Below are 144179 nucleotides of genomic sequence, written 5' to 3'. Positions count from 1 at the left end.
GCGAGTCGGGATTCAAACCCAGGCTAGACAGATTAGAGGCGAGTCGGGATTCAAACCCAGGCTAGGTAGCTTAGAGGGAGTCGGGATTAAAACCCAGGTTCGACAGATTAGAGGCGAGTTGGGATTCAAACCCAGGCTAGACAGCTTAGGGGCGAGTTGGGATTCAAACCCAGGCTAGACAGTTTAGGGGCGAGTCGGGATTCAAAACCAGGCTAGATATTTTAAAGCCATCTCCCTTCCCTGCATCTTTGTGCCTAAAACACATTCGCTGAAGCTTTTTCATGTCTATCCCTGTGTAATCTGTCTTGTATGTCCTTTTTGGGGGAAAGACCAGGCTGTGTTTACAACTTTTGCCTTGAAGGCGGGTTTGGCGCAAGAAGGATGGGTGCTGGTCATGTTGGCAGAACATGACGTGAAGTCTATGGCTGGGGCAAGCCTTGATTGATGGAAGAATTGCCAATCAGCGTATGATGGATGACGCTAAGCTATGCCATGGGTTGAAGTGTAGCCTGAGAGAGATGAACCCTGCTGCATGGAGATGCTGCGATTTCCTTTCCAACTATGCAACGGTCACATGGCCTACAAGAGGGTCACAAAGATATTCCTTGTCTCCTCAATTCTCTCTTGTCCTTTCTGCTGTGGTGTTCCTGAGGCCTTAAGGTTTATCTCGTTAAGGATCTACTGACTGTATGATACCCCAGGCGCATATCTCCTGTCGTAAATAAAAAGTGAAGATCAATGCTTAAGTGTTCCTTGTTCTCCCTCTCCTTGATTTATTAAATACGCACATGAAGTCACTTGGTCTCTGAGTTATTTGAGTTGCCCTGCTTGTGTGCTGCTTTAGTAATTTATCGTCCGTCAAAGGACAGATTTGGTTTGGGACGATTAGCTTTTTCAAACCCTACCCGGGTTCCTTTACAGCTGCGGACATTCACAAGCAGCACATGCATGCGAATCCCAATGCTACATGCCCCCTCAGCCACCGGATCGGTTTCATCACTTGTTGGTGAGTCATTAGTGAGGCGGCTTTCTAGGGTTTGAATCAGCAAAGGGCTTACCTTGTGTAGCTTTTCTTGGCTGGAAGAGCATGGGAGTTTATACAGTCACGTAAAAAAGTAAGTACACCCCATGTAAAGTTTTGACTTTTTCCACATATTTCAACGTACAGCTATTTGATCTTCATTTCAACAATATTGATCGATAAAGGTGATATAATACAACAAATATCATGAAACATTTACATTTTGGAGTCCATTGTATAATTTAAATAAACATAAATGCAAATTTCGCATGTGGAAAAAGTAAGTACGCCCTTTACATTTATCACTACTTCAAATACCTAAAATTAGAATCAGGTGCACCAGCTCAGGTGCAAATGATTAGAACATCGTTGGAGAAGATCTGGGAGGAACCTGTCTTATTTAAACCTTAGACATTTAGTTTGGTTTGCTCTTTGTTGTTGAAGTGTGCGGCGTCACCATGCCAAAATCAAAAGAGCTCTCTGAGGCCTTCAGAAAGAAGGTTATAGATGCCTACGAGTCTGGGAAGGGATTTAAAAAGATCTCCAAACAATTTGAACTCAATCATTCGACTGTCCCGAAGATCATCTACAAGTGGAGTAGATTCCAAACAACTGCCAACTTGTTCAGGCGAGGCCGCCCCAGCAAGTTCAGCCCGAGAGCAGAACGCAAGATGCTGAAAGAAGTCTCTAAGAACCCCAGAATGTCATCACGGGACCTACAGGTAGCTCTTGCCACTGTTGATGTCAAAGTGCACGAGTCTACCATTAGAAAGAGGCTGCACAAATTTGATCTACATGGGAGGTGTGCCAGGAGGAAACCTTTGCTGTCCAGAAAGAACATCAGGGCAAGACTAAAGTTTGCCAATGAACACCTAGGCAAAGACCAGCACTTCTGGAACAATGTGCTCTGGACAGATGAGTCAAAGGTAGAGCTATTTGGCCACAGTACCAGAAGACATGTTTGGCAAAAACCAAAGACAGCATTTGACCACAAGAACCTGATCCCAACTGTAAAGCATGGTGGTGGAAATATTATGGTTTGGGGCAGCTTTGCTGCATCAGGGCCTGGGCAGCTCATCACCATCATAGAATCCACAATGAATTCTTCATTGTACCAGAGGGTGCTTGAGGATAATGTGAGGCCATCTGTCGGAGAGTTGAAACTCAACCGAAGGTGGACCTTGCAACATGACAATGACCCTAAACATACCAGTGAATCCACCAAGGAATGGCTGAAAAGAAAGAAATGGAGGGTTCTGGAATGGCCAAGTCAAAGCCCGGATCTAAATCCCATCGAGATGTTGTGGGGGGATTTGAAACGAGCTGTGCATGCAAGAAACCCTCAAACATCACAATGCTGAAAGAATTCTGCATGGAGGAGTGGGCAAAAATTTCTCCCAGTCGATGTCAGAGACTGGTAGACAGTTATAAGAAACGCCTACTTGAGGTTGTTTCTGCCAAAGGGGGCAATACCACCTATCAGAGCCAAGGGTGTACTTACTTTTTCCACATGCGAAATTTGCATTTATGTTTATTTAAATTATACAATGGACTACAAAATGTAAATGTTTCATGATATTCGTTATATTGTATCACCTTTATCTATCAATATTGTTGAAATAAAGATCAAATAGCTGTATGTTGAAATATGTTGAAAAAGTCAAAACTTTACATGGGGTGTACTTACTTTTTCACGTGACTATATATATATATATATATATATATATATATATATATATATACATATACAGACTTGGCATTTAATATGGAATTTTTTTTTTTTCTTGACTTGGGTTTACTTTCTGAACTCAGTATATCAATCTGGTGAGTTTCTTTTACCCTTCGGTGATTTCTTTGTTGAAAGAACCATGTCACTGATTGTCTTTCGCAGCAAGAAGTCAATAACAGGATTATATCACAGGTGGCGTGACAAAATGTAAGGACAGGTACATTTGACGATTGGCTTCACAATCGGGTATGTAAGGGTTGTTGCGTTCTGTATTAGTGGAAAACAACTGCTGCACGTCTACAAAAGTTATTGCCGCTACCTCTGGAGATGGTCCGTCAACTTGACAATGCTGTTTGTCATGGAGTGGTGGCTTTACGAAATTCTGGCATGAAACAGCGTGCTATTGCTCGGCAGTATGGCGTCACTCAAGGTCAGTGGTCAAAGATCCTGAAATGAAATGCTCAGAGGGGTGTGCCTACTCCAATACCGAGGCCAGGACGTCCCCGCAGAACCACAAGGAGGGATGATCGCCAGCTGCACCGGTTAGTCTGCAATGGCCGTACCAAGTCAGCTAATCGGCTTAGGGCTGAGTGGCAGCAACTGACAAATGTGCCTGTATCCAGAAGGCTAGTCAACCAACGACTGGTTCAAGCAGGCTATCGTGCCAGGCATCCCCTGAGAAAGCCACACCTGACCAGACAACACAGCCAGCGCCGATTGCCGTGGGCCAGAGAGCACCGTCAATGGCAGCCAGGACACTGGAATCACGTGACCTTCAGTGACGAGTCTAGATTTCTGGTCTATCGTCAAGATGGCCGCGTCCGAGTGCGCAGACAAGTGCATGAAGCCCACAACAAAGATTGTATAGTGCCAAGAGTCCAAGCTGGAGGTGGTGGGGTGACCGTTTGGGCTGCTTTTCATGCAGGGGGCAAAACTGACCTGGTTGTTCTGAATGGAAACCTGAACCAGTTCAAGTACAGGGTCATTCTGGAAGAAACATTGCTTCCATTTGCTCGTGCAGCCTTTCGAGGAAACTTTGTCTTCCAAGATGACAATGCACGTCCTCATCGTGCTCGCATGATCCAACACTTTCTTGCTGACCGTGGTGTATAGCATATGGAGTGGCCTGCCATGTCCCCGGATATGAATCCGATGGAGAACTTGTGGGCAGAATTAACGCGTCAAATCGACAACTTGGACCAGCAGCCGACCTCTGTGCGTGAATTGCAGCAGGCTATTGTCACTGCATGGCAAGCGATTCCAGTCCAAACCTTGGCAAATCTCGTGAACAGCATGCCTCGACGTGTACGTGCTCTCCTGAATGCTCGTGGGGGTTACACGAAGTACTGAACTGTAATTTTACTGTCCGTAATCCCAGTCGTAATTTAGCTTTTGTTTTTGTTGAATTTTTTTTGGCTAATGTGCAAAATAAAGAGATACTTCTGGAAAACGTACAGAAGTTTAACACAGTACTGTCTGTGAATTGAGTTCGATATCAGTTTCCATCACTTTCAAGGATCAATTTATTTGCTTCGAAATGTCAAATGTGGTTTTTGTTTCTTTTAAAGGTCACATTAACAAAATCTAGAATAATTTCAACATAATTCCAATGAACTTTTGGTTCTAAGTCATCTTGAAAAGTAAGTTCACCCCCACAAAAAAAATATTCCATATTAAATGCCAAGTCTATATATATATATATATATATATATATATATATATATATATATATATATATATATATATATACGTATATATATATATATATATATATATATATATATATATATATATATATATATATACGTATATATATATATATATATATATATATATATATATATATATATATATATATATATATATATATATATATATATATTTATTTATTTATATATATATATATATATATATATATATATATATATTTATTTATATATATATATATATATATATATTTATATATATATATATATATTTGTATTTATATTTATATATTTATTTATATATATTTATTTATATATATTTATTTATTTATATATGCAGTATATATATATATACAGGGTGTTTCAACCCGAGTCTCTGAAATGTTAGCCTTCAGATGTTCGATCGCATGGGGATTGTTTCCATGGAGCATGCTTTAGACTTTCGAGCTTTCCCCACATATAGCAGTCTGGATGGATTAAGTTGGGAGAACGAGGTGGCCATAAACCACGAGAAACGATGCGATCATCAAACACCATACAGTTTCATGTGCTGTGTGTACAGTTACAGCATCTTGCTGGAACCATCCATCTCGTTTCTCCTCTTTAGTTAGTTCATGCATTGAAAACTGCTAGAGAATATCATTCATGTGCAGGTCAGCGTTTCAATTATAAAATTTACTAAAGATCCGAGCCATGAAATACAGTTGAAGCTGATTCTGGTTCATGCATGGAGTATTTCACTTTGTGAAAACATGTAACATCTATTCCTGTATTCAATGTTACTGCAGTGAAACCCCAATGGTGCAAATTGGGGCCTTGGTGTCTGAGTATGCCTCCCAACCACCTCCTCCCTCCACCACATGTGAACATGAACGAACAATGAGCTGTTGTGAACCAGTGACGAGAAAGCTAGCGGACAAGGGTACAGTCCTGTGGCCATTTACCATCTCAGCACGTTCCCCCCTAAGTTCCATCGGTGACCCCTGTCGAGCACACACCTCCCCAAAACCCTGCTCCAAGAGCCGAATGGTGGGATGCAACCAAAAATAACCCAACAAAGATGGTGAGGGTACACCACTGAACTCATACTCTGAAAAGAGATTCATTGGGAAGCAGACCCCTTACAGAGCTAGATATAGGTGTATCCAGCCACAGCAAGCACTCGGAATGTCATTCGAGAACAAGAATGTTTGCATATTCTCCAGCGAGGAAGAATATATTAAGCACAACATGAAACGACAAGTCTGCATTGGAAGGAAGAAAGAAACTGCACAAGTACTTATACTGACTCGATAATACCATATAGTGTACTTTAGATCAGGTGTTTTCAACCTGCTGATTCTGGCAGGTTGTGGCCCCATCGGTAGGTACGTGCGGTCCATGTGACTGGCATTGGCCTCAAAATCAAAACAGAACAGATCAGGAAGCAACATAACAAAGGGACACAGCAAGAGAAAGGGGAAACGCCAATAGCAGGGTGGAGGGAGAAAGTAGGCGGAAACAGACAACCGGGAGATGTGGGTAATGGTGAGTTGTTGGGGATACAAGTCAAGGGATGAACAAAATCACTTACGCAGGAGTAACTCACAAGTCCTACATGTGAAGCACCAGAATGACAGTTTATAGCTGGGTCGAGATTCAAACCCAGGCTGGAAGGCTCAGAGTGAGTGTGTGTACCTGTACCTGTACCTGTAGGCCATCGCCTGTCTGCCCCAAGTGTTCGAATACCCCACACCTCCCCTGGAAAGGAATGTGTTAGCACCCAAAGGATCCCACAACAACCGTGTAGAATAGATCAAAAGACTGAATGGAAAGAATGAACATGCAGAGGAAATGCCGAAGGGGAATAAATAGGCGATTAGACGATGAGAATTTCACAAAAACAAGAAACAAAAACGCACGATTTGAAAAGCCAATTTATCCTATTAAATTGAGTACCCAACATGTGGCGAAAGCAAATCGATATTCCCCAACATTCGTTTGGAAGAATGCAGTAAATCACTTTGCTTTGTGTTCATGGGAAAACTCTAAAAAAGTAACCAATCCATTTGTATAATTGTTTCCCATTATTAGCTGCACAAAGACTTTAAGAAGAAGAAGAAGAAGAAGTAGAAGAGGAAGAAGAAGCACTGCTTTCATGTCACCAGACAAATATGGCTGCCAAGACCGTTTTTTCCCAGCTAGGGGGCACAATCCTGGATGGACCTGGACAGGTCGCCACTCCGGCGCAGGAGTAACTCGAATGGCTCATTCTTCGCTTTAAGCTGCTACTCGTTTCACCGACCTCGGAAAAATGGCGGTCTGAGTCAACCCACCTGGTGTTATTTTAACAGCACCCCAGGGGCTTGAACTCAGGACCCCGAAGATATTGAGCCAGCCACCTTAACCATAAAGACAACACCAGGCTTTGAATAGAAGAAAAATCTTCTTCTTCCCCTCAAGCCTTCAACAAAGTCAACTGATGAGAAAGAACTCCAGCCATACAGTTCAGCAAGGCAACACCTTTTGAATTTCAAACTTTGAGGAAACACAAGAACCTCAACATAAAACAACGACCCACAACATTCCTACCAACAACAGACACAAAGTCCTAACAGAAGAGATGTGCGGCCATTGAGGCAAACAGCAATGTTTTGGAAAAAAAACAAAAAAGGAATTCAGAAAACACTGCTATGGAGATCGGGATCAGTTATTTCTCAACAAAGCAACCTAGAAATTATCGAGACAAACACCAAGCTGTGAACACCCTGGATATGGACTATGAGAAGGTGTCGCACACTCACATATCAATACAGTGATTGGATAGTGAAGTATCAATACAGTGATTGGATAGTGAAGTATCAATACAGTGATTGGATAGTGAAGTATCAATACAGTGATTGGATAGTGAAGGATCAATACAGTGATTGGATAGTGAAGGATCAATACAGTGTGTATAGTGAAGTATCAATACAGTGATTGGATAGTGAAGTATCAATACAGTGATTGGATAGTGAAGTATCAATACAGTGATTGGATAGTGAAGTATCAATACAGTGATTGGATAGTGAAGTATCAATACAGTGATTGGATAGTGAAGTATCAATACAGTGATTGGATAGTGAAGGATCAATACAGTGATTGGATAGTGAAGGATCAATACAGTGTGTATAGTGAAGTATCAATACAGTGATTGGATAGTGAAGTATCAATACAGTGATTGGATAGTGAAGTATCAATACAGTGATTGGATAGTGAAGTATCAATACAGTGATTGGATAGTGAAGTATCAATACAGTGATTGGATAGTGAAGTATCAATACAGTGTGTATAGTGAAGTAGGCCTATCAATACAGTGATTGGATAGTGAAGTATCAATACAGTGATTGGATAGTGAAGTATCAATACAGTGATTGGATAGTGAAGTATCAATACAGTGATTGGATAGTGAAGTATCAATACAGTGATTGGATAGTGAAGTATCAATACAGTGATTGGATAGTGAAGTATCAATACAGTGATTGGATAGTGAAGTATCAATACAGTGATTGGATAGTGAAGTATCAATACAGTGATTGGATAGTGAAGTATCAATACAGTGATTGGATAGTGAAGTATCAATACAGTGATTGGAGAGTGAAGTATCAATACAGTGATTGGATAATGAAGTATCAATACAGTGATTGGATAGTGAAGTATCAATACAGTGATTGGATAGTGAACTATCAATACAGTGTGGATAGTGAAGTATCAATACAGTGATTGGATAGTGAAGTATCAATACAGTGATTGGATAGTGAAGGATCAATACAGTGATTGGATAGTGAAGTATCAATACAGTGATTGGATAGTGAAGTATCAATACAGTGTGGATATTGAAGTATCAATACAGTGATTGGATAGTGAAGTATCAATACAGTGATTGGATAATGAAGTATCAATACAGTGATTGGATAGTGAAGTATCAATACAGTGATTGGATAGTGAAGTATCAATACAGTGATTGGATAATGAAGTATCAATACAGTGATTGGATAGTGAAGTATCAATACAGTGATTGGATAGTGAAGTATCAATACAGTGATTGGATAATGAAGTATCAATACAGTGATTGGATAGTGAAGTATCAATACAGTGATTGGATAATGAAGTATCAATACAGTGATTGGATAGTGAAGTATCAATACAGTGATTGGATAATGAAGTATCAATACAGTGATTGGATAGTGAAGTATCAATACAGTGATTGGATAGTGAAGTATCAATACAGTGATTGGATATTGAAGTATCAATACAGTGATTGGATAGTGAAGGATCAATACAGTGATTGGATAGTGAAGTATCAATACAGTGATTGGATAGTGAAGGATCAATACAGTGATTGGATAGTGAAGTATCAATACAGTGATTGGATAATGAAGTATCAATACAGTGATTGGATAGTGAAGTATCAATACAGTGATTGGATAGTGAAGTATCAATACAGTGATTGTATAGTGAAGTATCAATACAGTGATTGTATAATGAAGTATCAATACAGTGATTGGATAGTGAAGTATCAATACAGTGATTGGATAGTGAAGTATCAATACAGTGATTGGATAGTGAAGTATCAATACAGTGATTGGATAGTGAAGTATCAATACAGTGATTGGATAGTGAAGTATCAATACAGTGATTGGATAGTGAAGTATCAATACAGTGATTGGATAGTGAAGTATCAATACAGTGATTGGATAGTGAAGTATCAATACAGTGATTGGATAGTGAAGTATCAATACAGTGATTGGATATTGAAGTATCAATACAGTGATTGGATAGTGAAGGATCAATACAGTGATTGGATAGTGAAGTATCAATACAGTGATTGGATAGTGAAGTATCAATACAGTGATTGGATAGTGAAGTATCAATACAGTGATTGTATAATGAAGTATCAATACAGTGATTGGATAGTGAAGTATCAATACAGTGATTGTATAGTGAAGTATCAATACAGTGATTGTATAATGAAGTATCAATACAGTGATTGGATAGTGAAGTATCAATACAGTGATTGGATAGTGAAGTATCAATACAGTGATTGGATAGTGAAGTATCAATACAGTGATTGGATAGTGAAGTATCAATACAGTGATTGGATAGTGAAGTATCAATACAGTGATTGGATAGTGAAGTATCAATACAGTGATTGGATAGTGAAGTATCAATACAGTGATTGGATAGTGAAGTATCAATACATTGATTGTATAGTTAAGTATCAATACAGTGATTGGATAGTGAAGTATCAATCCAGTGATTGGATAGTGAAGTATCAATACAGTGATTGGATAGTGAAGTATCAATACATTGATTGGATAGTTAAGTATCAATACAGTGATTGGATAGTGAAGTATCAATCCAGTGATTGGATAGTGAAGTATCAATGCAGTGATTGGATAGTGAAGTATCAATACAGTGATTGGATAGTGAAGTATCAATACAGTGATTGGATAGTGAAGTATCAATACAGTGATTGGATAGTGAAGTATCAATACAGTGATTGGATAGTGAAGTATCAATACAGTGATTAGAACTATCCAAAATAGAGCTTATTATCGTTATTGAAAACACAGTGAAACGAGAACAGCACTCGGTAGAGAACATACCTCTGCCAGGCTGAACAGTTCATGTTTTGTTCGGAGATATCCCTCTATCCCTGAATACCTCCATCACATTTGGAGATATCCCTCTATTCTTGAATACCTCCATCAAATTTGGAGATATCCCTCTATCCCTGAATACTTCCATCACATTTTGAGATATCCCTCTATCCCTGAATACCTCCATCACATTTGGAGATATCCCTCTATCCCTGAATACTTCCATCACATTTGGAGATATCCCTCTATCCCTGAATACTTCCATCACATTTGGAGATATCCCTCTATCCCTGAATACCTCCATCACATTTGGAGATATCCCTCTATCCCTGAATACCTCCATCACATTTGGAGATATCCCTCTATCCCTGAATACCTCCATCACATTTGGAGATATCCCTCTATCCCTGAATACTTCCATCACATTTGGAGATATCCCTCTATCCCTGAATACCTCCATCACATTTGGAGATATCCCTCTATCCCTGAATACTTCCATCACATTTGGAGATATCCCTCTATCCCTGAATACCTCCATCACATTTGGAGATATCCCTCTATCCCTGAATACTTCCATCACATTTGGAGATATCCCTCTATCCCTGAATACTTCCATCACATATGGAGATATCCCTCTATCCCTTAATACTTCCATCACATTTGGAGATATCCCTCTATCCTTGAATACCTCCATCACATTTGGAGATATCCCTCTATCGCTGAATACTTCCATCACATTTGGAGATATCCCTCTATCCCTGAATACCTCCATCACATTTGGAGATATCCCTCTATCCCTGAATACCTCCATCACATTTGGAGATATCCCTCTATCCCTGAATACTTCCATCACATTTGGAGATATCCCTCTATCCCTGAATACTTCCATCACATTTGGAGATATCCCTCTATCCTTGAATACCTCCATCACATTTGGAGATATCCCTCTATCCCTGAATACTTCCATCACATATGGAGATATCCCTCTATCCCTTAATACTTCCATCACATTTGGAGATATCCCTCTATCCCTGAATACCTCCATCACATTTGGAGATATCCCTCTATCCCTGAATACTTCCATCACATTTGGAGATATCCCTCTATCCCTGAATACCTCCATCACATTTGGAGATATCCCTCTATCCCTGAATACTTCCATCACATTTGGAGATATCCCTCTATCCCTGAATACTTCCATCACATATGGAGATATCCCTCTATCCCTTAATACTTCCATCACATTTGGAGATATCCCTCTATCCTTGAATACCTCCATCACATTTGGAGATATCCCTCTATCGCTGAATACTTCCATCACATTTGGAGATATCCCTCTATCCCTGAATACCTCCATCACATTTGGAGATATCCCTCTATCCCTGAATACCTCCATCACATTTGGAGATATCCCTCTATCCCTGAATACTTCCATCACATTTGGAGATATCCCTCTATCCCTGAATACTTCCATCACATTTGGAGATATCCCTCTATCCCTGAATACCTCCATCACATTTGGAGATATCCCTCTATCCCTGAATACCTCCATCACATTTGGAGATATCCCTCTCACAGACAAACAGACAGGGATGAAAATAATCTCCGTCCACCTTCTGTGGCAGAGGTAATTAACGGAACACACCTTTGACAGGACATCAACATCGACAGCAGGCAATTCGGAAACAAAGAAAATGTCAATTTTTTTTGAGAATAACAATACAAGAACTGCAATAACTATAACGATCGTACAAATAGCCACAGAGGTGGAAGGTGGCCACCGAAGCTGCCATGGTGGAATGCGCTGGGCAGTTGGCAAAGCAAGGCTCACCCTGAAAGCAAAGCTCCCTGCGAGAGAAAACATCAACGCTATATATGAACCGGCGGGCAGTGCCAGTGCTCTCCGATTATAGCTGCGGCCCGCAAGGAGAAATCCGACAAAATGGACACCTGCGCAAGGAAAAGGCTTGCTGTTCACAAAACATTCCGCAAAAACGTCCTGCAAATACAGCCTGAAACGTAGGGAAATACGAACAGTTAAAGCCTGGAATGTCAGCTCTTCCTTGCTTCCCATGGCAATTGCCATACCTCGATGGCATCCTGTCGGTTTCATCCAAAGCTCGTAAAGAGCTGAACAGGGCAGAAACAGACAACAAAGGCTCATTGAAATAGCAAATAAGAGGCAAGTCGAATTGAAATGGAGGAGAATGAGTCAGGTTTTCCAAAGTTTGGGAACTACCTGCATATTGGGAAAAGCAGGATCTGATACGTGTTCATGGTTCGGTTGAAGAGAAGGGGTGAAGTGATGGAATGAAGGAGCGAAGTAAGTGTTCTGAGAGAAAGGTTTGGGGTATGAGAGCCGTGGTGGTGGTGAAGGTCCCTTAACCTTATGCAGGTCACTAGGGCACACTTACAGTGGCATTTATATAGGCAAATAGACCATGGTGGTGCCATGTCCTCAATATACCCAGAGTTAGGATGATGCCATCCATGGATAAGCAGCTTTGCCTGAATTATGATGCCCGACGAGTGTGGCTATATGAGATGTACGTCTACAAACAGGAAAATAATCCGCAGATTGACCAGTGAGGTTTATTTACATCACCTTGTATGCTTGAAACAAGGACAAGCTGATGTTCCGAGCGTTAACCCTTTGTCGGAATAAGGGAATGGCATAGGGCTGAGGATGAATGGCTAGTGCAAATGTTGACCTTTCCATCAGTAAGCATTCCTGAAAATACGGGCAATTCAAAAGGTGATTTGTGACGTTCAGATATTTTAAGTTGGCATAAGTGTTGGAGATATGAAAATAGAAGCACCACATGTATTTTGACCCTTCTGAAACATTCCTTGTGATTGGAATCGCAGCGGGAAAGGTCAATCGGATTTTGAACCATCGGGACTGCGGCACATGGTCTCTTCGGGATAGTCGGTTGGACTTTCTGGGTCCTTTCCGAGACTCAGCAAAATACCCGTTTGATACTCGACTAGCAAATTGGTTTCAGCGAAACCATCATAACCCACAATGGTATTAAAGGAAACGTTAACAACTACTTGCGTGGACGTAGTTGTACATTTGCAAAATCCATTCGCCATCTGGCGGCTACTCTAGACCTTTCCAAAGCCAAGTTTTAAATTCTCAGAATGATCTGCACATTTTTAAGGGGCAACTATCTATCAGGTACATGGGAAAGTCGTTTTTTCACCCTCTGCAATTCCTGGCTGTAACTCTGTGTAGGCCATTTCGGGTAGGCTAGGCCTATCTAAAATTGCAGAACCTATGAATATATATTTGCTTTGTATTATCCATAAAGTCTATTCTAATCATATTCTAGTCTTAACGATGAGGGATATTTATTCAGAAACATATATTTTGAGTGTTCTTGAATTTTTCAAGGCTTCGGAAGTATTTGATTGGCCTACCTAAAACAATTTGAGGCCTACCCAAAAATCTGCCTACAGTTATTCCTCCCTTCCCTCCTTATCCTGGAATCTCCTCTCCTTCCTTTGACTCCCACTGTTCCCCTTCCCATCCTTTTTCTTTACTACCCTCTCCTCTTCCGTTCCCTTCATTATCACCCCTAAACTTCCTCCGAGGAAATGTTAGACGGGCCCTTAACCATAACTTCTGGGATAGTTGATGCATGGATTGATATATTGTCGAGGCAATTGGACCTCTAGGTCTGTGACCCTATTGTGGCAAGAAAATGAAAGATTATATGTACAAAGGCCTCCATTCATATTAATTACACAATACTGTGATTGTGAAGGACCCAAAAGCAACAGGTTGTTCTTTACGTTTTTCCAAGGCCTTTGGATCTATAGAAAAATGTGAAACCTGAGGCAATAGGAGGCAAGTGTCTGCATAATGCGTCATCTTAGCATCTTCAGCATTTCTGAAACGGCAATTGAGTGGCTTCAAACGCATCGGAAGTCACGTGATCTACAGCCTTGGTGTCACCGAATACAATACGGGACTTTCAAAATGACGTAATCCGCTACGGAGTGCTCAGTGCACATGCGCTGAAACCCCAGAAAACTGCCGTGTTCAGGGCAACATAAAATAATTATATCGTGTGTGCGAAATATGGATTTTTTCTTACCCAAAATGGCTCACAAAACTTCTAAAAGAAGCCGAAAATACTTGGAAACGTACCTGTGAGAAGGGGAGTGCCTCTGCACAACGAACGACTTGGAGAACTTTCTGAACTTGCCCAAAAAGCTGAGATCTTGTGGATCCCCGTATTGCAAACTCCCGAGGTTTGTTTGGTTCCAGGGCTCCAAGAAAAATTATACTAGATTTTTGCATCTATTGGTAAAGGAGAAGCATCTATGTGCGCGTGTGTGTGTGTGTGTGTGTGTGTGTGTGTGTTTGTGTGTGTGTGTGTGTTAGTGTTATATCTACTGCCAAAGCTAGCTTGTATTGACAGGAAATGATCGGAACTCATCATCTCTCATCCACGGATATTTCTCGTGTATCCTAAATTTCCATGAGCCCAATTTGCATTCAGAAACAGAACAATTATGGTTTACCATTTTTGAATTGTCACTCTTTCGTTTAAATGCCGCAATCTATGTTTAAAAGACTATTTGATTCTTAGGTTTCAGTCAAGCAGCAGCAGATCAAAAGTTCCCTGCGAGCAGAACCCAGCCACTGTAAACATACACAGCGCATGCGCAAAAGACCTCGATTAGCGTTCACACGTCATATCGAAAGTCTCGTATTACAAACGACCTGGATTTGGTTTCTGTAATACAGCATCGCTGGTTCATTATATTGATGACCACCCAAGTGACAGAATCGAGGTCCTGGGACCGAGCATCCACCCATTTAGCAGGTGCTGCGGCCCGAGCTCGCGTGGTTCTGGGCAAGGAATCCACTGGTTCGTTTGCAATGGCCTTCCCTGCAGAATGCCCCGGACAGGGATTTAGAACTTGGCCGGGGGTACAGGCCCACCAAACGAAACACCCATGGTCCATAAGGATGAGTGTAGTCCAGGAAACAGCGTTCTGCTTTCGTAACACGAAGATGACTGTTTGCAGAATATCGAACACGACCACCTGTCAATTCCTTCCCTTCCGCTACTCTCTTACCAACCACAAGTTACAAACTAGAAGACAGCGCAGCATATAAAATCATACTAACACAATCATAAGACTTTAAAGAAACAAACAGGTGGGCACGATGAGCGTGAGTGTCACTTGCTGTTTCGACGGCCAGTGGAGGTGGGCATGATGAGCGTGAGCCGAGGTGGGCACGATGAGCGTGAGCCGAGGTGGGCATGATGAGCGTTAACATGGTGGGCAAGATGAGCATTAACAAGGTGGGCACGATGAGTGTTACCAAGGTGTGCACGATGAGTGTTAACTAGGTGGGCATGATGAGCATTAACATGGTGGGCACGATGAGTGTTACAAAGGTGGACACGATGAGCGTCAACAAGGTGGGCACGATGATCATTAACAAGGTGGGCATGATGAGCATTAACAAGGTGGGCACGATGAGTGTTAAAAAGGTGGGCACGATGAGCGTTAACAAGGTGGACACAATGAGCGTTAACATGGTGGGCATGATGAGCATTAACATGGTGGGCACGATGAGTGTTACAAAGGTGGACACGATGAGCGTCAACAAGGTGGGCATGATGAGCATTAACAAGGTGGGCACGATGAGCATTAACAAGGTGGGCACGATGAGTGTTAAAAAGGTGGGCACGATTAGTGTTTACAAGGTGGGCATGATGAGCGTTAACATGGTGGGCACGATGAGCATTAACAAGGTGGGCACGATGAGTGTTACCAAGGTGGGCATGATGAGCGTTAAGGTGGGCACTATGAGCGTTAGATGAGGTGGGCATGATAATCGTTAACAGGGTGGGCACGATGAGCGTTAGCCGAGGTGGGCATGATGATCGTTAACAAGGTGGGCACGATGAGCGTTATCCAAGGTGGGCACGATGATCATTAACAAGGTGGGCACGATAAGCGTTATCCAAGGTGGGCACAGTGATCGTTAACAGGGTGGGCACGATGAGCGTTAGCCGAGGTGGGCATGATGATCGTTAGCAAGGTGGGCACGATGAGTGTTAACAAGGTGGGCACGATGACATTATCCAAGGTGATCACGACGATAGTTAACAAGGTGGGCATGATGAGCGTTATCCAAGGTGGGCACTAAACAAGAATGTATCAATTGAATGCAGGTTTATTAGCAACAACGATGAACAATCAATCTGCAAGACAAAGAAAGCGATGGTAGATATTAGAATAAGATAATAGATACAGAATATGCAAATAACAATGCGCAGTATTACACAAGATGAGAACGCAATAGAGAACAGCACCATACAAGAGTTGTCTATCTCCCTTTCCCAAAAACGTTCAATTGTGACACAGAATAGAACGGAAACTGGAGACCGAGAAAAAGGATCACATGAGTTTATAATTGATACTCTTCTGAATTGAATCGGGCTGGTGGTTTGATAATTCGCTTCGGGCGGCCCGTCACCACCCGATCAATCGTCGGAGTCCTCTGAGGGCAGTTCGTAATTTCCTGGTCCATTGTGGGAGTCTCCGGTGGGCGGTTCACCATCGCCCTGTCCGACGCCGGAGTCCCCTCCAGCTGGTCCATCATCACCCGAACCGTCAAGGGGGCAGAAATAGGCAGTGACTGTGGAGGTGTGGCGGTGGTCTGCACATGTGGTTGGTTAGCGACTCTCGCGGGTGGTGTCATCGCGGTGGTGGAGCGGAGTGTCTGTGATGGTAAGCCCGGCGCAATGACATGTTGGGGTTCACCCTTCTGGGGAGTGGTAACAGGATTGAGACAGACTCTTGGAGCGGCGATGGGTTGGGTACCAGACATTAAGTATTTCGGTACGATTGGCATAACACTTGGCATAACGCTTGGCAGCATGCCACTTTTGCCAGTCGTAGTGGGAGTTGTCATGCTGAAAGGCGTAAAACGTCGCAGGAACTTACGATTCCGGAGAGTGATTCTTCCGGAGCCATCCACCTTGACAACGTATTGATCGAATTGTTTTACCTCAATCACGGTTCCGGTCCGGTCCCATTTTCGTGGTTCCAGGCCGGTCTGGTTCTGGATCCGGACATGGTCCCCGACGGCCAGTGGAGGTAGTTTTGTCGTGTGTTCAGAGAGTCTTTCGATCTCCCTGGCATGCCGAATGCGCAAAGCTTCCTCACGATTGTTGCGTGTTTCCCGCCAGGTGTCCGATGGCAAGTATCTGCCTGGGATGATGGGTATGAAGTCCTTGACTGGCCTCTTGAAGATGATCATGGCTGGAGACAACCTAGTGTCCTGATCCGGTGCATTCCGGTACTGGAGTATTGCACGTTGGAACCGATCAGTGTCTAGTTCACCATTGGAACCAGTGTTATCGGTGATCATTCTTTTCGATGTTTTGACTGCGATCTCGGCACGACAGTTGCTGTGTGGGAAGGCAGTGGATGACAACCGATGGTTAACGCCCCACCGACGCAAGAAGTCTTGGGTGTCATGTGCCGTGAATTCTGGCCCACCGTCAGATGCCAATTCGTCGGGGATACCATAAGTGGCGAAGTTCGACCGCAGACATTTCACTAGGCCTTGTGCCCCGCCAGTTGTTAGCTGAATGATTGGCCAATTAGAGTAACGATCAACGGTGACCAAATAACTCCGACCCTTGTGATGAAAGTAATCTGAACAAACGTACTGGAAAGGGTAGGCAGGTTCAGCTGAGGCTGTAGGTGGAGCGCTTGGTTGCGATGGGGCCATCCGATTGCAGTGTGAGCAGCGATTGCGCATCTCATGAATCTAGGGAGTGATTCCAGGCCAAAAGATCGAGCTGCTGGCCCGGGTGGTCATAGCCGTGACTCCTTGGTGAGCAGCATGAAGATTCTCAAGGACAAGCTTCCGTAGCTTCGGTGGGATGATAATCCTCCCCTTGTAGACCACTATGCCATCAATAGTGTAGAGGTGTTCACGGAAGGGAAAGTATTCCAAAATGGACACAGGGAAATCGTCCCGACTGGCAGGTAGACCCTGCTCAATAGAATTGAGTAACTGCAGCATCTGAGTGTCACTTGCTGTTTCGTCCCGAACATCGTCCCAAATGACGGACCGCACAGAATCGAGCGTCTTGATGGCTGCCATAGAAATAGCCATTTCCATGCCAGTGTCGTCATCTGTGGTCCACAGCCCAGTCAAGGTGTGCTGTCTTAGTGTAGTCGGCGTGGCCACATCCATAATGGAGGAAATGTCATCCACCAGTGGCAGTCGTTCCGATGGTCTGGCACCCGACGGATGTCGTGAAATCGCATCTGGTACGCAGTGTCGTTTTCCCGGGATGTGGATAATTCGGAAACGATATGCTAGAGTCCTTTCTTTCAAGTTGGCAAGCCGCGTGTTATGGATGTCCTCTAATCGTCTGTCGCCAAGAAGCTTGATTAAGGGCTTGTGATCGACGGCAATAATCAGGTTCTTGCATCCCAACACAAAATACTTTACTTTTTCCAGGCTGTCCGCCACTGCTAGAGCTTCACCCTCTATCGGAGCATAGCGCGACTCCGCTGCATGGGTGAAGCGGCCTCCAGCAAGGGTGATTTTCCAGCCATCGGGGCAGCACTGTGGGGTTTCACCACGGCATCTGCAGTGTTTTTGGAGGAGCCAGAAGCCAATCCCATCCTTCGACCAGTCAGTTGCGAGACATGTTGTCCGTTCCTTGTCAAAGATCCGGACCCCATTTGCGACTTCAGATATGATGAGTCGTTTTGATTCTTCGAATAGGGATTGTAGTGTTGCATCCCAGTAGAAGGGGGTGGATGGTTTTAGGAGGTCCAGAAAAGGTCACATCCTCTCGGTCATGCTGAAGCAGTATGTTACCTGATTGACTAGCCCAAACCAGGAGCGAATGTCAGTAATTGTTTTTGGTGTGGGGAAGTCCTGTATCGCTTGGAGATACCTTTGGCATGGTCGTACACTGTCCATGGTGATCTCGAATCCAGCGAATTCGACCGTGTCCTGACCAAAATGGAATTTCGTCGGATTTTGCGTAATACCATTACGGCCGCACAGGTCGAGCCAGTTGCATGTCTGAAAAAAGCTCTCTTCCAATGTGTCGCTCCACATGATGGTATCATCAATACATTTGGACTTGTTTTTGAAGTCCGATACAATTTCGTCAAATCGTCTGGAGTATCCATCACCTGAAGCGATGTAACCTTGGGGAGTGGTGCAGTAACGGTATCGGCCCCATGGTGTGATGAACGTTGTCAGATGGCGGTCACATTCTCTGATTGGAACGCTGTGATAGCCATTCCAGGTGTCTGTTACCGTCTTTTTGGTGTTATGTGGCACCGCCATTGCTTGATGGAAGGGTGACTGGGTGTGGTGGGTCTCACGTGTGCAGTGCGCATTCAGTGGTTGCAGATCAACTGTCCTCCATGGGGTCCCATCCTTCTTTGGACAGACGACCATTCTGCTGCACCATGTCACTGGTTCACCAATTGGCACCAGTTCCAGAACCCCTAACCTGATGTCGCGATCGATACCAGCCTTGACTTCTGCCTGCCAGTGTAAGGGGACAGGCACTGGGGTGTGCACCGCTTTTGGTGTTGCCTCGGGGTCAACCATCAGTGTGAGAGGCGGACCTTCCATGTGGGGTAGTGGCTGGTGTTCGCAGACATTGAATGTGCTGCTTTTGTAGTACTCCAGTAGCCATTTCTCCAGCCTCTCTCGGTTCTCGTCAGTGGCCGGAAATGGGATAGATGTAGGCAGTGTAGGGGGAAGCGATCTTTCCGGGCAGTTACAATTTGCATCGATAACTGCTGCCACTGCAGCACCAACTGTGTTGGATTCGCCAATGGTTGGGAAGCTACTAGACACGAGGCCTAGATCGACGCATGCTTCACGACTGAGATACATGTTCCGTGTGTCAGGTGAGATGTAGCAGATTTGTCGGGTTTCAATAATGTCGCCATTGGCTGTGCGACCAGACAGGTGTAGGAGCATGGCGCCGATAATCCGGACCCTTCCACTGTTAACAGCATTCATCTTCAGGTTGACAGGTAACAGGTCTTCATTACGCAGCCCGAGTTTGTGGAAAATATTAAGTCCTGTGAGGCAGCTTTGACAGCCAGTGTCGGCCATGGCCTGGAGCCTGGCCGATTTTGGTCGGGATGACAGTGGCTGGCCGAAATGGTCATAAGCTTCCTTATCGATCCGTGCTATGAGTTTTATGTACGGCTGTGGTTGAGACTTCTTCTTGGTCCAGCCAGAGAGGTGGTCAAATATATGGTGGTCGAGGTGTAGTGGAGTTGACAAGGTGGCCATGGCCCTTTTAATTTGCGGCTTCCAAATGGCCATTTCTCGTTCCGTGACAGAGCAGAGGAGATCGTGGACCTGGCTGCTTTCTTCCACATCATGAGCATCCATTGATTTGTCCGTAGGTTTGTTGTCCGCCTTTTTCGTCCCTCCCCGGCAGACATGTGCAAAATGGCCGCGAGTGGCGCATTTACTGCATGTTTTCCCGTAGGCATTGCAGAATTGACGCCTTTGGTCGATGTTCGGCTGTTTGCCATGACCAGTTTTGCCGCAATAACTACAAATGGCCGCCTGCTTGTCGGTAGTGATCAGGGCTCTTTTGTTCTTCCAGTTTTTGTATTGGCTTGCGCCATGAGCGCCTTCACTATCGAGCAAGGCATTCTGGGAACGTTTCCCTGCTTCCTTGGCCTCAACGAAAATGAGAACTTCCTCCAAGCTCATGTTCTGATTTTGATCGCCGAGAATGTCCTGTTGTATATCTTGATCGGCGAGTCCCCGACATAGGACATCGCGAACCATGTCCTTGGTGTAGTCGACATCAGTAGAGGGATTGCATGAGCATACAACAGAAAACTTGCAGATCTCAGCTTGACCAGCCAGACGGGCTGCGTAGGTACGAATTGGTTCTTCTCGGTCCTGTCGCATGTTGTGGACGTTGACGCGGGACACCATGGTATTCTCCTCTCGGACAGCAAGGGACCGAATGGCTTGTAGTATAGCTGCCTCGTCCTTGATTTCAATGCGTGGGTTGCTGCGGTGGAGGTCACGTCGTAGGTTAGCATCACAACATTCAAGGAGTTGAACGCGAACATCATTGCCGATTATCTGGGTCGCTGCCTTGTAACCATCCCATCTTCTGGTGAAATATTGCCAATCTTCGCTGGTACCGCCGGTTTGGATACGAGGACGGCTGACTTTGTCCGGTTTGGCTGGTGCAATGGACGTGTGAGTCATGGCGTGGATGGAGAGCTGGATAGCAGCAACGACATTGTCGGTGCTGTCAGTAACGTAGACACAGCTCGGGAAGGGGCAGACTGCAGCAGGTATCTTCAGATGAGTTGATTGTTCATAAACAAGAATGTGTGGCGGACACAAAAGCCCACTGGCGTGGTGACATCATTCCACGCACGAAGTGGGCGGTGGCCACGCCCGAGGGGTCGGCGTGGCCTCATGATATACACCGGGCGACCAGCCCGGAGGTGTTACACTGTTACAGTGTAGTCTTACAATAAAGACATTTATATGTTACCGCTTGTCCGCTTCCTCCTTGCTCACAAGCAGCGCGCGTAACGCCGCGCTTTACTGGTGACCCTCGACGTTGGATCTGCCGGAGCGATCCTTCCACACGCGACGCCATCACCATGGCCGCCTTCGTCAAACTTCCGGAATTTTGGGAGGCTCAGGCCGAAGTCTGGTTCGTCCAGGCCGAAGCCCAATTTCAGCTTCGGCGCCTCACCAACGACGACCTGCGCTACTGCCATGTCGTCGCCTCCCTCGGGCCCGGCACGGCCGCTCGAGTTGTGTCCGTCCTTCGCCACCCACCGGACGGCCACAAGTACGAGGCACTCAAGCGGCTACTCCTAGCCACGTTCGGCCTCACGGACGACGCACGGGCCGATCGCCTCCTGGATCTCCCCGAGCTCGGTGAGACGCGCCCGTCGGTCCGAATGGACCATATGCTGTCACTGTTGGGCGACGAAGCCCCCGGTTCGCTATTCCGGGCGCTTTTCCGTCGCCAACTTCCAGCGCAGGTTCGCCTCGCGTTGGCCGGGACCGGGCTAACGGAACCCCGAGCATTGGCGGCCGAGGCGGACAAGTACTTCGCCGCTTCGGACACGCGGGCGAGCGTTGGCGTGGCCGTCACGGCCTTCGACGCTGATGTTCCACAGCATCATCTTCTACAGCACGCTGATGTTCCACAGCATCATCTTCTGCAGCACGCTGATGTTCCACAGCATCATCTTCTACAGCACGCTGATGTTCCACAGCATCATCTTCTACAGCACGCTGTGGTTCAGCAGCATGCTGATACGCACCTCGTGAACGCCGCCACGCCCCGCCCACCGCCGCGGCGAAAACCGCCACCGCGGGGAAACCCGTCGACTCCACCGGCCTGGCGGAGCCAGCCGCGCTCCTCCAGCTCCACCACCTGGTGCTGGTTCCACGCCAAGTTCGGCCACGAAGCTCGGCGGTGTCATCCGCCGTGCTCCTTCAACGGGTCGGGAAACGCCCGGGCCGGCGCTCAATTGTGGCGATGAGCGCCGGCCGTTCGAGCAGCCTGCTGTTCATAACGGACACCTTCTCCGGGCGCCGTTACCTGTGCGACACGGGAGCACAGGTGAGTGTCATTCCCGCCGGCACGTCAGACAAGCACGCCGCGGGTGGGGGCCCCGCGCTGCTTGCCGCGAACGGGACGCCCATCCGTACGTACGGAAAACGCTGCCTCTCTCTGCGGTTTGGAGGGCAGGTTTTCCGATGGACGTTCGTCACCGCCGACGTGCCCATGGCACTGCTTGGCGCGGACTTCCTGTGCGCTAATGGGCTCCTGGTCGACGTCAAGCGCAGACGGCTTGTCCAGGCCGAGACGTTCAGCTCGCTCGCATGTGCGTTGCCCAGCTCAACGAGCGGCTTGCCAAGCGGCTTGCCGAACGATTCGGTTCCGGCCACGTTGGTCTGTACGCTTCCGGCAGCGGACGCATTCACCCGCCTCCTCGCCGGCTTCCCGGCCCTCATGCGGCCCACCTTCTCGGCGGGGGCCGTCAAGCACGGGGTGGCCCATCACATCCCCACCGTCGGGCCACCGGTCTACGCCCGGGCACGCCGCCTCGAGCCGACGAAGCTGGCGGTGGCAAAAGCGGAGTTCGCTACCCTGGAGCGACTCGGCATCGTTCGGCGCTCAGAGAGCGCTTGGGCGTCGCCGCTGCACATCGTGCCGAAGCCCGGCGGGGGATGGCGACCGTGCGGGAACTATCGCCGTCTCAATGACGCCACGACTCCCGACCGCTACCCCGTCCCCCACATTCAGGACTTTTCCGCCCGTTTGGCGGGCAGGTCCTTCTTCTCGAAGGTGGACCTCATACGCGGCTACCATCAGGTCCCCGTCAGGCCGGAGGACGTCCCGAAGACGGCGGTCATCACGCCATTCGGACTCTTCGAGTTCCTGCGCATGCCCTTCGGTCTGAAGAATGCGGCTCAGGCGTTCCAGCGACTGATGGACAGCGTCCTGCGCGACTTGGATTTTGTCTACGTCTACCTGGACGATATCCTCGTCGCCAGCGCGTCCCGCGAAGAGCACCTACGCCACCTCCGCACGCTCTTCGAACGCCTGGGCCAGCATGGCCTGATTGTGAACCCCGCAAAGTGCCGGTTCGGCGCCGCCACAATCGATTTTCTGGGGCACCGTGTCACTAGGCACGGAGCCGTCCCCCTGCCGGCCAAGGTGGAGGCGGTGAAGGGGTTTCCGCGCCCCCGCACGATCAGAGGGCTGCAGGAGTTCCTGGGCATGGTGAACTTTTACCATCGGTTCCTGCCCCGTATCGCCCAGCTCCTGCGCCCCCTGCACGAAGCTCTCCGAGGTAAGCCGGGCAAAGGCGACGTTACCTGGACCGAGCAGATGGACACGGCGTTCACGGGCGCGAAGCTCGCTTTGGCTAACGCCACCATGCTCGCGCACCCGGCGCCCGATGCACCGATCGCCCTCACCACCGATGCCTCGGACTACGCGGTGGGCGCGGTGCACGAGCAATGGGTGCGTGGAGCTTGGCAACCGCTGGCGTTCTTTAGCCGGCAGCTTCGCCCACCCGAACGCCGTTACAGTACCTTCGACCGCGAGTTGCTCGGACTTCACTTGGCGGTCAGGCACTTCCGCCATCTGCTCGAGGGCCGGGCGTTCACTGCCTTCGTCGACCACAAGCCGCTGATCTTCGCGATGGGCAAGGTCACCGAGCCGTGGTCGGCCCGGCAGCAGCGTCACCTCTCGGCCGTGTCCGAGTACACGACGGACATCCAGCACGTCGCGGGGAAGGACAACCCGGTTGCGGATTGCCTTTCCCGGGCCGTCGCCCACGCAGTCCACCTCGGCATCGACTATGCCCGGATGGCAGCGGACCAGGCCGCTGACCCCGACGTCCAGGCCTTGCGGACCGCCGTCACGGGCCTCCGCGTCACCGAGGTGCCGTTCGACGGCGCGGGCGCGGCCCTCTTGTGCGACGTCTCCCTCGGGCGTCCTCGCCCCATTGTGCCCGCGGGCTGGCAGCGCCAGGTGTTTGACGCCATCCACGGCCTGTCCCACCCGGGCGCGAGGGCCTCCCAAAGGCTGATCGCCGACAAGTTCGTCTGGCATGGCCTCCGGAAGGCCGTCCGCGGCTGGGCCAGGACGTGCCTCGCGTGCCAGCGCGCCAAGGTGCACCGGCACACCCAGGCCCCGTTGGCCCCGTTCACGGTGCCGGAACGCCGGTTTGACCACGTCCACGTGGACCTGGTGGGACCTCTGCCCCCCTCGCGGGGTTTCACCTACGTCCTCACCATGGTGGACCGCACCACCCGGTGGCCGGAGGCCGTGCCCTTGGCGTCGACAACGGCGGCCGATGTCGCGCAGGCTTTCATCGCCACCTGGGTCGCCCGGTTCGGCGCCCCCTCAGACATCTCATCCGACCGCGGCCCCCAGTTCACCTCGGAGCTCTGGGGGGCGGTTGCGCAGGGGCTCGGGGTCCGGCTGCACCGAACCACGGCCTACCACCCCCAGGCTAACGGCCTGTGTGAGCGATTTCACCGCTCATTGAAGGCCGCGCTCCGGGCCACCCTCCGCGACGGCGGCTGGGTCGACAGGCTCCCCTGGGTCCTGCTGGGCCTCCGGACGGCGCCCAAGGAGGACCTGCGCGCATCCGCGGCGGAGTTGGTCTTCGGGCAACCGCTGCGGGTGCCGGGCGAGTTCCTCCCCGACTCCACGGCACCATGGTCCGCGGCACAGCAGCGCTCCGCTCTGCAAGCGACCGCCCAGAGGTTCGCCCCGGTGCCAACGGCATGCCACGGGCACCCACCGACGCACGTCGCCCCGGAGCTTCGCACGGCGGAGTACGTCTTCGTCCGCCACGATGCCCATCGGACACCACTGCGGCCCCCGTACGACGGGCCTTTCCGCGTGCTGGAGACCGGGGCGAAGCACTTCACCCTGGACATCGGCGGTACTCCTGACCGCGTTTCGGTAGACCGCCTCAAGCCGGCCCACCTCGATGTGGACCATCCACCGCCAGTGGCCCGACCCCCACGTCGGGGCCGCCCTCCTGCGGGCGGACCCCCGGCACCGCCCAGCCCCGCCGCCACGGCGCCCCCCGGTCCTGCACCCATCCCAGGGGCAGCCAGGGGCATCCCACCTGGTATCCCTGCACCCCGGACGCCGCCGATCGCCAGGGGGCGCTTCGGCCGGGTCATTCGTCTGCCCCGCAAACTGGCCCTCCAGGTGCGCGGGAATTCTGGGGGGGCGCGTGTGGCGGACACAAAAGCCCACTGGCGTGGTGACATCATTCCACGCACGAAGTGGGCGGTGGCCACGCCCGAGGGGTAGGCGTGGCCTCATGATATACACCGGGCGACCAGCCCGGAGGTGTTACAGTGTAGTCTTACAATAAAGACATTTATATGTTACCGCTTGTCCGCTTCCTCCTTGCTCACAAGCAGCGCGCGTAACGCCGCGCTTTAAATGTATCAATTGAATGCAGGTTTATTAGCAACAACGATGAACAATCAATCTGTAAGACAAAGAAAGCGATGGTAGATATTAGAATAAGATAATAGATACAGAATATGCAAATAACAATGCGCAGTATTACACAAGATGAGAACGCAATAGAGAACAGCACCATACAAGAGTTGTCTCGGCACGATGATCATTAACAAGGTGGACACGATGAGTGTTAACAAGGTGGGCACGATGAGCGTTAGCCGATGTGGGCACGATAGGTGGCAGGGTATTTAAGAGGCGGGGCCAAGGGAACTTGAGACTGGCTGGCACGAGGACTGAGGGGAGCCCAGTGGGAGACCGGGATGCAGGTGGGAAAAGATCATTCTCCTCCACCACGAAAAGCACGGTCTCTTCATCACTGAAGACCTCTCTTGTTAAATGTGCTTACCGAGTCACCACATTTAAATGAAAACTGGAATAACAATTCACTTTTGCATTGACTGACTGTATTTCAATGCCGATGATAGCTTTATGTGGTTTTAAGCCGTCATTTGCCAATGTGGCCGCAACTAGCAGATATAAATCTTTGTGGATGCGACACGGATAGGTGACCACGAGAGATGCCTCACGCTCATATCTCCATGCATCCGCGCGAGTCTGAACGTGCCGACTGCCGAAGAGCTTGTGGGCGTGGTGCGAATATAGATGGGCGGGGCGAGTTTACAGACGAGGAAGACGGCCGGAGCGTGAGCTTGTGGGCGTGGCGCGAGTAGATGGGCGGGGCCAGTTTACAGAGGAGGAAGACAGGGCCGGAGCGTGGGCTTGTGGGCGTGGCGCGAGTAAATGGGCGGGGCGCGAGTAGATGGGCGGGGCGCGTTCTCCGGACGAGGAGGATACGGGGCGGAGCATGAGCTTGTGGGCGGGAGAGAGTTCTGCTGCACCTCACATGCTACCTCGTCTCGTCAAGGTTTCTATCGACGACCCTTGTCGCCTTTTGCAGGTACATTTGACCTTTGTCTTTATTTCTCTTTTTGTTAACTTTTCCCTTCCGCCCCTCCTCCTCGTCCGCAATTCTGCGTGTGCTTCGCGTTGTCCGTTTGCGAGTGCTGCCCGAGGCCGCTTTGTCACCGTCCGTCCGCTCATACAATCCCACTTGCCTGTCCGTGTGTTTGCAGACACGAGAGTGAAGAAGAGAGCCAGCCGTCCGTGCGCGCCTTCGGCCTTGTCTCTCCATCTCGCCGTTCGCCGTCCTCGTCCTGCCATATGGTTTTGCGCAACACGGACAGTGATATGCACCGATAGGGGTTGATAGAGGAGAAGGGGGATGCCGTGGGGGGAGGACGAGGTCAGGATGTTTGCTCGGGGTCTCAGCTGTTAGTGTTATTGAGGAGACCGAACAGGGGAGGCGAGCCTGAGGGAGACACCTACGGCGACAGGTACACGTTCGGCCAGACACACTTGCCTTGGTGTTTACACCTGTGCCATCTCGGAGGTGGGATAAAGGTGCAACGTCTTGCTGAAATAGGACGCAGACCATGGAGGAGACAAGACCGGCCCAAGCTACGGACCACCCGCTCAAGGAGTGCCCTGTAGACAGACAGGGTGAGCCAGATGTCCGTGCACAGGGAATGAATTTGTTTGTATGTATTCTGCCATGATTGTTCTCATCATGTCATATGTTGTAAACTTTGCTCATTTGGAACCTCATCGTCGACGAAAACCCACCTGCTGGATCATGGTTAGCCAAACGTTTGTGATTTGCAGTATGAGGTGTGGGTGGTTTAACATTGACAAGACACACTAATCGCAGAGATCTCCAAAATTTCCTTAAAAGTGCCCATTTACATATTACGTACTCGATGGTGGAATTTTTGTCACCTCTTCCCCCCTTATGCTCCATGCATGCTCTCTGCTGCTTCCTCTTTCTCCCGTATCCACCTCCAAACAAACTCTTTGAAGTGCCCTTTACTTCCCCTTGCCGACACTACGTTACCCTCCCTTATCTTCCATATCTTTTCCAAATCTGCATATGTATTATGTAGATGGCCCAAAAGCCAACTTTATATCGATTGGGATGATGTGGGAGCAAGCACTCAGACCTTTAACAACTTGAAGTGTATCGAGTCCACCTGGGACACCCTCTCGGTGACTCGATTTGCGTTGAGTATGTTTTTGAAATTACGATTTCTAAGGGCTCACTTTAAGTAGTAAAAGCTGCTCATCCCAATAGTGTTCCTGCCAGTATTCCCAAAAAAAAAAAAACTCCTTAAACATGATCGGTGATATTCCGATCAATAAATTCTACATCCGTGTGCGATTTTTGCGGAAAATGCAGGAACATTAAATTACCTTAAACAACGCAGTATGTGGGATTTGGACACCGAGATCATTATTGCAAGAGCTCGGAGGGATGTGCCAAGTGTGCTGCATTGGATCCATCAATAGGCGATGTTGACAGCAATCGAAGCGGTGAACGTTTATGAAGCAATTCAAATAAACAACCAACAACCATGACTATTTTTTACTAAACTCTGTTTTTGAACATTTGCGGGAATATCTGTTCTGTAAATTACACTTTAGTGGCAACAAACGATTTTTAAAGCTCTCGTCATGGATCGAGGAAGTGCATTCAGTGTTGAGCGATGTAATCTTTGAGTTTGGTTCCAAACCCATCGATGAACTGTCACCCTGATGTCAAGTGCAGGTCTGGTGTTGCATCAACGGGTGCGTCGTCCATTGGAACAGGACGTTGCGCTGGGGATCCGTCCGTGGTCGTTAAATATCCCACGGCGTCTTTTGCAAAGAGTAGGCGATTGTTGCGGTCACCCTGGCTGACTTCCAAATTCCTGCCCAAACCAGCTGCCTCGTGTCCCCTGAGGCATTCTGCAGCAAAGGGCGCAAATGTACCGCGATACGAACTTGTGCCATCTTTCAACATTCAACAGAAATCTCATGCACACACACACACACACACACAAATGGAGGTGGGTACTTTGATACCTGGTAGGTCTCCATTCCATCTCCTGAAACCCACCCACGTGTGGAGATGGGAGACAACAACAACTCACACACAAAGTTTTCCAAGAGCTAAACATAGAGTCCAATGAAGAAATGATGTCAGTCAAACACACATGATGAAAAAGAACACCTAACAAAAAAAAATATTGAGATAGCACAACAATTTATTGGTTTAAGACTGAAGTTGTGCCAAGATAGTGGCGCATGAGACAGGGCAATAACGGTGTTGCTGTCACTTGTTGTTGAACGTTCCAGGTGATCAACCCTTTCCAGTGGCTTACCTGGGGTCAGTTCGGCTAGACCCCCGAGCTTCGCCTGCGATGCTTCCTTGGCTGCTGGCCGAAGTCAGTCGTCGAGCTGAGCGAGAGGCCGGTGTACGTCAGGTGAGCCACGACAAAGGGACGTATTGTAACCCCAGAGTGTAAGATGTTCTACAATAGCTCTGAAAGGTTCAGTTAATCGTTCTTCTCAACATTTACATCACTGCCATCACCTTACCCTTTCCGTTCTCGTCACACCATGATCAAGCAATACTTCTTCACTTTCGTATTGATTCTAAGACTTAAACTATGTTACCACAAAGGACCCATAGTAATGCGTTTGTAGAGATTCCCAAGAATTTTGATGTAGAGAAAAGTTTAGGCATTCATATTGAAAATATGTCATACGACTCAGGTGTCAGGTAGAGAACTATTTGGTGGCACGAGGTGTGGCAATAGATCATGTGATTACTGTTGCTGTGAAAATTGCCAGATAACCCTCTGGCAATTTGCCCTCACATCCCAAATTACACCGGAGCGAATGCTTGTTCCATGTTCACACAGACTTGCTCTGAACTACAAATCTGTGGTTCAGAATGGATTAACCCCTCTGATGTCTTGACCTACTAACTTGCGTTCAAACAGAACTGAGCTCGCATAACGTCTCATTTACACTCCATTTACATCTAACCATTGCGTCTAAAAACGTCAACAGAAGTGCCAAATGGTCAAAACGATTCAACCCATCAGACTGAAATTCCCAGATGGGTACCTTTATATCATTCCCAGATGTAGTAATGGCAACAGATATACTCAATATCTATATATCCATTCCCAGATGAGTACCGACAGTGCCTTCAGCAAGTATTCCCACCCCTTGATGTGTTTCACATTTTTTTGTGTTACAGCTTGAATTTGAAATACATTTAATTGAGATTTATTTTGTCACTGATCTACACATCATACCCCATAATGTCAAAGTGGAATTTATTTCAAAGTGGAAAAAACATCGAGAGTGGCGATTTTTTAAATTTATTTCTTTTTTTTAATTTATTTATTAAATTTTTACAAAATAATCAAGAATGAATGAATGATCGTTTTAAGGCCATTTTCCCCGCTAGAGCGGGGTTAGCCTTGTGGGCCCCATGACAATCATGGTTCCCTGTTTGAGGCAATGTTTTTATGGCCGGATGCCCTTCCTGACGCCAACCCTTGGTCACGCTCTTACGATGCACAGGGATACGGTGTACCTATTCTAAATCTGGGTACACACCGTGATCATTCATCCCAGCAAGCTGGTACTCAATTTGCCGACCTCAGAAGGATGACAGGCTGAGTCAACCCCCCTGGCGTTAATTCAGCGATCGACCGGGATTCGAACCCAGGATCCTAGGATCCCAAGCCGGCACCCTGACCGCTAAGCCAACACCAGGATAAGCCAACACCAGGATTAATTAAGAATGAAATGAAATAATAAGAATGAAAAAAATAATTAAGAATGAAAAGCTGAAATGTTTTGAGTCAATAAGTATTCAGCCACTTTGCCATTACACATCAAATTGAGCTCAGATACATCCAATTTCCTTTGGTCATCCTTGAGATGTCTCCTCAACTTGATTGGAGTCCACCTATGGCCAATTAAATTAATTGGACATGATTTGGAAAGAAAAACACCTTTCTATACAAGGTCCCACAGTTGACAGTGCATGTCAGAGCAGAAACTCTACCATGAAGTCCAAAGAACTGTCTGTAGAACTCTGAGATAGAATTGTGAGGAACAATAGATCTGGGGAAGGGTATGAAACAATTTATAGTGTTGAAAGTTCCCAAGAACACAGTGAGCTCCATCATTCGGAAATGGAAAGAATATGGAACTACCCAAACTCTTCCTAGAGCTGGCCGTCCAACCAAACTGAATATCAACAAATATCCACCGGCAATTGTGAAAACGACAAAAGGAGCAGGAATGTATATAAAAAAGGGTTGGACAGACTGGGCATGGACAAATAAGGCTCATTGGAATGGCTAATAAGAAGTCAGCTCAACTGGGATGGACAACAAATCATTATAAATACCCAAGACCAATGACACGACACCAATGTCTTTAAGAAGATGGCGTGTAGGTTCTACAAGGTAGAAACAGAAAGTATGAGGCACCTCATATCTGGATGTAACAAGTAAAAACTCGTGTCGGAGCAGCTGTGCTCACAAAGGGACAACAAACTATGTCGAGTAATCCACTGGCACATCTGCAAAAACTCGTGGAAACATGAAGCATAATTCCATGAGACGTAAAAGCGATCATTGCAAAATAAGGAAGTAATGATCACGTACGACCTGATGATCGCATCGAGCATGAACATAGAAAACAAAGCATTGTGACCGGATATAGTACTACGGTACAAAAAAGAAAAGATGGCCTTGCTAATTGAGGTGTCAGTTCCCAGCGATTTTGACCTAGACCACGCAGAAATAAAGAAAATGACCAAACACAAGGATCTGAGAAATTAAGTCAAAATATATAGGAAGCTGAAGAGCACCAAAATTGGACCAAAAATATCTGCGATTATTGGAGCAATGGGAAAGAGGAAGAAGAATCTCACAGATATCTTGAAAACCATCCCTGGGAATATTACTCCAAACGAACTGTAGTTGAAACCTGTCCGGGGCTCGGTGACGATCCGGAAGAGAAGCCTCAGAACAAAACTTTGAGAACAAAACCTCCCAGCTTGGTCCATGAATTGTGATCCCCCTTACCGAAACAGAGATGGACACTTTGAGACTTGGGAGGGCTCCGGTCCACCTTCTGAAACCCGCATATTTGTAATCGAATTTCCTCATTGGGGTTGTTGAAAACATTTCAGTTGTTTGTATCATTTATCAAACCATTTTGGTGGGAAATAATTAAGGCCCCAAGTTCAAAAAGCAGATTCATATTCTCATAAAATCAAGTCTGGTTCATTGGCATCTTAAATGGAAGGAATTGGTCATGTTTCTGGCCCCAGCTGTTACTCTGATTTGCAAGACACCTTGACATATACACAAAGAATTAAGTTAAGCACCCCTACACAACGAATTAAGGTAAGCACCCCCTAATATATATTCTTTGTGTATATGTATACATTGGCATATATTCTAAGGTATGTGAGATCAAATAATGATTGGTATGACATTAGTTATTGACGTTATTGACGTTATTGACGTCACTTACACGTTATTGACATTACACGTTATTGACGTTATTGACGCAAAGATCGCTAGAGGTCTTCTCAGAACAATGACTGTACGTTAGAAAACATAAACGTCATCCACACTGTCCGTGATGGACCTATAGCTCCATACTTAAATTGAGGTGAAAATATGCCTAAAATTCCCAAAAAATTTCACCTTAAATTATTCAGAATAAAATATTGAAAACGGCATGATTGTTATGTTTTTATGTGACCATAATATCACTTCTCCAGAAAATATAGCAATATCATGGGTATATTACACTGTTTTGACGACAACAAACTTGTAATGTGCGAGGTTGTAAAAAAACGGGGGGGGTGCTTAACTTAATTCTTTGTGTATACTTTCCAGGTATATCCTGCTGCCTTTTATGGAAGGAAGCAAAGTTTAATTTACGATCGGTAGAGCATGTACAGTGCGTTCTTCCTACAGGTGGTTCTACATGTAGGTGGGAAACCTCATTCTTTCCGCTGCATACCAGTTGGGGCACCCGCCGATCTTCTCTTCCAACACCCATCATCACTCGCTTGTGGATTTGTACAGGGTGTGCGCGAGCCCGCCTCTTTTGCGTACATGGTGCGCAGTTGTCCAGATGCCAATCCTATGTGCCACGTGTTCCAATCCAGCAGCCGTATATTGGTAAGTGCAAGTGTTTTTCTCATTTTCCTCTTCCTGATTTCCTTTATCCTTCTTATGCCAAATTTTCTAACCTCCGTGTTTCACTTGAGCCAGTCATAATTATTTGGTTGTTAGGGTTGGGCCTCAGATTTGTTTTGGCTTTATATTTGATGGCATGGCTGTGGTGAGAGATAAGACCCACATTGAGATAAATTGGTAGCTTTACAGTCATGTTTGGTTTTTAAGGAGATGTTTTGCATTATGGGCTGCGCGTTGTGGTTATTGGTTTCATTTGGCATGAAGCTTAGGCCAAAGTCTGGTAGTACCAGTACCATAACCTGTTAACCACTCTAAACCCAGTTTCCATATCTTTGATGTGATTCCACAGTAGTTACATTTTATAATGTTTTTTTATATTCTCAAGAGATGCTTGCATTGTTTTGTTTTTTTTGTTTTTTTTTGTCCCCCACCCCTCCGACAAGACAAAGTCGGAGGAATGAATGAATGAATGATCGTTTTAACGCCATTTTCCCCGCTAGAGCCGGGGTTAGCCTTGCGGGCCCCATGACAATCATGGTTCCCTGTTTGAGGCAATGTTTTTATGTCCGGATGCCCTTCCTGACGCCAACCCTTGGTCACGCTCTTATGATGCGCAGGGATACGGTGTACCTATTCTAAACCGGGGTACACACCAGGATCATTCATCCCAGCAAGCTGGTACTCAATTTGCCGACCTCAGAAGGATGACAGGCTGAGTAAACCCCCCTGGTGTTAATTCAGCGATCGATCGATCGGGATTCGAACCCAGGATCCTAGGATCCCAAGCCGGCACCCTAACCGCTCAGCCAACACCAGGCCATTGTTTTGTAACAAGGGACAGCATGTGTTTCACGTCGTTGAAGCTGAAGGGAAAGGTGTATGGTGCATGTGTGAGAAGTGTTATGATTTATGGGAGCGAGACATGGGTAATGAACGTAGAGCAGCAACGAAGGGTGGAAATGTGAATGGTTCTATGGATGTGCAGAGTATCGTTGAGAGAGAAAAAGACAAATGATGAATTGCGAAAGATGATGGGAATAGAGCCTGTGATGGATGCTGTGAAGAGAAACAGGTTGAGATGGTTTGGTCATGTGTTGAGGAAGGATGAAAGTGACTGGTTGAGAAGAGTGATGGAAATGAATGTCGAAGGAAGTAGAGGACGGGGAAGACCGATAAAAACTTGGCTAAAGATGGTGGAAGAAGAAATGCGGGCAAGGGGGTTAACAAGGGGAGATGCAGAAAATAGGGCAAAATGGAGAAGATTGTCATGGGGACCGCAAGGCTAACCCCCGCTCTAGCAGGGAAAATGGCTTTAAAATGCCGGCTGTTGTTGTTGTTGTTGTAGTTTAATCTAACTTCCTGAATAGGTTGTTTAATTAAATAAAAAAAACAAGAAGCTGATAATCGAAGTCCCTTGCCTTTTCGGTGGTACCAGGAATAGAGTTGTGTAATATTAAAGCTAAATCTTAGAATCTTTGACGGTTTTTGAAGCATCGTGGACACAAGCCAAGTTAACTTGAAGCCCAGAGAGAGAGAGGGAGAGGGGGACAGACAGGTAGACAGACAGATAGACAGACAGACAGAGAGCTGTGTCCTGAAGGCAGTTTCACAGATGGAAGAATGCTAGCTTTTGGTGATTATGGTTCCTATCCTGGTCATTTACCCAATCGCTGTTTCTCGGCCAGAAATCTTCGGAGCGCAACTGTCGGGAAAATGATACAGTGCGTCTTTGGTTGTTCCTCGCCTAACGGCTGTTATCCCACCCTTTCTTTTACCTGCTGTTCTTTGCGAGTGCACAATAATGTTTTAATGACTTGATTATTTCCTTCTCAGAGAAGAAATAATGCTAGGGCATAGATCATGATAGAACTATTCATAACATGATTACATGTGTCTATGGTATACTAGTATGCTAATTAGTGCTTTATTTACAAAATAATCACAGTTTTACGAAATAATAGACTCGTATTAAGGTCCGTCTACACAGACGTTAACACAAAGTTTTATTTTTCTAAATATTACAACTGTCAAAATAGTCCTAGCACTCAATGTGACCACTCTTCTCTTGCTTGTTTTAGATAAACATCATTAGCATTAGTGATTCTACACTGAGTCAGTCATCATCATTTTCATCGAAATCGTCAGAGTCAAACTCTTCTTCTCCTTCCTCTTCCTCCTCCTCTTCGTGCTCTCCTGTGTTCAGAAGATCCACCAGTGAGGTTGGTAGGATGGGACCACTGGACCACATTGGTTTCAACAGTCCTTCATCAGTCCTTATCCATCCTTGCTCCTCATAAGGTTTTGGCTTTTCGATGATAGGTTGATCGGCTCTTTTGTACAATGCTACGCGGTGGTTCACACGCTGGATGTGCGGCTTCAGGGCAGACTGGCATGGAGGAAGGCGAGCCAGATCAACCTTGGACTTGGATGTGAGGGTCTTGTCCTCTCCCACCATTTTTCGTAGCAGCTTGGCACGGACAATGTCCACTGATGACTCGCGACTCTGGCCGTACATCACACAGGTGAATTTTTCTAACTGCCTCTCCACCTCAGGGTTGGCATCCCAGTTGTCACCCAGTTCACCGAATGCCCTGTGAAACCTGGGATTCTTCTCCAGCTTTTTCAAGGGCCCGACTTTTCCCTTCCCTTTGAAGGCACTGGTGCAGTCTTCTCCGCTGAACACATAGTACCCCAGGAGAGTGGCACAGTAGTCCTCTCCCAGGGATTCTGCCAGCTCAGAGACGTTGACAAGTTGGCGATGCTTCCCTGACCCTGTATCCAGGTACACCGTCAGCTTGATGTTGTGGGCATGGTGGAGCAGGATCAGGAGGATGTCTGTGTCCGGTGTTCTGACTACAGCGTTCTTGTATCCGATGGTAGCAGCATGATGGAGGTACAGAACCACCCTGGTATCAGTCTCTTCCTGGTTGCTGTAGATCGTGGGGAGTTCACGTACCTCGACCTGAAACACAAAAAGGCACCGCATTTCAATCACCAGTCACTGCCAGTTTCAGATCTAGACAAACATCACAGGTAATCACCTTTTTTTCAGGAAAAATTACAAATTGAATCGCCATTCACGAAGGGCTTTCAATTTTACCTTGCCATTCGTTGAGGCAAGTTGGTGGGCCTTCCCCTCCACGATCAGCACAGCCATCTCTGTTCTCTCCAGCCTGGTAGCTGCCTCTTGTCCACTCCACACTTTCAGAAGAAGCTGGCACATCTGCTTTTTGTTGTCGTCATTTGCAAGGAACATTTTGAAGTCATATGGCTTCCTGGTTGCTGGTCCAGCCAGAATGATCTTCTCTGAGCTGCCCCGCCTCAGCCTTTCCTGCGCTTTGATTGACTCAGGATGGTAACTGTCAGTGGAGAACAGAAAGTGCTGCTTGGCCACCATCTGATCAAGCACCTGCAAGCATATCTCACCACATGTTGGGGGAAGGTTGGCAAGGGTATGCAGCAGCGCCATTCCATCCTGGATGAACCTATTGATGTGACCTATTGATGGTAGGTAGCATTCGGTCCTTGCTGCTCTCGAACCCGGGCTTGACCTCCTGCACCATGATTCCTCCAGCACTGTTTACAATGTTGCTGCCGTGCACACTGGTAGTGGTTTTATTCAAGTTGTCCCACTCACAGTGGAATACAAGGTTGCCCTCTCCTGTCACAATTTGTGGTGTACGATAAGTTGAGACTTCATCCAGGACCTTGGCGAGAGCAGTTTCCAACTCCAAGGCGAAATCGTAGCTCTCAGAGTGTCCAAGCCTGTGTAGTATTGTGGTGAGCTCTTTGCTTCGGAACAGGTGCCTTACAGTCACACAGAGGAGAATGTGCTTTGGTAACTTCCATTTTCCATCTGACACTGCACGGCACAGATCTTGTCCAATGGAGAAGACCAGACGCTTCACCTTTTCTGTCTCGATGCCCTCCTTGCCAGTCATTAGCACGCTGAGAAAGCGGACAAGGTCTGGAGGTAGGATGTCTTCAGGATTGAGCTCCATGTCTTCAGCTGTTGGTGGCCATGGTTGGTCTTTACACTCTCTGAAAGCCTGTAGAATACCCTGGCGAAGTTGGAGGGCAACATTTTGGTTCTTGTTTGTGCTTCCGAGTGTGAATGCTCGTGCGAGAGCATTGGAAACTGTTATGTTTGAGCTGTGCACAAGCCAGAAAGAAATGACATCACATTTGTCATGATCAACCTTCGTGAAGTGGATATGCTCCTTGATTGGGTCATTCTGTAGGCGTTTCAGTAGTTTCTCTGACCGATAATTTGAGTTCTCATATCCATTCAGTTTCAGTTCCTCGACATAGAGCAAGCGCAAGGAAGAAAGCTGTAGAACTTTATTCTGCTGGATGACCTGGGTTTGAATGTGTTCCAGTACTGAGTTGAATGCCTTTTCATGGGCGGCTGACATGCAAGCCTGCTCCTTTGGTGCTTCGGCTCTGTGAATCGCACGCTCATAGTTGTAGAATGCTGTGCGGAAAGCTTTAAAACATGACGGATGGTGTTTGGCCTCACATGCAAAGAGGTCTTTGTTTTTCACCTTTCGATGGAGTCGATAGAGACCCATTTTCTCAGCCCGTGTTTCGATTTGCTCCCATGCATTTTCTTTGTTTTTAAAGGATGGGAAGGTTGTAGGCCTCTCAGTATTGCGATGAGCATCTTTGGTCTCAACTTTCTCACAAAATATACACTCTGGCGGGAAGATGGGTTCAGCAGAACCTCCTGGTTTACGAGGAGAGTGATGCCATGATGAGGTTGATGGCCCTGGTTCTGTATCATCTCCCAGACGATGAAAGTGGCGGACAAAGTGCTTATAACACTTGCTGTGATATCCTACTCTTTCTAGGTCATCAGGAAGAGTTGCCGGGATCTGATCACATACTGATTGCATACGACATGGGGAGTCATGCGGTTGGTTGAGACGTCTATCCCGGATCTTTTGAAGCAGTTGCAGTTTTTCTGAAGCAGATCCTTTAATTTTACGGAGGGGCGTGAAATCCCCATGATCAGACATGGATGGTACATGAAGGATGCATGTAGGAGGAGAGCTTTGGGCTGCAGGTTCTACACTCCGTTTTCTTTTGGGCATGCTTGCTGTCGATGTCTACCATCACTGTTAAATGACAAATAAGAAATCACGAATGATGTTAAAAGTGCCTGTGAAAGGAGGCTCTGAGTTTTCAGTGAGGTAACAGAGGTTCTGAGTCATGTTCTACACTAGGGTACTTTTTAGCTGACTAAACCATGTTTAGTGGCATCAAAAGTGCTAATAGCTAAAACATCTAAATTCTTCCACACTAACGTTAGCTATCTAGGCCAATGAAACATTGTGCTAAGTTACTGTAGCTAGCTCAGCTGTCGTGCCTCTTTCTGGTTCAATTCATATACAGAAGTCAACAGATATGTCTCATGTTTGGCATTAACAAAAGTTTAAGTTACACCGACATTAGGAACATACTGTACATAGATGAGGCTAGCTTTAACGTTAGCTAACATGGTGCTAGCTGGCTCAGCTGTTATTCTGCCTGTTTATGATTTCATGCAGAAACTGAAGTCAAGAGTGTGAGTAACATTATAGTTAGCATCTTACCTGGCTAGATTGGAGGATGAATACCAAGAACAACACACAGATGGAATGGAAGACTGAACTTTCAACTGAGGTATTCAATAACATCAACGTTACCAATTGATACGAGCGCGCGACATTACCAATTGATACGAGCGCGCGAGCGCGCATGTTACATGGATGGAAATGTAAAATGGCAGCTATAGCAGCACTAATTTGGATCTCTAGTCTGTCATTTCTGCACTGTGATTGGATAACATAAAAAAATATGTTTGGGAGTTAACAGCAGGAGTTGGTAGATTTTACGTGGGCTGGGTGAGAAACCTTTAAATAAGCAAGTGAAAATCTCTCGCAATACAAAGTCAATGGTGGGAAGAAAAGTTGAGTGGTACCAATGTTACTGCCAATGTCCCGCCCCTATGCAAGACTCAGGAGCATCTTGTTGACATTTAACCTTGAAAATACCTGGGTTTAGACCCCTTATGTACCATGTTAAGTTATCTGCAGTATTAACGTATCCTTATCATTTGTAAAACTGATTATTTTGTAATTACAGCATTAATATGCATACTAGTATACCATAGACACATGTAATCATGTTATGAATAGTTCTATCATGATCTATGCCCTTCAAAACATGGGTCTAGACACCTTCATTTTTCAATTATCTGCAATATTGGCTGAGATATGTCAAAAATCGTTTTTTTGATAATGGCAGCAGTAATTTGCATAAAAATGGTATGTGGGACATTTTTTCAGCTTGGGGCCATAGCTAGTCATTTTCTACACATTTTTTCCAATCTAGAAACACTGATTAGAAGTATATCTCCGGGGGGTGCAGGGGGACCTAGTCTTCCTACTAGACTATGTGTTCTGTTCAATTCGTATAACTAACGTAGATTCACAACTTATTTGTTGAATCTTCGTCGCAGTCACAATTACCGACAGGAAGCTGTCAAACTTTAGCCGTCTTCACTGTGCACTTTCTATAATGGTGGAATTGATCGTCGATGGAAAGTATCTCGTTCAGTCGTGTCAAAAATATACGCATTCAGTGAAATATGACAGCTGGATAAGAACACAATATTGGTTCCATATTAATATATTTTTTAATATCATTACTTTGCAGTATGTACAAATTGACTAAATTCACTTTCGAGGAAAGTTGTTCCAAGTTTTTCTTGTTTGCTTAGACGACTTATGTGTTCATTATTTTTAAATTTGTAGCAACGATGGATGAAGACCTTTCTGTTAAAACTTTCCCTGTCCCTTTCGCCCAAACAGATATTTCCTGCACAGATTGTGATGACACAGTTGGGCAAAGTATTTTTTTTTGCATACAAAGTCAAGCCTCATGGAATAACTAGAGGGCTAATGGGAGTGGAAATGATCATGAATATGGATGGGGGGTGACCTGGGGTGGTAAACAGCAACCTTGAAGATCTCGATGGAAGTTTGGGATTGAACAGGTTGATAGGATATATCATAGCCCAATCCCAGAACGCAGCGTATTGATTAAAATTTGGGCCCAACGTGAAAAGCAGCATTCGAGTGATCATGGGCTATTACGATTACCCAAGGCCATCCACCGTCCTTTACGATCTTCACACCTTACAGTGCAACCAACACATTTGCTCTGGAGACATTGATGAGTCACAGCTGCTATTGCATGATCTAAACTGGCCTTTCCTTATAACAGCCGAAAATGATGGTCGAACATTTCCTGCACAGTGGAATTGCTGCTTTCTTTTAAAAAAAATTTAGTAAAAGGTTTATTTCAAGCCCTCTGGGCTGGTGCTCCTGCTCCTGCCTCACACCTAGCTCGTCTTCACGCTGTTGAAACCAAAGCATTCAGAATCATTGGAATCTCCCGTGATGAAGCTAACTCCAAGGGCCTCTCACTCACTCACCGCAGGCAGGTTGGTGGTATTTCCGTCTTCTACCGACTCCTCTCTGGCCTTGCCCCCCCCAGCTCTCTCTGGGCTCTGTCCCGCAAATATTCCTACAGGTCGCACACGATCTGCCTGCAACCCTCTTATGGTCAAACTGCCAAAATCAAGACTCTCTGCTCACCTTCACTCCTTCATTCCTCTTTTCTCCCGCCTCTGGAACAAACTCCCTCACTCTCTTCAATCCCACTCCACCCTCCAGGTCTTTAAAACAGCTGTTCACCACCATCTCTTATCTTCCCCCATCCAAAACCTTGATCTTTTCTACCCCCGATAATTTCACCCCAATTCCACTTTTTTGAAATACCAACTTCTGTCCTGGAAGTCCTTGGTGTCCTTGTGTTTTATACTTCTCCCCCCCCCCCCCCCCCCCCTCCCAAGCCCTCTCCCTTCCACACATCTCCCTGCTCTCAAATGTTGTGTTTGTGTGCTTCCCCTTCTCTCCCCATCTTGTCTTCCGCTCCCTCTTTTTATATATTTTGTTTGTCTGGTCAATTTTGTTTGTGAAGTAAATGTTAGCTCTTTCATGAGCCTCGATTCAGTATACAAAAAAAAAAAAAAAAGTCGGCTTCCATCGTGACCAAGTTGGGAATGAAAAACTAAAGCGGGCACAAATATTCTCACAAACATAAGGTGGTTCATTGGTTCCTTCTTATTATCGTTACGTGCTGCGAGAAGATTGTTCCGAGACAGGGACACAAGACTGATCGAAATGTTGGACTTGCAAATAGCCGACTGATGTGCTTGGACAATGTGAAGATGGATGCTGTTGGCAAAGGGGCCTGCTCAGTTCTTCTCTTTATTTGAATTCAATCCTGAATGCTTAAGTGGGACAAGGTTATTAATGCCAAAGGCATTCGTTGCTTCAACTGCACAGCATGTACGCACCATGGCCTGCGCCTTGTTAGCTCCTGTTTGGGGCACTCAATGCCGAGACGTGTTGTGAGCTGATGATTTTGGCTGTGGTTTGATAGATGGCCAGGTTTTGGGTGCGGTTCATAACTTCCTGAGTTGCATTGTATGTGTGGAGCACTTCCTTCAAACCAAACAAACACAACAGCTCAAGTAGTCAAACTCTCCTCGGCCGCAAATCAACACTTCTCTCGGTAAGCTTCCATTGTTATGTGGAGCAAACGTGTGGCTTTCCTCACTTATTACAGTCATGATCTCCTCAACCCGGCTTGAAAATGTAAACGATATCAAAAGAAAACAATAGCTGATGGTGATAAAAATGAGCTAGTTTAAATAATGACAGAAATTGATGGAAACTAATTGTTACATTTCACATTTAAAGCCGAGGAAGCAGCAAGATGTGGCGGATATTGCTTGGAGAGCAATTGATTAGTAATGGATGAGGAAAATGCCTCTTGGATATATATACAGTATATACTCGAATTTATATCGCCGTTTTAAGGTTACTTATTGACTGGCCCTCGTGTACATATATATATATATATACATACATACATACATACATATATATTTTTATATATATATATATATATATATATATATATATACATACATACATATATATATATATATATATATATATATATATATATATATATATATATATATACAGTGGTACCTCGGCTTACGAGTGCCCCAACGTACGAGTTTTTCGGGATACGAGCCGTCGCTCGGGCGGTTTGTTGCTTTGGGATACGAGCCGAGATCCGATGTACGAGCTCAAAAAATTTATTTTTTTGAATTTTCCGGTCGTCCCCTTAGTTCCGGTCACGGTCGGTTCCGGTCCGGTCACGTGGTTATCTTGCCGTGAAAGCATCTCTGCTTGGATATAAAACACGCAATCGTCGAAATACATTAGCGAGGAATCTCCTTGCTCCAGCCGGTGACGTCATCGGCGGGGATCCCCGCCTCCAGAGTGGCTGGTCACGTGACCGCCAAAGCGTGTCGCGCGTGCGGGTATAATGAGCTACACCTGTGGATCACGTGACCACGGAAGCACGCCTCGCTTGAGAGGCATGGCTTTCGGTTTGCGTTTTGCTTTATAAGGCGCGATAAATGGGCTTTTGAGTGTTAGCGGTTCATGGCGTTGACGGTTCATGACGGTTCATGGTCAAAAACCCATTACATCAATTTTACCAGGCACTGTACAGTAAGTACAGTGGACACCAAATGCACGGTGGAAGGCTAGAAGTAGAAGATCGTCCAAGACAAGTGAGAATAAGCCATACTTTGGAGATGACGTCATTCGCTGGTCCGATAACCAAAGATGTGGTATAAAAAACCAGGTGAGCTAACAATGCAGCAATGAAGGAATTCGGCCAAGGCACCGGCACACAACGACCTACCTACATCGAAAGACTCAATGCCAATGGTGACAGAAGCCAAGACGGCCGGCTTAAACACCGCCGAAAGACCACGGTGTACCAACTTACGATGCAGAACATCTTGCACTTAATATGATGACAACAGGTGCCATCCTCTGACGTACCATTACAGGTACAGGTACAGTACACGTGAGCACAGAGCAAAAGTTCACTGAAACCGAGATTAAGAAAAAAGAAAAAACACCTCGTGGTCTGTGCTCGATATCCGAGTTTCAATCTTTTCAAACACATGATGCTCTCGGTCACGGTATCTCCTGCGAGCTGCTTCTCCTTCAACCACACAAACAACAACTTCTCCATATCTTCATGGATAGAGGTCCAGTTTATTTCTTTACATTCTCTTGTATTATGTACAGTATATACGAGGTCGTGCTTGTTTATACATTATTTGTTATTTATAAAGTACATTTTTGTTATTTAAAAGCACCTAACAAAAAAAATTGGTGTTTTTTTTTTGAGGCTGGAACGGATTAATAGCATTTCAATGCATTTGAATGGGAAAATTTGCTTTGACTTACGAGCGATTTGGCTTACGAGCTCCGTCACGGAACGGATTAAACTCGTAAGCCGAGGTACCACTGTATATATATATATATATATATACATACATACATACATACATACATACATACATATATATATACTAGGGCATGCCCGTACGTGGGTGCCCGTTCCTTGCCAAAAAAAAAAAAAAAACGCTACCCGTACGCTCTACCCCGCCCGTACGCCCGTACGCCCGTAAACAAAAAAAACAACGCTCTTCGCTTCCGCCCTTCGCTCTGACTGAATTGGGAGAAATAATGCGCATAAGAAATCGAGAAATTATTATTTTCTCCGGAAGAAATCGAATTACGAACCGTAATGGCGCACGCGCTCGGCTCGGCTCGCTCTCACATCGGCCACGCCTACGCAACAACGCGTTCTGTGATTGGCTGCCGGAAGTGCAGTCTTCACTGTCCGGAAGGTCGCAAATCGCAGTTACGATGAATCGCAAATTAGTTTTAATTAGTTTTAAAACATAGTTTAACGGCAACATAGTTTTCCAACGTGAAATAAATGAATACGCTCTCAAATGTGCCGTCCGAGGCAGAGTCTGTTCGCCACGTTCGGCACACGTGATAGCTCGCTGCTCTCTGATTGGTTGAATCGTTTTTTGGACATAGCTCGGTAACTACTTCTCCGATTAATATGAAACCTTGAAAAGGCACATCCTCGGGTCCCCAGCAATATACCTGGCAAGTTTCAAGTATATCGGACCCGTGGTTGTCGAGAAACAGCGGTCACAGACATACAGACATACAAACATACAAACATACAAACATACACACAGAGATTACTGGAATTATAGATACTAGGGCATTGCCCGTACGTGGGTGCCCGTTCCTTGCCAATGCCCGTACTATATATATATCTAAAATTATATCCCCCCCCCCTCTATTTACATGAAATGGTTTGGTCCAAAGCGAACGGCTTGCGAGTACGGTGACAACCCCCCCCCCCCTCTATTTACATGAAATGGTTTGGTCCAAAGCGAACGGCTTGCGGAGTTTGGTAAAGAAATCGCCATAGCTCGGTAACTACTCCTCCGATTAATATGAAACCTTGAAAAGGCACGTAATGGCGCACACGCTCGCTCTCACATCGGCCACGCCTACGCAACAAAGCGTTCTGTGATTGGCTGCCGGAAGTGAAGTCTTCACTGTCCGGAAGGTCGCAAATCGCAAATGAATGATTTGGTTTTAGTTTTTTAAAACATAGTTTAACGGCAACATAGTTTTCCAACGTGAAATAAATGAATACGCTCTCAAATGTGCCGTCCGAGGCAGAGTCTGATCGCCACGTTCGGCACACGTGATAGCTCGCTGCTCTCTGATTGGTTGAAGCGTTTTTTGGACATAGCTCGGTAAGTACTTCTCCGATTAATTTGAAACCTTGAAAAGGCACATCCTCGGGTCCCCAGCAATATACCTGGCAAGTTTAAAGTATATCGGACCCGTGGTTGTCGAGAAACAGCGGTCACAGACACACAGACACACAGACACACAGACACACAGACACACAGACACACAGACACACAGACACACAGACACACAGAGATTGCTGGAATTATAGATATATATATATATATATATATATATATATATATATATATATATATATATATATATATATATATATATATATATATATATATATACATACATACATATATATATATATATATATATATATATATATATACATACATACATACATACATATATATATATATATATATATATATATATATATATATATATATATATATATATATATATATACATACATACATACATACATACATACATACATATATATATATATATATATATATATATATATATATATATATATATATATATATATATATATATTGTTGCGGATCTCCCGAAGACCGTCCACGTTACAAAGGGGGGGGATTAAACCCCTTTTTCCCCTTGGGTCTTCGTGTCCACGAGGCCGGATCGCCACTTCCGCAGCAAGCGTGAAAAAGGGTATCGGGTCGACGCCGCACGTACCTTTAAACCACGCTGCCACGAAAGCGGGGACCGGACCTCGCACGAGCCACGCTTAATCGAGTACGCCCGAGCGGTATGCGTATCACGTGACTCGTGCCATTACTTTATGGAACCCGATTCGAGCGGTTCTATTCGTACCATGCAAGGCCAATTAATGGAAGGGACGGGAACGGTCAAATAAGAGGAGTAACACAATTTATTTACACAATGTACAGGATTCGGATAAAGGAGAGGGGACACAGAGCAGAAGCTTAACAGTTTAACTTATACCCAGACAAAGGGTCCACTCACGCACACGGGGAGAAGAAGAAGAGAAGTTCGCGTGCCAAACGCGCTTTGCCGTCGGTCGCTCCGGGGCAGCTCGCCCGGCGTGGCCCTCTGGCGGTCACGGCACGTATGCAGGAGAAGGCAGGCAGGAGGAGATCGCACGTCTGTGGCCCGGAACGGGTCGTCTTCTTGAACGCGCGATTAATACAGCGCAGAGTGCAGGGCACGGGGCACAGGGCAAGTTCGTGTACAATGATGATAACCGGCAATTGTCCAGGGGCTGGGCGATTCTCTCTCTCTCTCACTCTCACTCTCACTCTCACTCTCACTCTCACTCTCACTCTCACTCTAACTCAACTCAAAACTCCAACCGAACTCAACTCAACTCAGAACTCCAACCGAACTCAACTCAACTCAGAACTCCAACTGAACTCGGAACTCCAACTGAACTCAACTGACTCACGATACTCCCCGGCTCTGACTCGACTCCAATCCCGACTCCAACTCAACTGATTCTCGTGCGTTCTGACGTGGGGGGCTCGGGGCAGTGTTTTATAGCTCCGCCCCGGCCTTACCCGAATGTTCCATGCTCCGCCTCCCGTTGCCGTGGTTAGCCACTCCCCTCAAGCTCTGATTGGCGGCTCGCGCTTACCGGTCACTCCCCCTGCAGCTCCTCCCTTCGGCCTTGCCAGACTTGTTCGGGCCGCGCACGTGGCCTTTCAGCGCCAAAAAGAACACCTAAGCTCACTGGCCTGCTCAACACAAAACTAACACAGGAAAGGAGACTACCTTACATTTACAAAGAAATAACTATGCTATTGCGAGGCTACATGTTGTGGTGCATCTACCTACGAGGGGGGTTATCCTTTATTCCAAAACCGCAACACTACACCCCTCTCTCACCAGCCTCCTCCCGAGTCAAACCCACCAATGGAACGACCGGTAGAGCCTGGCATGCAAAATTAACTTTACTTTTAAATGTGACACATAGGTGTGGTTCCCCCTAGCATTTACTCTGACCCATGTGTGCGACAGTTTTAACACTAAATATGTCCCTCCTATTGCGTTGAGCAGCTACCTAACAGTTTCACACCCACAACTACCCGAGTATTTCCGGAATTTCAAACTAAACACATAGCCGGTGGGCACATTCGTATATTTACAAGCACAGAACTTAACTTTATTGACAATGCTATGACCCAGGACCTGTTCTTTTTGGAAGAGAAGATTGGAGGGGAGAGAAAACACAACAAAACACACATAAATAGCACTTGCTGCTTGCATCTTGCTTCTTGCTTCTTCCGTGTGCGTCTAACAAACCGGCTGGCCCCCTGACCGGCATACAGGCCATTTGAAGCATCAGGGCCAAATAAACTTGCATAACTTCTTTATCCCGAGCACACAATAATAAAAATGCTTTTATTTGCTTTTCATTGGCCAGCAGGGCCATTCTCACGTGGTCCAACTGCGTGGCATCAATGCCACTCAACAAGTGGTCCGAAGTTGCAAGATGATTTTGCAGCAAGATGCTGCACAGCAGAGGTGCAAGGCCACAAGGCTTGTGGTCCTTAATGAGTGACAAGGTGCAGCAAAAGGTTTGGCAGCAAGGTGCTGCACAGATGCAACAAGGGTGCAGCAAAAGGACATGGCAGCAAGGTGCTGCACAGTTCGGCTGCACAGGTGGAACAAGGGTACAGAAATGGATGCTGCTCAGGTGCGAATGTGCTGCACAGTTCGGCCTCCAAAATGGTCCTGGGGCGGGGGGAGAGACAAAGCACAACAAGCAAGTGTGGGCCACGTGTTCTCCCAACAATGGAAGGCGGCCCTGAATCTCTCAGAGAGATCAGGGCCGTCTCTCTGGCTATTTCCCGACCATTTGATGCAGTCTGGCACACCTTCTTGCTCCACAAACTCTCAGCTTATGGCATCCAATGCCTCTTCCTGTGGCTCTTGATGGGATCTTCTCGTCTCCTCTTCCTGTTGAGGCTGGAGTGCCAAAAGCAGTGCATTGGGCCCAATCCTGTTCCTCATCTTCATCAACAACCATTCTGCTTCTCTGGAATACCGTCTTTATCCTTTTGCTGATAACTCGGTACTCTGTCATTTAATCTCACATTCTTCAAATGTATGTATGTATGTATGTATGTATGTATGTATGTATGTGTATATATATATATATGTATATATATATATATATATATATATATATATATATATATATATATATATATATATATATATATATATTTACGGATCAGTCACTTCTGCCTTTGTTGTTATTATATACTTGTAGGATTTTTTAGTTTCAGGTAGTATTGTTGTTAAGATTTTTGTGTGAAATGGAGATTACTTTAGTAAAAGGTGAAAATAAATGTTTGTGAAGGAAAAAGGTAGACACAGCAAAGAGGCCGGAAAAGGAGAAAGAAAAGGTCGGCAGAGAGAGGAGGAGACTGCCATGAGAGTGATACAGCCGTAAAGTCGCATCGGGGCTGCGAGCAGACTTTTTTGATATTGGTCGTGAATGAGTTGAGGGTTCCCGGGGGAGGGATTTCCCGCGGCATCCTCCGATATTGCAATTGCAATTAAACCTGCGTCTCAGGTTTTATTACCAAGCGTGAGTTATTGTTGGAGAGAAATCACACGCCTCCATTACAGGCCGATATGCCATTTTGTCCTCGAAGAGGCTGTCTGCTTCGTGTATCTTGTTTTGTCGTTGGGATTCCCATATCAACATCATTGTGTTGATCACCGTTGGTTTCCATATCTGCTCAATTCCCATATCGACCTCATACCTCGTAACTCCTCGTCCGCCGCCATGCCAATGCCTGCCTGTTCTTGTCGTTCTGCACAGCTTCAACCAGCGTGGGGATTAGTGCACGGACTTTGGGGAATGTTATATTCCACTCACGTTTGTCGTATTGCGAGTTTATTGCTTTGAGAGCATTGGGGGAATGATGGTACCATCACATGTATTGTTCATTTGATACAAGTGACATTTTCATTGTACTTTCTTTAATAGTATTATTATTGTGTATGTGAGAGTTCTTAATACAGTTACTTGTTTTGTTCTACAATTGCATTGGTGTGGTTTATTAGGTTTATATCATGGTTTATTAGAACACGCAAAAGAACAAATCTTGCCGCGTTCCCTCGTGAGACTCTGAGGTGCACCGTGACCGGGGTTCAGGGAGGATCACGTAACAATATATATATACAGTGGTACCTCGGCTTACGAGTTTAATCCGTTCCGTGACGGAGCTCGTAAGCCAAATCGCTCGTAAGTCAAAGCAAATTTTCCCATTCAAATGCATTGAAATGCTATTAATCCGTTCCAGCCTCAAAAAAAAAACACCAATTTTTTTTGTTAGGTGCTTTTAAATAACAAAAATGTACTTTATAAATAACAAATAATGTATAAACAAGCACGACCTCGTATATACTGTACATAATACAAGAGAATGTAAAGAAATAAACTGGTTTTATTAAGCAGAGGAGAAGAGCATGCCAGGTGAGGTGTGCGTGTTGTCGACTTGGCGAGGCAGTACGATCGTACTCCTTCTACGATATGTACGATTTTGAAGCGTCTTGGCTTCTGTCACCATTGGCATTGAGTCTTTCGATGTAGGTAGGTCGTTGTGTGCCGGTGCCTTGGCCGAATTCCTTCATTGCTGCATTGTTAGCTCACCTGGTTTTTTATACCACATCTTTGGTTATCGGACCAGCGAATGACGTCATCTCCTCCAAAGTATGGCTTATTCTCACTTGTCTTGGACGATCTTCTACTTCTAGCCTTCCACCGTGCATTTGGTGTCCACTGTACTTACTGTACAGTGCCTGGTAAAATTGATGTAATGGGTTTTTGACCGTCAACGCCATGAACCGTCATGAACCGTCATGAACCGCCATGAACCGCCATGAACCGTCAACGCCATGAACCGCTAACACTCAAAAGCCCATTTATCGCGCCTTATAAAGCAAAACGCAAACCGAAAGCCATGCCTCTCAAGCGAGGCGTGCTTCCGTGGTCACGTGATCCACAGGTGTAGCTCATTATACCCGCACGCGCGACACGCTTTGGCGGTCACGTGACCAGCCACTCTGGAGGCGGGGATCCCCGCCGATGACGTCACCGGCTGGAGCAAGGAGATTCCTCGCTCATGTATTTCGACGATTGCGTGTTTTATATCCAAGCAGAGATGCTTTCACGGCAAGATAACCGCGTGACCGGAACCGGAAGCCACAACCGGAAAATTCAAAAAAATAAATTTTTTGAGCTCGTACATCGGATCTCGGCTCGTATCCCAAAGCAACAAACCGCCCGAGCGACGGCTCGTATCCCGAAAAACTCGTACGTTGGGGCACTCGTAAGCCGAGGTACCACTGTATAACAGCAATCAAACGTAACTATATACAGGGTGAGTCAAAAGTAGCGCCCGATTTCTGTTTATATATACATATATATTTCTGTCAGTTGATTGTTTGTTTGACATTTGTATTACAGTGTACAAGAAGGTATAAATAAATGAATGACATGTTTATCTAACCATTTATTCGGGGGAAAATTATTACGGAAGTGTACCAAGCTGTTTTACTTGCAATTTTCAAAGTGCCCTCCCTCGTGATCGATGCACAATTGCAGCCGAGCAGGCACAGAGTGGCACACACACTTGCAGAGTTCGATATCAATTTCCTCAAACTTTTCAGTGATTTGAGCCTTCAATTCCTGAATGGTACGAGGCTTTTCACGATAAACAAGGTCTTTCATGAGCCCCCAAAGAAAGAAATCTGGAGGTGTAAGGTCTGGGGAGCGTGCCGGCCACTCGATCGGACCACAGCAGCCGATCCACTTTCCGGGAAAGTTTTCATCAAGCCACTGACGAACGTGACGTCCATAATGAGGTGGAGCTCCATCTTGCTGGAAATACCAGTCCTGATCTTGTACCCTGGGCCAAAAGAAGGTTTGCAGCATATCCAGGTAAATTTCTGCAGTGACAGATCCCTTAAAGAAAAAGGGTCCAATTATCCCTAATGGAGATATGGCTGCCCAAACTGTCATGCCAGGTAAATTTACCTCCTTCTCAACTGTCACTCTTGGGTTCTCCGCAGCCCAGTAGACACAATTGTGTCTGTTAATTGTGCCGTTAAGCTTAAAACATGCCTCATCTGACCACCAGATGTTGTCTAGCATTGTGTCCTCTTCGTCAAGTTTAGCTAAGAACTCTTCGCAAAATTGAAGACGCCGGTCGTCATCTCCATCATGAAGGGCATGCAGTAAGCGTGGAATGTAAGGTTTCCAGTTTTTCTGGTGAAGGATACGGACAACACTTGATTGGCTCACTTCCAACTCTGCAGATAAACGGCGAGTTGACTTTTGCGGACTTTGTTCCAGTCTCCTGATGGCTTCTTCAGCCTTAGCTACATTCTTTGCCGTTTTCGGACGACCGGACTTCTTTGCAGTGGCTACCGACCCTGTTGCTTCAAATTTCTCGACAATCAATCATATGTTTCTTCCCTGAGGTGGGTTAATATCGAATTCCTGTGCCAAACGGCTTGCCGCCATCGTTGGTTGTTCATTACATTTGTAGTAATGTTTCACGGCCGCAATGCGTTGATTCATTGAAAGGTAATTCATGGTTCAATTTGGTGCAACTTCAGTAACTTTCCAAACTCTCAGCAATAACCTGCAAAACAAAAACAAAAATAAATAAATTAAGAAAATTAATAATCTGCAAGACAATTATTAACAACATGACATCCCAGAAAGAATCTGACAGCCGAAAAAACAGAAATCCGGCGCGGGCGCTACTTTTGATTCACCCTGTATATATAGAGATAGATCAGGGCCGTCGTGAAGAAGACGGGGGGGGGGGGGGGGGGGGTAGGCAATACCTTATATATATATAGTTACGTTTGTGGGGGGTAGGCAATACCTTAGTCCAGGTAGAATTGCATCGATAGTGTGCTCCGAATGTCGTGAAGAAGAATAAACCCTCATGTATCATAAGTAGTGATCCGGTAGACCGTATGTCGTGCAAGCACGTTTCTTCATTCCCATCACGAGGGGTGGGATTATGGGTAATTAATCCCCTGTATGTAATGGCCTCTGTTATTTTTCCTCTGTTCCTTATGACACCAGCAGCACACACACATAGCCAGGAAATCGCGCATTTATGACACTAAATAAAACCAACCTGGAAGCAGGACAATGAAAACTACCGCTGATACCACCGACCCGGTGAGCACACAGACATGGGAGGTCCGTAAGGCCACGCCCCGAAGAGCAGTGATTGGTCCGGAATTTGGTTCAAGCAAGGACTGCTAAGATGGAACTATGGGATTGGCTGAGCAGGCACGGATGACGTCAGAGCCTTGAGTAGAAAAGAACACTCTCCCCGACATTTTGGCCTCTTGGCTGTTCCTCCTCTTGGCTGTCCCTCTTGACTTCCTCGCATCTTCTGGCTGTGGCAGTGAATGGTCACGATTTGATATCTCGCTCTGCTTCGGGAGTTCATGGTGAGTGGTCGGAGTTCATAGTGCTCCTGCTTGAGGGGAATTCATTGACGAGTGGGGGCGAGTGGACCGGGGCGGCCTGCTGACTTCACGTACGGCGACTAGATATGCGGTCTGCACAGGAGGCCTAGTTCCCGCTCATGGGTGGCAGTGCAGCGTGTGGCTGCCGCGCAAGGATGTGGGGGCTGGACGATTCCTGGCTAGGTTCAAGAGCAACTCGGAGCTAAGTGCCCACAAAAATAACACATTTATTTTCCAGTTATTTTTCTCCTTTGTCTGTAATTGGGTCTGTTGCAGGGTCCCTCGATTTAGGAACTTAGTGTTAACTTTTCATTGTCCTGCATTATTTTTTATTGAACCCTTTTATTGTTGCATTTAAATTCTGTGTCGGTTTGAGTTAATTGTTGCAGGTTCGAAGACGTCGGGTGGAAGCCGTCCAGGTAAGTTTGTCATTCTCCTTTCCCTTGTGTGTAACGAATACCGTCATCATTGGATTGAACGCCTTGGAGTTAAAGCTCGTTTGGTCATCCGTGTCGCCCTGTGGTGTTCACTACAGGGCAGACATATGACAATATATATCTACACATATATACATATATAATTACCTACACCAAAATTGCCTCATCCTCCACCACATGCAATGCCTTCAGAAAGTATTCACACCACTTGACTTCTTCACATTTTGTTGTGTTACAGCCTGAATTTAAAATGGATTGAATTGAGATTTTTTTGTCGCCGATCTACACAAAATACACCATTAATGTCAAAGTGAAAACACATTTTTAGAAATTTATTGTAAATGAAATATAGAAATATATAATTATATAAGTAAACAATCCCGAGTCATTACTTCGTAGAAGCACCTTTGGCAGCGATTACAGCTTCAAGTCTTCTTGGGTATGTCTGTATCAGCTTTGCACATCTGGATTTGGGGAGTTTCTCCCATTCTTCCTTGAAGCTCTGTCAAGTTGGATGGGGAGCATCGGTGAACAGCAATCTTCAAGTCTTTCCACAGATTCTCAATATGATTCAAGTTGGGCTTTGGCTGGGCCACTCAAGGACTTTCATGTTCTTAATCTGAAGCCATTCCAGTGTTGCTTTGGCTGTATGTTTGGGGTCACTGTCTTGTTGGAATGTAAATCTTCGCCGCAGTCTAAGGTCTTTTGCATTCTGAAGCACGTTCTCCTCAAGGATTCACCTGTATTTGGCTCCATTAATTGTTCCCTCTATCCTTAGAAGTCTCCCAGCCCCTGGCGCTGAAAATCATCAGACCATATAATGTTTTGCCTCATGCTCGCAGTCTTACATATGTCTTTTTCTCAGGAGTAGTTTCTGTCTGGCTACTCCCATAAAGCCTAGATTTGTGAAGTGCTGCAGAGACTATTTTCCTTCTGGCAGGTTTTCCCATCTCAGCAAAGGAACTCTGTAGTTCTGTCAGTGGTCATTGGGTTCTTGGTCACCTCCTACACCAAGGTCCTTCTTGCCCGGTTGCTCAGTTTTGTCGGATGGCCAGCTCTAGGAAGAGTCTGGTTTGTTCCATATTCTTACCATTTCCTAATGATGGAGCTTGCTGTGCTCTTGGGAATTTTCAACACTAGAAATTGTTTGATACCCTTCTCCAGATATTTGCCTCCTCACAATTCTATCTTGGAGCTCTATGGACAGTTCCTTCGACTTCATGGTAGAGTTTCTGCTCTGACATGCACCTTATATAGAAAGGTGTGTTTCTTTCTAAATCATGTCCAATCAATTGAATTGGCCACAGGTGGACACCAATCAGGTTGTAGAGACATCTCAAGGATGATCAAAGGAAATTGGATGCACCTAAGCTCAATCTGGAGTATCATAGCAAAGGGGTTGAATACTTATTGACTCAAGATATTTCAGCTTTTCATTTTTAATTATTTTGTAAAATTTTCTCCAAAAAAAAATCCACTTTGGACAGTGTGTGGATCAGTGACAAAAAAAATCTCAATTTAAACAATTTAAAATTTAGGCTGTAACACAACAAACTGTTAAAAACAGCAAGGGGTGTGAATACTTTCTGAAGGCAATGTATGTAATTACTCACACACAAAGTGGTTCTTGGTTGATGTGGCCTTTTCATTGTGAAATTATGTAAAAACTAAAAGATGCCATTTTGTTTACTCTCTGCAAGTGATGCAGGAAGTGACATCATAGCTGGTGATCCAAACATTTTGTGTAAAATCCAGATAGCGCCCAACAGTCATATGTCCTGTGAAACAGCAGTGCATCGTTAATGCTACGTTTGTAGGGGGTAGACAATGATTACCTTAGAGCCAGGTAGAGTGTCTCGATGAGTGTGCTCCGACTGTCGTGAAGAAGAAGAAACCTCGATGTATAATAAGTAGGAAATTTGTGTAGACCGTATGTTGTGGAAGAGCTTGTATCTTCATTCCCATGAGAGGGGTGGGGTTTGTTAATTAGCGAGGGAGTATGGGTAAATTAATCCCCTGTATGTAATTGCCTCTGTAATCTTTTCCTCTGTTCCTTATGAAATCGCACTTTGCACCATAGACAAGCCAAGCAATCAACACCATAATTAATAACGCTAAATAAAAACCAACTGGAAATGAGACAAAGCACTATCGCTGATAACACCGATTTGGTGAGCACATAGGACAGGCAGGTTCGTAAGGCCACGCCTCGAAGAGCAGTGATTGGTCTGGTATTTGATTGGCACAAAGACTGGTAAGATGTGACTCGCTGATGGGAGCGGACATGGAGACGTCATGGGATTATGTCAGAGCTTCGAGTACAAAACAATTGGAGCGCCGGACATTTTGTCTCTCCCGGGTTCTGGATCTGGTGGTGAACGGTCGTGTGCCGTCACTTTCTGCTTCTCGTTCTGGATTCCATAGCGAACTGTCGCTATTGCTCTTGCGCCAGGACGATTCATCACGAACGGTCGTGTTCCGACACCTTCATAGTGATCGTGAGGAAGAACTGCGGAACGAGAACTGCGGTTTCCCACGCACGGACGACAAACACGAGCACGGCTGGGCGAACGTGGGTGCGCAAGGCCTAGTTCGCGCCCACGGCAGTGCAGCCTGTGGGTTTTCCCCGCTAACGACGCGAGGGGGTTTTGACGATTCCTAACGAGATTCAAGAGCCGATTCAAGCTAAGTGCCACCAACTACACATTTATTTTTCAGTTATATTTCCCTTTGTTTGTATTCGGGTCTTTAGGGGAGCGCTACAATTAGGAATTTAGTTTATCGTGCATTTTCTTTGTTACCGGCATTTTGGTTAATAAAGCCGGCATTTTCTTGTACATTGTAAATCCTGTTTCGGTTAATTTTATTATTGCAGGTTTGAAGACTGCCGGTGGGATCCGTGAAGGTAAGCGCTTACGGCTTCTCCCCCACATGCTCCCTTCGTGTGTAACGAAGGTCCGCCATTGAATTGAACGCCTCGGAAATAAAGCTCATTTGGTCATCTGTGTCACCCTGCGGTGTTCACCAGAGGGTAGTCACACGACATTAAGTTCCTTGTAAAATGAAACGTCAAAGCAGCTGTTATTCACAAGAGACTGTCCGCACAATTTGGGTTATTTTATGGCATTGCATTTAAATGGTTCGGCGTGTTCATAAATAGCCATTGATTGGTGAGTGATGTTGAATATTCTCATCTTGGTGGCATAATGCATCCGCCTTGAGTCCGTGAAATCAACGGTTTGAACCTTACCCTGGCTGAGTCTTACCAGAGATGTTAAAAATGGTACGTGATGCTTCCTTGCTTGATGCTCGGCACTTACAAGGATGGAGCTTTGTCAAACAACCTCAGGTTGGCATCCATTGCACAAGGTTGATGGGCCTAGTAACCTCCTCCTGCATTCCTTGTAAGGGAACTATTATCACCGAAGGTGGACGAGGTTATGTTTTCACGTTTGGCTGTCTGTTTATTTGTCTGTGGGCAGGTTATGGATGGATTCAGACGAAATTTTGGGGACAGGTTGGGTGTGTGACGAGGACAAATTGATTCAATAGTGGTGAAGATCCAATCGAGGTTCAATAATTTTTAATGTGATTCATGACCATTGAGAGATGGGACCAAAAACGACGTGTAGCATGATATTTCAAAAAGTGTTGGATGGATTATGACCAAATTTAGTGGATGAGTAGGTGACAAGAACAAGCCAATTGGATTTTGGTTAAGGTTCGGATGCAGATCGGGCCTATCAGTGGGATACAAAACGTAAACTGTTCAGCCTGGGGTTATAACTGTAACCCAATGCTGTAATAAGTAAACACATGTTTGAAGAGCTAATGTTGGAGAATTGGTGGAGGTTCAGCATCAACTGGAAAGGTTATGGCAGTCATACTTTAGCACTTGAAAGGTTTGAATAATGTGGAATTTATTGAATGTGGGAAAACCATCAATGCACAATGCTCCAGAAGCTTGTTACGCAATGAAACACGCAGAGGATAGCCAGATAAGCCATCTCGGCTCGTACCTTTACTGCACGATAATGCTCACCCTCGTCAGGCAAATGTGAACACTGTTAGTCGAGTGGAAAGGGTTGGCAAGTCCTATACCATTCCTCATGCAGTCCTGACTTCTCGCTTTGCCATTTTCATCTATTTAGACCATGCCAAGAACACCCGGCTGGCATTAACTTTAAAGATTGATGAAGGTGTCACAGCAAGTTCTCTAAAATGGCTGTGTACCTGTCGTAAGGATTTCTATGTACACTTCCCTGTACATGTTGATGTTGTTAAAAAATTTTTAAAGGCTACACCGATTACTAACCATCTTTGGGTAATTATATTATAGGCTTCTGCTTCTTCTTTAACGGCCAAAATTATTCCCACGTTCTTGTGGGGTTGGCTGGGAGAAGCTTGTCACAAGTTTTTAAAAAACTGGCTGGTCAGGCCTGACACTTCACTAAGGTTTGGGCAGGAATTTGGAATTTGTTCATGGTGCTGGCAATAGCTAGTGTACTCTTCATGAAGGACACAGTGGGATATTTAACGATCCACCAACTAATACCGGCAGAATAGCCAGTTTAATGTCTGTCCGAGGGTTGGCACACATATTGATGAATCTCCCGGCATGTGAAACACCAGGATGGAAGTTTATAGTTGGTTTGGGATTCAAACCCAGGCTAGACAGCTTGGAGGTGAGTCTGCGTACCTCTTGGCCATCCTTCCAGCCCAATTATTTTACGGACTAATTCATTTATTTTTGTTGGCTATGCCCTCTTTTTTGCTGGGAAAGCAATGGCAAACAACCTAATGCAACCCTTGCCACGAAACTGCTTCTGCAGCACCAACACTCTGTAACAGAGTATGATACATCAAAATGAAGAATTGATTTTTTTAAGCTTCGATGTCATTAGTCGACCTCTTTTTACATACAAAAATCTTAGCTTGTGGAAGAGGTAGGTGAGAGAGGGCAAAAGACAGCGGACCGATAGTGGGCCAATGGGTGGGCGCCGTGCTATTTAGAGATTGAAGAGTTGTTTTGGAATGAAGACAATAGCCAGGCTGAACTGACGTCAAGTTCAAGGAATGAAAAGCTGTACAGTCGCATTGCAGCACAGCTACTATCCAAGGGCACGCATTGTTTTGCGGAGGGATGTCGGGATCATATGCTGAAACTTGCATACGAGGAAGGTGACGACCACCATAGGAAAAGTGGGTCGGCGCCAACAACAAATTGGTGCTATGAGAGACTTCCTGCCATCATTGGGAGCAAGCCCGTCTGCAACGGCTCGTCATTTATTTGATTTACTATTGTTTGTTGGCCCACCCACTCCACCAATGGCCACGACACATCTTCGACAGTGTCACCACCCTATGTACATCGTTTTGATACCTACCAGGTATAATTCTATCACGATTCGACATATCATGGTTATTCTCGCCTGCTCTGCCAATTTCTACCGCTCATCCTGCCGTTCAGCGTTGGCACGACCTTTTGTCTTCCGTTTTTTGAGGACATTCCCCACAGTTGACTCGTAGTGGAAGTCCATTGTGATGGAATTTTGATTGCAACCGAGTCTCATGACCTTGCTGCACATCATTATCAAGCACAAGCTGCTTTGCATTGTGGAGGAAATTTACTCTTGCAAATTTGGAGGATTTGTTTCACATTTGGCTGTGTTCTCACCATAACCTTTGGTAATTTAGTGTAAATAACACGCTCCCAATGACCAAGAATCTCTCTTTTTACATCAAGGCTGAGGTGCGTATTTCCTGGCACCAGAATGCTCGTTGGCACCCACACTCGCAAACTCAATATAAACTTCTCACCACGTTTACAAGTAGTTCTCTCTGGTATGATGCCACCACCGAGCTGTGCTAAAAGTCAGCATCTGCAATTGTTCCCTAATCCATAAAGGGATTTACACCACTGACCTCTATCTTGGTTCGAGTAAATATTGTTACAATCGGAGGCATTATACCGCTGTTAGTAGATTCCAAAAGCATGCCCTACCTGTTGCTGGATATGTTCTGACTTTCTTTGTTTATTTTGAGTTTGTGTGGGACGTTGCAATGAACTCGGTGTGTACAAACTGAAATAAATACAAAGTACGACTTTATTAAGTTTGATAATATCAATTGGAAACTTCAATGCACTGTTCACATTTTTAGCTAATAGTATAATTCATTTTGAAGAGATCTTTTTGTTTCACAATAAGGAACAATGTACATATTTAGTACACAAAGGGGAGTCTGGGAGAAAACATTCATTTGAGGAAAAGGAGGAGAGAATTGAGAGAATTGAAGGGGTTGGGGGTTGTGGTTAATATTAGTTGCAAGGAACTTCAATGCAGGATGAGGCCATAGGCCCATCAAGCCTGCATAACTATATGAACATCTAAGAACCCCCTATAGCGGAGGAGGAACATGTCATAAAACACAAGAATCGTGCATTTTGTGACACCTTTGCCCTTCACGTGACTCGTGGTGGTCCCTCTCGGCTCTCCCCCCGTTGGTATTTTTGTGCACATAAGATTGTTCACGGTTCTGTTTAAATATTATTTAAATATGTATAACCTTTCCCCTTCAGTGTTTTACTCAGTGGTATTTTACAACACGCTGTTTTTCTTCCTATTTAAAAGGCTTTTCTCAATTTCCTCTCCAACTCATTCCACCTCAAAAAAAAGAAATTCAATATCTTATACGTCTCCCTCACTACATGGTCTAAATTCACATTCATTCCATCCCTCCTCCATCATTCTGAACCGGATTGCTAACTTGAAAATCACAACAAACCCAATTTGTTTTCAATGTTCGTCTTTCATTAATCATCCACTTTCTAAACTCCCCTCTTGCCCCTCCCATCCAAATCCCTCCCCTTGCACCTACACTCCTAAACTCCCCCCTTGCCCCGCCACTCTTAAACTCCCCCCCTACCCCTCCACTCCTGAACTCCCCCCTTGCCCTTCCACTCCTGAACTCCCCCCTTGCCCTTCCCCTCCTAAACTCCCCCCTCACTCCTCCCCTTCAAAACTCCCCCCCAACCCCTCCCATTCAAATCTCCCCCCATACCATTCCTCTCCAATTCTCCCTCCTCCCCCTCCTCCTCAAAGCTGCCTCCTCCCCACTTCGTCTCCCTTCTATCTCATACCTCCACCCCCCCCCAACCTTCTTCTTTCCTCTGCCCCCCCTCAAACAACCCCTCTCTGTGCCTCATCCCTTCACCTTCAAACCTTTCATCCTCCTCATCCTTCCCTTTCTTGGAACTCTTCTGCAATCGCTGACACACTAACAACTGCTCTCCCTACCTCCCCCTCTCATCCTTCATCTTACCCTACTCCTCCCCTCCCCTGTCCTGTACCCGATGCTCCCCCTCTCTCTTCATTAACGGTATGGACCTCAAACATCCGGGGCCTTTGCTCAAACCTGACTGATCTCTCCATACAGGTTGCTTCTGACAATCCAGACTTGATCTGCTTAACAGAGACTTTCCTCCTTCAAGATGTCTCTGATTCCTTAATATCTCTTCCTGGTTACTCCCTCCTCCGGTATGATAGACCTGAGCCTCGGCCTGGTGGTGGGGTGGCTATCTTTATCAAAAACTCTCTTCCTCACTCTCCTTGCACTGCCCTCTCTCCTCCTCACCCCCAGGAGTACCTCTGGCTACGGCTTCCTCTCCGCTCCCACCTTTTGTTCATATGTGTTCTGTACCGTCCCCCAAACAGTGATGACTCCATCTACATTTCACTGTCTGACAACATGGACCAACTTCTATCCACTCATCCCAACTCTCTCTTCCTCATATGTGGTGACTTCAATTGTCATCATGCCATCTGGTTGGGTGTGGGTTCCTCTCTCACCAGTCATGGCACCTCAGCAAAGGACTTCTGTGACTCACTGGGATTGACACAATCTGTCAATTTCCCGACCCGGATCTCAGCCAATGGAGTATCTTCTCTTCTAGACTTGGTTATGACTAACTTCCCTGCTAATGTCTGCTGCTCTTCTTCTGCTCCAATCGGTTCTTCTGATCATGTGCTTGTCAAAGTGGACATCTCTCTGGCCATTCTCAGAGAGCCTCCTCAGCGTCGACGAGTCTGGCATTTCATTCAGGCCGACTGGGACGGTCTTCAAGCAGCCATCAATCGTCTGGATTGGTCTCCCATCTCCACTGCCTCTGACATCAATTCTTCCTGGGAATTCTTCCAAAGCAAACTGATCTATCTCATGCACAGATTTATCCCATCTCGCCTTCAGTTGTCTTACCCTTCCTCCCGTCCATGGTACACTGAATCTTGTGGTGAGGCAGTTGCCCTGAAACAACTTGCCTTTGCCTCTTGGAAGGCTAATCCAACTGAAGGAAATCTCAGTACCTTCCACCAAGCTCGGAACAAGTGTGTGTCTACCCTCAGGAGTGCCAGGAAGCACTATCTCTCCTCACTCAAGAATGAACTCTCAAACCTGTCTCCTTCCTCCAAATCCTGGTGGCGTCTGGTCAAATCCGTTTCTGGTGTTTGTTCCCCCTCCATCCCCTCCCTTACCTCAAATGGCCACACAGTTGACATCGCACGTGACAAAGCCGAAAGCCTCAACTCTGTGTTTGCCTCAAAATCCTTCGTCCCAAACCCATCTCTCTCTGTTCCCACCTTTCCCAGTCGAACCAAACTGCTCCTGGACTCTGTGACCTTCTCTCCTGACAAGGTGGAGGAGTTTTTGTCAAACCTCGACTCTGATTCTGCAACTGGACCAGATGGCATCAGCCCACGGGTCCTAAAATCCTGCTCTGCCGCTCTATCTCACCCTCTCTCTGTTCTTTTCACCCTATCCTTTGCTCAAGGTCATCTGCCAGCATCCTGGAAATCAGCAAACATTACCGCTTTACACAAAAAAGGTGCAAAAACAGATCCTTGCAACTACAGACCAATCAGCCTGCTCCCAATTATCAGCAAAGTCATGGAATCCATCATTGCTTCAGATATTAAATCTTTCCTCTTCTCCAATGGCTTGATCTCTGATCATCAATTTGGTTTCAGACCAGGTCACTCTACTCTGGACATGCTGCTTCTGCTGTCTCAACAATGGATGGAGGTCCTCAATGCCAAACAGGAAATCAGAGCTGTCTCCCTTGACATATCACGTGCCTTCGATACGGTCTGGCACCCAGCTCTGCTCACCAAACTCTCCTCCTATGGTATCCATGGAAATCTCCATGCATGGCTTGCGGACTTCCTCTCTGGTCGTAGTCAACGTGTGGCCCTGAATGGATTTCTCTCATCTCCCCTTCCCGTTCAGGCTGGAGTTCCCCAAGGCAGTGTGCTGGGCCCTGTGCTTTTTCTGGTCTTTATCAATGATCTCTCCGACTCTCTGGAAAATCCTCTGTATCTCTTTGCTGATGACTCCACTCTCTGCCGCTCCATTCCTCTTCCCTCAGATCGGCAGTCTGCAGCCTCCTCACTCTCTGAAGACCTGGACAAAATCACAGACTGGTCAAACATGTGGAACATGTCTTTCAATCCTGACAAATCTCACACTCTTACTATGTCTCTCCGAAAAGATCGACTGGACAACCCTCCCATCTACTTTCTCAACAATCCTCTCCAAGAAGTTCTGTCGCTCAAGCTTTTGGGTCTCACCATCTGCCATGATCTTTCTTGGGAAAACCACATTTCCAAGCTGGCCTCCAAAGCCAGTCGCCGACTGGGCATCCTCCGTCGTGCGAAGTCCTTCCTAGGCACACCTGAGCTCCTCACCACATACAAGGCTTTCATCCGCAGCTCAGTGGAATACTGTTCTCCCCTATGGGCTGGTGCTCCTGCCTCACACCTGGCTCGGCTTCACGCTGTTGAATCCAAAGCTTTCAGAATCATTGGAATCTCCCGCGATGAAGCTATCTCTGAGGGCCTTTCACTCACTCACCGCAGGCAGGTAGGTGGTCTTTCTGTCTTCTACCGACTCCTCTCCGGCCTTGCTCCCCCAGCTCTCTCTGTGCTCTGTCCCCCAAATATTCCTACAGGTCGCACAAGATCTGCCAGCCACCCTCTGATGGTTAAACTGCCGAAATCTCGGCTCTCTGCTCACCTTCACTCTTTCATTCCTCTTTTCTCCCGCCTCTGGAACAAACTCCCACACTCACTTCAATCACACTCCTCCCTCCAGGTCTTCAAAACAGCTGTTCACCACCATCTCTTATCTTCTCCCATCCAAAACCTTGATCTTTTCTACCCCCACTAATTCACCCCAGATCCACCTTGTTTGAAATTCCAACTTCTTTCCTGGAAGTCTTGGCAGTGTCCATATGTTTTACACATCTCCCACCCCCCCCCCCCCTTCCCATGCCTCCCCCCCAAAGCCCTCTCCCTCCCACAGTTCTCTCGATGTCTCCATGTCTCTCGGTCCCTGCTCTCAAATGTTGTGTTTGTGTCCTTCCCCCTCTCTCCCCATCTTGTCTACCGCTCCCGATGTTATTTGTTTTGTGTGTCTGTTTGTCTTTCTGTTTGATTAATGTTCGCTCTTTCACGAGCCTCGATCTTGTATACAAAAAAAACAAAAAAAAAAAAAAAAACCTTTTTGAAATTTGGCATGATGATAGGGCAGGTCATGCATTTTTCAAAAACCACTGGCTACAAGTTGGCACACCCCTCTGATGCCTTAGGTCTCCAGAGAGCATCCCACCCACAAAAGCAGCCTTGTACCAGCATGTCAAGAGAACTGTTCTTGTATCAGCTGTCATTTGGCATCGAGGCTTGGAGAAACAACTGTGTCTTATACAGACACAGCTCAGTATGGTTGGAAATGGAATGGACGGCTGGAGACATGGGTCCCGTACTGGACCGATTTGGGCGATGCAAGTGCTGCCTGTGCACTTATGCTCCACTGCACATGTGTTAGAGCTTGCAAAGGAAACTGCAAGTGTTTTAAAGCTGCAATTAAGTGCACACCATTGTGCAAATGTCAAGGTGGTTGCTGCAACAATATTGAGTGATGTGATCGAGCAGGAAAACAATTATCATGCTGGTGTGATTCAGGATGACAGTTCCATTGATGCTTTGTTTTCCATTTAATATGTTTCTTCGTTTGCTGCTTGACCTCAGTGACCTTTTAATTGACCTCAAATCCTAAAATACTCTTTAAAAATGGATTATCTGTACTCGAAAACATGGAAAAAGTGGTATTACACTTAGATATACGATCAGTTGAAGCTGAGATATTGTCCGTTTCGTACCTATTGGTGGCCATTTTGAAGTTTGCAGCTACCGGCCACCAGGGGGGTGCGCCAACTTGTAGCCAGTGGTTTTTGAAAATCTCGTGCCCGGCCCAAACATGGTGCCAAATTTCAAAAGTGTCGCAAAGTGCACGATTCCGACATGTTCCTCCCCCGCTAATATCCACACTACTTCCAGATACCTATATAAACTCAAATTTAAAACTATCTGCTGTTTCTACTGTCACTACCCTTGAAAGAAGGGAGACCAGTCCATGCATTCACCACTCCCCAAGTGAAAAACTCAGGCCTACTTACTAACCATCCTAACTCTCGTCTTTACCCCAAAACTGTGGTCGCCAGTTCTGTCAATGTTCATGTTCTTGCTTAGTTGAGGTTTCTGTTGCAGTAGCCACCACAGAAACGGACTCTAAAAACACTGATTAGTTCAAAAGTAGAAAAAAAGGGGAAATCTCGAGCTTTTAAACTGAAAAAGACGTTCTAATATGTGTGCATTTGGAATACACGATGCAACGCCACTTTGCACAATAGTGGGGCAACTTAGCATAACAATTGTGCATTTTGTGAGGAAAGCACCAAATTTGGCACACTAGTAGACTATCATATTATGAAAAGATCTGGATATTGGGCCATCTCAGATTCAGAGATTTGATTTTTGCAAGATTTCGATTCGATTGGGATCGAAGAGAACACCTTCTTCGTCTTCTGTACAGTGAAGTTGCCAGCCCTGAATTATCTGGCTACATCTGGGTGCTTCATTGGGAGTGCAACCATGTCCCTCAGGTGAACAGGGACCCACCTGGCATAGTGTGTGTGGTCTAAGGCATGGAACCATGGGACCAGTTCCGTCAGGGCATCAAGGTACATCGTGAATGAAGCCTGCCGCAGAGAACGCACGTAGACCAGTACCAACATCTCTAGTTCCAGCACAGTTGCCCAGTACTGAAAGTTGGGAATGTCTTCTCCTCTCTGGTGACACCAGTCTTCGAACTCAGGCAGGTCTTCTGCATCATCAGCATATGTCATACAGTGGCGTTCATACGCACGGTGTTGCAGGATGTGCGGTGCCGCTGCAGTGATTTGATGAGCTCTTCTTGTGCGGGTGACGTGGGCAGCTCGCAGGAAGGAGTCGGCCGTCCCTGGCGTTGCAATCTCAGCTTGCAAAATCTGCAAACCTTGCAAAAATCAAATCTCTGAATCTGAGATGGCCCAATATCCAGATCTTTTCATAATATGATAGCCTACCAGTGTGCCAAATTTGGTGCTTTCCTCACAAAATGCACAATTGTTATGCTATATTTAGCTTAGCTGCCGGACTACAACAATAATTTCCAACAACAAAGAAACGAGATATATTGTTAGTTGTTAAAAAAAAAATGCAACTACGTCCGAAACAAATTAGCCTCAGCCAACGTGAGCTTTACTTGAAGAAGTTGAAAGTTCACAATTTTGAGGGAGTTTAATTCCGTGTCCAAATACATGATTTATATCAACTAAATCCCTGTCAATTCCCAACTATTTGTCCCCCGTCGCACAGCGTAGCGAAAGGGGGACTATGGCTTTCCCCTCCGTCCGTGTGTCCGACTCTGTGCGTGCATGCGGGCGTACGTGTTTGCGTGCGGGCGTGCATGCGTGCGTAAGCGAAGGACCGCATTCGAATTTGGTGTGTGGGTGCAACCCACGTCAAAATCCAAGATGGCCGCCGCCATGTATGTCTGATGCCATGTATGTCTGAACCTTGTGAGATGAATATCTTGAAAAATAAGCGAAATACCAACTTCTAATCTGGTGTGTGGGTGTATCTCGGCATAAGGAAGAACGCTATTGAAAATTGGGGCGCCACGTCAAAATCCAAGATGGCCGCCGCCATGTATGTCTGAACCGTGTGAGATGAATATCTTGAAAAATAAGCGAAGTACCAACTTCTAATTTGGTGTGTGGGTGTATCTCGGCATCAGGACGACCGCTATTGAAAATTGGGTCGCCACGTCAAAATCCAAGATGGCCGCCGCCATGTATGTCTGAACCTTGTGAGATGAATATATTGAAAAATAAGCGAAGTACCAACGTCTAATTTGGTGTGTGGGTGTACCTCGGCATAAGGAAGAACGCTATTGAAAATTGGGTCGCCACGTCAAAATCCAAGATGGCCGCCTCCATGTACGTCTGAACCTTGTGAGCGAAATATCATATCATAGCATGTTTTCTGCGTCTTCCACTTTGTCAACTCACATCACTTCCCCGACGGGGGACCTAGGCGTAACGCTTGTTCTATCTGTAATACTTCCCATTCCGGTTTGGGTCTGAGCGTGTTGGACGTGGGGTCGTGCTGTTGATTGCATATTGTAGCAAGATTCAACTAGAACGGCACTCGGTAGAGTGTATACCTCCGCCAGGCTGAATAGCTTACGGTTTGTATCCCTCTGATCGGCTGGATCCGGATCTTCACCAAAATCTAATCGATTCATTCTTGTCACACATCCAACCTGTCCCCATCAAGTTTCATCCGAATCCATCCATAACCTTTTGAGATATCCTGCTCACAGACAGACACCAGACTGGGGTGCAAACAACCCCAGTCCACCTTCGTTGGCAGAGGTAATTACGAATTAGCCTGTCTGGTGTCTGATTGACTGATGATGTGGCTCTCACATCACTGATGGGGTGGCTCATACAGTGCCCAAGCTGGAATTTGTGCGGGGTGCCAATGATAGCTCGCCTCCTGTTCATCGAACGACACTGGGATATTTACTGACTCTCAACTTATGTTGGCACACGGGGCACCTGGCTTGACATCCATCCAAGGGACGACTCACGTTGTGATGAAAAACCGCCTGCCTGCGAATTACCAATTGGACAGTTTAAAGTCAAGTCAGAATTCGAACCCGACTATAAGGCTCAAAGGTAACCTCCAGCCTATCGTGTCGGATTGTGGGAGAGTGAACAGGGAAACTGTGAGAAAAAGAATATTTGGATCCAAATGAGGGTTTTGGGGGAGATGGGATTTTGGTTTGCCCGTATCAAAAGATGAAGACCTTTGGTGATCGAGGAATCTTAATTTATGATCCACGACTGTGGAACTCTCTGGCTTTTTAGAATCCACACTGGCTCATTGGTCAGTTTAAAATATATATATATATATTTTCTTATCTTTTTACAGTTGCTTTGCTCTTAAAGTTAAAAAAAAAAAAAAAAAAAATTCAGTGCTATTCTCATTTTTATGTTTATCCTTGTTGGTGCCATTCTTAATTCTCTACCCAATCTTATTTTTCATTATTTTAAAAAGTTTTAAGATCTTGTTTGAATTATAAAGTGAACTAGATATGTTGTGATCAAAAGCGATCGCCAGGGGTAAGCCTGCCCCGGCACAAGTGATTCGATGGTGGCCATATAGTTTCGGACCGCCACATGACCTTGACCTTCAACATTTAGGGATAGAGTATAAATTAGGAAAATGTGTCCCCATCTACCATCTATCCATAAAACTCAACGCAGTGAAAATTGGAGGAACATTATTCAAGTTGGATCAAAAAGGTCTTTTTAGCTATGTCACAATCCGAAGAAAGTACCGTATCTTTTGGCGTACAAAGTCAAACTGGTTATTGCCGTTTCGGTGACGAGTCAAATTGGCCAATTTCCCCATTTTTCTTTCCTTCATTCATCTTAAGTCAATTGGTGTACAAGACAAAGCCACATCACCTTTAGTAGTTAGCCTTTAACCTTTAACCTTGACCTTTTACCCAGAGGGGTATATTGTAAATTAAGTGTAAATGCGCCTTATTCAAGGCTACCTTGAGAGGCCAATTTCGTTCTGATCAGACAAACCTAAGTTAGTCGAGTTATGGTGAAAAATGTTAAATTGTCTATAATTAGGTCATGACCTTAAAATTGCCAAAGCTCAAACAATTTTTTTAATGTCAACCCCACATACTTTTTATTTCCATTATTGATGCAAAATTTAATTCTGAATGTCCCAGCTGACTTTGAGATACAGCTCGGAAAATGGCAGAAAAAAAAGTAAGGAAAAAGGAAGGAAGTAAATGGTGGTTTAGTACTCCAAGGGAGTGTCTACAAACTCTGAGGTACCATAAAGAAATTTCGGGCACTAATTGTAGAAATAAACCCTACAACAGGTATAAGCCTCCCCTTATCCTGTAGGCATATAGGGGGAAACTGAAATATAGTATATTTATTGATTGATCAATTGTGGCATTTTAACCTCCGCCACCGAGGGTGGGTGGTTGTCATGTTTTCACTCCCTGTGTGTTTGTTTGTGAATAGGATATCTCAAAACGTTGTGGAGATATAGGACGAAATTTGGTGGAGAGGATGAGTATGTGACAAGGCCGAAACGATTAGATTTTGGTGAATATCCGGATCCGGATACGAGAGTTTTAAATGTTTTTATGCCTGCGCCGACGAAGTCGCCGGAGGCATTATGTTTTCGGGTTGTCCGTCCGTCCGTTCAGGTCCGAATCCAGATCCGGCCTATCAGTGGGATACAAAACATAAACTGTTCAGCCTGGTGGAGATATGCGCTCTACAGAGTGCTGTTCTAGTTGCATATGTAATATACAGATGGCCCTTGATAAACAAATATTCAAAATGGTGATTTTAAAGTCTATTTTCGACATCTGACATATGAAAAGGTGAGCACTTTTAGATGGTTGTTGTAAGGAATGCGTCCTGTCGATGAGCATTGAACAATGACATATAGAAACACAATGACAAAAACAGCCAAACGGAGCAATACATCGGGTAAAACGAGCAGAACAATAAGACATTTTATGAAAACGAAATCTTGATTATACACTTCAAACCCGTAGCAAACTGGCGTACATGCGTTTACTTGGCAATAGCATCACCTCCACGCTGTTTTGCCATCAGGGCGGCAGCCGTGGCACAGGCTCTGCTTCGCACCGAGATGTCAGTCTGCTGGCATGCACTGCTATTTGTATCTGCAGCTGTGATGGTTAGAGGCAAGTTTAAAAACCTGCAGGCTCTCCGGAGTGCTCTCCCCCTCTCTCTCGCTCTCCCACACTCTCGCTCTCCCACACACTCTTCCTCGGGCAAATTTCGGAATCCTTGTCATTGTTACAGCATCGCAGGCTGGAATTACCCTGGAACCTGGCTTCCATCACATTATGTATGATCACCAACTCCAGAAAAAGCTCAAGCCTGACTTTGCATCCCTGCTCTTGATGTGCTGACGAGTGGCTCGAACAACATTGGCTTGTATAGGGTGTCACTGTTTACACCATGATGTGTTCATTATGTTCACAAAAGCCCTTTGTGAAAAAGACTCCTGGGTGCTTTCCTTTCTTCAACTCCTGCTTGCTCGTGGCTATTTCAAGTCTGGAAGCAAAGAAAGCTCATAACCATTGTTAATTGTTTTCCACCATCTTGGATTCCATGGTCAGCAAGTATAATACACTGACGAACCTATCGTCTGGGTGTCCTCCTTGCACATTTGGATGGCATGATTTGAAGTGAAGAAGCCTGTGTTGTGGTTTGGCTTTCTGGAGATATCGATGTTCATTTGTTTTGAGTATAAGGTACGTGCACCTGACCAACCTTTTCTTCAAGTATGTCAAGCTACAATCTTGTGTTTAAATAAGTTGCTCTCCTGAGGGGAGTTCCTGAATCTATGTATCCTGAGTTCAATTCCTGACCCGATTATAAATTGTACATGTGCTGTGACCCTCGGATGGACGCGCGTCCCCTCGGATGGGCATTAAACTGGGCGTCCTGTCTGCTGGCGTTAGTTTGTGGACGTTAAGGATCCTACAGTGTCCTTCTCGAAGAGTAGACAAGTTACTCCCGGCACCATGGACAAATTCCAAATTATTGCCCGGATTGCCGCTGAGAAGGCAAAAGCAAGCCAAGCCGCCCAGTGTAATCCTCCTTTGGCAGCACTGAACCTGCATTTGCACGGAAGATGATGATGAATGGAGGAGGAGGAGGAGGATGTACGTAGTCGTGTGAACCAAGCCTTCTCCTGGGCAATCATCTGTGAAACACCCTTTACGAGGCCCTTTTGGTCACTAAAGTTTCAGCAGGGATCTCGTAATAAGCGTACCACCACAATCCGTTGCTGAGTTTTAAAAATAACGGTCCTTTTTGTGAGATGTTATTTGATGAGAAGGTATTTGGTTTTATTGTTGAGAACTCACTACCTCACACCATCAGAGACTCCTCCTCACTCACCACATTCAAAACATCACTCAAGACCCACCTGTTCAGCACTGCATTCAACATTCAACCCACAGCATTTAACCCCTGACTATCACTTCTCCTTCTCCCTCCTTTTGCTTTAAATATTTCCCTATTGATTCTTGTCTTTTTGCAATTGTTGTTTTCATGTTTTGTTATGCATTATGTTTTGCACTCTGTCAAAGCGCCTTTGGGCTTCATGAAAAGCGCTATACAAAATAAATGAATTATTATTATTATTATTATTATTGTGAATCTGAGATGGCTTCATTATTTAATCCCTGATTGCCGTTAAGTGTGTCATTTGTTTGCCTTCATTTAACAGGCATGTGTAATTTAGACATGGTATTGCTTTCAGTTGGATGTAATATGGGCTGAAAACTAATTACTTTTGAGCAGCTGAAATTTATATGTACACCTCTGTCATGTTGCGTTAACCTGCAGCTTAGCATTGGCCTTTTTGAAAATACAAAGTTTGCCCAAAGGCCTGTTTTAAATCTCATTTCGTCGTCGAGAAAGATGCATGGTTGAAACCTCTGCATTATTTCGATGCAACTGGCCTTGCCACCCTCAACAACGTTATATATTCCTGCCCAAGTCACTTTCAATTTACCATCGGGCCTGGCTGGATGGAATGTGCTGGGTTGAATACATTGTTGATGGCTTGGGCTGAATACATTCACCTGGCCAACACCAATAGAAGGTGGGAATAATTGGGGCTGTTAAAGGAGTTTTCATGGAATTGCCAAATATCGGAAGGTAAATTTTTGCTTTGTAAAATTGTGAGTGGAGGTTATGTTTTCACCCATGTCTGTTTGTCTGCTTGTTTGTCTGTGAGCAGATAGCTCAAAAAGTTCTGGAAGGATTCGGATGACATTTGGTGGACATGATAGGAGTTCATGTGTGCCATGGAAAGACTGCACGACGGAGGATGCCCAGTCAGCGGTTGGCTTTGGGGGCCGATTTTGAAATGTGGTTTGTCCAAGGAAGATCATGGCTGATAGTGAGACGCCTTGGATATTGCCCTGAGTATTGCCATTGGGTATTACCCTGAGTATTGCCCTGAGTATTGCCCTGAGTATTGCCCTGAGTATTGCCCTGAGTATTGCCCTGAGTATTGCCCTGAGTATTGCCCTGAGTATTGCCCTGAGTATTGCCCTGGGTATTGCCATTGGGTATTACCCTGGGTATTGCCATTCGGTATTGCCATTCGGTGTTCCCCTGGGTATTTCCCTTGGGTATTTCCCTTGGGTATTCCCTGGGTATTTTCATTGGGTATTGCCATTGGATATTGCCCTGGGTATTGCCATTGGGTATTACGCTGGGTATTGCCATTGGATATTACCCTGGGTATTGCCATTAGCTATTGCCCTGGGTATTGCCATTGGGCATTACCCTGGGTATCGCCCTGGGTATTGCCATGGGATATTCCCATGTGTATTGCCATTGGATATTGCCCTAGGTATTGCCATTGGGTATTGCCATTGGATATTGCCCTGGGTATTGCCATTGGATATTGCCCTGGGTATTGCCATTGGATATTGCATTGGGTATTGCCATTGGATATTGCCCTGGGTATTGCCATTGGATATTGTCATTGGATATTCCCCTGTGCATTGCCATTGGGTATTGCCATTGGATATTGCCCTGGGTATTGCCATTCGGTGTTCCCCTGGGTATTTCCCTTGAGTATTTCCCTTGGGTATTTCCCTTGGGTATTCCCTGGGTATTTTCATTGGGTATTGCCATTGGATATTGCCCTGGGTATTGCCATTGGGTATTACGCTGGGTATTGCCATTGGGCATTACCCTGGGTATCGCCCTGGGTATTGCCATTGGATATTACCCTGGGTATTGCCATTAGCTATTGCCCTGGGTATTGCCATTGGGCATTACCCTGGGTATCGCCCTGGGTATTGCCATGGGATATTGCCCTGGGTATTGCCATTAGATATTGCATTGGGTATTGCCATTGGATATTGCCCTGGGTATTGCCATTGGATATTGTCATTGGATATTCCCCTGTGCATTGCCATTGGGTATTGCCATTGGATATTGCCCTGGGTATTGCCATTGGATATTGCTCTGGGTATTGCCATTGGATATTGCCCTGGGTATTGCCATTGGATATTGCCCTGGGTATTGCCATTGGATATTGCCCTGGGTACTGCCATGGGATATTTCCCTGGGTATTGCCCTGAGTATTGCCATTGGGTATTACCCTGAGTATTACCCTGAGTATTACCCTGAGTATTACCCTGAGTATTACCCTGAGTATTACCCTGAGTATTGCCCTGAGTATTGCCCTGAGTATTGCCCTGGGTATTGCCCTGGGTATTGCCCTGGGTATTGCCCTGGGTATTACCCTGGGTATTGCCATTCGGTATTGCCCTGGGTATTGCCATTCGGTGTTCCCCTGGGTATTTCCCTTGGGTATTTCCCTTGGGTATTCCCTGGGTATTTTCATTGGGTATTGCCATTGGATATTGCCCTGGGTATTGCCATTGGGTATTACGCTGGGTATTGCCATTGGATATTACCCTGGGTATTGCCATTAGCTATTGCCCTGGGTATTGCCATTGGGCATTACCCTGGGTATCGCCCTGGGTATTGCCATGGGATATTCCCCTGTGTATTGCCATTGGATATTGCCCTAGGTATTGCCATTGGGTATTGCCATTGGGTATTGCCATTGGATATTGCCCTGGGTATTGCCATTGGATATTGCCCTGGGTATTGCCATTGGATATTGCATTGGGTATTGCCATTGGATATTGCCCTGGGTATTGCCATTGGATATTGTCATTGGATATTCCCCTGTGCATTGCCATTGGATATTGCCCTGGGTATTGCCATTGGATATTGCCCTGGGTATTGCCATTGGATATTGCCCTGGGTATTGCCATTGGATATTGCCCTGTGTATTGCCATTGGATATTGCCCTGGGTACTGCCATGGGATATTGCCCTGGGTATTGCCCTGAGTATTGCCATTGGGTATTACCCTGAGTATTACCCTGAGTATTACCCTGAGTATTGCCCTGAGTATTGCCCTGAGTATTGCCCTGAGTATTGCCCTGAGTATTGCCCTGAGTATTGCCCTGAGTATTGCCCTGGGTATTGCCCTGGGTATTACCCTGGGTATTGCCATTCGGTATTGCCCTGGGTATTACCATTCGGTGTTCCCCTGGGTATTTCCCTTGGGTATTCCCTGGGTATTTTCATTGGGTATTGCCATTGGATATTGGCCTGGGTATTGCCATTGGGTATTACGCTGGGTATTGCCATTGGATATTATCCTGGGTATTGCCATTAGCTATTGCCCTGGGTATTGCCATTGGGCATTACCCTTGGGTATCGCCCTGGGTATTGCCATGGGATATTCCCCTGTGTATTGCCATTGGATATTGCCCTGGGTATTGCCATTGGATATTGCCCTGGGTATTGCCATTGGATATTGTCATTGGATATTGCCCTGGGTATTGCCATTGGATATTGCCCTGGGTATTGCCATTGGATATTGCATTGGGTATTGCCATTGGATATTGCCCTGGGTATTGCCATTGGATATTGTCATTGGATATTGCCCTGGGTATTGGCATTGGATATTGCCCTGGGTATTGCCATTGGATATTGCCATGGGATATTGCCCTGGGTATTGCCATTGGATATTGCCCTGGGTATTGCCATTGGATATTGCATTGGGTATTGCCATTGGATATTGCCCTGGGTATTGCCATTGGATATTGTCATTGGATATTCCCCTGTGTATTGCCATTGGGTATTGCCATTGGATATTGCCCTGGGTATTGCCATTGGATATTGCCCTGGGTATTGCCATTGGATATTGCCCTGGGTATTGCCATTGGATATTGCCCTGGGTATTGCCATTGGATATTGCCCTGGGTATTGCCATTGGATATTGCCCTGGGTATTGCCATTGGATATTACCATTGGGTATTGCCCTGGATATTACCCCCTGGGTATTACCCCCGCTCTAGCGGGGAAGATGGCCTTAAAACGATCATTCATTCATTCATAATATATCTATATAATATTATATTATATATGGGGGAGCGTATGCTGGATCAGCATGTCGCTGCGTCCCTGGAGGACTACTCAGCACCATTCCGACACACACCACTGTGTGTGCTACGGAATGAGGTGTTTTTACGGCGGCTGGTGTGCAAATCCTGCCACCAACCTCCTTGAGAGAGGACCACCCTGGGCAGTGGTGTAGTGATTGGGGGGGTGGGGGGAGGGAGGAGCGGCCGCAGCAGGCGCGAAGTGAATGGGGCGCCAAATGACACCCTCAAAAAAACGTTTTCGTGCTCCATTTGGTTGTATTGTATATAAATTATAATACAACGAACTCTTGAGATCACGAGAAGCAACTTTCAGAACCACGTTTTACAGTTTAAACTCCGTGCTACGTGTCAATGTGTCAGGTTGATGTTTACAAACTCCTTTCCTTCCGGATTCACTTTTTTCCTAATTACTATTTCTATCACCTCGCACAGTAAATAAATCTGTGTTCCGGTGTTGCTGCGTAGATCTTTGAAGCCTTGGAGAGAATTAAACAGCCTGGGATTAAACAGCCTAAGGAAGGTGATTCCACAAATGAGAGAATTGAGGAACAAAAGTGGAGGTGTGCAGTCATCCTGGATTTTGAGAGTGTAAAAGCAGGAAGTGGTTACTGGAAGAACATGTGCATCGTGGAGGAGCTGGAGAGCAGAGCGAGCAAATCATGGTCATTTATTTATAAAATAATTTTGAACATTTTTATTAAGAAAAAACGTTTTTCAGCTTTGGTTGCAAACTGAGATGGCCTGAAATGGTTGTGGACCAAGTTGGGCAGTGCATTTTCCAAAATGGTCATGGGTGCCCATGGGTGTCAAGATGGTCACTGGCTAAGCGTGTGCCTATCTAGAATTGGCGGACGCCTCTAGAAACCTGCAATAGACCAAAGCCGTTTGGTGTGAATACTGGAGCTTTTTCGGTGGGAATAAATCTCTCCAGTACATGACTATTATTTACCGCCCAAAGATTGGCGGTGCCCGTTGGGCAAGATATTCACACTGGAGCATCAACGGCAAGTTGAGGTGGCAAACAACAGCAGTCTTTTCCTTCTTCTTTTCCATGCAGCACCTGGTTGCTGGTAGCATCGTTTCCGGGGGCGCAGCTTTGCCGCTGACGCAGTGCCCCATGTTGGTTAGAGCAGGGATATGGAATTTGTTCAGGGTGCCGGCAAAAGCTCGCCTACTCTATATCAAAGCCGAATGCCTCAACTCTGTGTTTGCCTCAAAATCTTGTCCCGAACCCATCACTCTCTGTACCCACCTTTCCCAGTCGAACGCAGCTGCTCCAGGAATCTGTGTTTGACAAGGTGGAGAAGTTTTTGTCAATCCTCGACTCTGTTTCTGCAGCTGGACCAGACTGCATCAGCCCACGGGTCCTAAAATCCTGCTCTGCCACTCTATCTCACCCTCTCTCTGTTCTCTTCACCCTCTCTTTTGCTCAAGGTCATCTGCCATCTGTTTGGAAATCAGCCAACATTACCGCTTTACACAAAAAAGGTGCAAAAACAGATCCTTGCAACTACAGACCAATCAGCCTGCTCCCAATTATCAGCAAAGTCATGGAATCCATCATTGCTTCGGATATCAAATGCTTCCTCTCCTCAAATGGCTTGATCTCAAATCATCAATTTGGATTCAGACCAGGTCATTCTACTCTGGACATGCTGCTTCTGCTGTCTCAACAATGGATGGAGGTCATTTATGCCAAACTGGAAATTAGAGCTGTCTCCCTTGACATATCACGTGCCTTCGATACAGTCTGGCACACTGCTCTGCTCTCCAAACTCTCCTCCTATGGTATCCATGGAAATCTCCACACATGGCTTGCAGACTTCCTCTCTGGTCGTAGTCAACGTGTGGCCCGGAATGGATTTCTCTCATCTCCTCTTCCTGTTCAGGCTGGAGTTCCCCAAAGCAGTGTTCTGGGCCCTGTGCTTTTTCTGGTCTTCATCAATGATCTCACCGACTCTGGAAAATCCTCTTTATCTCTTTGCTGACGACTCCACTCTCTGCTGCTCCATTCCTCGTCCCTTAGATCGGCAGTCTGCAGCCTCCTCACTCTCTGCAGACCTGGACAAAATCACAGACTGGTCAAACAAGTGGAACATGTCTTTCAATCCTGACAAATGTCACACTCTCACTATGTCTCTCCGAAAAGATAGTCTGGAAAACCCTCCCATCTACTTTCTGAACAATCCTCCCCAAGAAGTTCTGTCACTCAACGTTTGGGTCTCACTATCTGCCATGATCTTTCCTGGGAAAACCACATTTCCAAGCTGGCCTCCAAAGCCAGTCGCCGGCTGTGCATCATCCATCGTGTGAAGGCCTTCCTTGACACACCTGAGCTCCTCACCACATGCAAGGCTTTTTCATCCGCAGCTCAATGGAATACTGTTCTTCCCTCTGGGCCGTTGCTCCTTCCTCAGACTACTGGGCCGGTGCTCCTTCCTCAGACCTTCCTCAGACCCTCTGGGCCGGTGCTCCTTCCTCAGACCTAGCTCGGCTTCACGCTGTTGAAACCAAAGCTTTCAGAATCTTTGGAATCTCCCGCGATGAAGCGAACTCCGAGGGCCTTTCACTCACTCATCGCAGGCAGGTTGGTGGTCTTTCTGTCTTCTAGCGACTCCTCTCCGGCCTAGCTCCCCCAACTCTGTCTGTGCTCTGTCCCACAAATATTCCTACAGGTCGCACAAGAGCTGCCTGCAACCCTCTTATGGTTAAACTGCCAAAATCAAGACTCTCTATTCACCTTCACTCTTTTATTCCCCTTTCTCCCACCTCTGGAACAAACTCCTTCACTCTATTAAATCCCACTCCTCCCTCCAGGTCTTTAAAACAGCTGTTCACCACCATCTCTTGTCTTCCCCCTTCCAAAACTTTGATCTTTTCTATCCCCGTTAATTCACCCCAGATCCACTTTTTTGAAATTCCGACTTCTTTCCTGGAAGTCCTAGCAGTGTCCATGTGTTTCATACTTCTCCCACCCCCCACCCCCCTTTCCCGTGCCTCCCCTCCCCACCCCCCTTTCCCGTGCCTCCCCCCCCCCCCCCCACCCCCTAAAAGCCCTTTCGCTCCCACAGATCTCCCGATGTCCCTGCTCTAAAATGTTGTTTTATGTCTTATGTTTATGTTATGTTTTATGTGTCAGTTTGTCTTTTTGTGATTAATGTTAGCTCTTACACGAGCCTCGATCTTGTATACAAAAAAAAAGGAGAAAAAAAAGAAAAAAAAAGGACACCTTGGGATCTTAAATGTCCACCAACTAATGTCAGCAGATGGGATACCCAGTTTAACGTCCCTCCGAAAGACAGGCACACACATTGATGAATCGCCTTCAGTGTGATACACTGGGATGACAGTTTATTGCTGGGCTTAGATTCAAACCCAGGATAGACAGGTCAGAGGTGAGCTTGCGTACTTTTAGGATATCCTGCCGGCCCCCTAATCGTTAACTTGATATTCACGAATGTGCGTTGGGAAGCAAAGTGTAATTACAATGCAATGAGGTTTACATCATGCCATCACTGCATGGTCCAACTACCAAGATAAAGGGCGGATCAAAATTCCATCCATTCATCATTGTCCTCAATGAATTCTTGAAATGTAACTGTTGCGATTGCTTCATTTTTTCTCTCAATTTTAATGACTCTTTGGGGTAAATGGCCCCATTCATCGGAATTCCTTCTCCTCCGATCCGTTCTCGCTTTACGTCACAGTCAACCTTTCATGTGCAAGCTCCATCGCATAACCCTCATTTGAAATTCATCTCTTGGCGGGTCTTTGATAGGTGGGCCGAGCCGACATGCCAGCCAATGAGTTACAGGAAACCGTTTGCAGCGACGTCCAGCTTTAAAAATCAACCGGAGACTATTTTTGGCTCGATCCTCCACCGGGCTCCTTCATTCGCTCTCTTTTGGATGAGGCGGGTACAGAGGAACCTTTGAAAGTTGTTGCACGGCAGTTTGCATGGGGAGGGAAAAGGAGGGATTTGTATAGCCAGTGCAACTGTAAGTTTGAAAAATCCATTGACCCGCCAGCATCAAGTCGGACATCATGGCCATGGTTCCTTTTCTGCAGTGGATCTGCTCTTTCAAGGTGTTCAGACGTTGCATGTCCATTTTTTATGGGCTATTGCCTCATTGTCCGAATGGTTTATCACGACATGTTTCTGTTTTTGTTTTCTATAAACTTTTGTCTTCATCTCGATTCACATTCATTTTCTTTTCATTGTTGCATAAATTAGCCCAATAATTTTCTTTATCTGTTATCCAGGTTCCTGGATTGATAGGCCAACTGCGCCGTGCAAGCAAGGCAGGCCCGCCCGTGGAGCCGGCATCCCAAAGTGCCTTTTCAGACTCCGTTCGCTTTGAGGTTCGTTACCGCGGCCGTGTTACAGTTGCATCTCGCAAACCGCAGCCATCACTCATTGATGACTGCCTGAGACACTTCCGCCAGGCCAGCGGTCAGGATGGTGAGGAAGGTGGTCATTCGGCTGCACAGGTATGCACACAACAAAAGGCAAGCAATGGAAGTGGATCAGAGACATTGATCTCAGAGTGTAGGCCCCCAAATAACTCCGTGCTAAATTCTTCATGCCATCTTGGCAGCCACAACCCACCTGCTGAAGGCAGCGGGAATGCAGGCTCAAATGAAGCTCATGACACCCCATCAGGACCATCCATTTCTCCAAAATTTTCACGCTCCACGAGTCAACCGCTGTTCCAGAGCTCACCGGTGACTTCACGTGCCAAGTTTACCACTCAATTGTCACTTTCAAACCTTTCAGAAACTGACTCTGGCTTCCCTGAAACGGACGAGTCAGTTTGCAGTGAGCAGCTGGCTTCACCTCATCAAAGTAAAGATATCATTCATACCTCCTCGATGCCACCACGGTTACGGGTCTGGCCTTCAGCTGGTGGTGAGGTGGCGGACAAGCACAGAGCCGTTGCTTTTCGCCAACGTAGCAACAGTGCATCTGCGCGCATGATGGTGCGACCTCTTGAGGCAGGGGACGAGCCACAACGCATACGACATGCCAGCCTGCCAGAGGTGGCACAGCCGGAAGATGAGGACATAAACCACACGATGCTTTTTCAGGTGAGAAAGGCCCTCATCTCTTATCCTTTAACCCATTTCTCAGATGGCAAACTACATTTTTGAGATTGAAAAAATTCAACTGAAAACCTCCTAGAATTGTGCCTTATTATTATGTGGTAAACTGTAAGGCAGCTTTACCTCTATTCATATTTGCCACCTCATGAATAGGCTAATGTTGTAAAACTCCAAGTACCAGCAATTCCTTTAACTTACTGATCGCTACAAACATAGACCTGAGGACATCACTGACGACATCTGCAACCACTGCCAGGCCGCTCCACACACAATAAAAAATTAGGGAAGACTGTGCAGTCCTGGCTGCACGTAGGCAAGAACACAATATCTTTGATGTGAGGGATCTCTGGGTTGCTTCTTTGGGATTGATCGGCTATCTTCAACCAGAACTGGCTGGGGCAACACAACAACAACGACTTGCTGCTCGCTATCTTCACCAAAATTGTTTGTGTTGTAAAAGGCTTCTGCTGGTGAAATTATGTTGTCGGTATTCTTTCCAAGGGCCACTATACATGTAGGGCTGGTAGGATGGCCTAGAGGTATGCACACTTGCTTCTAAACTGTCTAGCCTGGGTTTGAATCATGGCCCAGCTATAAGCTATCATCCTAGTGTTTCACAGGCAGGGTGATTCATCAATGTTTGTGTCGTCCCTTGGATGGATGTTAAACTGGGCGCCCCATCTGCCAGCCTCAGTTTGTGGACGTTAAAAATCCCCTGGTGTCCTCAAAGAGGAGGCAAGCTATCGCCAGCACACTGGCTAACCTCCAAATTCCTGCTATACCCTACAGGGGGCACTGCATCAGTGGCACAGGTGCGCCCCCAGAAAATGATGTTACCCACATAAGAAGACTGCACCTGTTACCAAGTTGTGTAAAGAAGAGCTGTGCTCTATCTGCAAAATGTCTTGCCTGAGGAAGAGTTCATTTATCATGTAGCCATCACTTTAAGGACATGAGCTGGACATGTTTCTTAAACCTCAGGTGCATTTTAAGAGTACTAGTACACGTGCTCATTACGGAAGCGGCAGAAAGGGTCATTCCCCTTTGGGGTATATAGATTACAGTCGATCTATGGTTGGGTCTCAAGAACATTGGGTGTGTGTTCATTTACCAAGTTTCTTGTGCAGAGTTCGCCAAGTGATTTAAGCATTCGAGCAAGCACTCCATTCAAAACCGTTAAGGAATGGCTGGCTTGGCAAGCGCTAGCTAGCTGCTTGGTAAATGAGCACAACTTGGGCTTCCTCCCTTTCAGTTTTGTGTTAAACAGCTGGGGCGAGTTCCAAAAGTTCGCTACGAAAAACGCCACGTTAGCGACAGAATGGGTCATGTTATTAACCCAACCCTTGTGGGGTATATAGAGTACAGTAGATCTTCGCTCAGTTCTGGAAGTAAAACTTACCTCATGGATGTCGTGATTCCTCCAAATTTCTTTATTTAGTGTTATAAACAGCATTAGCGACTGTTTAAAAAAACGAATCATATGTGTTTGTGGTTTATAATATTTTTACTTATCGTAGAGGCCGTTGGGCCGTTGCTCCCACAAAAACGCCATCATAAGCTATTTATAAACGTTGAATCGACATTTGTTCAAGAAGGAAAAACCCCTTGGGGAGGTGGGATATTATTGGTATTAATATTGTTTTGTGATAACATTAATATTATGCTATTATCGTTAGTTTTTTTAATTAGAAGCGGCCTTGGAAAAACGCCACGATAAAGCTAACAACATGGATATACACCGCAACACGCAACCCCATTGACAGCAATGATGGGGAAACCCGCTCGGGAGAGAAAACATCCTTGGGGAGGGGGCAAATTAATGCACTACAACCTTCATTGTGTAACCCTTCGTCATCCTGTTAAGTTTGGTTGTGATTGGATAAGTAACGATGGAATGTATCTCAGTCAAAAAATCATCAGACAGACAGACGCCAAATTGCGTATTTTAGTATGATACTTGCCAAAGATTGATGATACATTCTGACCAATGGTGTGATCCTTGATCAGAGCAAGTCAGATTATGGTTAATGGAGCACCATTCCCTTACAATTTTTTATGCCACGTTGTGTAAGTTGGTAGGTGGTGTGAAGGTAGTGCACTTACTTTTGAGCTTATCTGGGTTAGATTACTGACCCCAGCTATAAACTGGCAGATTGGTATCCTTCGCGAAGAGTAGGTGAGCTATCGCCGGCACCATGGCCAAATTCCAACTACTGCCAGAAAGGCAATGGCAAACCACCCAGCATGACCCTTGCCAGGAAACTGCTTCAGCAACACTGACGCTCTGCGACAGTGTATCGTACATCATAATCGGTGGTAGTGGTGGTGGTGGTAGTAGTAGTAGTAGTTCAAATTAAGGATGTTGTATGAAACCTAATGATAGAAACGGTGTCTACCCAGAGCTTGCGTTGGTTCTTTTGCAAGAATGCATCTTCAGCGACCTCTCACACGCATGGACATACGGATGAATACACTATACACAACACAGGGCTGTTAGACCAGACAAACGCAGCCACTGAGCTTGGGGGAAGTTCCATCACTTTCCGGGGCACTTTGGATATCAGTGACGTCACAACAATGGCCCTGCCTTTCTCAACGCAGTCAGCGGGGCATTTCCTCCTCCCTTTGGATGCCAACCTATGGGGATTGTCCGTGCTGTATCCTTTTAAATGCTGAACGTCAAGCAAGGAAGCAGTCATTGGTATAACCAACCCTTGCACAAGTATATGAAACATTACAAGCTAAGTTGAAACTGATTTATTGAGGAAGTGGGGAGGAAGGGTGGCGGGCTTATTCTAAGTATTGCTATTCCACCGGGCAGGTTGTGGAAGATTTGCTCCTTTGTCTGGACACAGGTTGGCCGATTTGAAATCTATCTGATCAGCCCAGAGTCGAAGAGCACGGTGATGGAGAAGAACTTCAAGGAGGTCGCCTCAGTGTCTCAGGTGTGCCTAAAGTTTTGATGTAATTTGTTTGTACATTTGTGAGATGCTTCGATCCACTGGGGATATTTTTGAGGTTGAGCAACGTTTCCGGTGCCATTACAAGGTGTGTGTGTTGCATCATTACCTCATGCGGGTCGGTCTGTCTACAGACATCAATCTATGGTCAAGCAACTATTTAATTTCAATTTCACATTATATATTGAACACTGTAGAACACAAATTGGAACATGAATCAGAACACGAACCTGCAGTTTAGCAGTACTTTGGCTCTGAATTTGCCAAAATGTACGGAATCGCGTTCTGAGCACATCCACACCGAGTGAGGGGATTTTTATGGTGTAGCTATTCGGGCAAAGCCGTCTAGAACATTGTCTGTCTGTCCGTATGTCCCCTCAAACATATACCAATCAGAGCTGAGGATCTGGTCACATGACACGGTGATGTGATTACGTCTGATGTCATTACGGCGGTACAGCGGCTGACTCCGCACACCGCCATTTTGATTCCAATTTCGTTCAGGCCGAACATATTGTTGCGGTTTTTAGAACCCTCCATTTTGTAAATATTGTAATAATCCCTTATAAATAATCCCCTGTAAATACTCCCATTTTTGGTGTAAAGGTCAAAGGTCGCACCCTAAGTTGGGTCATATTGCAACACGTAGGACACCATAGGCTTCTTCTTTAGTTATTTCATTAGTATGTGTTCTAGTTAAGGATCTGTTTCCAATAGTTGAATCTGCGTTGTATTAATCAAATAACCTAGGCCCCTCAATTACCCCCAATCTCTCTCTCTCTCTCTCCAAAGTGCCAGTAGCACCTACAGGCGGGGCTTGTCCTTCCTAATGCTCTCACATAATCTTATTGCCGTCGTCGCTGCCTTAGCGCTCGCTCCAAACGCCATTGAACATGTGGTCGGCTCGAGGAAAGAAGGGGCGGAGCCACGGGATGAGGTGTGGCCTCGCCCACGAGCCGTCGAGGGTGGAGCCAGTGAGCCCTCGCTGACCAACCAGGGCTGAGGTGAGCTCGTTAGTGGGCGTAGCCCTATGAAGGCGGCTTGATTTCGACGCGTGATGATATAAGCGTGTGCGCGAAGCCCTTTGACGGACTGCGCCGGGGGATGCTGATGTGAACGAACTGCGCGGGGAGCACTCGATTGATTGTCACGTTGTTTGAGCGACTTGCGTGAGGGTACCCTCTGAGACGAACGTTGGGCGAGAGAGATTTGGCACGAAGATTACGTACGCGGCATCCCAGTCCCCCGCATAATTATAAGGTGCGGTCGCGCGCCAACGACACGCGAAGCTGCCTGCCATTCTTCGCGGCGGACCCGGAGCCTGGAACCATCTGCTTGACCCTTCTCCTTCTACCTGCTATTCCCCATTCGTGTAAGTGTGTTTGTACTGTCCTGGGCATGTGATAATATAAGACTGTATAAGGTTGCCCTATGTCCTTTTATTTCCTTCTTTTGTATATTCTTGCCTTTCGTTTCCTCTTTTAGTGTAGTCAATAAATCATATTTGTTCTTTCCTTACCTTTTGGTTTCCTCTCGTCCGATCATCGTTGTCTTTTCCCCATTGAGTATCGGTGGCACGATATAGGAACCGCTCAGAATCGGGTTAGTCTTTCTGCTAACGGCTCGAGCTTCGGATTGCTAAACCGCTCGGCAAAATTCCATCTTGTCCGTGGCTCGGGCAGAAGTAGCTCCCTGCTTTGCGGCGAGGTTGGCGAAGGTATCTGGGAACCCATTGACCAGTCACCCTGGTCAATCTCAACCCTGCAAAGGAGCGCGATATCTTCTAGGACTCGGACGGCCAGCTTAATAGACTAGGGGATTAACCCCCCCCCCCCCCTCGGTAAGGGGAGCGCCGTAATCCGAGATCCGTAACAATATCGTCGAACCTGTCATATATCACAATCGCCATGCTCTACCTTTTCGTTTTTCATTCAGTGTGAAACACAAACAAACCGATTGTTAAAATGATCATCAAATATCAAAAGCATAGGTGTATACGGGTCTTCCAACAATATGGTACGTATAGGCCTTAGGTTTCATGCCTCACTTTCGGACTGCTTTGGACAATTAAGCTCAGGTTTCTTAATACAGTAGTGTATCGTTTCAGTAGTATCGTTTTTGTAATAATCATAATAATAATATAGTAAATATAACCATAACACTTTAATCCCAATGTCGTGAATGGAAAGTTAATTGATTGAAGAGGTGTATGGTTCATGAATCAATGATAAGCGGTGTAACTGTGGAAGTAAGGAATTAGCCTCGGTTTTTTTATTTATAGTAATATCGTTTTCGTAATAATGATAATGTAACGTTAATATTATAATAAATGTAATCGTAACACTAATCCCTTCATAGTGACTGCAAAGTTACTAGACTAGAGGTTAAAATATATGTTCTATATATTAAAGTAGCGGCAGTCATCAGTAAAGCAGCAGTAAAGCGGCAGTAAAGCTTTAGATTTAGACTGTTAGACTTTTGGTCTTGTTTTTTTTTTTTAAGTCTGTCTGCCTGTCCGGCAGTCAAACAAATTTGAAAATGATTCCAAACAGGTAACTTCCTGTTTTTAGGGATGTCAGAAAGGATACAGGCAACAGGCACGAATAACAAATTCAATGTGTTAAAGTGGTGTAATTTGGTGAAAATAAAGTGGTGTAATTGATGGTGCATCAACGGCTTCTGAAAAAACCTTATTTCTGATGGCTTCCAAAAAACCGTTCTGAAAACGGCTTCCGATAAACTTCTGGGAAAAACCTTTTATTTTTCTAGTTTTATTATTATTATTATTTTTCTACAGCCTTTAAAACCTTTATTTTATATTCATTGAATTATTTACTCAAACACGGAAACACAAATCACCTTCTTGGCAATTTCAAAAACCTTCCGTTTAGCAGTTCTTGGACATTTAGCCGCACTACCTCATTTTCATGCCCTGAGGGCAGAGTAACTGTGAGATTCAGCATTCATCTTACTATTATAATTCACCAAATGTCTGTCTGGACACGGGTTGAATCTCTGCCTGAGAGAATTCTAACCCATTTCAACTGAAGGAAACACGTATCGGGAGTACATACGACATAGCGATTGTGAACACGATTATCGATCACGATTCACGATCACGATCATCACGATCATAGTGTATCGATCACTGTGGGACATTTGGTGAATTATAGTAAGATACTGTTTAGATTTTGATGATTTGCATGTGATATGATTTAACGGATGTTTATATGAATAGTTTAAAATAAAAAAAGCCTTCAATTTCTGATATTTTACCTTTTTATTTGGGCTTCCCAATTGAAGCCCCGCCCATAGGGCCGGTACCGTTGCTAACATTTGCGTTCGCATAACGTTCATTGTGACGTTGTACTCATTGTGACGATGTTCTCATTGTGACGATGTTGTTTTCCCGGGTGCCGCACAAACGGCTGCACCGATCGCTGCACAGCTGCACCGATCGAACTTGGTGACCTCGGACAAAGACCTTTTATAAGGACACGGGTTGTTGGAGGACACGGGGAGTACATACAACATCGGGAGTACTCACTGCACGCGTCTTCAGTATCGAGCTTAAATCTGTCATGGCGGATCTGAAGAGCGGAATGCTTGGAGAAGTGGTGGGCTACTTCGGCATGAAGGAGGATCAGAAACGTGGACTCCCACACTGCCACATCCTGCTGATACTTGCTCTCGCATGACGTTATTTCCCGGGTGCCGCACAAATGGCCGCACCGTTTGAGATTTAATGGATGTTTAAATAAATCGTTTAAAATAAAAAAAAGCCTTCAATTTCTGATATTTAGCCTTTTCATTTGGGCCTCCCAATTGAAGCCCCCGCCCATAGGGCGGGTACTGCTGCTAGTTAATATAATTCACCAAATGTCCGTCTGTCTGTCTGTCTGTTCGAAGGTACCGTAAAAACTGCTGAACCAATCGCAAAGATATTTTGGGTGGATAATCCTGGGATCTCCAGGAGTAAAATAGGCTATTTAGTTTTCCCAATTTCAGCTTTAGTCTCCAGCATTCTCAGGTTTGGACTCCCGCATAACATTCGCGTTCGCATAACGTTCATTGTTCTCATTGTGACGATGTTGTTTTCCCGGGTGCCACACAAATGGCTGCACTGATCGCTGCACGGACTCGATCGGACTCGGTGACCTCGGACAAAGACCTTTTATAAGGACACGGGTTGAATCCCTGCTTGGGAGAATTCTAACCCATTTCAACTGAAGGAAACGCATATCGGGAGTACATACGACATAGCGATTGTGAACACGATTATCGATCACTATTCAGGATCACGATCATCACAATCATAGTGTATCGATCACTGTGGCACATTTGGTGAATTATAGTAAGATACTGTTTAGATTTTGATGATTTGCGTGTGATATGATTTAACGGATGTTAATATGAATCGTTTAAAATAAATAAAACCCTTCAATTTCTGATATTTTACCTTTTCATTTGGGCCTCCCAATTGAAGCCCCACCCGCAGGCAGCGGGTACCGTTGTGGGCGTTGAATCCCTGCTTGAGAGAATTCCATCCCCCTCCCCGCCATCACGGTCGTCTCTCCAACTCACATTCCCACGAGATATGCGGAAAGGACGACCCAAAACCAATATAAACATCATTCGTATATAAACATCATTAAAAGTAAATAATGACTTCGGGAAAAGTTCAAAGACATTTAATTTCTACATGAGAGAATTCCACATAGCTATTTGGGCGGTGAATACATTAACAGATCGCTGTCTCCATCGATCTTGCCTTTATGGCCTTTAAAATGGCCATAAATGGCCTTTAAAATGCATGTTGTTGTTGTTGTTGTTGTCTCCATCGATCTTGCCAAGGCCGTAACACCGATCGGCTCAAAATCTTTTTAACTGTTCATTTGGTAGTTTTTACAATGAAGGAAACATTAACAATGTTGTTAAAATTTTATTTTGTGATTAATTGGAGTTATGTTGTTTGGAATTTAAAAAAAGAGATATCGAGTTCAAGTGAATGACGACATGCCATGATGGTTTCTACTTTCTGAACGTGAACTTCGCGAATTGCCATATGCAGATTCGCCACGGTCCCACGATCGATGTTTCTATACGTGAACGTACCCGTTTGTTTGTGAACGGGTACGTTTTTCATGGAAGTCCTTCACAAACTTGCTGTCCATGTCTGACGTGCGACTGAAGGTGCTACAGGAATGTGGAATTTATTGGTTTCATGCTTTAGCATTCGCCGTATCTGCATTGCCTGTTTGCTTCTGGCCTCCTCCATAAAAAGCCTTCAATTTCTGATATTTTACCTTTTCATTTGGGCCTCCCAATTGAAGCCCCACCCGTAGGGCGGGTACCTTTGCTAGTACAAATAAATATGACGGTGCATATCGCTGTTTGTTTGGTGCAAAACACAAAGCAATAGTTGAAAAGACCCTCCCCGTGTCCTTTTTTCTCAAGACTGCACGGGGTAAGGTGTTCTATGAACTCTCCAGTTTTACCTGCATTTTTTTATTCTTCCTTTCCGCATCAGCCTTCCTAATTTGTTCATTTTGTGCCGTCTTTTGTATCCAACCAACTACTATAACATATGCACCACCCGGGGATTTCAATCAAACATGGGACAAGTATGGACTGTAATACAATGATGAACTCATTAGATTTTGGCTTCAATATGTCATGGGTCAAAGGTCATGCACCCTTTGAACGTCATTTTGCATACTATGACTTTAATTAGAAATGTTTGACGTTCTCTTCTCTTATTTGACCTTTAAATTTTCATTGACCTTTCACTGAGATCAAACACAGCAGTAGGTTAACATCTAACAGGTTGAGGCATATCCATTGACACATTTGTGTCATATTTAATTTTCTATTTTCATTTCCTTGCTTTCCTCTTTGGCCTTTCTTGATGCTGTTGTTTTTACAATTTTACGCCATCCAACTGACTTTTGATTCACGAAGTGCATTATTTCTGTTGGTGGTCATCCTGCAGGAAATAAAGATTTGTCCCGATGATGGCTGATTTGTCTGCCAAAATGCTGGTTTGCACTTTGGCCAAACTGAGTTGGCATTGGCAGGATCATTCAACCAACCTTGGCCCAACGTTACCCATATGCAGCTGTTTATGGGAGCTACCCTGTTAATGCCAACCAATACTAGCTTCTTACTGTAGCATGAAGAACTAGTCTTGCTGGTGAAGGCCTGTGTCGCAGGACCGGTCGAACTATGAATGAAATGAACAGGACATTGATCGATGTATTCTAAACGCTGTTTTGGGGGTTAACCATTTGTCAGAGCAAAAAGGAGGGGCATTAATCCTTCCTTGGAGCATCAGAGCACTTTTTATTGTTGCTCCAACGAAGGGTTAATGCCCAAAACGTCCGCTTCTCCTTACTCTCCACGGCGGCTAGCACATCCCGATCAACGCCCTATTGATTTTGTCCCTTGATCTAGCTATTGATTGTTGACTAGTGGCATCACACAACAGAAACTACAATGTAGTCCCAAAGGCTTTGTCTTTTGATATGGCTGCTGCTGATGTATATTTGGTGTGATGGTACCGGTGGCTATGCACCCCTTATTCCCTTCCTCCAGGGCATTGACAACCCGGACCACTTCGGACTGATGTGTCGCGAGACGTCGGAGCAGGGAAGCCATCGTTTTATGTGCTACGTCTTTCAGTGTGCTTCAGAGGAGCTGGTAATGTTGCCATTTCTCTGGTTATTGATTGATGGAGGCCTTCCTTATGTTGCTTAGATATCGGATATCTAAACAGAGATTTGAAGTGCAGGAAAACGTGGTGATTTGCTCGCTAAATGTACAGGCAATCAGTAAGCCGATTACAATATTATGATCAAAAGATTTTCTTTCTTCTACTTGCGGCAAATCAGAAAAGCCATTACATACAAATTATTGGCACAATTAGTAAAGGTAGGCCTCTCTTTTTGGATAGAGTGGTAAATTTTTGGGGGTTATTTCCATTAGCTTTCAGACAAAAAGCTTCTCCCTCATTACTCACGCTTATAACATTGCTGAACTCTCTAGATTCAAGAAGAAAGACATAATTTTGTAGACTTCGCTAATGACTCAATTCTGAGCTTGAGTTCCAATAATACGACTATCCTCGGTGTTGCATTCATGAAATTGCCATAAATGAAGCATCTTTCAGTGCTTATTGGTCCAATGAAGAATGGAATGTATAATGCACTTGGTACGCAAGTTGCCCACTCTTATCCAAGTTTTTTCCCTGGCTGATGCTGTAAAGTGAGGGGTCTGTTACATCATTGTTGTAATTTATTCACACTAGCAATGGTACCCGCCCTATGGGCGGGGCTTCAATTGGGAAGCCCAAATGAAAAGGCAAAATATCAGAATTTTTTGTTTTGTTTTTTTGTATACAGAATCGAGGCTCGTGAAAGAGCTAACATTTATCACAAAAAAAAACAAACAGACAAACAAAATATATAAAAAGAGGGAGCGGTAGACAAGATGGGGAGAGAAGGGGAAGCACACAAACAAAACATTTGAGAGCAGGGACATCGGGAGATGTGTGGGAGGGAGAGGGCTTGGGGAAAAATGGAAGGCTTTTTTTATTTTAAACTATTCATGTAAGCATCCGCTGAATCATATCACACGCAAATCATCCAAATCTAAACACTACATGGCACCCATTTTGAAAAAATATTGAATTCTGCAAAACGGAAGCGGCCGCTACACGTCTTTCTCAGTCGCACGTTTATGTGTGAAGAGTGCGCGCCGAATCTGTAATATGGAAGCGGCCGCTACACCTGTTTCTATGTCGCTTTGCACACGCTGCCATTTTACTTCGGAGCCGCACGTTTATATAGGAAGAGTTTGTCAGGAGTCGATCTACTCTCTCCTGGTACGTAGAATAAACAGTATTTGTAGAATTTCAACAAAAGCCTCATCACTGTTCATATCGGTAAATATTATTCCATCGTGTTTGGAAAAATTGGAAAATTGGAAAACTTGGAAAAATTGGAAAAACAATATTGCCTATTTTACTTCTAGGGGTCCCAGGAATACCCACCCAAAATATCGTTGTGATCGGTTGAGCCGTTTTTGCGGTACCTTCGAACAGACGGACGGACATTTGGTGAATGATAGTAAGATGATCAACATGGTGGCCCGAACACTTCAAAAGGCCTACAGGTTATTTGGGACTTGTTCTGAAGGTTTACGGCTGCAAAGTCGCTCAAAAGCATGAAATGGCATCCTCTTGTTCCGGCGTGATTGCATTACTGTTGTTGAGAGACTTTCTCCCCTTCAACGCCAACACAATAAGTTCTCACATTATCAGACCTGTATATTTTGTCCTTGACGACGTACAAGTGCCAGGAAGGTATCTTGGGTATCACGTGTACACTAACCGGCTTACCTGTGTTTATATCACTGCAGGTGGAAGAAGTGATGCAGACAATGCGTCAGGGTTTCCAGACAGCTGCGGCACTTCATGCCGGAATTTCACGTCTTCAGCTCTGCGAGGCTTGTCCCATGCATTTCCTGCATCGGCTGTGCGAACGTATCAACGGTACGACTGCAACTGGCACGCGTGTCAGCACCCATAGCGCCACCGGTGGCGCAGACCATTAAGATTCCTATTTTGAAGTGGTTCGTAAGCGTTGATAATCGTAAAGGCAGTGACTGTACATATTTGTCATGTGCCTGATAAACATGTATTGACTTTTGTTATGCAACTAATCTTTGTTTAAATAACCTTCTCCATATGCTGCGTACAGGACTGCAGCCGCTCAAAGCCAAGCTGATTATCCAGAAGCATTTGGCCCTGCTGAGTGATGGAGACCAAGCCTTGGTTTTTGAGCAGCTCAAGGTGCCTAAGATGTGACTTATCTTTGAACAAACAATGTGTCGGGAGGAGTTGGGGGAGGGTGGTTGATGCTGATTGATCGGTACCACCTGGGATACCCTGAAAAGGCTGTGGGCAATTGCTCTTTTGAAGCTGCAATTCCATGCAGATCTGATTTTGCTTTTCTGTCTGCTATTGAGGGGCAGAGGTGAATCCAATTGAGGTTTTAGCTACGGCTGTACAAATGCTTCCTTCGCTCATGCATTAACATGTGCTCCTCAGAAAGTGAAGACTGTGAGCGATGCAGAAGAAAACGAAATCCTGATGGGAGTGCTGAGGATTTTGTGCGAAAACAAGCAGAGGGTCCACGTGCACTTGCAGGAAGGCCCGCAGGTTTGTGACTAAACCGTGAGCACGAAAAAAGACACAGCACGTTGCTCACCACTCTGCTTTGCATAATTCACCACCCATATGAATCATTTTTCTGTTGAGCATAACTAACCCGGCACATTGTGTTTCTGGCTCAGCTTCCCTCTCAGGTTCCTGCGCCCATACTTCGTTCCAACAGCCAGAGTAGTCAGTCCAAGCTGGGCTTCCTACGGAACCGTGCACGCAAATCCATAACCAACTCCCTGGAGAACATTCTCAACAGGGTTCGTCACCACAATACCTCGCAAACAAATCGCCAGTACTGATGCTTCTTATTTCGTATGCAGCACATGGCTGCGGGTAGCGACACACACGTTGATGAATCACCAGCACTGGTGCTCAGTTACGTTCGTAATGGGACAACAAAACCATCTATGCCCACCATAAAAAACGAAAATTATCCACTGATGCATAGAACCAACTGACATTGACTGAAGAACAATGTTTTGTTGGATGGATTATCTATATATTTTTTGCAAAAATGGCTCATATTTGGAAAATAAATTGTAAATCTTCGTCTTGGCTACCCAGGCGACTATTTTCATCAAGGAGGTTTCAAGAGCAATGCATTTCCATAACTATCATCATTGTTATAATGATTTTAATCATTCCTCTTGTGAACTTGCATTTTTGCACAGGGCGTCATGAGCCGCCTGGGCAGTGGTGAAAACTTTGAAGTTTTCAAGGAGAGGCGAAGCAGTCGAACTGAGGTGGGTGCAGGTGGCTGCATTCGCTGAATTCAAGCTCCGCATTTTCTGCTGATCTCTCCACTAATAATAGGCTTGCTGGAGGATTGAGAATCTCACATTTGTAATCTATAATGGCCTTGCCTAACCAACTTATCTGGGCTTGTGATTTTAGAAAATGCTATTTGTTGTTGTTGTTGTTGTTGTTAGAATGCTTCTTTACAAAAATAAAGTGGGAAGTGGAGAAGGGTAGGACCCGCAGTCATTCAGAAGAACCGTCTAACAATGGAAGGGAACCCCCAACCTCTGGGATACTGGTTCACTGGTTCAGTGACCTTATCACTAGGCCACCACTATGCCTGGATTTCACTTGTTAGGCTGCAACAGCTAGCCTGATGTTTGAAAGTGAAGCTCACATGATAAGGCATTTCCTTTAATCTCGTCATTTCGCACTGCTTGCCCTAGGATCTTCACGGGGCGTCACCACCTGTTTCCCCCACGTTTCTGCCACGGGCCTCAACTCCGACACAAGATCTACATGGTGGGCTGCAGTCTCCTCCACCCTTCCGTCGCCGAGCCCATACCATCAGCTCTCCACAGGCTAGTAGCCTAGAATTCTTATTTCACAATACCCCTAACTCTGAAAATGATGATTATCATTTCTGTAAGTAATAATATTTTGTCTGTCGACTTATCTGTGGTTTAAGACGTTTAATTGAATAAATAAATAAAAATTGCAAAGTGTGATATTTTCTAAAATACATTGTATAATTGTCCATTTAAAATGCATTACAGCAAGTTTCCATTTAAAAGTGTGGATACGTTCCCAGAAAGTGAAGCGTTAATGAAGACGATGTTAAACAGACAAGATAATGGTGGATGGGGGGAAGAGGTGCGTTTCCAGGGCACATTTTCGGTCACCCTAACATAACTTTAATGTCACTTATCTACATATTAGAGACAAATATTAAACAAATCAATAAGGAACACACATGAATATGAATGATGAATGAATGATCGTTTTAAGGCCATTTTCCCCGCCAGAGCGGGGGTTAGCCTTACGGGCCCCATGACAATCATGGTTCCCTGTTTGAGGCAATGTTTTTATGGCCGGATGCCCTTCCTGACGCCAAACCTTGGTCGCCTCTTACGATGCACAGGGATGCGGTGTACCTATTCTAAATCAGGGTACACACCGTGATCATTCATCCCAGCAAGCTGGTACTCAATTTGCCGACCTCGGAAGGATGACAGGCTGAGTCAACCCCCCTGGCGTTAATTTAGCGATCGACCGGGATTCGAACCCAGGATCCTCGGATCCCAAGCCGGCACCCTAACCGCTAAGCTAACACCAGGCTAATAAGGAACACACATGAAATACATAAATCGACAATTAAATGAACAGTTACCGGGGTACTCACCAAAATGTAATAAGATTTTTTTTTGTCAGGATGGGAGAGGTGCGAGTGTGGAGTGCAGCGGTCACAGTGAGGAAGAGGCTCGGATGGACTGCTCAAATAATTTGTGTACTGGGAAGGCAAAGGGGTAGGGCGGGGGTAAGCCCGGGGCGATACGGTGCTTTCCTCGCCCTGATCGGGCTATCGGGTGAGTTGTGCAGCAAATCTGGATTTGAGGAATCTTCAATTGAGCTATCGAATGGTCTGCGCCGCGAATCCGGAGCGGATAAGTCGTCACCGAGGTGCCGCGAGTTGACAGGATCAAAGCACCGGGGAAATACGACACCGATTTCCGGTGCGGAAGATGAGGAAATTGATGGTTTAAGACGTTACAGCAAGTGTGGATACGTCCGGTGCTTATTATCATGTTGAGTGATTATGCCGTGTACTGTAGTGAACTGTGTTCAGATTAAACCTATTGAGACAGTGCTCAGTGGTTAAGTTCTTTCCATTACAATCCTGGAATCATTTATAGCAATAGCTTTTCCATTTTAATCATGATTTATGAAAATATGTCTATAACTAGAAATGTCAGTCTGTCTGTCTATCTGTCTGTGTGTCTGTGTGTTACATATACGCTCCTACACCTCCGGATGGATTTGGACCAAATTTGTCACACAGGTAAAAAGTTGTACCGGCCAGGTTTTACTGGGGTTAACGGTTCATTTGGCCGCTGGGAAACCCCTGGGGAAAAATGATGGGGTATACTTCTTGGCTGTTGCAGTTGGTTTGAATAGCGTCACCTTTGGTAAAGTTGAGGGCTACAGGATGCATTGATTTCTCCAGACAACTGCCTGACTGTCGTTTTCTGTGGTTATTCTTGCCGCCCCCATGGCTAGCTTTTCCCCTTCACTGGGGAGGGTTACTTTTGCTAGTTACCAATAACATGAAAAGACTAATGCCATAATTTTGCTATAAAAAGGCTATTGCTTATGCATGTGAGTGTTAATCGTTACTTATATATGAGGTGTAGGTATATATGTGCACAAAGGTAGTTTCTATTTTATTCCCACACTTTTTGAAAAAAAAAACGGGTGGATATTGTAATTGCTCCGTCTGTCCGTTCATCACGCCATCTCCTCATAATTGGTTGTGCAGAAAGCCACCAAACTTGGTAGTGATGATCACCACATGGCACAAAGGTGCAAGGGCAGAATAAATTTTCCTTCTGCCCCATGGGCTGGGGTTAAAAGGTCATGTATGTGTATGTATGCATATATACCAGTAATTATGCAACTCCATACCATCAGTGGAGAACTGCCAGTAAGGTGTCCAAGACAGCTACTGCTGCACCTTACCGGGAGTGATAAGCATCGCCGACCACACAGTGCATTACCTCTGCTATCCACCCACTAGATGGAGTTGACCTGGAAGTGACCAGACGGAAGCCAAACAGTTCAATCTTGGTTTCGTCAGACCATAGAATCTTGTTTCTCAGTCTGATAGTCCTTGAGGTGCTTTTCTGCAAACTCCAAGCGGGCTTTCATGTGTCTTTCACTGAGGAGAGGCCTCCGTCTGGCCATTCTGCCATAAAGCCCGATCCATGCAGTGTTGCAGTGATGGTTGTCCTTCTGGAAGTTTCTCCCATCTCCACACAGGATCTCTGGAGCTCAGCCAGAGTGACCATCGGGTTCTTGGTCACCTCTCTTACGAAGGCCCTTCTCCCCCGATTGCTCAGTTTGGCCGGGCGGCCAGCTCTAGGAAGAGTTCTGGCTGTTCCAAACTTCTTTCATTTAAGAATTATGGAGGCCACTGTGCTCTTGGGAACCTTCAATGCAGCAGAGACTTGTTTTGTGGGCTTACCCAGATCTGTGCCTCGACACAATCCTGTCTCTGAGCTCTGCAGGCAGTTCCTTCGACCTCATGGCTTGGTTTTTGCTCTGATATGCATTGTCAGCTGTGAGACCTTATATAGACAGGTGTGTGCCTTTCCAAATCATGTCCAATCAAATGAATTTACCACAGGTGGACTTCAATCGAGGTGTAGAAACATCTCAAAGATGATCAAGAGAAATGGGAGGCATCTGAGCTAAATTTCAAGTGTCATAGCAAAGGGTATGAATACTTATGTCAATGTGATATTTCATTTTTTTCTTTTTAATAAATTTGCAAAATGTTCTAAAATCCTGTTTTCTCTTTGTCATTATGGGGTATTGAGTGTAGATTGATGAGGGAAAAAATGAATTTAAACGATTTCAGCATAAGGCTGCAACATTACAAAATGTGAAAAAAGTGAAGGGGTCTGAATACTTTCTGAATGCACTGTATGTTTAAAACTATTTTAAAATATATTTTAAACTATTTTTAATTTAACTTTGTACATGCAATTAACATTGGGGGACGTATGAAATATGTATCGATTTTTTGGGGGATTTGACCTCTGATTCATGTCTCAGTGAGTGGAGGCTTTGGGGACACAGGAGTCAAAAACTGATTTTTTTTTTTAACTCAATGACCCTCCAAGTATAACTCAATGATATTTGATATTAGGTCATTCTTGGGTGGACTTTACGCCATCTTTCAACCTTGCTTTTAGAGGGAAGAGTGGGGTTTTGCTATGGCGCCATCGACTTTGCTCTGGCATTTACTTGCTAGCGGACAGATGTACCCGTCAAGGATGGATGATGGGATGGAATGGCATTTTATAAGATGGGAGGACCATACTGCTACTGCTACGACTACTGCAACAACATTGTATGTCAGTTGTTCTTGAAGCACCGCCCAGGGAGAATACTGTGATGTCATCCAGCATGGCAAACATTTCATCAAAAGTCTACTTTTGACTGGGCTGAACAGAATACAAGATGCTGTAAAAGGAGAATTGTATGACATTGTTAATTGTACAAACGAGAATTTGTGATCTCGATAAGATACTGACCCAACCCGGCCTGCCTTTTCCTGGTATGATGTAGCAGATTCACTGCATTGAAATTTCTTTGAGAAAACGAATACTTGTTTTGTAAAATAGAAGTAGAATAAAAGACGTAAGTAATGAAAAATCAGACATATATTGATGCATCTATTTGTGTACATTTATCGGTGCTTCAATCACAACGTCCATTGATCCACATTGATCAAGAAATGGATTCCGTTATTCTGTTATGCATTCTGTGCATGAAATTATTTACGAGCATGTTTTTGCTCCTGCAGGCAATGGCGGCCCTAAGGCGAGGAGATCTTGCCAGTGAGACACAGACGCATCGGCAGGCATCTCATGCGAAGGTGCGCCAGCGTGGTAATGCACAGACTGCCACGACTCAAAGTGCAGTGTAAGTTTGGGGTCCACCAGTGCACGTATTTATTTGCCTTCCAAGTTGGAAGGCCATTGTTCATGCTGCGATTTTTCTTCTCCCCACCAAAAATTATTACTCGTCTTTCTCAGAGACGCCTACAAACTGATACTAAATCTGAAGACTCACAGGATTCTTCCAAGTTATCGGGTCTAATACATATTCTTTTGATGAGTCTAATAGGTCGAATATCTTGTAGGAACCTTGCATTTATGATTTTTTTTTCTTCCAAATTTGATATCCTAAAGAACTGCTGACTATACACATTGTTACCTCAGAGGTTGTACAAATTAGCTAGAATGTTAAGTTAGCGTGGTCCATGTGTTTGAGTAGGTTCAAAAACAATTCTGTAGTCAGGGACCCATCAGAGTGAGGTTGTCCTGTTGTTACGTATGCTAGGGGAGGTGGTATAGTTGGCTTAGGCATTAGACAGGAAAGTGTGCTTCGCATTACAGGAGAGAGAGAGAATTGGGTTGTTGCCTCACCCCCAAGCAGCGCAGCGAGTAACGGAGTGAAATTCGTCGAGAGGAGGGCTAGGATCACTCAGTCATGGGGAATGAGGACCCGTGGTGAGCAGGGAAGGGAGTGGAAGGACAATAAGCGACCCCTTCCGGCAAGGATACAGCAAAAGGGAGCTGTTGCAGTTCTGGGGGGGGGGGGGGGGCTGGGAGGTGAGATGGATGGGCAGCCCGGGATTTCCCTTGAGTCGGGACTTTGTTTTGACCTCATTGTAGGACCTCCTGGCTTCCAAGATAGTTGATGCCACCATGCAAGTAATTGTGAATCCATGGCCTTGCTAGGATAGAAATGTTGTAATTGATAAACTGAATGATAGAAATAAATGCAAACTGAATGTTGAATGCTCCTTTCGGTCACGTGCGACTTCATGTGTGCTCTGGAGGGCATATAGGCCGTGAAATTGGTTAGGGTCGATTTTCCAATTTGGTTTTGGCTCCACTGACGAGCTGGACCAGATGTCATCCACAGGGGGGACATGGTCAATCAGATGGGGTTCATATTTGAAAAAGTTAAATTGCCCCTTTGTTTCTTTTTGTGTGCCATCTTCTCTCCCGATGAACACCTGGTAAAGATGTTAAGAGGGTGGGGAATTAAATTTTCCTTTTTATTTCGGATTTTTTGTGGATTTGTTCAAATGTGAATTCTGAAACGAAGGGAATAGTTCATTAAGTTTCGATTAGGTAAGGTCAATGTGGTCTTGCCTTCCACAACCCACCCTGATTTAATGGGTAAGATAATAAGATTGTGAATGTTTAACGGCAAAGCTATTAGAAAAGATATCAGGAGACGAGTATACTTTCACTTTCATTCGGACATTAGGAGACAATATGTAAGATTTTAACCTGGATCCCAGTTTTTTGAGGTATTCTACAAACCTTGTGTCCCGATGACCCATCCCTTCATTTTTATTTGCTTTGCTATGATGGGATCTATTCTTTAAAGATTGCCATTTAGGAGTTTGTTTTTAAACCTACGTTGGCGGGTGAAATGACCGTACCTGCCTTGCCCAGGAAACCAAGTCTGCGGCCTGCTTCGTGGCGCAAGAAGATCTTCCTGCAGGTGACATCAGGGAACCTCCAGCCGAGTGCTACATTCTGTGGTGAGCGGGGTAGTGATCCTTTGCTCAGTCGATGGTTAGGAAAGTACATCCAATCCAAATTGAATTCCATATTTAAAACAGCCATTTGGTTTCACCTCCATTTTGAAAATTTATATAAAGCATCCTGGTAGGCCTTTGACCTGCCAAGCTCTTCAGTACTCTGTAGTTGTAATGCATGCCTTAGGCCTTGCTCTAAATTGGCAAGGCAACATTTGGTTTCTCATTTGCAAACCGCTGCAGCCAATCAGTGATGGTTGTTTGCTATAGGACGGGGCAATATTGATATTTTTGCTCGTCGATTAATTAATCGTCCCTCCAAATATCGACGATCTATCGATATATCGTCTTTGCGCAATCCCTACGCTAACAAAGTGCGACCACCCGGCGGCGATAGCTGGGTCTTGGGGGGTACATACACACTGCTGATGTTTATATAACCCTAATGATGATCAACTGTGCAATAGTTTGAAGATATAGCTGTTTATCGCCAAGTAGGATCTGTCCTGAAAGTTATGTAAACATTTTTGTGTGCTCTCATTGAAAGCAGTGTTAGTGTCAATGTCATACAAATACAAAGTCATAATGGGTATTTTTGAACATTAATTGTACTTTTGCAGAGTGGCGGAGAAGCCACTGTGGCCCGACATCGGACTTCATCTATACTGTATATTAAAGTCTCCGGATGTCTCTGTCCGTCCATCTGCCAGTCACACTCTTTTTCCTGGGACGTTATTACGGCATTACGTCTAGCACCAGGCTAGGCCTCCACAGACTCAAACCGTCACATGCTTATCTATTTCTTTTAAAGTTGTTTATTATGTTCATGATGGGCACATGGGTGGTTGAAAATATGCATCGACCGCGATGGAGGGGATTACTTTGGTGATTGACTATGGTATTTGTCTTTCTGAGGGCAGAAAGTTTATGAGCTGCCATGGGGGCAGCGCTTTTTGTATGCGTGCTTCACCATCTTGATATAAGCTCTCCTGCATGGGGTCTGAGTCAGAGTTTAGACATGGTGATTGTACCGGTGCAAATAGTCCAACTCCTCCTCAAGCACAGGCTCAGGATCCTCAATGGAAGACCCTGATGATGAGGCAGGAGAACTGGCAACTGAGATGGGACGATACCGCAAATACCACAAACGATTTACGATACCGCAAACCACTTTTCCATTATTGAATGTGTCGATATATCGTCAGTTTGAGAAACATAGCATCGCGTTGACGATATTTTTTCAATATTTTATCGCGTCGTTAATATCGAGATATCACCCAACCCTATTTGACTACACCTGTCATCATAGGTGAGAGACACGATTGGCATTGAGTTTATCACTTATTTTCTTGCAGTATGAAAGTATACCAACGATGGGAGTTCAAATGTATGGAAAATGTTTTTTTACTTTGAGAATGCTTTGGGTTATGAATTAGCTTAATCATATTTTGATTTCTTCTTTCTATACAGATGATGTGGACAGTTCCTTTGACTCCTGTGCATTTACCTCTGCAGAAAACTCCTCATCCATCCTAAGTGGGCAGGAGGAGGGGGACAGTCTGACCACATTTTATCATGGACATAACCCCAATTGCCCAGATTTTGATTTGAGCATGGAGAAAGCAAAAGGTGGGGAAGATGAAAGTCCTCGTGAGGTGTTGTCCAAGGCTGAAGGCTCATCGAAAATGGACACGGACAATCTCGAAGCAAAACCTCGTGGTGCCAATGAGCCGGAGATCAACGAGGCTGGAGACTCGGAACAGAGGGAACAAAACGACAAAATGGAATCTGAGATTTCAGGTCAGATTGGGACTTTTGAACAACATACGTGGCCTGGCACACACATCTGTGGATCTCCACGAACAATTGCAATGGCTCTAATCAGCTTCAATGTTTTGCTGTTTCGGTTGCCACAGGTGATGTCGCTGTCCCTCCAATCTATGATGAGGTGATTGATTGCCATGAGCAGGTCGCAGCTGTTTGGGATCGGCTGCTTGCAACACCCAGCATATCAAAGATCAAATGTGATGTGGAAAAAGTGCAAGCCATACTTGCACAAGGTGTGCTGTTGGTGTTGTATATGACTAAGGTTCATGAGAAAATAGGGAAAATGTCTGACAGAATGGTGTAGAGGTGGCGTACTTACCTTTGGGCTGTCTAGTCTGTGCTTGATTATACGGTGATGTCCGACTATGCATTATCAGATTCGTGCTTCATAGGTACGGTGACGCATCAAGTGCACCATCCCTTGGATGGACATTAAGTGGTGTGTCCCCTCTGCTAGCATTAGTTGGTCGATGTTAAAGATCCCACGGTGTCGGTCAAGAAGAGTACGCCAGCACACCTGAGATAGAGGGGATAGAGGGGTACAGGGATGTATGGCAGGACTTGGAGGTAGTTTGCTTGTGGATGGGTGATCATATAGATATGATGTTAATGTAGCACAGGCATGATGGGCCGAAAGTCCTCCTTTACCAAAGTTCCTTGTTATCTCTAATCACAGATATGCTAATGAGAAAGATGTTGCTGGAAGTACCAGCAAATAACTTTTAAACCCATTTCCATGGTTGATTTGTTCTGCAGGAGTACCACAGAAGCGCCGTGGTAAGGTATGGTGCTTCCTGGCAGAACAGCATCGCTTGCGCCATCGCATCTCCATGCAGCACCGTGCACCGAGCACGCCGTACAAACAACTGCTTCGCCAACTTACCACACAGCAACATGCCATAATCATCGATTTGGGTACTGCATGACTTGTCCTTTGCATTATTGCTCACACGTCACACCTTTCTGTGTTGCATTTTATCGTCATGGCTTTAACAAACTGCACATTTCTTTTTAAACACTAGAGGATGTATTGCGCTGCACAGGTAGTCGGATTATCATGTTGGACCTCTGATTTATAGAGAGACGATGCAGACATGGTTTGCACAGACCATTCATGTACTGTTATTTCAGAAAATCAGTTTGCGGTACGGTACTTTTGGTGAAAGAAAATAAGTTTACATCAGCAATTTTTGGCATTGACTGTTTGAGGATAGGGACAAACCAGCTGCCACCTTCTTTCAGACAGGTTTCTGTGTGTTGTCTTTGTCATTATTGATTTATTCCCAATTTATTTTGGTTACCTTGCTGTATGTTTTTATTAATTTTCCTTTAATTATCTTGTGTTTCAGGCAAAACATTTGTTTTGTGTAGCTTTACTACTCATGATATGTGCCATACTGTTTTATGGAGCGATCTCCCAGATTCAGAGAGCATGATCTAACCATTATGCCATCTAAGCTGCAAGGCAATGGCAAACCAACTGGATTGTACTAGGTGGTTTGCCATTGCCTTCCAACTGTTATTCAGGGCAGAAATTTGTTATTTGTTCAAGGTGCTGGTGATAGCTTGCCCACTCTTCATGGAAGCCATCATGGGATCTTTCACATCAGGGCCGGCACTACCATTAGGCCAACTAGGCAGCCGCCTGGGGCGCAGACATCAGAGGGGTGCATTACTGAACCTTAAAGGGTCACAGTTTTATACAAATTATTGTTTTAAGAAAAAACATAATAAAAGGAAAATATAATAGTTCATTGTTCATAATAGTGTAAGTGATTAATTTTAAGCATGTACGCTTCGTGGCATACGTCACATCCTGTTTGAAACTGACGTAGCCTGCTCCCATGCGCCTTCTCCCGTACGTCACATCTGGCATGTTCAAAACGCTGCCGCCATTTCGTCGTTGGGCACATGGATTGATCATCGTCAGGAAAACGGGAGATTTAATTGTTTGCTGATGTGAGATTCGAACGGATCAACTTGGCCACTGCCACTAAAATGGCCACTGCCATATTAATGGATATTGCGCCTTTAATATTGGTGCTGCTGGCATCTTACGGTACTTATTCTTGCAATTTAAAATAAATTCAGCAGTTTCAAGTTTTCTGCTTTTTATTTTTTCAACAAAACATCTGTTTTTAATAATCGAAGTTGGCAAAAAAAAAAATTGGGGGGGGGGGAGGGGATGCAAGTAGCTGGCCTTGCCTCGGGTGCAAAATAGTCTGGTGCCGGCCCTGTTTCACATCCACTAACTAATGCCAGTAGATGGGACGTCCAGTTTAACATCCATCCACGGGACGGCCCACATATTGATGCCTCGCCGTGCCTGTGAGACACTCGGATGAACATTTTAGAGTTGGGCCAAGTTTCCGACCCAAGCTAGACAACTCCTAGACGAGTCTGCATACCTCCAGGACTTAGGCTGTCCTGCCAGCCCTGCTTTACTACGACTGCTGCTACTACTACTCTCTACATACATAGGATGGCAGTGGTTTTTCTTTTTCCCTATCTGACTTTTTTAGATCTACTGAAGTGGCTTTCTTTTTTTAAATAAAGGCAGTTCATCTTATCCAAATTTAATGACGAACATTTAAGGTTGTTGATGCTTTCATTGAGCATGTGATGTTGCACAGCCATTTGTGGACCCACAAAAGTCGAACTTGGCCATCTTTATAAAAATTATTGAGACATTTGCCTTTACTGGCTGTTGCGCCATTGCTTTGCAGGACGTACATTCCCAAATCATCCCTACTTCTCTGCTCACCTGGGCTCTGGCCAACTCTCTTTGTACAACATCCTAAAGGCCTACTCTCTGCTTGACCCCGAAGTCGGTTACTGCCAGGTATGTGTCCTCGGGAAAGGCATCCAAAGGTGTTCTCATGGTTTGAAGAATGATGAACAACAAAGGGTAAACACTTGGTACATGAAAAGCAAAATTACCAATACATTACTTGAGGAATGACAATGTGCGATTTATTCCACAGGGCCTAAGCTTTGTGGCTGGTGTCCTGTTACTTCACTTGCCTGAAGAACTGGCGTTCGAGCAGCTCAAGTTCCTCATGTTCGACCTCGGCCTACGCCGCCGCTACCGGCCTGACATGTCTGCTCTTCAGGTATATCGGCGAGTTTCCACTGCACCTGAAGTACTTTCATTCAACTCTCTATTCTTCTTTCCATGATCTCCAGTTGCAAGATGGAACCCTTGCTAGACAGGCTTCTTCTTAATGTTGGGTATGCACTGACACACGTTCCCAAAGGTGGAGATGTTCCAGTTGTCTCGCCTACTCTTTGACCACAATGGTTCTTTGTACCTGCACTTATTCAACCACGAGGTTGGCCCGTGTCTCTATGCTACTCCCTGGTTCATCACTCTCTTTGCATCGCAGTTTCCTCTCGGCTTCGTCTCTCGCATATTCGGTGAGTTTGCACCTCCACTCTTGCAATACGGCTGTCATTCAGGTTACTTGTGTTGGTAATGTGACTCGCCAACACCAGTCTGGTGGACTTTCAATGACGAATGTTGAGACGAACCTCACTTGTCACTCTTCCTGTACAGACTTTGTGTTCCTGCAAGGGGCAGAGGTGACATTCAAGGTTGCACAAGGACTGGTGGTGAGACAACAGGCAGAGATTATGCAGCAGGATAGCTTTGAGAGTATCACAGACTTCCTCAAGAACTCGCTCCCTCTACTGGACACCGATCATCTCAAGTGGGTGTTGGCACAGGTGGGCAGGTTCGCTTTGTGAGGTTTTCATTGCTGATAGGTCGTCTTGAAATGGTTGGAGATGTCTAGATTTGTTTTCTATTTGATACGAGCTTGAAGGATGACATCAATGTAACCAAATGTCATTACTACATAACCTTGTGACACAGATATCAGAGACGGACATCTCCCGCAAGCTGCAGGCCTATGAAGTAGAATTTCGTGTATTGTGTGAGGAACTGCCCACAAACAGCAGACATACCAAGGCAGTGGGAAGCGAGGGACTTGCAGCGGCTTACGAAAATCTGTGTAGGAAGCACATCGAGTTGATTTCTGACTTACAGGTAGGTATTTTGATCTTGTTCAATAATCACCGTGTGTTACAGAAAACCCATAATCACAGGTAGACCTTGTATAAACCTAACGGTTTCCGTTCGTCATCATCGCTGTAAAATTGTCCGATTAAAATGTAAAAGGTCGTTTTGTTTCAGCCCGTCACAGGACAAATGTTCTGCGATCCCTCCCCCAGATACAGGGACCTGGGTTCGATTCCTGGTCTACGCGTGTAATTTTCCCACATATGTCAATTAATTAGTTATAATCCTGTTCATTTATTTAATTGTGTTTCTACGCCCCCAGTGGTATTTGTAATAGCGGATACGGATTTGTTCCCCCATTGGAGGAAGACCCTCTCGCGTTCAGGCCTTTGGTGCTCCTATGGTTGGCAGCGAGTGCCCCGGAAGCATTGACGGAAAGAGAGTGGCAATCATATGTGTGGGAAAATTGCATGTTCAGTCAGGGTCGCCCAGATAGCTCAGATGGCAGAGCACTAGTGCGGTTTTCCAGAGGACCTGGGTTCATTTCCTGGTCTGGGCATGTAATTCTCCCACATACAGTATATCAATTAATTAGTTATAATCCTGTTCATTTATATGGGAGTAATGCATTCGATCGTGTCCGTCTGTGTGTGTGTTCGTGTGTTTGTGAACAAGATATCTGGAAATGTTCTGAACGGATTTGGATGAAAGTTGGTGGGATGATTGCCCTTGGGATAAGGAAGAATTGATTAGTTTTTGGTGAAGCCCAGGATATTATTCCGGATCCAGGAATTTTTTGAAGGATTTTTTTTACCATTGGGAGATAGGGCTCAGCAGTGGCCACCCACGGCGGGAGTATGCGCTCTACTGAGTGGCGTTCTAGTTTTGAATGTTTTTAATTTTCCTCTTTTTGGCTTAGGATGTGTGTGTTAAGCTTCTTTGTGTTTACCTGTCTCTATTGGATATTCTTGCTTGGCTGATTAATTTACAATTCCGGTTTATTTTTTACATTGTTAATTAAAATAATCTTTCGCAGGGGATGACTGTTTATCCCGTTCAAACACAAATAATATATATATTGACATCAGTCACTCCCTTTCACTCTGTTGCGACCAAACAGGTTATGAGGAGTCGAGTGTACCACCTCGAGCAGGAACTCTTCCGGCTTGAGGAGAGTAATGTGCTGCTGGAAAAGAATACTTGTGAGGTGCAGAAGCATCGTGGTCCAGAGGAGGTCCTGCCAACTGAAGGAGTAAACCACGTTTTGAACGAAGGCGATGAAGATGAGAAAGATGAGCAGGCCGTGGAGGGAGTGAGTTGAATCGTCGAGGAGAGTGACGATTAACCTTTTAAAGTTGGTGTTGAGATTTAGCTAGCATTGCCTGCAAAACTGAAGACGACGGCTTGAGAAGCTTTGAAAAACACTTGAATGCAACACGCTGCACTTGTCATGACAAAATGACCGCCGAGTCGTGTAGTCAATTCCACTTCGCCAACACCACCGTCAGGCCAAACATGCAGCATCACTTTCATTTCTAAACTGCTATGATGTAAGCAAGATAAAAATTGTACTGGCAATGAAATGGATTTGGAGGAAAGAAAATCCTTTTGTAAAGAGGTCACTCATGAGGGGGAATTGAAACAGGTTTTTCTCCCCTTTCCTAAATGCTTCGGAGCCAAAAAAAGTATTTTCCATTTCAATACAACAACAACAACAACAACAACAGGCATTTTAAGGCCATTTTCCTTGCTAGAGTGGGGGTTAGCCTTCTCCGTTTTGCCCTATTTTCTACATCGGAAAACATTTCTACATTTCTTTTCCATTTCAATGATATCAGGAAACTCAGCCGTGCTGATAAAATGTGTGATACTGGCGGGAAACTGGAAAGGAAATAGCTAACATTGATGCCAAAGTTTAGCTGACACTATTGACCATTCATTCCTTCGGTTTTAGTTTTTGGCGGGGGACGGCTTTTTAACTGCACTGCATAATGCGTAGGTGAGGCCTTCATAAGAATATGAGACAAATGAGGTTGATGAAAAAGTGAGGATGGAGCAGATGAAAGATAAAATGAGTAAAATTCCGAGAAAAATGCAAACCATCCATCCTAAAGCTGCTTGTAAGAAATGATTTTTTTTTTTAATTCACGCCATTATTTTATCATACAAACTGTTCACAGATGTATTCGATTTTAATTTGCTAATTATATTCCAGCAGCCATCTCAGTCGTCCTCCTTCGGCCTGGCATGAGGGATTTGATGACAAAGCACTCGATGTTGTAATGTGAGCATCCGACTCGCCTTGCGTCAGAAAAGAGATAATATTTTTGAATTATATATTTTGCCTCCAAATGGAGAAACTCCAGATCTCAGCACAGCACTTGACTTCCCTTGTCTTTGCAGACACAGTAATTCTACTGTTGTCATTAAAGATGTTCTGAATGTCCCTTTCTGGCTGGAACGAAATGTCAAACATAAACAAACACTTCCTGTATGCTGAGTTTGTGCTTGTAGCAATTAATTAATATTACTTTATTCTTATAAGAATATCGAGCTGTTTTGCTGAGCCGAACAAGATTGTTTAAAGGAGATGTAAGATGCCCTATGGTATTTCAACCACCATGAATAAAAGTAACGCTGACGTTTTTCAGGCCTTATCCAGAGAGAATAGCCTTTCTCTTTGGCTCCGACGAAGGGTAATGTCTGAAACATTCGCTTCACTTTTATCACTATTATTCATGGCGGAGAAATTAGCATTTAAGGTATTTTACTGTATTACCTCTGGCACCGAAGATAGATGGAGGTTATGTTTTCACCCTTGTCTGTTTGTCTCTCTGTCTGTGAACAGGATATCGAAATTTGGAGGAGAAGAGGTTGCATGTGTGACAAGGACGAAATGATTAGATTTTGGTTCAGGTCTGAATCCAGATCCGGCCTATCAGTGGGATACAAGACTTAAACTGTTCAGCCTGGTGGAGGCAAGGGCGTACGAGGCGGGGGGTCAGGCGGGACAAATAATCCCCCAAAAGCTAGCTTAGCTTTTCTAATTAGGGCATACAAATATCAGGAAGACAAAATATCGCAAGATGACCAAAAGGTTGCCATTTGCCTGTGATGTAAAAACTCATGTGAATTGTCAAATATTTGATCATTTTTGCGATTATCAATCGTAATTCTGTTGGTGTTAAAATAATAGTAAAAAGTGGGCTCCGAGTGGGCTGACAGTCATCTCTTGAGGTTATAGTTCAGACCTGTGCTGATTTGGGGGAACCCCATTGGGAGCCCCTTGATCCCCTGGGAGGGGTCCCCTGATCTGAAATCGAAAAATGTAAGACAGAGCGATCCTGCGGGCCATCGAGTAGAAGGGCTGTATCAGGTTTCAGAGCAATCAGTTGGTAAATAAGGGATGAGTAGGAATCTAAAGTTTGGGGGTAATCCCCCCTGGCAGTCCCCATGATCCAAAATTGAAAAATTGAAGCCAGAGCGATTGTGCGGACTACTGTCTTGTATTCATTTATCAAGTTTCAGAACAAGCAACTGGGTGATAAAGGAGGAGTAAAAAAAAATAGCAAAAAATTAACAGACGGATGGACGGACATCCGGACATCTCGACCCATTTTATAAGCTCATCTCTTAGAGAATTGAGATGAGCCTACCTAAAAATACGATAAATATCATAAAAATATACATCTTGCAAGACTCTCGAGGCTTCGCCCACCCTCAAGAACTTTCAAAATGACGTATTTCCGTCCTTGAATGTGTATCACGCATACGTAGATACACAAATGGCTGATGGTAGGGCAATTGTTAGCACAACAACATATCTCCGCACCAGGATGGGACGGGAACGCCTCTACAATATTGCCGTCATCACCATCGAACGTGCCCATGCAAACCGAACAATCGAAAATACCACGGAAAGGATTATTGACATATTTGGCCGCAGGAAGAATAGGTCATCCTCCTCCTTCAAAAAGATCAATTCCTTTTGATCATCCTTGTTTATAGGTTTTGTGAATTTAATGATTCATGTGACTTCATTGATTTTTTTTTTGACTTGTTTTATGGCTTGTAGTGGAGCTCACACACACAGATGGACACCTCACACCTCTCACAGATGGACACCTCTCACAGATGGACACCTCACACCTCTCACAGATGGACACCTCACACCTCTCACAGATGGACACCTCTCACAGATGGACACCTCACACCTCTCACAGATGGACACCTCACACCTCTCACAGATGGACACCTCACACCTCTTACAGATGGACAGACAGCTGAATAACTTCGCCACTGAGCTCGGGGGAAGTGACAACCCTTTTCGGAGTACATCGGCTTGCCAATGAAGTGTACATTCAGGCAAAATCTGTAGCTGCCCCCTAAAAAAAAAAATTGGTCGTACGCCCATGGGTGGAGGTATGTGTGCCCTACCGAGTTTAGTGATAGAGCTCTACTCTACCGAAATTAGCGATTACATTCTGGCAGCGATTTTGACGAGATTCGTCAAAAGCGACAACTCACACCATCATAATCAGCACTAGTCTTGAGGTCTTGAGGTCTTTTACCAGCATCATAATGTATTTGACCAGCATCTCCCGGTGTGCACCCCGATTTAGAATAGGTACACCGCGTCCCTGTGCATCGTAAGATGCGACCAAGGGTTGGCGTCAGGAAGGGCATCCGGCCATAAAACTGCCTCAAAAAGGGAACCATGATTGTCATGGGGCCCGCAAGGCTAACCCCCGCTCTGGTGTGGAAAAATGGCCTTAAAACGATCATTCATTCATTCATACTGTATTTGAGCTCTTGAGGTCATAGGTCTTTTACTTTTACCATAGCCCAGAATCAGCGACGCGTTGACGCGCTCTTTCGTTCAAGCTGTTTCTCAGGAATGGGGTTGTGAAATAAAGGCTCATCGAGGAAAATTTCCATGTTTTAAGTCGCCATTTCACGGGAGAAGGAGAACAACAATACCCCTTGGTAGAAGGCAGGTAATGGGGATAAATCAATGTGTTTTAGGTCCATCACAAAGAGTTCTCGGCAATATCCAAGTCCACCTGCAGCCTGTAACAGGCTGTGGGCCAGGGGTTTTCATAAAAAGGCCTCGTCATCACACAGGAATTGGGAGATGAAACATAATCCGGTTACGAATGTCAATGAGACCTTGTCCACCTTCAGTGAGCGGCAGGTAAGTCACAGCAGGTTGTAACCAATGCTTCCCAGCCCAGAAGTGAATTGTGTTTCGCTGGAGCATGGTTAGGAGGTTGTCAGGAAGTTGTAAGCATATCATATAATGCCATAGGATGGAGGCAATCAGGTTATTGATTATAGGGGTTCTTCCACGGTAGGAGAGTTAACAAAGGAGTCTTTCCAGCAGGTTAGCTTTTTACGTCACCTGGTCCAGTAGTCCTGCCCAGTTCTGAAGCTCAAAGGTGTGATCGCCCAGAACAACTCCAAGGCGTTCAACCCAATTTTGGTGCCAGTTCAATCCTCCCGGTAAGGTTATTGGTGGGCTGGCTCCTGGCCCGGTCCAAAGGGCATTACTCTTTTCTCGGTTCACCTGGCCAGAGCAAGCCTGACGATATGTCTGCAATGCCCGAATCATTGTGATTCAAAAAATGTAGATTTCGGTCACATAAGCAGAGATTTTAAGTGGTACAGTGAGGATAGATGAACAGACTGCATAATTGATGTAAAAGAGGTTCAGTGGGGAGAGAGTATGGAAGTCCAGAAAAAGGGTAACCCTTGTCGCACACCCCGTTGCATGGCAATGGGAGAGCATAGCACTTGGTTGACTTTGAGAACACTATATTTTTTTTTTTTTAATTGTATACCATGTCGAGGCTCATATAAGAGCTAACACGCCAGTTCTTAATCGACTGAGAGTCTCCTTTTTCTGGAATTAGGGAAGTGACTGCTCTCCGACAGCTCCATGGTAGTTTGCCCATCCTTTAAACTTCCATTGAAGATCTGTAATAGGTGTGGTCTGAGAAAGTCCCAGAAGGTCTGAAAAGATCCCGTTGTCAGCCCATCAAGCCCAGGTGGCTTGTCATGTCCCAATTCCCAGCGTATTGAGGGCAGCAGTAAGTTCACTGCAGGGAAAGGGGGCTTTCTGGCTGTTGTTTCCGTTCTTCTGCCAAGCTTGGGAGGGAGGAAACGAGTTCAGATACAGCATCTGGATTTATGCTACGACACACAAACAATTGGTTAAAATGATTCCAAACAGCGTGCCTAATTGGAGTGTCCTCACTAAGGAGTTTCCCGTTATGAAGCAATTGCAGACACAGTTTCTTTACGAAGGTTAAATAAATATTTGGTTGGGGAATCAAGGTTGTGTATATGTTTCGTTTTAACCGTATAAATACGCTCTGCGCTCGCTTTTCAGATGTATAATTAAGCAGAGAAGTTTATCCATGGATTTGCTGTTCTACTCCTAAATGGGTTACCTTATTTGCCCCGTGAAGCTGTTCCTGCAGTTTCAGGATTTCATCCTCAAGAAGAGTTAAACTTTCACGCTCATTCTGAGCACTATATGCGCGGTATTGCTGACAAAAGAGTCTAATGTGTGTTCTAGTATTTTCCCACGGTTGCTTTAAATTACAGAAGTCTCCTTTTAAAGCAACTAAGACATCATAACTCTGCAAAGACCTGTTTAATTTAAAGGTGGCATCATCAAGGAGATTGTTGTTGAATTTCCGGTTCGCACTCTTGTGCTTGGGTCGAGGGGTAGAGACGGTTAGAAGAATTTTTCTTTACCCCAGGTACACTTTTTGGAAATTCCAACTTCTTTCCTGGAAGTCCTTGCAGTGTCCATATGTTTTATACCTCTCCCACCTCCCCCCAAGCCCTCTCCCTCCCACAGTTCTCTCGATGTCCTTGCTCTCAAATGTTGTGTTTGTGTCCTTCCCCCTCTCTCCCCATCTTGTCTACCGCTCCCCTTATTTGGTGTTTTGTGTGTCGGTTTGACTTTTTGTGTGATTAATGTTAGCTCTTTCATGAGCCTCGATCTTGTATACAAAAAAAAAAAAAAATTGTGCTATGGTCTGAGAAAACAAATGGACAGATTTTGGATGATGAAATAAGACGTTCCAGAATGGGATTAACATAAAACTTATCTAGTCGTGCAAGCACAAGGTTATTTAGGATGTGATGTCACCAGGAGTTTTGCCTGATGGAAGGATCTTGCAACCGCCATATACCTATGTAGCTTCATTTTTGTAATAGTCTTACGAGGGGAATTGCGGAGAGAGGGTGGGGTTCGGCACTGTTCCTGCCAAGTTTAGGGTGGAGGGTCCAGTTGAAGTCCCCGCCAATACAAATATGATTGTTTGGATTTTTTTCTGGTTATCAAGGATAGTTAGGTGTGTTTCAAGGTTGCCAAAGATTTCTTGATAAGCTACAGGTGTGCTCGCGGCATAGATATTTAAGATAGTATAAGATTCCCCAAGGTATGACAATTCTAAGGATGCAGAAAAACCTTTTTGGAATTCAATTTAAAACAAGTGATGAGATGAGAGGGAGAAGGAAGGGCTCAGGATTATTGCAATCCCTCCTTTTCCGGAGCCACTATTACTAAAGAAGGAAACATCGGGGAAAAGTCTAGACCATTGCACAACACAACGGTCATTTGCACAGGTTTCCTGCGGAAGGACTATGTCGACGTTTTATGCCTCCGCCGACAAAGTCGCCGGAAGCATTATGTTTTTGGTTATTGGGTTGTCCGTCCGTCCGTACGGGCTAAACCTCGTTTTTCTCAGCAACCACATGTCCAATTGAGACGAAACTTCCAGGGTAGGAGTGACACACATGCAGAATGTTTTGATGATAATTGTGACGTCATATGTCACGTGGTATGGCAGCCATCTTGGATTATAAGCAAATAATTAAAAAAATATTTCTCAGAAACCGCTGAATGGATTTTTTTTTTTAACTTGGCACATTGTCAAGTACTCCCCAATGGGGAACAAAAGCATGATAATGATGACATCATAGGTGAAGTGGTATACCAGCAAAAAAATGTTTTAATCAAATTCCTTATCCTAAAAATCTGAAATTGCATGCACATGATCTAGAACCCATTTGTATTGAAATATTAAATTTGACATCATAGGTCACGTGGTTTGGCAGCCATATTGGATTGAAGGTAAATATTAAATCATTATATCACTGAAACCGCTTACCCTATCGATGTGAAATTTTACAAATATCATCTAACAGCACTGTTGCATATTGTTTGAAAATGATGATGTCATAGGTCATGTGGTTTGGCAGCCATCTTGGATAGAAAAACGAACCTTATCCGATCAACATGAAACTTCACAAACGTGATCCCCAACCCATACATATGCAGAGTGATGGCATCTACCCGTTGTGGGGCTATGCGGAGGCATATTGGCGATACAGTCGCATTGTTCTAGTTTTATTCAATAAATGGTCTCATACTTGAATTTTACGGACAAGTGAGGTACCCGTGCTATGCATGGGTGGGAGGCCAGAAGCAAACAAACAATGCAGAAACGGCGAATGCTAAAGCGTGAAACCAATAAATTCCACATTCCTGTAGCACCTTCAGTCGCACGTCAGACATGGACAGCAAGTTCCTGAAGGACTTCCATGAAAAACGTACCCGTTGGCAAACAAACGGGTACGTTTGTTCCATACCCAGTCAATGACGAATCTGCATATGGCGATCCACGAATTCACGTTTAGAAAGTAGAAACCATCACGGCATTCCGCCATTCACTTGAACTCGATATCTCTTTTTTCATTCCAAACAGCATAACTCCAATCACAAATGAAATAACATCAATATAAAAAATAAATTTTTAACAACATTCATGACATAAACAAATATTTAAATCCTGATGTGAAGTTCCGTACGGTTGGGTGAACACAATTACGAATTCAAAATCGTAATTGTATTCACTCAATTCCAATCATCAATTGATACTTTAACAAAACGATTAACACGATTAACGATTTAACATTACGATTGAATGACGGTTGTATTTGGATATTATCAAACCCGCGCATTGCCGTCATCTCTCCACTTCCGCATTCGCGGCAGGTTCATAATTGTCATCAAAATCAACAGTATTTGAAGCATTTCAATGAAAGCCACATCACTGTTCATATCGGTAAATATTATTCCATTGTGTTTGGAAAATTGGAAAACTTGGAAAAATTGGAAAAACAATATAGCCTATTTTACTCCCAGGGGCCCCAGGAATATCCACCCAAAATATCGTTGCAATCTGTTGAGCCGTTTTTGTGGTACTTTCGAACGGACAGACGGACATTTGGTGACATAGTAAGATAGTGCTGCATCCTCCATTCATGTTCAAACTTCAGATTTTGAAGCTCGTGCGGAGGACGTATATAAAGCACCATGATGTAATATATAATTCCTTATTTTTTATAGCAATTCACTTTTAGATTTTTGCACCCATTTATTTAACCGGTGGCGTTGGGAAGGGCTAAAGTTGGAATCATTCGGGTGTTTGATGATCATTTTAGCAGTTTGTATGAATTGCGGTAATTCTGGGAAAATATGTGAATGACTACATTTATTTTATGAAATGTATATTTAACCCTTAGATGTGCTGATTCAAGAACGCATTTGAAAGAAAATCAAATCAAGAAATCCCAAGAACGCATTTGTTGTGTAAAACCAATCAGGTCCACACAACTTTAGTCCAGCGGTTTGGTTTAATTGCATTTAGATCATCACATCATCCTGTAAAGTAGAAATACACAATAAGTATACGATGCGACATCTCATGGGTCCATTCATATCATTCAATGCAAGCAAGCTGGATATTCTATACAGGCGTACCGTTAGCGAGGCTACCGATGTAACATGTCACAGGAGAAGTCTCTGGAGCACCGTTCGCAGCAGCGGGTCTTATAGTCACGCCCCTAGCGGTGTCAACGTGCAGCGAGCATCACCCCGGGTTCAGTACGAATACGATTTCACTACATTCTCCCCCCGTCAGAATTATACGGCCGCGCGGCTAAAAGCGAGTGAGCGTCAGCACGAATAGGGTGCGGAATATCAGTCGACCCAACCGTATCGGGCCGGGCGGCGAATTTCTCTGCCAGCACGCGTCCGAAATTCCCCGGGTACGGCATCACGTATCCCTGTGTCCCCGGCGTCAGAGGCGCCAACAGGGTCGGGTGACGAAGGGGGTAACTCCAAGTCGTCGGGCCCAGGTAGTCTCGGCGAGGGGAGGGTCGGTAGACTTTCGGCGATGGGAGCGTCAGGAGAGGCCATAGACTCATAGATGGGTTCGATCGGTTCGTCCGATTCCCTACTTAGGTCGTCGACCCCGCAAGGGGCAAGGTGACGGACGAAGACAGTAGTCTCACGGCATCAGCCGTCATCACACGAGCATGCTCAGGATTAGCCTGGAGAATCTGCACTTTGTCCACTAGGGGGTCGTACTTGCTCGCGCGAACCGCCCGTTTAAGGTAGGCCGGCCCGGGCCTAGCGAGCCAACTGGGCAAAGACCGTATACACCCCGAGCTCCTGGGGTGGTGGAAAAGTCGATCGTGGGGAGTTTGGTTGGTTGCCGTACTCAGGAGAGCCCTGATCGAGTTCAACGCCGCAGGTAGCGACCAAGCCCATTTATCGAGGCCCCGGCCGAGGGTCCGGAGGTGGAGCATGACGGCCCTCCAGATAATCCCGTTGAAGCGTTCGATCTGCCCATTAGCCTGGGGTCTGTACGGCGTGGTGTAACTAGACGCAATGTTATTTTGGAGCAGATAGCCGCGCACCTCCTGAGACAAGAAGACCGCACCCCGGTCGGTATGAACATAGGCCGGGTAACCGAACATTGAGAACAAGTTCTGTAAGCATCGCATCACCGTGGCAGCAGTCATGTCCGCGCACGTATAAGCAAAGGGGAATCGCGAGTACTCATCAACGATAGTGAGCAGATAGCGAGAGCCGCTCGACACCGGCAATGGGCCCTTGAAATCCATCGCCAAGCGTTCCCACGGGCGTGTAGCCTTCACCAGAGTCCCCATGGGAGGGTTATAGAAACGCGGTTTGATCTCCGCGCAGATAGCGCAGTCACGACAGATACGGCGGATATCGTCAATCGAGTATGGGAGATTCCCACTCCGCACAAAATGAGCGAAACGCGTTACGCCGGGATGGCCCGCAGTGGCATGCAGCACCCGTAGGCCCTCCAAAGAGGTGATACCAGCACATGTAGCCGGTCGTGATAAGGCATCGGCGGCCTGGTTATCCTTCCCCGGGCGATATTTGATGGTGTAACAGAAGTCGGCGAGTTCGATACGCCAGCGAGTGATTTTCTCGTTCTTAATGCGCTGGGCGTGTAAGGTGTCGTACATGAACGCAACGCTTTGCTGGTCCGTGATGATTTGGAAGCTCCGCCCGAGTAGGTACGGGCGCCATCGCCGAATAGACTCGACGATCGCATATGCTTCCTTTTCAACGGACGAGTGCCTCCGCTCAGCGGTGGTAAGAGTCCGTGAAAAGAAAGCCACGGGACGCCCCCCTTGGGAGAGGGTCGCCGCGATGGCCTGATCCGAGGCGTCACTTTCGAGGACGAACGAGCCGCTCTCGTCGATTGTCGCCACGGCGGCTCGGGCGATGTCGGTCTTAAGGCCTTCAAAGGCCGTCAATGCGGCCGAACTCAGGGGGAAGGTGTCGCAGGCCACAAGGGGGCGAAGTTTCGCGGAGAAACTTTGCACCCATTTGGAGTAATGGGCGAACAGCCCAAGGGCGCGCTTCAGGGACGCCCGATCGCAGGGAGGGGCCATGTCGAGCAAAGGTCGCAGACGCTCCTTATCCGGAGCGACAGAGCCATGGGTCACGGTGTACCCCAGAAGATCTATCGTGCGTAGGGAGTATTGGCACTTATCCTCGTTCATAGTTAAGTGATACCGCTGCGCGACCTCGAGGAAGCGCTTCAGATTAGCATCATGGTGCCCTTGGTCATATCCACAAACCGTAAGATTATCGAGGTAGACGAAAACATCGGTTAAGTGCTCCCGCGCAACGAGGTCATCCATGGCCCTCTGGAAACAAGCGACCCCGTTCGTTACCCCAAAAGGCAATCGCGTAAATTGGTACAACCGCTGCCCCGACTCAAATGCGGTATAGATACGATCCGCCCTAGAGATAGGGATCTGGTGGTACGCACTACGGAGGTCGAGAGTGCTATAGACCGAATACTGGGACACCTGTTGCACTAGCGCGTCCATCCCCGGAAGGGGGTAGGCATCCAGCTGTGTAAAGCGGTTAATCGTTTGGGAATAGTCGATTACCATGCGTCTGCGATGGGCCTCGCTGCGCACCACCAAGACCTGGGCGCGCCACGGCGACCTACTAGGTTCTATGATGCCGTCTTTCAAGAGCTGAGCCGTTTCGTCCGCAATGAATTGCATGTCAGCGCGAGAGTAGCGTCGTGATTTTACCGCGACAGGGGTGCAGTCGGAGGTTAGATTGGGGAACAGCGAAAGCGGCTGGACGTCCATTTGCGCTAGGGCGCACACCGCAAGCGCGTCGTCCGCCCCCACAACAAGAGTGTCAGGCCCACCAAACTCCATTACCAGACGTCCATGCAGCTTAAGGAAATCGTGTCCTAACAGAATATCAGCACATAATGCGGGTAAAACCATAAGGTGTACATCAGGGAAAACCCGTCCCTTTAGCACGAGTTTCAATCGGCATTCCCCCTTCGTGCTGAGCCGAAGCCCCTGGGAAGCCATGAAGATTCGTCTCGTAGACCGCCAGATCCGCCATCCATGCCTGAGCACAAGTCGCTGGTCGATAAAACTATCCGTAGATCCTGTATCCACCAAGGCCCGAACACAATGGCCTTCAACCATGAGGGGAATAAGGGCTTGAGCCAGGCCAGACGAGGCTGCTGGGAGCGGGACTGAGCCCCCCGAATGGGTCGGACCAGCCTCGCGGGTGGATCCTACGCCAGCAGCAGTTTTGCGGTCATGGCCGGAGTCTGCGTTGACCATGGGGACTTCATTATCGTCATCAGAGGGCTTTCCCCAGCATTCCGGTGTTTCGCGATTCAAAATCTGACAATTCTGACGAGAAAAGGCCTCCGCAGTATTTGAAATCGCCTTTTGACACTTTTGGCAGAAAAAGGCTTCCGTAGTATCCGAAATCGCCTTTTGACATTTTTGGCAGATAAAAGCTTCCGTAGTATTCGAAAACGCCTTTTGACATTTTTGGCAGCAAAATGCCTCCGTAGTATTGGAAAGCTCCCTTATCTCCTTTGTCGGGGCGTGGGCCGCTGTTAGCTCGTGGACGACTCGAGGAGTACGTTCCGCTGGGGCTTGGCGAGGTTTCAAAGCCCCTTGCGTGGCCCGGAGTTTGGCCAAGGACACGGCCTTTGTGCCCGATGGAGAATGAGACGGTGGTGGCTGTCCGGTGACGCCCGCCAAGGACGTCTGAGCGCCCAGGGGTCCGCAGAGAGGGGCCCTCCCCTTCGAAGTCGGGTAAGGCGCCGGGTGTTGGGCTCTCGCGGGCTCCGCAACGAGCCCATTCAAGGTCGCTGCGCCCGCGCGACCGCGACTGCGCGAGTCAGTGAGCCGCGAGCCGCGTGCTGTTTTCCTGCACACTTTAGCGTAATGTCCCTTTAACGAGCACAAATGGCATATAGCGTCTCGTGCCGGACACACGACCCGGGCATGACGTGGCCCCCCACAGAAAAAGCATGCGGCCCCGCGCAAGGCCTTGGGTCTGGTCGTAACGGCAGCCGTCAGGGCTGGGTCTTCCTCCGGAGCATCCCGGAGTTAAGCGAGCGGATCCGCGTCCTCGGCGGTAGCACTCTCCGGCCGGGCGTGTAGTGTGGTGCCCGCCAAAAGGCGCGTGCGATCATAGGCGTTCGATTGCATCCGCGCTTCGGTGTATACTGTCGCTTGCTCGAGCGCCGTAGCGAAGGTCAGGTCGGTCTTCTCCAAGAGTTTGAGCCTTAGTTCCTGGGAGGAGACCCCTGCAATGAAGGCATCTAAAAGACGATCATCCTGAGCCTGCGCGGGAGTCCGTGGCTCCCTGACGCTGTCCAGCAAAAGCTGCCGGAGCTCCTGGGCGTAATGGTCCATTGCCTCGTTGGGTTGCTGACGTCGCGTTTGCAGCAAATATCGTGCATACACCGGGCTTTTTTCCTTTATGTATAGCCGTTTGAGCTCCGCGATGGAAAGATCATACGTCGCGCATTGAGCGATAGCGTTGTAGACCCGGTAGTCGATTTTTGAATGTAAAGTTGCTAGCTTCGCGGCAGCCGTCGGAGCGGTCTCAGGCTCATCAAAGAGATTCTCCAATTGTCGGAGCCAGTGCTTCAGCTGCAAGCCTCCATCCGTGGCTTGTGGGTCGGCGCTGAAGACGGACACCGTCAGCGTCTTGTTGCCAGCCATGTCTGTAGATCCTAAATGCAATTAAGTGTTGTGTAAAACCAATCAGGTCCACACAACTTTAGTCCAACGGTTTGGTTTAATTGCATTTAGATCATCACATCATCCTGTAAAGTAGAAATACACAATAAGTATACGATGCGACATCTCATGGGTCCATTCATATCATTCAATGCAAGCAAGCTGGATATTCTATACAGGCGTACCGTTAGCGAGGCTACCGATGTAACATGTCACAGGAGAAGTCTCTGGAGCACCGTTCGCAGCAGCGGGTCTTATAGTCACGCCCCTAGCGGTGTCAATGTGCAGCGAGCATCACCCCGGGTTCAGTACGAATACGATTTCACTACAGCATTCATGGGGCATATTTGACCTGGAATTAGTCAGGCAGGTTATTTTTCTAAAAAAATAAAAATAAAAACAAGATGCAATTATTTTCATTGTTGTATTATTTGAGGTGTTTACTTTACAAAAGTAAAAAAAAAAAAAAATCCCCACCCTCCCCCATAAACGCATAAGTCGGGTCTTTTAGACCCCCGACATGATTTTTGTTTCTCTATAACTTTGTTATTAAATTTTTCTAGCATGACCTTTCATAATATGTGCATCAAATAAAGGGTAATAAATGTTCCTGTGTGTGCATTTTATTTTTTTCTCTTTCAGGATTGAGGGGAAAATGTCATAAAACACACTAACGCATTCATGGGTCATATTGACCCAGCATGATTTTTTGGTTTCGCTAAAACATTGTTGGAACAACGTTTTTATGCTTGATACATTCATATATGCTTCAAATAAAGGGCAATGCTTATTCCTGTGTGTGTTTTATTTATTTTTCACTTCAGGATCCTAACCCTAACAACCCTAACAGCTAACCCTAACAACCCTAACAGCTATCCCTAACAACCCCAACAGCTAACCCTAACAACCACGACTCTACTCTCTGTCGCTCCATTCCTCATCCCTCAGATTGGCAGTCTGCAGCCTCCTCACTCTCTGCAGACCTGGACAAAATCACAGACTGGGCAAACAAATGGAACATGTCTTTCAATCCTGATAAATCTCACACTCTTACGATGTCTCTCCGAAAAGACCGACTGGAAAACCCTCCCATCCACTTTCTGAATAATCCTCTCCAAGAAGTTCTGTCACTCAAGCTTTTGGGTCTCACTATTTGCCATGATCTTTCCTGGGAAAACCACATTTCAAATCTGGCCTCCAAAGCCAGTCGCCGACTGGGCATCCTCCGTCGTGCGAAGTCCTTCCTTGGCACACCTGAGCTTCTCACCACATACAAGGCTTTCATCCGCAGCTCTATGGAATACTGCTCTCCCCTCTGGTCTGGTGCTCCTGCCTCACACCTAGCTCGTCTTCACGCTGTTGAAACCAAAGCGTTCAGAATCATTGGAATCTCCCGCAATGAAGCTAACTCCAAGGGCCTTTCACTCACTCACCGCAGGCAGGTTGGTGGTCTTTCCGTCTTCTCCCGACTCCTCTCTGGCCTTGCCCCCCCCCAGCTCTCTCTGGGCTCTGTCCCCAAAATATTCCTACAGGTCGCACAAGATCTGCCTGCAACCCTCTTATGGTTAATCTGCCAAAATCAAGACTTTCTGCTCACCTTCACTCCTTCATTCCTCTTTTCTCCCGCCTCTGGAACAAACTCCCTCACTCTCTTCAATCCCACTCCACCCTCCAGGTCTTTAAAACAGCTGTTCACCACCATCTCTTATCCTCCCCCATCCAAAACCTTGATCTTTTCTACCCCCGCTAATTTCGGTCCCCTTGTGTTTTATACCTCCCCCCCCCCACCCCCCTCCCCTTCCCACACCTCCTGCCCCCAAGCCCTCTCCCTCCCACACTTCTCCATGCTCTCAAATGTTGTGGTTGTGTGCTTCCCCTTCTCTCCCCATCTTGTCTTCCGCTCCCTCTTTTTGTATATTTTGTTTGTCTGGTTGATTTGTTTGTGAAATAAATGTTAGCTCTTTCACGAGCCTCGATTCAGTATACAAAAAAAAACAAAAACCCATAACACCCCACCAACTGCCCTAACACTAACAACTAACCCTAACAACCATAACACCCCACCAACTACCATAATCCTAAACAACTCATGTGTGTGTTTTATTTATTTTTCACATCAGGATCCTAACCCTAACCCTAACAACCCTAACAGCTAACCCTAACGACCCTACCAGTTAACCCTAACGCTAACGGCCCTAACAAATAACCCTAACAGGTAAACTTAACAACCCAACACCTAACCCTAACAACCCCAACGCCTAACCCTAACAACCATAACACCTAACCCTAACAGCTAAACCTAACAACCATAACACCTAACAACCCCTAACAGCTAACGCTAACCCTAACAGCTAACCCTAACACCCCACCAACTACCATAACCCTAACAGCTGTGGGTTGTTATGTAGCCCGTCAGCCATGTATAAAAATTTCCTGCAATCCTGAACGAAAAAAATAAAACACACACACAGAAACATGTATTACCGTTTGTTTGAAGCATATATCCCAGCTAACAACGTTGGGCCAACACTTTATTCCAACGTTGGGCTAGCCTCCCTTCCAACGTTTACGGTGGTCCGCTTGGACAAAATGACATTGGTTCAACGTTGGTTTTTGACGTTTGCCCAACGTTAGCTTTTGACGTTTGCCCAACGTTGGTTTTTGACGTTTGCTCGACGTTGGTTTTTGACGTTGCCCGAACGACGGTGCTGACATTTGCCCAACGTTGTTGTGTTTGCTGGGATATGCATATAAACCTTTGTATAGCAAATTTATCGCAAAACAAAAACCATTCGGGGTCAAAATGGCCCATGAACACATCTAAGGGTTAAGAAAGAGTTTAATATCAGCAGGGGAGACTTGTAAAATCATATTTTCATTTTATGCTTCCGCACTCCAACACTTATTGTTGGCCATGACGGTAAAGTTCGCACCAGTCATTGATACTTTCTTGAGTTATATTTCACATTAAAGCGCGGTGTTACGCGCGCTACTTGGAAGCAAGGAGGAAGCGGACAACGCGGTAATTTGTAAGAGTCTTTATTCAAGAGCTCACTGCAACACTGAGCTGCTCAGGGCTGCACGCCCCGTGTATATCGTGAGGCCACGCCTCTCTCCCTGGCGTGGCCCACCTCCACTTGGTGTGCGGGGTGATGTCACCACGTCAGTGCTTTCGTGTCCGCCACACGCGCCCCCCCCAGAATCCCCGCGCACCTGAAGGGTCAGTTTGCGGGGCAAATGGATGACCCGGCCGAAGCACCCCCTGGCGACAGGCGGCGTCCGGGATGCAGGGATGCCATCTGGAATGCCGCCGGCTGCCCCTGGGATGGGTGCAGGACCGGGGGGCGGCGTGGCGTCGGGGCTGGGCGGTGCCGGGGGTCCGCCCGCAGGGGGGCGGCCCCGACGCGGGGGTCGGGCCACCGGCGGTGGATGGTCCACGTCGAGGTGGGCCGGCTTGAGGCGGTCCACAGAAACGCAATCAGGTGTACCGCCGATGTCCAGGGTGAAGTGCTTCACCCCGGTCTCCAGCACGCGGAAAGGCCCATCGTACGGGGGCCGCAGTGGTGTCCGATGGGCATCGTGGCGGACGAAGACGTACTCCGCCGTGCGAAGCTCCGGGGCGACGTGCGTCGGTGGGTGCCCGTGGCGTGCTGTCGGCACTGGGGCGAACCTCTGGGCGGTCTCCTGCAGAGCGGAGTGCTGCTGTGCCGCGGACCATGGTGCCGTGGAGTCGGGGAGGAACTCGCCCGGCACCCGCAGCGGTTGCCCGAAGACCAACTCCGCCGCGGATGCGCGCAGGTCCTCCTTGGGCGCCGTCCGGAGGCCCAGCAGGACTCAGGGGAGCCTGTAGACCCAGCCGCCGTCGCAGAGGGTGGCCCGGAGCGCGGCCTTCAATGAGCGGTGAAATCGCTCACACAGGCCGTTAGCCTGGGGGTGGTAGGCCGTGGTTCGGTGCAGCCGGACCCCGAGCCCCTGCGCAACTGCCCCCCAGAGCTCTGAGGTGAACTGGGGGCCGCGGTCGGACGAGATGTGAGAGGGGGCACCGAACCGGGCGACCCAGGTGGCGATGAAAGCCTGCGCGACGTCCGCCGCCATCGTCGACGCCAAGGGCACGGCCTCCGGCCACCGGGTGGTGCGGTCCACCATGGTGAGGACGTGGGTGAAACCCCGCGAGGGGGGCAGAGGTCCCACCAGGTCCACGTGGACATGGTCAAACCGGCGTTCCGGCACCGTAAATGGGGCCAACGGGGCCTGGGTGTGCCGGTGCACCTTGGCGCGCTGGCACGGGAGGCACGTCCTGGCCCAGCCGCGGACGGCCTTCCGGAGGCCATGCCAGACGAATTTGTCGGCGATCAACCTTTGGGAGGCCCTCGCGCCCGGGTGGGACAGGCCGTGGATGGCGTCAAACACCTGGCGCTGCCAGCTCGCGGGCACGATGGGGCGAGGCCGCCCGAGGGAGACGTCGCACAAGAGGGCCGCGCCCGCGCCGTCGAACGGCACTTTGGTGACGCGGAGACCCATGACGGCGGTCCGCAAGGCCTGGACATCGGGGTCAGCGGCCTGGTCCGCTGCCATCCGGGCATAGTCGATGCCGAGGTGGACTGCGTGGGCGACGGCCCAGGAAAGGCAATCCGCCACCGGGTTGTCCTTCCCCGCGACGTGCCGGATGTCCGTCGTGTACTCGGACACGGCCGAGAGGTGACGCTGCTGCCGGGCCGACCACGGCTCGGTGACCTTGCCCATCGCGAAGACCAGCGGCTTGTGGTCGACGAAGGCCGTGAACGCACGGCCCTCGAGCAGATGGCGGAAGTGCCTGACCGCCAAGTGAAGCCCGAGCAACTCGCGGTCGAAGGTACTGTAACGGCGTTCGGGCGGGCGAAGCTGCCGGCTAAAGAACGCCAGCGGTTGCCAAGCTAAACGCACCCATTGCTCATGCACCGCGCCCACCGCGTAGTCCGAGGCGTCGGTGGTGAGGGCGATCGGGCGCCGGGTGCGCGAGCATGGTGGCGTTAGCCAATGCGAGCTTCGCGCCCGTGAACGCCGCGTCCATCTGCTCGGTCCAGGTAACGTCGCCTTTGCCCGGCTTACCTCGGAGAGCTTCGTGCAGGGGGCGCAGGAGCTGGGCGATACGGGGCAGGAACCGATGGTAAAAGTTCACCATGCCCAGGAATTCCTGCAGCCCCCTGATCGTGCGGGGGTGCGGAAACCCCTTCACCGCCTCCACCTTGGCCGGCAGGGGGACGGCTCCGTGCCTAGTGACGCGGTGCCCCAGAAAATCGAGTTAGGCGACGCCGAACCGGCACTTTGCGGAGTTCACAATCAGGCCATGCTGGCCCAGGCATTCGAAGAGCGTGCGGAGGTGGTGTAGGTGCTCTTCGCGGGACGCGCTGGCGACGAGGATATCGTCCAGGTAGACGTATACAAAATCCAAGTCGCGCAGGACGCTGTCCATCAGCCGCTGGAATGCCTGAGCCGCATTCTTCAGACCGAAGGGCATCCGCAGGAATTCGAAGAGTCCGAACGGCGTGATGACCGCCGTCTTCGGGACGTCCTCCAGCCTGACGGGGACCTGATGGTAGCCGCGTATGAGGTCCACCTTCGAGAAGAAGGACATGCCCGCCAAACGGGCGGAAAAGTCCTGAATGTGGGGGACGGTGTAGCGGTCGGGGGTGGTGGCGTCATTGAGACGGCGATAGTCCCCGCACGGTCGCGATCCCCCGCCGGGCTTCGGCACGATGTGCAGCGGTGACGCCCAAGCACTCTCCGAGCGCCGAACGATGCCGAGTCGCTCCAGGCTAGCGAACTCCGCTTTTGCTACCGCCAGCTTCGTCGGCTCGAGGCGGCGTGCCCGGGCGTAGACCGGTGGCCCGACGGTGGGGATGTGATGGGCCACCCCGTTCTTGATGGCCCCCGCCGAGAAGGTGGGCCGCGTGAGGGCCGGGAAGCCGGCGAGGAGGCGGGTGAATTCGTCCGCTGCCGGAAGCGTACAGATCAACATGGCCGGAACCGAACCGTTCGGCAAGCCGCTTGGCAAGCCGCTCAGTGAGCCGCTCAGTGGGCTGCTCGACGAGCTGGGCAGCGCACAAGCGAGCGAGCTGAACGTCTCGGCCTGGACAAGACGTCTGTGCTTTACGTCGACCAGGAGCCCATTTGCGCACAGGAAGTCCGCGCCAAGCAATGCCATGGGCACGTCGGCGGTGACGAACGACCATCGGAAAACCTGCCCTCCGAACCGCAGAGAGGCAGCGTTTTCCGTACGTACGGATGGGCGTCCCGTTCGCGGCAAGCAGCGTGGGGCCCCCGCCCGCGGCGTGCTTGTCCGACGTACCGGCAGGAACGACACTCACCTGCGCTCCTGTGTCGCACAGGTAACGGCGCCCGGATAAGGTGTCATTGATGAACAGCAGGCTGTTCGAACGGCCGGCGCTCATTGCCACTATCGAGCGCCGGCCCGGGCGTTTCCCGACCTGTCAAAGGAGCATGGCGGATGACACTGTCGAGCCTCGTGGCCGAACTTGGCGTGGAACCAGCACCAGGTGGTGGAGCTGGAGGAGCGCGGCTGGCTCCGCCAGGCCAGTGGAGCCGGCGGTTTTCCCCGCGGTGGCGGTTTTCGCCGCGGCGGTGGGCGGGGCGTGGCGGCGGCCACGAGGTGTGTATCAGCATGCTGTGTATGCTGTATAAGCTGATGCTGTGAATCAGCATCAGCCTCGGGATCCACGAGGTGGGCAGCAGCATCAGCCTCGGGATCCACGAGGTGGGCAGCAGCATCAGCCTCGAGATCCGCGACGGCCGCACCGACTCTCGCCCGCGTGTCCGAAGCCGCGAAGTACCTGTCCGCCTCGGCGGCCAATGCTCGGGGTTCCGTTAGCAACCAAACTTCGGCCCGGCCAACGCGAGGCATACCTGTGCTGGAAGTTGGCGATGGAAAAGCGCCCGGAATAGAGAACCAGGGGCTTCGTCGCCCAACAGCGACAGCATATGGTCCATTCGGACCGACGGGCGCATGTCACCGAGCTCGGGGAGATCCAGGAGGCGGTCGGTCCGTGCGTCCTCCGTGAGGCCGAACGTGGCTAGGAGCAGCCGCTTGAGTGCCTCGTACTTGTGGCCGTCCGGTGGGTGGCAAAGGACGGACACAACTCGAGCGGCCGTGCCGGGCCCGAGGGAGGCGACGACGTGGCAGTAGCGCGTGTGGTCGCCGGTGAGGCGCCGAAGCTGAAACTGGGCTTCGGCTTGGACGAACCAAACTTCGGCCTGGGCCTCCCAAAATTCGGGAAGTTTAACCGACATCGCGTTGTTGGCCATGGCAATGGCGTCGTGTTTGGAAGGATCGCTACGGCAGATCCAACGTCGAGGTCACCAATAAAGCGCGGTGTTACGCGCGCTACTTGTAAGCAAGGAGGAAGCGGACAACGCGGTAATTTGTAAGAGTCTTTATTCAAGAGCTCACTGTAACACTGAGCTGCTCAGGGCTGCGCGCCCCGTGTATATCGTGAGGCCACGCCTCTCTCCCTGGCGTGGCCCACCTCCACTTGGTGTGCGGGGTGATGTCACCACGCCAGTGCTTTCGTGTCCGCCACAACATACTCTTTTCCACGAGTGATGCTTAAATACATATCGACGATATGTGATGCTTAAATACATAGTAATGCTTAAATACATATACAGTATTTATATCCTTAGAGATTTTTGGATCTCCGTAGCTGTTCATTTGACGATTTGAGGGATGATTGATGAAAAACAAAAAGTAAACAGTAAAAAAAAACAGTAAAACAGTAAACAGTAAAAACAAACAGTAACAGAACAGTAACAAACAAACAAACAAACAGTAACAAAACAAAAAAGTAACAAACAAACAGTAACAAAACAAACAGTAACAGTAACAAACAGTAAACAGTAAAAGTAAACAGTAAACAGTAAAAAGTAAAGTAAACGTAAACAAAAAGCAGACGCGGATGGAAAGGAGTTTTCACCACAAAAAATTCTCACACGGGAGGAGGCCATTTGGCCCATCATGCCCGTGCTTTACCAGAGCCAATCGTTGTCTTCTTCATTCACCGCTGTCATATATGGGCGCGTGGCGTATATAGAGCCTCACGGGTCTGAAAACGCCAGAGAACGTTGGTCCAACGTTGAGACAATGGAGAGAAGAATAAGAAGAGGAGGAAGAATAATAATATTGAGTTACGGGCAAAATCTGCGCTAACCTGGAAGTAATCGGTTTGGTTCGAGTTCACACTTCACATGATGTTGAGTCCATCGGCGCATTACCATTAGCGATCGAGAACTTCCTGGTTAGTGAAGGTTTTGTGTACACTGTACATTCTGAGGAAAAAGGATCGTTGGGGTAGGGCTGAGGCTCGTGTTTGGTCTTTATTGTGCGTTTTGCTTGCTGTATGTGTGTATGTGTATGTGTATGTCTATGTATATGTATATTGTTACCCCGACCCGTGTGCTCCTCGTTTACCTCAGCCGATCTCTTGTAGTTGTAGTTACATGATATTGTGGATGTTCTCGCGAGTGTGTGCTGTTTTTGGTTGCACACGATTTGCATATCAATATTGAGGTGTTGATTTTACTCATCACAGGTACAGCTACAGGACGGTTGAACGTCCACACTGAATGCTATTCGATGTTATTGCACCTCATGGATCTCTCCGAAGAGACGTGCTTCGCACGAACCTCCAACACCAATGGGCTGGAGGACACCAGACCGAGACAATAACATTGTCATTGAGGAGTTGTGAGGAAATCCCACGAGAGAGACCGGAGTGGACGTCACACGAAATTCCTATTGGGATGCCCGTTGGACGAATGCCGTCATGACGTCATGACGTGCCTCCCAGTGAGAAGTTTCAATGGAATGTCCCGTTTGACGAAATCCCATTCAATTCCCATGAGGGATGTAGTATTGCCGGCCTAAATGTAGTCTGTGACCATCACGCATGCAAATCTAGTTACAAGCACCACTCTTGGTAAAAAAAAAAAAAAAAAAGATACATAAATACATTTAAAACTAGAACGCAACTCAGTAGAGCGCATACTCCCGCCGTGGGTCAAGTTGGAGCCCTATCTTCCAATGGTAAAAAAATTCCTGGATCCGGAATAATATCCTGAGCTTCACAAAAAACTAATGAATTCTTCCTTATCCCAAGGACAATCATCCCACCAACTTTCATCCAAATCCGTTCAGAACTTTTCCAGATATCTTGTTCACAAACACACGGACACACAAACATACGAACACACACACACACACACACACACACACACACACAGACACACACACACACACACGGACGGACACGATCGAATCCGTTACTCCCTGGCGGGAGTAATGAGAACAGCACTCAGCAAACCTTCACCTGGTTGGCCATATCACTCAATGGTGAAGAATCACTTAAAAAATTCTAGTAGCTGGATCCGGATCCGGATCTTCACCAAAATCGAATCGATTGTTCCTTGTCACACACACAACCTGTCCAAGTTTCGCCCAAATCCGTCCATAATTTTTTGAGATATCCTGCTAAGTATCGTTTTTGGCCCCATCTACCAATGGTGAAGAATCACTTAAAAAATTTCGTAGCCGGATCCGAATCCGGATCTTCACCAAAATCGAATCATTTTGTCCTTGTGACATACGCTACATCTCTGCCAAATTTCGTCCGAATCCGTCCACAACTTTTTGAGATAATTTGTTCACAAACAAACAAACAGACAGACAAACAGACAGGGGTTAAAACATAACCTCCATCCACCTTTGGTGGTGGAGGTAAAAATGTATGTGCCAGGAGTATACATTACAGATCAGATCTTGATGATGTAATTTTCGCTCCAGATCTTGGAATGTTGGTCAAGAAAACCAAGAGGAGTGCGCACTTGCCTCTGAGCTGTCTCATCCGGACAGAACCCCGACACAACTATAAACCGTCATCCTGGTGTTTCGCATGCAAGGCGATGCAAGTGCCGTCCCTCGGATGGACGTTAAACTGGGCGTCCCGTTTGCCGGTATCGGTGGACGTTAAATATTCTACGGTGTCCATGAAGTGCGTGTGAGCTCTCGCCGACACCCGGAGCATATTATTCATTCCTGCCCTAACCTACAAGTGGCACTGCATCAGCGGTTTCATTTGAGTGTGGCCTCGCAGAAGCCTACGTACTCGCTTCCATATGCTGTTCTGCAATGTACCTGCTCGTCTCTGGCATAGTCTCCTACATTTAACACAACAACGCAAAATATTATTTGTGAGCAGGGAATAACGAGATTATGGAGCACCATTTACAGTGGGCATGTCGTCACTGACTTAGTCATTTAAACGTTTCGGCTAAAAGTCTAACACCGTGACGTGTCGCCACTCACCATCCTTTGATAACTCCACGACACGTTCTTTCTATATGGCCAGATTGCATCCCATACTAATTGCCAGAAATGACAGATTTCTCAATCTTTCCAGAACCGGTGGACTACAAATATCAGGATGAATTTTGTCACATTTTTATGACGTCACATTGGCCCCTGACCTTTTTTTTTTCTTTTTTCTTTTTTGGCTTGAGACTTGAGAGGAAGACTTTTCATTGTCAAGACTTGAGAGGAAGTTGCTTTTCATTTAATTTATCAATAACCAAAGTAGAGTCTGTTGGTTTGAACAAGCCTTCATAGTTGTGGGGGCTGGGTGAGTAATACAGTGGTTGCTGAAAACGTATTGCAACTACATTGCTTTTAGGGATAATCAAATTATAGTCGGAGTGCACCATTTGAGGTATGAGTTATGGCTATAACATGCTGCCAAACCTTTAACTGAGATTGGTAAGTTTGAATTTCAGATATGAAGCCTCTATTGCGATTGTTACATTAGTGCTCGGTGCATTCTCATTCAATTTGTTGCTTAAATCCACAGTTGGTGCTTCTCTTTGCACTCGGCATCTCTGTGTTACCATGTTTGGTGGAAGTGGACACGCACAGGGATCATGTGCCGAGCTCTTGGACAAGGCACGTGTGGCACGTGAAGAGCGGCGTGGGCAACGGGACCGTGAGCGTGCGGCTGTCCACGTGCAGGCACTGGTGCGTGGATTTCTCTGCCGTTGTCATGTCACCACCACTGTGCGGTATGATTTACCCTTCCTTGCGTTACGCTCAGCATCCACATCTATTTTATAAGAGGTTCTCCACCGGACCTTTTATATGTTGGATGATATTCTCTCGTTGAATGTCACTGTGCAATGATTTCCACTGAATTTGCAAGTCTCACTTGCACTGAATCTCAACCAGTGTTCTTTGCATTGAAATACATGAGTGCATTTCTCTCTGGTGGTAACGTTAGTCGTTGTGTGTCCTCTATCATTCTTCATTGAAAACGACCTCCATGATGTGATGTCATAAATGAAGCCGTTGTTTTTAAATGGCTTTAAATCAAGCCTCTAGTATCTTAATGTAATGTTGGTGTGACGATAAACTTTCGATAAACCTGACCCGACGATAAACTCTCCGATTGGTGATCCACTGCAGTCAGGCCATTGTCTTTTGTCGCCTGATCCTTCGTGAGAGGGAGTGAAGGTCCACCAGCACATTTTCTTTATGGACACTTTCGTTTCTAGACATTTAAAAAAATATGATCAAAGACTCGGAGTGAAACACACACACATACACACGCACACTCACACATAGCCTACACATACAGATGAACATAGGCGACACAACATAGGATTGTTAGACGAGACAAACACAGCACTGAGCTTGGGGGAAGTACAGTCACTCACGGGTCACTCTGGGTACCAGCAACATCACAACAATGGCACCACCTTTATCACAGCACTCAGCGGAGCATTTCCTTCGGAAGAATTTCCTGTTCTCCAAAGATGCCAACGTATGGGGATTGTCCATGCTCTTATCCTTTTAAATGCTAAATGTCAAGCAAGGAAGCAACATTTGCCATTTTAAAAGTCTTTCATATGATTCGGCTGTGGTTTTAAGTGCCGACCAAACGGCCTCGGAGGGGATGCTCTAACCATTACACCACCGAGTCTGGCAGACATTAAGGACAGTTTTGTGATTTTTTTTTTCGTCTTCTGGAATCGTGGCTTCGAGTTCCATTAGTACAGTATACCAAATTCTAACTTTCTAGCCCACCTGGAAATAACTCAAAATTTATATCCGTGATTGAGTTAGTCAGTCACTGGTTATCTTATCTACATATACAGTATATATATATATATATATATATATATATATATATATATATATATATATATATATATCTATATATATATCTATATATATATATATATATATATATATATATATATATAAAATATAAAATATATATATATATTTTCATTAATTTCATACATTCATACATATTGAATACCGACTATTCCATTATATTTCACAGGAAAGAAGTTGACGATTTATTTTCTGCAATTGATGGGAGCCCCTGTCGGCGCAGTGCTCTGGTCCTGTTTAAAGTCGGAAGAAAACTTCTCTTTATCTTTAAACCCAAAGAAGATGCCAAGGAAAGAATTTTATTTTCATCATGTTGAGTTAGAGTTTATTGTATTTCTTTAAAAAAAAAAAGAAGCTCGTATTGAGAAATGTCCAAATTTGTGTTGACCTTTTCCCTTGCCTCCTTCATATTAGTACATACTTTTTGACATACCACCCCTACATCCTACATCCTTTAGCATTTTCATTTTTCTTTATTACCTGTTTTAGTAAAACTTCTACGAACGATTGTTTTTACAGAGGTTTGATCAATTCTGCCGCCTTATCTTAAACACAATGGAAGAAGAAAACGACTCCAAAGTTAGTAATTTTTTGCCACACATTTTGCATCAGCGGTTCATTCTGTTCTACTCTGCGAATATGATTTCTCCTCTTTATTTGTACCGTACTCCTTTCTTGTAGGTTTGGTATGTTTCACTTGCATTGTCCAAGGAGTATGTGCTCCCATGGATCAGACAGTTGAAGGAAATCCTGTGGATTTGCTGTGGATATCTAAAACATCTCAAGGTATATATTAGATTGGTGGGACAGTAATTGTATGAACTCAAAAGATGATATTTAGATGGGTTCCAGAATCTTTTCAATGCTGGCAGCTTTCTGTAATCCACAATCTAAATGTAATTCCCTCTTTACAGCCATGACGTGCCACTTACATATTTCTTTACAGGGTGTTGGAGGGGTTCTAAAGATAAATTGGTGTTGGAGGGGTTCATCTATTCAGAAAAAGATAATTGAGAAAGGAAGGGGAGTGAGAGAGGTAGTGGAGAAAAAAGAAGGTAAAGAAGAGAAAGGGAAATTTGGAGATGACGAGAGGAACTAAAGGGAGTTAATGGGGCATGTGTGGAGTACGAGTTTAACATGTTTATGAAAGTTAAGTAATCAGACTCGTTAGTCAATATACCCACGCCCAAACTTTGCCTTTCCTTTTTTATCCGATCTTGATATGCTTAACAGCTTCCTTACATACTTGTACTGAAATATGTTTATCACTGATACCATCAAGGCAGGACAACATGATGGTGTTTGCACCACCAGAGGGTGCGATCGTCTCATGCCGTCCAATTGTAGGTCGGGCATTTTGAGGGGATCCTTAGAATATGTTTAAAAATTGGCCTCATAATGTTTTTGATACTAAAGGAACTTGAAAGGCACTCGGTAGAGCACATACCTCTGCCAGGCTGATTAGTTTGCATTTTATATCCCACTGATAGGCTGGATCTGGATTCGGAGCTGAACCAAAATTTAATCAGCCTGTTCTTGTCACCTAACCAACTCATCCACCGAGTTTTGGCATGACCCGTGCACAACATTTTCATATATCATGTGAAATATCGATTTGGGCTCCATATCTCAATTTAAAAATAAATTTTAAATTAAAAAAATTCTTATATCCAGATCCAGATCCAGATTCAGATGTTCACCAAAATCTAATCGTTTCATCCTTGTCACACACCCAGCCTCTCCACCAAATTTTATCTGAATCAGTCCACAAATCTTTGAGATATCCTGCACACAAACAAACAAACAAAAATATGTCATGCATAGCACAATACTTGCAAAGTCTCCAAAATAAGTTGTTGACTTTCGGCTTATGTTGACCTTTTAGCATATGTTGACCTCAAAAATAATTGGTGGTTGAATTTAGTGACATGGTGTGCAAATCCTTTTAAAATTTCAAGTCAATAATGAAAATTGAGGATTTTAGAAACTTAGCCTATGTTGACCTTTTGGCCTATATTGACCTCAAAAATACATGGTGGTTGAATTTAGTGCCCAGATATACAAATCGTCTTCAAATTTCAAGTTAATCGGATGAAAATTGAGGTTTTTAGAAATTTGGCAAAGTTGGTCACCTTTGGCCTATTTTGGCCTTTTGACCCCAAAAACAATATGCTTCTTGCTTATGACCAACTCCACCATTTGGTGAAGTTTCGTGAAGATCGGTTGAAAATTGTGACCTGTAGGCGACTGACAGACAGACAAACAGACAGAATAATGCACCAGACCAACCAATATAATTGAAAATCATTCGATTTTCGCAAGTAATAAATGTCATTGTTCTTCATGTAATACACATACATGTAGGTGGGAGGGGAATGGGGCAGTAGTCATCGTGAATGAGAATTTGTTGTTGTTGTTGTTGACATCCAATGTTGAAAGTGCAACTATTTTTTTTTTAATGTCAAGGAACTTAAAAATTTGTTTTGTGAAGTTTGAGCAAATCATAACTATGAATAATTTGATCATCTAAAAAATCTACGCCTCTCATCCGCCTCCCATATCCATGATTATGCCATCATTTGATCATACAGCAAACACCTAATGGCTGTAATTGTGTGGCATTGTGAATATTTCTCAAAATATGTACTTTTTGGTGTCCTCTACCATCCTATTTAATATGTTCATTTGTAAAATGATGCTGAGGTCCCATTTTGTCGGTGTATTCCAGCCAGAGAACCTCGTGGATGTGAAGTCCTTGAAGCTCTATTTGACTGTGCTTGTGACCTTCACGGAAGCTTCTGTTTGGAAAATAGCAAAAACCAAAGGTCCTACCCCACTTTGAGACACTTCTCTTGTAGAAGAAAAACAGCTTGATTCTGCAATATTTTGAATGACAATTTTGAGAGTTTTGATTGTTCAAATTATTATTCAGGCGATGCATTCAGAATGAGTCTGAACCACATCTGTGCCAACGTGATGGGACATTTGAATCAGAAGGGGCTCTATTCTGTGCTGCAGGTACTGATGAGTGCAAAATTACCTTGGCCACATACCTTGCTACTCTGTTTTGTTTCCTCACTGAAATTACTCTCTGCCATTGCAGATCGTACTTAATAACGGGCTGGCAAAATTCAAGCCTGTATTTTGCAAGGCAACGCTCACAGCCGTTTTCACAATCTCACTGCGGTAAGATTTCTCTTTTGAAATAGTCCTCAACTTTTTTGAATGACATTCAAACTCCTCTATAAATACCATATCATGAATGCACCTTGTAGTTGTGATCAGGCGAGTTCACAAAGTAATGAAGAAACAAGAAGACGTCATGCAGAGCACGATATTTGCAAAATACACCACCCCCTCACCCCCCCTCCTCCTCCCCAAAAAGGTTGCCATTGATTCATCAAATTGTCTATTTCATCAAGATTGAAATTGACGATCTTCATCAAAGCTCAGATCAATAAGATGAAAAGTGATTTTAGAAGTTTGACCTAGAATTGACCTTTGACCTTGTTGACCTCAAAGATAGTTGGTTTCCCAATTTAGTGAGGCACTATGCAAATACTGTTACATTTTCAAGTCAATAGGATGAAAATTGATGATTTTTCAAGTTTGACCTTGAGTTGATCTTTGACCTCAAAAATAGTTGGTTTCCCAATTTAGTGACTCAATGTGCAAATGCTGTTCAACTTCAAGTCAACCGGATGAAAATTGGTGGTTTTTCAGATGAAAATTGATGATTTTGGAAGTTTGACCTTGAGTTGACCTTTGACCTTTTGACCTTCAAATAGTTTGTTTTCCAATTTAGTGACTCAATATACAATTGCTGCTTAATTGTAAAAGTCAATTGGCTGAAAAATGGCGATTTTAGACATTCAAACTCCAGATGACCTTTGTCCATTGACCTCAAAATCAATAGGCTTCTCAAATGTGACGACCTCTACAACTTGGTGAAGTTTCATGATGATCGGTTTAGAATTGTGACAGACAGAATAGCAAATGCAACTGACCAATATACTTGAAAAATCTTCGATTTGGAAAGTAATAATTCAAGCTCATAGATGCATTGTTTATGTAGAAGACCTAGGCTTGTGCAATGGCAATATTAAGGAGCTTGTTGGTGGTGTTGTGTAGCCTCGGACAATTATATCGAACAAGTCCGCGGCACAGAGACAGCCGATCATTGTCCCAGGAGTGACCCAGAAATCCCCCACATCCAAGATGGTGTACCCCCGCCTTCAGAGAGTAGGGTGGCGTACTGATAGTGTGGTATTGGAGAACCGGCAGACACTGAACCAACAGCTGGAAGAATGGATAGAAAATGAGAGAAGATGAAACCTGTAGTGGGGACAGGAGAGTTTAAGCAAGAAAGACAATATCACAGGTAGGGATGGAAGACGACATGAGATGGTAGTGTACCGCCACATGAGATGGTCATGTACCTGTACATTTTCCACTTTGATAATCCTGTTTTTTTAAAAACGAATACTGTGTGTGTGTGCATGTGAGTGCACATGTGTTTTGCTTGTGTGTGCATGTGAGTACACCTGTTTGTGCGTGCGTGCACCTTTTTGCATGCATTAATTATTTAATAATCCATACTCTTTAGGCCAGTGATTGCAGCCAAATTTTCAGACAATCTTCTGAGGTCATTTGTCCTGCATGCTCTGTCAGTGCCAGGCCTGGTTCTGCACCTCTCCAACATGGCACCTGAGGTGAGTATTTCAATACAACAAAAGAGCAGATTGACTTCAAATGTGTTTTTGTTTGACTTGGAAATGTGACATTTATTTCTACATCTATAGAATGTAGATGCTATTGTTGTGGATATGAGGATTGTGGTCTTTTTTATTGTGTTGTAAAAGGTTGTTGAAAATATCGCCCCTCCTCCCTCCGTTTGTGGTTGTATAAAGGTCAAAAGGGCGTTCCCGTAGTTAGTTCCATAAAGCATACATGAAGGACACTATAATATCCCTGTTCAGTAGTTTATTTCCTTATTATGTGTATTAGGGTAAGGCCTTGTCTTCCATTAAGATGACACTCCATTGCACCAAGTGAAACAAGATAGATCCCCTTTCATTCCTATTCCCAAAACCTCCATTTCCAACTGCGTCATTGCCAAGCCTCAATTGCCAATTACATCCCCTCCAAGCCTCAATTACCAACTGCACTGGGCAGTTTGTCAGGTTTGTTGGTTTGTCAGCTGTGGGTTGTTGATTTCGCCCCAAAACCACCATTGAACATGTGCTCGGGTCGGGGAAGAAAGGCGTGTCCCCACCTCATCATAGAGGGGAGGAGTGAGTCAGCCCCACTCAACCAACCACGAACAAGGGGTTGGACTTGGAGAGGGTGTGAAGAGAAACATCAAGGAGGTTCGCGAAGGTTCAGGGGCGTGGCATATATAACAGGCAGAAGACGCCCCCACCTCAGATGAGTCCTGGAAAAAGCACGCGACGTACACACAGCAGCAGCAGCAGCAGCAGCAGCAGCAGCAGCAGCCACAGCAGCAGCCACAGCAGCTTGGGGCCTTGACGGCAGTTCTTGAGCAGGGCCGCGAAGGAACGACGGCTGCTAAACGCGCCGATCGTGCTGCAGTACCCGTGGACCTTCCTCTCCCTCCAGCCATTCACCTCCTGCCAGTCCTATCATCATTCCCCGCGTGAGTCTGTCCTTGTTTGTTCTGTCCCTGGGTTAATTAAGACTGTAGGTAAGCTAGCGTTGCCCTGTGTCTCTAATATCTTCTGTACATTCTTTTATTATCTTTCCTTCTCCTTGGTTACTTTGAGCATGTATATAGTAGGAATAAATTTAGTAGTATTTCCAACCTTTTTGTCTTCTTCATCTTCTTCACATCCGTGTCGCCTTTGTCTTTTCCCTATTGAATACCTGTGGCGCGATCCGGCCAACGTTCGGGAATCGGGTTAGTCGGGGTAACTGTTCGGCCGCGGCGCCATCTGCTCGACAAACAACATCTTGTCCGCGGTCCGTAACAATATTGTTATTTGCTCAAAAAAATGGCACCTTCGTTCCCCCTTTGTTATTTTTTTTTTTTTTCTTTTCTTTCTTTTAAACATTTATGTATTCTGTATACTTGTCATCTGCTCGTATATCCCCAAGCCCCCTCAATCCTGATATCTTAGTTTTCTCGTTTATGCTGTGTCCTCTTGTTTTATATCCTCCCCCATTTCATGCTCCCATGTCCACCCTTTTCTCAATTTCACCCTGCTTATTCTTTCCATGCATACATAACATATAAAGAGCCTGGTGTTGGCTTAGTGGTTAGGGTGCAGGCTTGGGATCCTAGGATCCTGGGTTCGAATCCCGGTCGATCACTGAATGAACACCAGGGGGGTTGACTCAGCCTGTCATCCTTCCGAGGTCGGCAAATTGAGTACCAGCTTGCTGGGATGAATGATCCCGGTGTGTACCCCGGTTTAGAATAGGTACACCGTATCCCTGCGCATCGTAAGAGGCGACTAAGGGTTGGCGTCAGGAAGGGCATCCGGCCATAAAAACATTGCCTCAAACAGGGAACCATGATTGTCATGGGGCCCGCAAGGCTAACCCCTGCTCTAGCGGGGAAAATGGCCTTAAAACGATCATTCATTCATACATAACATATAAATGGCAACTTTAATGAAACGATCAGCCCTACATGAGAATGAGGCTACTGTGTATAAGTAGCCCTTAAAACTTTAAACTAATATATTGACAAACTAAGACGATGGTAATTTGGACTTGGGGAGGGGGTCGGGGGATAACAGGTTGGGTGCTGGCTTACTTCCATATGAGAAAACTTTGAGCTTTTCACAAGACGTCTGTGAAACGTCGTCTCGCAGGGACGTCTCGCAGGGACGAGTCATGTCCATATGGTTTGTGTGACTTGATTGTGTGCCTGGGCAGCACAATCTTGATTTGGGTCATCAATGTCGATCTCCTGACCTTTCCTGCAGTGTGTGACCATGTTGCAGTCTCACAGCATGTTGCATCACTTGCTTGTGTTCTTGAGCCAAGAGGAACAGTGCAATGATGTGTGCATCTGCCTTGAGGGCAGCCTCTCCCTTTGTCTCCTCGGTGAGTTTTGCACTCGGTTTTCTTGTTACCTCCACCACTGAAGGTGGGCGGAGGTTGTGTTTTCTCCCCTGTTTGTTTGTCGATGAGCAGGATATCTCAAAATGTTGTGGACGAAATTTGGTGGACAGGTTGGGTACGTGACATGGAGGAATTTCATTACATTCAGAACAGCACCTGCCGAACAAGTTTGGTCCGAATGCGTTTATAACTTGGAGATATCCTGCTCACAGACAAACAGACCAACATAACCTTCATCCACCTTTGGTGGTGTTGGTAATAAAATGTGCTTCACTCTGCATTTGTCAGACTTCTTGCTTTTCTGGTGAATACTTTGCTGTTCTTTTTGTGTTTTGCAGGTAACCTTATTACCCTAGCAACACTACAAGACACTACATTTCCAGAGCAGGACGTGGAGTGCTTTGTGTCCGTCAGCACTGCAATCCTGCGATGCTGTCAGCGTTACGTGCAGCAGAAGAAGTCAAACTTGACTCACTGGCACCCTGTGCTTGGATGGTTTGCACAGGGCATGGATCATGGGTAAGATGCTTATCTTCCTTTTTCCAGTCACATTTCTTTTCACATTTCACATTTCTTGCCTTATCTCAAACTTTTTCATGAAGCAATTTTAATGAGACATCCAGTGAAATATAAATTATCTTTTTGGCTTGCCCTCTTTGCTCAGTGAATCTTGTTTTCCTGGTTGTCATAGTGAAAGCATTTGTTAGATTTAAGCATTTGTTATGACGCGTTGAAATTGCACATACTGTACTATATCAATTTGTTCATTTGTTTTTTTACTTGCAAAATCGAAGATTTTTCAAATATATTGGTCAGTTGCGCTTGCTATCCTGTCTGTCTCTATCTGTCTGTTTGTTATTGGGAATTTTTTGTTTGTTTTTGCAAGTATGTTGATCGCTCCGGTTTCTGTGTTTGTGTGTTTGTGTGTTTGTCTGTCCGCTCACTTATACTTGCCTACAGGTCACAATTTGAAACCGATCTTCACGAAACTTCACCAAATGGTAGAGTTCTTGGTCCGACAAAATCCTATATATTTTTGAGGTCAAAAGGTCAACATAGGCCAAAGGTCAATCACTCACTTTTTTTCAAATTTCTAATATCCTCAATTTTAATCTGATTGACTTGAAATTTGAATAGGATTTACATATTGGCTAACTGAATTCAACCACAAACTATTTAAAAGATCAGAGTAGCCCAAAAGGTCACATAGGCCAAAGCTCAACCACTTTTTTCACATTTCTAAAATCCTCAATTTTCATCCAATTGTCTTGAAATTTGAATAGGCTTTACATATTGGCTAACTGAATTCAACCACCAACTTTTTGAGATCAGCTTAGGCCAAAAGGTCAACATAGGCCAAAGGTCAACCACTTTTTTTCTAATTTCTAAAATCCTCAATTTTAATCCGATTGACTTGAAATTTGAATAGGATTTACATATTGGCTAACTGAATTCAACCACAAACTATTTAAAAGATCAGAGTAGCCCAAAAGGTCAACATAGGCCAAAGCTCAACCACCTTTTTCACATTTCTAAAATCCTCAATTTTCATCCAATTGTCTTGAAATTTGAATAGGATTTACATATTGGCTAACTGAATTCAACCACCAACTATTTTTGAGATCAGCTTAGGCCAAAAGGTCAACATAGGCCAAAGGTCAACCACTTTTTTCAAATTTCTAATATCCTCAATTTTAATCTGATTGACTTGAAATTTGAATAGGATTTACATATCGGCGAACTGAGTTCAACCACTAACTATTTTTGAGATCAGCATAGCCCAAAAGGTCAACATAGGCCAAAGGTACCACTTTTTTTGAAAATTCGAAAATGCTGAATTTTCATCCGATTGACTTGAAATTTGAAAAATATTTACATATGGGCTAACTGAATTCAACCACCAACTATTTTTGAGATCAGCATAGGCCAAAAGGTCAACATAGGCCAAAGGTCAACAACAATTTCACATTTCTAAAATCCTCAATTTTCATCTGATTGACTTGAAATTTGAATAGGATTTACATATCGGCTAATTGAATTCAACCACCAACTATTTTTGAGATCAGCATAGGCCAAAGGTCAACCACTTTTTCCGAATTTCTAAAATCCTCAATTTTCATCTGATTGACTTGAAATTTCAATAGGATTCACATATCGGCAAAATGAATTCAACCACTAACTATTTTTGAGATCAGCGTAGGCCAAAAGGTCAACATAGGCCAAAGGTCAACCACTCTTTTTGAATTTCTAAAAGCCTCAATTTTCATCTGATTGACTTGAAATTTGAAGGATTTTCATATCAGCTAACTGAATTCAACCACCAATTATTTGTGAGGCCAAAAGGATTCTCTATTGAGTGCCATTCTGCTTTGTTCTGTTTTGCCAAGTGTCGTTCTGTGAGTGATTTTTTGTTTGTCACTCGCCTACAGGTCACAATTCTAAACCAATCATCATGAAACTTTACTAAGCTGTAGAGGTCGTCACAATTGAGAAGCCTATGGATTTTGAGGTCAAAGGTCATCTGGAGGTCAAATTTCTAAAATCGCCATTTTTCATCCAATTGACTTGAAAATTGAACAGCATTTGCATATTAAGTCACTAAATTGGTAAACCAACTATTTTTGAGGTCAAAAGGTCACCGGGTCAACTCAAGGTCAAACTTCTAAAATCATCAATTTTCATCTGAAAAATCGTCACTTTTAATCCTATTGACCCGAGCTTTGATCAAGATCGTCAATTTTAATCTTGATGAAATGGACAATTTGATGGATCAATGGCAACCTTTAGGGGGTAGGGGTGGATTTTGCAAGTATCATGCTCCTTCTTGTTACTTGCAAAATCGAAGATTTTTCAAGTATATTGGTCGGTTGCGTTTGTGGTTCTGTCTGTCTGTCTGTTTGTCTGTCTGTTTGTCTGTTTGTTTGTCACCGGCCTACAGGTCACAATTCTAAACCGATCGTCACGAAATTTTACCAAGTTGTATATGTCGTCCCTATTGAGAAGCCTATTGTTTTTGGGGTCAAAAGGCCAAAGGTCACCAACTTTTGCCAAATTTCTAAAATCCTCAATTTTCATCCGAATGACTTGAAATTTGAAGAGGACTTGCATATCTGGTCACTGAATTCAACCACCAAGTATATTTGAGGTCAACATAGGCCAAAAGTTCAACATAGGCCAAATTTCTAAAATCCTCAATTTTCATCCGATTGACTTGAAATTTGAAGAAGACTTGCATATCTGGTCACTGAATTCAACCACCAAGTATATTGGAGGTCAACATAGGCCAAAAGGTCAACATAGGCCAAAAGGTCAACATAGGCCAAATTTCTAAAATCCTCAATTTTTATCCAATTGACTTGAAATTTGAAGATGACTTGCATATCTGGTCACTGAATTCAACCACAAATTATATTTTAGGTGAACATAGGCCAAAAGGTCAACATAGGCCGAATTTCTAAAATCACCAATTTTCATTTGATTGACTTGAAATTCCAAGAGGATTTACATATATGGTCACTGAATGCAACCATCAACTATTTTTGAGGTCAACATAGGCCAAGTTTTTAAAATCCTCAATTTTCATCCGATTGACTTGAAAATTGAACAGCATTTGCACATTGAGTCACTAAATAGGGGAACTAACTATTTTTGAGGTGAAAAGGTAAAATGTCAACTCAAGGTCAACCTTCCAAAATTATCATTTTTCATCTGAAAAATCGTCACTTTTCTTCCTGTTGACTCGAGCTTTGATCAAGATTGTCAATTTTAATCTTGATGAAATGGACAATATGCTGTATCAATGGAATGTTTTTTTATTGGGGGTGGGGGGGGCGGATTTTGCAAGTATCGTGCTCCGCATGACGTCTTCTTGTTTGTTTGTTTTTTTACTAACCGTGTTGACTCTGAGCAGAATGGGCAAATTGATTCATTAGATACCTTGAACAGCAGTATGCTCGGAATGAATTACTTTGAGTTGTCTGGTGGACTGTTATTCCCTGAATTTTCCATACTCAAAATATATACAGTATTGTCTGATCCGAAAAATAACCCCAAATCTCAAGAAGCAATAATGCCCTACTTGTTACTAAGAGTTTTATCATCGACATCTAAACAACCCCAATGTGATTTTCTTTTACCATAAATATCTTCTTCTTATAGATAACATGGATATCTTGTTTTATCATCTTACTATAATTCACCAGATGTCCGTCTGTCTGTCTGTCTGTCCATCCGTTCCCATGTACTGCAAAAACGGCTGAATCGATCGCAACGAAGTTTTGGGTGGGTAATCCTGGGACCTCCTGGAGTAAAATCGGCTATATTGTTTTTCCAATTTCAGCTTTCGTCTCCAGCATTTTCAGGTTTGGACTCCCGCCTAACGTTATTTTTCCACACCTCTGGATATGCTCCGTTTTCTTTCGACCTTACTGGTTGTGACGTGAAACGCAATCGGTGGATAACTCATGACACCTAGGAACATATCGTGCTTGCCGACTCCGTTCACATCACTTCGGGGTACACGAGACATTTTACCTCTGGGTACACTGACACTATATCGCAAGCCTTATTCATATCCACGAAACACCTCCACATTACCGCAGTGCAATTCAAACCGTGAACACAGCGAATATTGGGGAGTCCATTGATCGTGTTCAAGGGATGACACTATATCGTAAGCCTTATTCATATCATATCATATCTATATTATAATAGCCGTAGATGATTCTGTCTGTCTGTTGGGTGTCTGTCCGGGGTGTGGCTTACTCGGTTTGCAGAGTAGCTCCACCCATAGCTCCACCCATTCTGGGAGTGGCTTCATATAATTATAAACAAATATCCACCATTTTATTATCTCGCATAGCTTTGAGGCTTGTTTTGTAGGCCCGTGGTGTCTTGCTCTCTCTCCCAGTTTTATTTCAAATCAAATTCGATATATCATTTCATTTTTCACAGTCGCTAACATAGTTTTAGACTCGGTTGAAAAAAAACGGGAAGAAAATCCAATGAAAGTTGCCGTTTATAGAACGAAATGAATTCTCAAACGCCTGTAACTTCAAGGCCATTGAGTCTCTCTCACGCCTTTATCTCCAATCTAACTCACCATATGATTTCATTTTTATCGATGGTTTCAGACTCGGTGTCAGCAATAATTGAGAACATTCCACACACGCGGGAAAATGCAGAGATATATTTTTAAAAATCGCGTCATGGTGTGTCATACACCGCCCAACATGACACCGACGGCAACGTGTCGATATATATTAAAAATTCGCTTTTGCTTTTCCGTTAAGATATATTACTTTTTCGTTTGATGACAGTCGTCACAAAAACGTCAACAATGATGCCGACATATATTTCTTCGTTTTTATTTCATTCAACATTATTAGCCGGAAGTAAAATATGTTTCAGGAAATTACCGAGAGATATTTCTTCGTTTTTTTTATTAGTTATGTGCGAATACACTTTAAATAGGTTTATTTGAAATCTTTAATTTTCCACAACATAATTTACTTGCCATTTATCATTTGATGATTACGAGACACTTCCTCTTGAGGATCGTGACAATTCATGCGCTGCGTGGAAACTTCTATTTCCAAAATGAATGAGACGATCGATGAAGAACGCAGACTTGAACAGGATGTAGCAAGAAAGCGAATGAGACGGGCGAACGAGTCCATCGACGAACGTCAATGCAAACTTGCGGGGTCACCCGTGGGAATCCCACAGGCATGGATGTGTGTGACATTTCGACATATTGAGTTAGATGCTGCACATTCATTTTTACAAAATGGTTACTGGCAAGTCA

At 45.6% G+C, this 144179-nt stretch overlaps 3 protein-coding genes across 4 annotated transcripts in view; 2 read left to right on the top strand and 1 right to left on the bottom strand.

Annotated features, from left to right (window-relative positions):
• Positions 1-26950: 26950 nt before the first annotated feature.
• Positions 26951-107083, top strand: LOC137439653 (TBC1 domain family member 4). 2 transcript variants are annotated; one of them, XM_068135616.2, is made up of 24 exons: positions 26951-27075; positions 27251-27677; positions 29349-29476; positions 33017-33223; positions 78686-79510; positions 82381-82470; positions 89080-89184; positions 90904-91036; positions 91245-91336; positions 91595-91705; positions 91840-91965; positions 92380-92451; positions 92893-93027; positions 97035-97153; positions 98704-98792; positions 100260-100589; positions 100706-100849; positions 101373-101531; positions 103343-103458; positions 103601-103729; positions 103874-104033; positions 104173-104342; positions 104491-104664; positions 105758-107083. In XM_068135616.2, exons 2-24 carry the CDS (start codon positions 27611-27613, stop codon positions 105956-105958), a joined length of 3882 nt encoding a protein of 1293 aa, XP_067991717.2. In that variant the 5' UTR covers positions 26951-27075; positions 27251-27610; the 3' UTR covers positions 105959-107083. The 2 variants fall into 2 exon arrangements, with proteins under 2 accessions (XP_067991717.2, XP_067991718.2); XM_068135617.2 differs by having other exon boundaries at positions 26956-27075; positions 100305-100589.
• Positions 35210-36701, bottom strand: LOC144888860 (uncharacterized). The gene is made up of 2 exons (XM_078768405.1): positions 36342-36701; positions 35210-36203 (listed from the first exon to the last, which is right to left on the bottom strand). Exons 1-2 carry the CDS (start codon positions 36636-36638, stop codon positions 35355-35357), a joined length of 1146 nt encoding a protein of 381 aa, XP_078624531.1. The 5' UTR covers positions 36639-36701; the 3' UTR covers positions 35210-35354.
• A 20277-nt stretch (positions 107084-127360) lies between the features above and the next one.
• The window catches only part of UBE3B (ubiquitin protein ligase E3B), a 95997-nt gene continuing 79178 nt past the window's right edge, over positions 127361-144179 (top strand). The window contains exons 1-11 of the mRNA XM_078767888.1: positions 127361-127411; positions 129963-130170; positions 131454-131574; positions 131804-131863; positions 131966-132070; positions 134013-134109; positions 134217-134302; positions 134388-134470; positions 135891-135996; positions 138235-138355; positions 138712-138892. Of these exons, the coding sequence (XP_078624014.1) occupies positions 130001-130170; positions 131454-131574; positions 131804-131863; positions 131966-132070; positions 134013-134109; positions 134217-134302; positions 134388-134470; positions 135891-135996; positions 138235-138355; positions 138712-138892 (1130 nt within the window). The 5' untranslated portion in view covers positions 127361-127411; positions 129963-130000. The remainder of the gene's footprint in view (positions 127412-129962; positions 130171-131453; positions 131575-131803; positions 131864-131965; positions 132071-134012; positions 134110-134216; positions 134303-134387; positions 134471-135890; positions 135997-138234; positions 138356-138711; positions 138893-144179) is intronic.

This window comes from Myxine glutinosa, chromosome 14 (genome assembly GCF_964187855.1).
Source record: "Myxine glutinosa chromosome 14, kmMyxGlut1.1, whole genome shotgun sequence".
Lineage (NCBI taxonomy): Eukaryota > Metazoa > Chordata > Myxini > Myxiniformes > Myxinidae > Myxine > Myxine glutinosa.
The sequence above is the reverse complement of the archived record's forward strand: the minus strand, read 5'-3'. Positions and strand labels throughout refer to the sequence as shown.

What these genes read in the sequence shown, in the direction of transcription:
- LOC137439653 (XM_068135616.2), top strand. Translation starts at nt 27,611, where the DNA reads ATGGAGGAGACAAGACCGGCCCAAGCTACGGACCACCCGCTCAAGGAG. An exon ending in ACTTGCAGGAAGGCCCGCAG is followed by an intron (nt 91,706 to 91,839) that starts GTTTGTGACTAA and finishes TTTCTGGCTCAG; the next exon opens with CTTCCCTCTCAGGTTCCTGC. An exon ending in GCCACGACTCAAAGTGCAGT is followed by an intron (nt 97,154 to 98,703) that starts GTAAGTTTGGGG and finishes TGCCTTGCCCAG; the next exon opens with GAAACCAAGTCTGCGGCCTG.
- LOC144888860 (XM_078768405.1), bottom strand. Translation starts at nt 36,638, where the DNA reads ATGGTGGCCAAGCAGCACTTTCTGTTCTCCACTGACAGTTACCATCCT. An exon ending in TTGCCTCAACGAATGGCAAG is followed by an intron (nt 36,204 to 36,341) that starts GTAAAATTGAAA and finishes TTTGTGTTTCAG; the next exon opens with GTCGAGGTACGTGAACTCCC.